Source organism: Mustela lutreola, chromosome 5 (assembly GCF_030435805.1).
Source record: "Mustela lutreola isolate mMusLut2 chromosome 5, mMusLut2.pri, whole genome shotgun sequence".
In the NCBI taxonomy this organism is placed as follows: Eukaryota; Metazoa; Chordata; class Mammalia; order Carnivora; family Mustelidae; genus Mustela; species Mustela lutreola.
In genome coordinates, this window is record NC_081294.1 from 39245882 (window position 1) to 39390060 (window position 144179).

The 144179-nt window shown below is 36.3% G+C and overlaps 1 protein-coding gene across 2 annotated transcripts; it reads left to right on the plus strand.

Annotated features, from left to right (window-relative positions):
- Positions 1-7245: 7245 nt before the first annotated feature.
- Positions 7246-121316, plus strand: NDUFS4 (NADH:ubiquinone oxidoreductase subunit S4). 2 transcript variants are annotated; one of them, XM_059173961.1, is made up of 6 exons: positions 7246-7395; positions 50027-50105; positions 80234-80406; positions 95438-95511; positions 116660-116763; positions 121181-121316. In XM_059173961.1, the coding sequence occupies exons 1-5, from the start codon at positions 7298-7300 to the stop codon at positions 116761-116763; spliced, it is 528 nt and encodes a 175-aa protein (XP_059029944.1). In that variant the 5' UTR covers positions 7246-7297; the 3' UTR covers positions 121181-121316. The 2 variants fall into 2 exon arrangements, with proteins under 2 accessions (XP_059029944.1, XP_059029942.1); XM_059173959.1 differs by lacking the exon at positions 121181-121316 and having other exon boundaries at positions 116660-116879.
- Positions 121317-144179: the final 22863 nt, after the last annotated feature.

The window sequence follows — 144179 nt, forward strand, 5'->3', positions numbered from 1 at the left end:
CAAATAAATAAATAAAATCTTAAAAAAAAAAAAGAATGAGGAAGGTGGGACGGCTACAGGATACTTACAGATTCTGCCACAGAGAGTGACTTGCTAGCTATGATCTGAACAAGGAGGATGTCTAGAGAAGAGGTGAGGAAGAGCATTTCCACAGGCAGCTGTTTACAAAAGGCTCTGAAGAGGGACAGAAAGATAGTCAGTGGTCTAGAGAGGAAGGTGGGGACAAACCCTGTGGAGCCTGTCAGGTCGGGAGAAGAAATTTTATTCTGAGGGCAATGGTAAGCCGTTGGAGGGATTCACACAGGTGACATGATCATGTGTTCATTTCCAGGGGGCAGTGTGAATTGGAGACCAGAATAAATGTGGTAACCTGGTAGGAACCCAGTGCAAATCTCCAGGTAGAAATAAGATTAAAAAAAAAAATTGTACAGTTTATGAATTTTTGTAAGTTAAATAAAAATTACTTCATTTGGTCAATATTGATTGCAGAACTAGAACAATTGTTCCTGGAAGCATTTCTGTGAAAACAAAAGTTTATATCAATAGTTGAAGGGAGATTTGGCCTTATTTACTGGAGGATTTTTTTCTCCTTATAATTTATATTTATTTTTTTTTATTTTTTATTTTTTTAAGATTTTATTTATTTATTTGACAGAGAGAGATCACAGTTAGGCAGAGAGGCAGGCAGAGAGAGAGAGAGAGAGAGAAGCGGGCTCCCTGCTGAGCAGAGAGCCCGATGTGGGACTCGATCTCAGGACCCTGAGATCATGACCTGAGCCGAAGGCAGCGGCTTAACCCACTGAGCCACCCAGGCCCCCTATAATTTATATTTATTGAAGAAAGGTCATAAAGTACTAAAACTTACAAAAGTGCTAAGGATGAAAAATAAAGCAAGGAAATGTGTAGGGGCTAGGGTCAAATTTTTAGGTAAAGTTGTCAGGAAGGACTTGACTGAGAAGGTAACATGTGAGCAAAGACCTAATAGAGGTAAGAGAGACACAGACAGACAGAGGGAGAAACAGAGACAGAGATAGAGGAGTATTCCAGCAACAGGGAAAAGCAAGAACAAACTTTGAGATATGAGTGGGCCTGGTGTGTTCTGGGAATATCAAAGTGTCCAGTGAGTCTAGAATGCAGTGAGTAAAGCCACAGTCGTAGGAAGTGAGATCACAGACTCTTGATCTCGGGATTGTGAATCCAAGCCCTGAGTTGGCATAGAGCTTACATTTGTTTGTTTCTTTGTTTATATCTTATTTACTCATTTGACAGAGACAGACAGACAGAGAGCAAAACAAGCAGGGGGAGCAGCAGAGGGAGAAGCAGGATCCTCGCTGAGCAGGGACTCTGATGCTGAACTCCATTCCAAAACACTGGATTATGACCTGCTTAACCGACTCAGCCACCCAGGCTTCCCTAGACCTTACACTTTTTTTTTTTTTTTTTTAAGGATTTCATTTATTCATTTGAGAGACAGAGAGATCGTTTCTCGGCCTTTTGGCTAAGATCAAGTAAGAGACAGAGAGAGAGAGAGAGAAAGAGAACATGAGCAGGGGAGAGAGACAGAGATAGAGAGAGAAGCAGACTCCCCACTGTGCTGGGAGCCTAATATGGGGCTCCATCCCAGGACCCCAGGATCACAACCTGAGCTGAAGGCAGATGCCTAACTATCTGAGCCACCCAGGTGCCCCTAGAGATTACTTTTTCTTTTAAAAAAATTTTTGTTTATTTATTTATTTATTTATTTATTTATTTATTTTTCAAGCCATAGAAGTTCATGAAGATACAGAAAAAGCTCTCCAGAGTGAGAGTGGTTCAGACAGGGTTGCCAGTCGGGGCCTTCAGGGTTAGTCTTCTGTAGAAAGCTATCCAGGAAACTTCAATCCTTTTAAGGTTTCTATTGATACCACCATTGAGCAAGGACTGGTGAAAACACCTTCAGTATCTTATTTCTTTTTTAGAGTCTGGTTATTCTTCTTCGTTGGTCACAGGTGATGATCATAAAAGACACCGACCCCCATGCCTAGGACAGGGTGGTCCAGATTATTCCCTTATCTCTAGTTTCCCCACACCTCCACATTTTTGGGATTTCTATGAGCCTGATCCCATACCCCTCTATCTCCCCCCACCTGTCCCTTCCTCATTCCTCCTCCTGGAATAGTAAACCCTAACTGATGTTAGGGAATGGGACGATGAGCCCTCTGCCTGCTTCCTGTGAAATGGGGTGGAGGGCTGTGCGGTAGAATCTATCCAGGAGTCGGTCCAGAGGCTTGTGGTATGGCTCCAGGGGGGTCATGATGGGCAGCAAATGGCACATCCATCGGCATATGCGAAAGAATGAACATAAAACAAGTGTTAGGTCCAAAAGTATGATCACATCCCTTAGATAGGATTCCCAATTACCAATTTTGTTAAATGGATCAGTGGATATATAGAGCTTATTTAAAAAATGAATAAACAAACAAACAAACAAATAAATAAGGGGAATCATGACTTAAAAAAAAAAGGGTCTCCTCCAAGGTTACCATATAATTCAGCAATTCCACCTCTGCGTATGTATCTGAAGTAAATGAAATCATTATCTTTGAAAGATATCTGTACTCTCACATTCATTGCAGGATAATTTCCTCATAGCCAAGACAGGAGAACAACCTAAGTGTTCATTGACAGATGAATAGATCAAGAAAATGTGATATATATGTATATACATATACATATACATATATATATGAATATTATTCAGACACTAAAAAGTTGGAAATTGTGCCACTTGTGACAAAACAGATAAAAATGGAGGGCATTTTGCTAAATGAAATGAGTCAGAGAAGGACAAATGCCTTCTTAATTTATATGTGGAATCTAAAAAACTGAATTCATAGAAACAGAATAGATATATGGTTTCCAGGGGCGAGGTGGGGTATTGGAGGTGGGTAGATGTTGGGGGAGGGATGGGTAAAGGTAGTCAAAGGATACAAACTTCCAATTATAGTATAAGTAAGTTCTAGGGAACTAATTGCTAAGCATGGTAACTCCCGTTAACAATACTGCTTCATCCTATACTTGAAAGTTACTGAGAGTACATCTTAAAAATTCTCGCTCATTTCCCAGTCAGGGAATGTAAGAAAAAATGCTCACCGCACACACATACTCAGAAAGGTAACCATGTGAGGTGATAGACGTGTTAACTAACCTTATTGTGATACTCATTTTGCAATATATGCATCTATCAAATCATCATGTTTTACACCTTGAAATTACAAAATGTTATATGTCAGTTATATCTCAAGAGAGCTGGAGAAAAAAGAAAGTACTCCAAGAATATTAAGAATATCCAAGTCTAGAGTATTAGTAGTATGGAAGCAATTTTTAGGAGCACCTGTAATGACTCTCACAAGCAGTGTTCCCCAGAATATCATTTCGGAAATGAAATTATAGATAGTGAATTAAACAAAAAAATACTCAATGAATTAAAATCATGAGGAGTCAGATAAATTTAGATAGTGAATATTAATTAGTAGTAAAACAAGGGCTTAAATTGCCATTTGTTGGGGCAGCTGGGTGACTCAGTTGGTTAAGCATCTGCCTTTCAGCCAGGGATCCTAGGATCAAGCCCCAGGTTGGGCTCCCTACTCAGTGGGGGGTCTGCTTCTCCCTTGCCCTCTGTTCCTCTCCCTGCTTGTGCGAGTGCTCTCTCTTTCTCAAATAAACAGTAAAATATTTCTTTAAAAATGCTGTTTTGTTTAGGGGTGATGAGCTGCTGAGTAAGATTTTGGTCACCATATATGATATGCAAGCAAAAAGTAAAGTCAGTTTTAATACTCCTACTGAAATATTGAACTGGTATTTAGACCTAGACATTTTATTAAATTTAGTGGTGGAGTCTACAGTTAGGTGACATTGTAAAAAATTAAGTAAATAAATGCACATGACAAGTTATTTCTATTCCACTCTTAGGCCTATATCCTCTATCTGAGGTCAGCAAGGACTTCGGCTATGGACAGCTGAGGGAACCCAGCAGAAGGTCAAGAGACCCAGAGATTCTACAGGTGTTTATTATTAGCAATCTGATTTGGGATCAAAGGCTGTGTAGAAAGGCAAACAGACCAGTGAAGTCTTTCCTCTGGATTCCAAATTCACAAAAGGAAGGGACTGGAAAAGGTGGTAGGTAGAGGGGTTGGGTTTTGGTCAATGGGACCAGGAACAAGGCTCCAGTAAGCTGACCTGATGAACACTGGGACAGATCATAAGTTAGTCCTTAAAAAAGAAAACACCAAGGGCCCCAGGGTGGCTCAGTTGGTTAAGCACCTGCTTTTGGCTCAGGTCATAATCTTGGGGTCCTGCATCGGGTTCTCCACTGGTGGGGAGCCTGCCTCTCTCTGTCCATCCTGCTTGTGCTCTCTCTCACTCTCTCTCTCTCTCTCTGAAATAAATAAAATCTTAAAAAAAAAGAAAAGAAAGAAAACACCTTTATTAAAATTTAACCCAACAGAAATACCACCCTAGGGCTTAAATTCTCTCTGAAATAGAGAACCCAGAAATAGTATGGCCGAATTGATTTTTTGATAAAGGTACAAAAGCAATTCTATGGAAGAAAGTCTTTTTAAATAGAGTGCTAGAGCAACTGGACATCCACAGGTAAAAAATTGAATCTTGACCTAAACCTCTCACCTTATTAACCAAATAAGTGACTCAAAAAAGATCCTAGATTTAACTGTGAAAGGGAAAACTAAAAAACCTTTAGAAGAAAACATAGAGGGGGGCCTGGGTGGCTCAGTTGTTGTGTATCTGTATTCAGCTGGGGTCATGATCCTCTGGGTCCTGGGATTGAGCCCCACCCACATTGGGCTCCCTGCTTGGCTGAGAAGCCTACTTCTCCTTCAACCACTCCCCCTGCTTGTATTTCCTCTCTTGTTATGTCTCTCTGTCAAATAAATAAATAAATAAATAAATAAAATCTTTTAAAACAATTTTAAAAAAAGAAGAAAAATTGGTGAAAATTTTTAAGACATAGGATTGGTGAATATATATAATATATTGGTGAAAACATATTGGTGAAAAGTATAATCGATGAGCTTAAAAATGACCAATCTAGAATTCATCAAAATTTAATACATTTTCTAAGCAACAGACCCTATTAAGAGGATAAAACGACAAGCTACAGACAGGAGAAAATATTTGCAAACCGCGTATCTGATAAAGGACTCATATCTGGAATATATAAAGACCCAAAATGTAACACTAAAAACTAATGCAATTTGAAAATAAGCAAAAGACATGAGATATTTACTGCAAAGACTATACAGAGGGCAAATAAACACATGAAAAGATATTTAATATTATTAGCCATTAGGGGAATTAAATTAAGGCCATGATGAGATATTACGACACACCTATTATTAATGTTGATTGAGCTAAAATAAAAAATAGTGAAATAGCCACTGCTGGTGAGGATAAGGAGAAACTGTATCTCATATATTGCTGGTAGGAATGTAAAAAGGCACAGCTACTTTGAAAAATAGTAAGCATTTTCTTTAAAAAAAAACAAACATACATGTATCACATGACCTAGCATTGGATTTTCGAACACAATCCCAGAGAAATGAAATTTTATGTTTACACACACACACACACACACAAACACCAGCATTCATAGCAGTTTTGTTTGTAATAGCCCCAAATGGGAAACCACCAAAATGTTTTGCAATGGGTGAATGGTTAAACAAATAGGTATGTCCGTATGTGTATCTTACTGGCTTTGCTCTTCTGGAGGATCCTAATACACCAGGAATGCTATTCAGCAATAAAAAGGAATGCACTGTTGATACACGCATTAACTCGAGTGGTTCTCAAGGGCATTATACTGAGTTTAAGAAGCCAACCTCAAGAAGTCATACACTGCATGAGTCTTTTATGTAACATTCTTGAAATGTCAAAATTACAAGAATGGAAACAGTACTGTTAAACCTTGAACAAAATGGGTTTGAACTATGTGAGTCCACATGTACTGGCATACTTTATTCATTTTTCAATAAATATAGTACATGTATTTTTTTTTTAAGATTGTATTTATTTAAGTGACAGACAGCCAGAGAGAGAACACAAGCAGGGGGAGTGTGAGAGGGAGAAGCAGGCTTCCCGCTGAGAAGGGAGCCCCAAGTCTGGACGGTAGGAGAGGGGGACTCCATCCTAGGACCCCAAGATCAAGTCCTAAGCCAAGCCAAATGATGGAGCCACTTTTTTTTTCTTTAACAAACCTTTTTTTTTTTTTTAAGGAAATTCTACACCAGAGGTAGGCCTAGAACTCACAAGTTTTTTGTTCTGTTTTGTATTAAAATTTTATTTATTTGAAAGAGAGAGCACACGGGTGTGAGTGCAGTGGGTGGGGCCAGAGGCAGAGGCAGAGGGAGTAGACTCCCCACTGAGCTGGAAGTCCAAAGTGGGGCTTAACCCCGGGACTCTAAGATCCAGACCTGAGTTTAAGGCAGGTGCTTAACAGGCTGAACCACCCAGGCACCTCAACTACCTTTTTATTTTAGATAAATCACAGTTTATCATTGTTTTTAAGGTCAGTAGCCCACAATACAAAGATGTTTCCAACACTGGTCTCAGAAGATAATTTTTGTTTTATATTTATGAAGCAATAATAATATTTTTGGTGTTTAGAACACGATTGCAGGTTCAGGATTTACTGGGAAGATAAGGATATCAAATATTGTGTTCCATTAGTTTTTTCATTGAAATCCACATGTCAAAAAAAATAACCTTTTCCAGGCCATGTGTCCGAACTGGAAAATATGATCCTTACAACTAGAGAACATCAAACTGAATACAGTCCTTCCTGAGGGCTTACATACTGAATCTGCCAACACTTTGGAAAAGTACTACTTTAGGTTCTCAAGAATCCAGAGAGCCCTCTGGCTCTTTCAGTGGGCTCAGCCCTAAAAATGCTCAGTCCTTTGAAAAAATTATGAGTTGCAGGTGTTTAAATTTTCCAGGTTGTTTGGGGCGGGGGAGGGGGGGGACGTGTCTTCATTAAATAACTAGTCCTAACAACAAACAAGGATTACAATTTGTGGAGGTGATGTTTACACTTAATGCACTGCTGCATTGCTGCATTCATTTTCCTTCTTATCTGTCGGTGAAACCTTTCACCTCTTTTCTAAATTCCAGTATTTAACAAAACGACAAACACAAGTGAAATAAACAAAAACCCACTCTATTACATTGTGGTTACAGAACCTTGAGAACGAAGGAAGTTTGTCCCTTCCGGAGATCCGTCCAGGCGTTTGCCTGCAGCAAGATGGCGGCGGTCTCAATGTCAGAGGCGCTGAGGCAAATGTTGTGGGGGAAAAGGGCAGTGGCTGTAGCTGCCATTTCCGTTTCCAGGGTTCCCAGCAGGTAACAGGATTGTCAGGCTTCTTTTTCAAGCTTCTGGGGTCTCTCCACTTTTGCGGGGGGTCTCTGCTGGCTGGGTCCCGGAGAAGGCCTCGGGGAAAGCGTTCTCTGCTGACCCCTTCCTCTGGAAAGGGCAGGCGGATTTGGGACTAGCTGCGATTCAGGGGCGCTGGCCAGGCGAGTGGGGGCGTGAATGCGGGGATGGGGGAGGAGGACGCATGATTTCTTGGAAGGTTTTGGACTGTTGCTGTGAGAGAGGGTCCGTGGGGGTGGGGTTGTCTCGGGGTCTGCGAGCCGAGCTTTAGCCGCCAGAGAAGGGGAGGAGTCTGATTTTCCTCTCCACTTTCCGCACTTATCCATTTTTTCACCTGTTTGCCCAACACGCCTCCCTGTTGGAAGGTTAGATCCCTCTCTCCCTTAACACGGTTTTAAGTGGTGTTAGTGGGTTTCTGTACAGAAAGATTGTTCATCAGACTGCTTGGTTGAAATTCATGGTTACTGAGCATATCACTGTTAGTAATACTGGAAGGTAATTTTTTAAAGGCTGGTGGTAATGTCGGCAAGTTTCCTGTCCAGAATTTTATTAAAGCTTCATAATATTTCAGAGATTTTTTGCTATTATTGTTCTGCTTTGAAGCGTTTTTGTGATAGTGATATTTTTTTTCCGGCTGCATTAATTGTCGATTTCCCTGTTTTTTCGAATTTTCCTGACTGTATGTTGCTAACACAACAACACACACACTAGTATTTTTATTTGCGAAGAATTAGGTTTTATCGCTATTTTCGCTGCTTATTAGAAATCAGGGCATATATTGAATATTTTTATGCATGCTCTGGAGATTACTCTAAGAGCTTAGAATAACATGGAAAGACTATGGACACATGGGGATGGTTAAAAAATTGGCTTAGTCAAATGCTACTTAATTTAGTGTTATATTAAAATATAAAGGGAATGCAGAGAGTTAGATCTAGAGTTAATTGGAAAGGATTTTTAGAGGTAGATTTTATTAAGTTTTAAATAGTGGGTGTTGGGGGCATGGGGAGAAGAAGAGGATGTTGTGGGTAGGTTCAATGGCTTATGAAAAGCTTTGAAGGCGGTAGTGGATATATACATGATATTTGGTCCTTGGAAAATAAGGATGCTAAGATTAGGGAATGGTAAACAAGTTTGTGGTTAACTATTTTATGTATGGGGAACTTGAAGAATGGAAAGTGCTTCTCTAAAATGCCCCACCGATTGACTTCCACTGTAAGAGAGGTGATCTAGTTTAGTTCTTGTTCTCCTAGACATTATGGAGATTAATTTTGCATTCCCAAGTAATGTATTCATAGTAGCCTTAGAACTCAAATTTGAAGGATCCACTGGTGCATGACTAATTAAGACATGACTGTATATTTAAGCTTAAGTCACAGCCATTTTGTCAGCTATTGTTGTAGTTGAAGTAAGATACTGGATTTTGGAAACTGATGATAATTAGTACTACTTATAAAGATTTGAAGAGTTTCTGCTTGCAAATGTGTTAGAAGAGATTTGAAAATAAAATATTACATCATATATGGTAACCTCTGTTTCACACTTTAAAAAACTTTGCTAAGGAAAACAAATTTTTAACACAAGCCAAATGACACATTTGTCTTTTTAAAAAAGATTTTATTTTTTAATTTTTAAAAACATTATTTCAGAGAGGGGAGGGGCAGAATGAGAAGGAGGAAGAGTCTCAGCTTGGAGCCTATTTCAGGGCTCAGTTCCACGACCCTGCGATCATGACTGGGGTCATGACCTGAGCTGAAACCGAGAGTCAGATTTTTAACCAAGTGTGCCACCTGGGCACTCCTAAAGATTTTATTTTTAAGTAACTTCTACGCCCAGTAAGGTGCTTGAACTCAAAATCCTGAGATCAAGAGTCGCATGCCCTACTGACTAAGCCAGCCACGTGTCCTTATTTATTTGCTTTCTGTAACACTTTTTTTTTTTTAAGATTTTATTTATTTATTTGACAGAGATCACAAGTAGGCAGAGAGGCAGGCAGAGAGAGAGGGGGAAGCAGGCTCCCTGCTGAGCAGAGAGCCCGATGTGGGGCTCGATCCCAGGACCCCCGAGATCATGACCGAGCCGAAGGCAGAGAGGCCTTAACCCACTGAGCCACTCAGGCGCCCCTGTAAGACTTTTTTTTTTTTTTTAACCCAGAGAGTTTATGGTCATCTCTCCCTTGAGGCAAATTTATAGCCCTTCACTTTTACATATTATTGGCTTTTCATTGTTAAGTTTTCTCTTTCCAATATGATTCGGAGATAATGAGGATCTGAAAAGTTTGTGGGTGGAAAGACAACTAATAAACTGGATAATTTAAATCTAAAATTCTTTTTATTGTAATGCTTCTAAAACATTTACAAATAATGTAACATTTCAGATCACTTGAATAAAATGAGGGAGAGTAGAATCAGGCAGTTGGTAAGAAGGGGAGTAATGAACAAATACTGAAGAAAGAGGAGTAGAAGGAAAGACGAAGTTACGTTAGCCTGTATTAAATTAACTATAGTACATCCGTAAGAAACAAAAGCAAACCAAAAAACCCAATAACATACATAAGGGTGAAAAATGATTTAAACAGTATAGATGATTCAGTTGATCTAGTTAATGAGCTCATGCTCTAGAATGTCGTAGTTTCCACATGCTTCTCATTTCCCTGGATTGAGTGAGGAGGGGAAACCTGAGTCAATGGCATACATTTATTCTTACTTTCCTGGACTTACCTATGGAATTGTCCAGGGTAAATTTAACTACTTAGGATTTTAATTTAAAAGCCAGGTAAAGGGGTACCTAGATGGCTCAGTGGGTTAAAAGCTAGGTAACATGGTACACTGTTTCAAAATAGCAATACTTTGGACTCTGTGCTTGATACAGTGGTTTTTGTTTTCTTTAACCTGTTCATGTATACTTACCTAGCCTTGTTTCATTATTTCTCATAAAAAAAAAATATTTTATTTATTTATTTGTCAGAGTGGGAGCTGCAGGCAGAGGGGGAGGGAGCAATAGGCTCCTCACTGAGCAGAGAGCCTGCCCTGGGGCTCCACCCCAGGACCCTGGGATCATGACATGAGCCTAAGGCAGAGGCCTTAACCCACCGAGCCACCCAGGCGCCCCTTTGGGAGGCTTCTTTTGTGCTCCTATCTCTGGCTCTTGTGCTGCCCTATTTTCTTTTTCAGCATTGGAGAAGCCAGTATGAAATTATGAGGTTCTCCAGGACCCTCCGTTGAGTAAGATGTGCTAAAGATGACAGTCCCAAGGTTGACAAGAGTTCTGTGTATGTTACACCTTGCTGTGAAATTGTCTTAGCCCATTTTGAGAAACGTCTAGGACATATAAATCAGTTGATGGCTTCATTTCAGATAAGCTGGATAAATTCCTCTCTGAAGTGCAGCTACTTTCGCTTTCTTTAAAACATGCCAAAGCCAAGTTCAGTGAGCTTGAAGTATCTCTAAAGTGTCTTTTTTTTTTTCTTTTCTTTTCTTTTTTTTTTTAAGTAGGCTCCATGCCCAGTGCTGAGTCCAAGGTGGGGCTTGAACTCAGGACCGTGAGATTAAGACCTGAGCTGAGATTGAGTCGGAAGCTTAACTGACTGAGCCACAAAGGCTCCACTAAAATGTCTTCTAATAGATTTCATTGTTTTGCTTATTTTCCTCATTAAGAAATACCTTTAGCGCCTGGGTGGCTCAGTGGGTTAAGCCGCTGCCTTCGGCTCAGGTCATGATCTCAGGGTCCTGGGATCGAGTCCCGCATCGGGCTCTCTGCTCAGCAGGGAGCCTGCTTCCTTCTCTCTCTCTGCCTGCCTCTCCATCTACTTGTGATTTCTCTCTGTCAAATAAATAAATAAAATCTTTAAAAAAAAAAAAAAAAGAAATACCTTTAATTGGTCTATTTTCTTCAGTAGTGGACATCTTTGTTGAATTCTTCTTAGAATTAAATATTTTAATACATTCATCACAGTGTCTGGTACATAGTAAATCTTACCTAAATAAACTCTACTTTTATTTTTGGTTTGAATATCTGACCATGTTTCTTTTCTTTAATCTTGTGATATTGTGGTAATTGCTGTTATTGCTGTTATTGTTTAAAATACTTGCCTCTGTTCCCTGTGCAGGATTATACACCACTGCCTCCTTAGCCAAGTGATTTGTTTGGGCCAATGTAATGTTACTGGCAATAATACACCATGTCAGGCAAAAGCTATAGGACCTGTCCTATGTTTTACCATGTCTCTTTTCCCTCTGCCTATGAGGTAGACATTTTAGGTGGGATATTTTTCTTTTAGCTTAGATTCTGGAATGAAGAGCACATGGAGCAAAGATAGAAGCTGGTTCTTAACAGATTGTGTAAAATATAAAGTCACTAAGAAATAAATCTTTGTTGTATGTTACAAAGATATTTAGATTGGTAGTTGCCTCAGCATAACAACCTATACTGATCCTTTCGTTACACATGTACATGTACACACACTTGTAAATGAGTAATTTTTAGCACATGGACTGATAATCAGTAGTGAGGCCACTGGCTTTTGTAGTGCTGGAAAATTTTTTTGACTGCAAAGTTTTTTGTATTTTTGTATACTTCATGACACCCATGTAATAGCACACACATAATAGGTAAATGTTTATCACATAGATGAGTAAATACATATTTAGAGATGTGTGATTGTGAGGAAAAACAGGAAGCCATGGGTACTATTTCTATTAGTAGCCTTGTCAATGAAAGCCAAGGAAGCTACATAAATGTGAATATAACTACCTAATATATAACTAACCTACATAACCTATAACTAACCTATAACCTACAACTCACCTACATAAATGTGAATATAAAATATCTACAGGACATACTTTTTTTTAATTACTTGAGGTGGTCTTAGTTTAGGATATTAACCTAAAACTGTGTTATGCTTCTGGATTGAAGTTGTCTTACAGATTTTTTTTGAACTCGTAAATTTCCTTGACAAATGTCCTGATTCTTATATTCAAATTTTTAAAAAGAGGTGGAAATGAATTTTCTTGGGAAAGGGTATTCATGGAACATGATAATTTTTTTGGAATAATAGTAACTAAATGTGATTGTTAGATTTGTGTTCTGCAAACCACTTTACATGAAGTTTTTTAAAAGTTAATTAATTTTATGTTTGGCTTAATGGAGAAAGAAGGAGCAATTTGATTCCTTTCTAATTAATACATGTTTTCTTGGTATGGGATGAATAAAGAATAAGGCAATTTCAAATGGAGATGCTTCTAAAGTAAATCCCTTGGTGAAAGTTGAGAATCATTTTTATGGTATTTGTTCTGAGCACAAATTACTAATAGCTGACATTTATTCCTCACTCTGTATTAGCCACTGTGCCACTACTTCACCTGCATTATATTCTGTATTTTTCACAGTAATCCTGTGAACTTAGGTGTTCTTGTTTTTCTCATTTTTCAGACATACAGATGAGAAAACAGATTTTAAAATTTACATTGCTAGGAAATAGTCCGGTTTAGCAGTCTAAAGGAATGTCTTGACTTTAGTAGTGAGAAATACAGGTGTGATAATAGAAAATTAAAACCTTGGTGTCTTCTGTTTTTATTTTAGCAAAATATCTTTGAGAAACTATCTGATGCTCTTTACTTTCACTCTACTGTTCCTTTTGTACAGTGAGAGTCTCCAGTTGAGAAATTAGGTTTTTTTGTTTTATTTTTTTGTAGTAAGGATTTTGTTCTCTTAAGTTTGGTAATGATTTTTGGTGAGAAACTTTTTATATGTGACTTGATTATTATACTTTCTTACCCTCTTATAAAAAACTCTTGAGATACATGTATTAAACAAGGTAAACTGAACCTGTTTCTCTTTTTTTCTTATTACAGTGATCATGAGAAAAAAGATATTGTATTCTTATTCCTTTAAAAACTATCAAGTGTTTGCTATACTTTCTGAATTCTTTTGTCTGCTTTCTAATAGTGTTTTTATGTCCTCCTTTGACTGATTCACTTCTCTTTAGCAGTTTCACTATCCTTTTTCATTTATCATAAGTTTGAATATCAAGCAAGTAAAACTGTTAGGATTTTGTGTAAAACAAAGTAGGCTTAATGAAGCTCTGATGATGGCTGAAATTTATTTTGCTGTGATTAAAACCTTGAGCTTTGGGGCGCCTGGATGGCTCAGTGGTTTAAAGCCTCTGCCTTCCGCTCAGGTCATGATCCCAGGGTCCGACCTGATCCCAGGGTTCTGGGATCGAGCCCCCACATCGGGCTCTCTGCTCAGCGGGGAGCCTGCTTCGTCCTCTCTCCCTCTCTCTGCCTGCCTCTCTGCCTGCTTATGATCTCTATCTGTCAAATAAATAAATAAATAATTTTGAAAAAAATCTTAAAAAAACAAACAAACATTGAAGTTTCTTAAGGTTGACAGATAATTACATATAATACATGCACTCTTATTATAACTTTTTTTTTTAAGTTTACAGTATCCAAAGACCCTCATGGAACCTTACTGTACCTGAATTATGATGGAGTGACTAGATCCTTCACAATAACTTTCATCTAAATATTTGGATACTTAGCAAACTATTTAAGTCTTGTCTTTTAAATAGTGGCAGGAGAGCAATTTAGAATTCCTGTTTTAGATTTCCTTTCTGTTGTCTTATTTTGATAAGGTGAATACAACCTTAGGTTCTTTAGAACTAGCTAGTTGTCAAATGTGACTTTTTTTTTTTTTTTTGCCTTTACTCATTAGACTTAATTTTTTCTTTTATGGGATCTTGCTCTAGTTTAGTGCTTTTTAAACCCTTGCTGTGCCTCAGAATCACCTGTTGTGTGCATAAAAAATTGAGATGCCTTGGCTCCAGTATATAGTAGTTCAATAAATTTAGGTTGAGGTTTAGCTCCGTGGTGATTCTGATGGGAAGCTAGGGCTGAAAATTATTGTTTGTGTTTTAAAATAGTTTCCATGCTATATATCTTGAAAGACTTTCGAAATGCATTTTTCCTTGAGGGAAAGGTTGGAGATTTCCAGAAACAAACAAAAATTCTCCCATTTTTGCATATTCCCTAATCTAAAGTTTTCTGCTTTTTACCCATGCACTTTATGGAGGCTTTTTCTTGGAGAAATATTTCTTTGAGGCAGAGCAGGCATTTTGATAATTTTGGAGAAAGCAGGCCATGTTACTGGCTCTCTAGAGACTCTTGTTCTTCCTTTTGGAAGGTCTCAGGTTTAATACAGCGCAGCTGTTGAACTCTGTGCCCTTCTAAGTTTTAAGAAGAAAGTGTTTTATCCTTTAAAATGGAAATGCCTTTTTTAGGGAGGTGGTCTTTGGCTAGATACAGTTCTCTAAGAAAGTTGCATGCTTTTCTAGAGTTCTTTTGTTTCAGTGTTTTCTTAGAATTGTTTCAGATATTGAGAGCACAGTCTCTGAGAGTAAAGATCTGGCTGCTTTTGTAATATGTTTTGCTATATCCTTAACAAAGCTAGATGAAGAGTTTATTTCTTTGTGTTTTCTAGGACTTGAAAATATGTTCTTTCCTTTATTCAGCCACTCCATACATAAGGAAATGGTCCTTGAATAGGGTTTACTAGACAAAAGATCCTGTTCTAGATGACTGTTCAGCAAGCCATATGCTTCTCCTAAAAATGTCAGTCTGTCTTGATGAGCTTTAAAGTGAATGCAGATGTTTTGGCTCTTTTGAGGACTACCACTTTTTGTGTGGAAAGAACACTTCTTTTTCAGGAGATTTCTTCACTATACTTATAGAAATTTGCATGAAATTGATATTTATAACTTCTGCCTTTTAAGCCTAATGAAATTATATTTAATTAGGCATTAGTAATTTGAGTTTAATTTTAATATCCTTAGAATAAATCAGATTTGGGGAAATAAAATAGGCCTCAATATGGCTTTTGTTAAGATTTTGTATTTATTTAGTCTTTTTCAAAATTTGTAACTCAAAAGTGCTATATAGTGTTTACCTTTATGCAGTGAAAGGTGATATTTTGACAGGATAAGTTGCCTTTTTAGATGTTCAGTGCCTTCTGCTTTAATAGGTTAACTGTAGAAGTTACAGTCCATAGATTCATACAGTGTTTGAGTTGGGAGAAAACTGTAGGATCATCCTGCCTGACCTTTTGTTTAATGCAAGAATTTCTAGAATTTCCTGCTTCTTGATTGTCTAAGAATTGAAGAATAAATGCCGAATTTCGGGAAGCCCTAAAAAATCCTTTGTACTTTTGGATTCGTTGGTAAATGATATTTCCCTCTAATACTACACAGAAAAATTCTAACCCCATGCATATGTCAGCCTTTTGGATAATTGAAAACCTTTGTCATTATTCATTCTTGCCTGTAAGTCTATGCTCCAGGCTCTTTCTGACAAATAAATAAAATCTTTTAAAAAAGAAATAAAATTTTATCTTTAAAATTTTAAAGAAAAGGGGCACCTATGAGGCTCAGTCAGTTGAGTGTCTGCTTTTAGTATGAATTATGGGTTCAGGGTCCTGGAACCAAGCCCCATATTGGGCTCCCTGCTTAGCGGGGAACCTGCTTCTCCTTCTCTTTCTGCTGCTGTCGCTGCTTGTGCTCTCTAGCTCTATCAAATAAATTAATAAAATCTTTTAAAAAAAATAAAATTATAAAGAAAAATTCACTTTTTCCTTTTGAAATTTTTTAGTTTTTAGAATTTAGTACATGTATAGATTTGTGTGAAGTTACCACAATAATCAGGGTACAGAATACCAAAAGACTTCATCACCCCAAAAAACTCCCTCCTGTTATGCCTCTCAGCTCTTATAATCTCTGGCAGTAAGTTATCTCTTCTTTTTTTAAAAGATTATTTATTTATTTATTTACTTATTTGAAAATAGAAAGAGCAGGAGCGGAGCGGAGCGGGGACGGGGGGGAGAAGCAGACTCACAGCTGATCAAGGAGCTTGATGCAGGACTCCATCCCAGGACCTTGGGATCATGACCTGAGCTGAAGGCAGATGCTTAACAGACTGAGCCACCCAGGTGCCCCATAGTTTTGTAATTTTGAGACTGTAATATAAATGGAACCATAATAAAGTCTTGAGAAGATTGGTTTCATTCACTCAGCATAATGAGATGCATGGAAGTTGTTGTGTTTATCAGTAGTCTATTATTTTTATTGCTAAGTAGTACATATTTTATTGTGTGGATGTACCCCACAGTTTATCCATTGACCCCTTGAAGGGCATTTGGATCATTTCTGGGTTTTGACAGTTACAGATAGAGCCACTATAAACATTTGTGTACTGAAGTTTATGTGAACATGATTTCATTTCTCTAGAGTTAGCTACTCAGGAGGGAGATTCCTGGGTCATTGGTAACATGTTTAACTTTATAATGTACTGCTAAAACATTTTTTAGAGTCGTTGTACCATTTTGCTTTTCCACCAGGGATGTATGAAAGTTTCGTTGCTCTGCATCCTCATTGGCATTATATTGTCAGTATTTTAAATTTAGCCATTTTATTTCTTTTTAAGATTTTTACTTACTTATTTGACAAAGAGAAAGATCACAAGTAGGCACAGAGGCAGGCAGAGAGAAAGGGGGAAGTAGGCTCCCCACTGAGCAGAGAGCCTGATGCAGGGATTGATCCTAGGACCCTTACTGAGATCATTACCTGAGTGGAAGCAGAGACTTACCCCACTGAGCCACTCAGGCGCCCCTAATTTAGCCATTTATATATTTAATTTATACATATACATACATTTATATATTTATACATATAATTTATACATTTATACATTAGGTGTATAATGATAACTTCGTTCTGGTTTTTACTTTTTTATTTCATTTTTTAAAAAGATTTTATTTGAGAGAGGAAAACAAAAAAGAGAGAAAGCATAAGCTGGGAGGGGGCAGCAGAGGGACAAGCAGACTTCCCACTGAATGTGGAACCCTCCATGGGCTTGATCCCAGGATCCTTAGATCATGAACTAAGCCAAAGTCAGATGCTTAACTGACTGAGCCACTGAGCTGTCCTTTCATTGTGGTTTTTAAATAATAAGTTTATTGAAAAATAATGTAGGTCATAAAATTCACTCAAAATTTGATGGGTTTAGTATATTTACAGAGTTGTACAACGATTCATTGTCAGTTTAGAACATTTTTATGGCCCCAAAAAGAAAGTCTGTGCCCACGCACTATTAATTCCTGTTTCTCCCTTTCCCCAGCCTTAGGTAGCCATTAATATACTTTCTGTCTCTGTAGATTTGTCAGCTCTGGACATTTCATACAAATGGAATCACATGTGATCTTTTGTGATGGGCTTTGTTTACTTAGCATAATGTTTTCAAGGTTTGTCCAAGTTGTAGCATGTATCAGTACTTTATTCCTTTTTATTGATATAATAATATTCTGTTGTATGGACATACCACATTTTATTTTTTCATTCTTGATGGACATTGGGGTTGCTTTCACTTTAGACTATTACGAATAATGACCTATGAAACATATACAAGTTTTTGTGTAGACATGTTTTTATTCTCTTGGGGATATACAGAAGAATTAAATGTGCTGGATAATGTTATAGCTCTGGTCTTTTGAGTAACTGCCAGACTCTTTCCAAAGTGGTTGTATCATTTTATATTCCTACTAGCAGTGAATGAGGGTTCCAGTGTCTTCACAACCTTGCTAACACTTGTTACTGTTTTATTATAACCATCCTAGTTGAGTGTGAAATGGTATCCAGTGGTTTTGATTTGTATTTCTGTGATAGGTAACTTATTGTGGTTTATATCTATTTCCCTGATGGCTAATGATGTTGAATATTAGGGAATGTTTGTTTATATCTTCTGCTCATTTTTAATTGGGCTGTTTTCCTTTTTATTATTAAAGATTTATTTATTTTAGAGAATTCATGCATGCTACAGAGAGGGATAGAGGGAGGGAAACTCTGTGCTGAGCCCTGCGTGGGGCTAGATCCCAGGACCCCTGGCCCTAGATCATAACCCGAGTGGAAACCAAGAGTCAAATGCCCAATTGACTGCACCACTGATGTGCCCCAGACTGTTTGTTTTCTTATTGTTGAGCTCTGAGAGTTCCTAAAATATTCTGAATATAAGCCTTTTGACAGGTATGTGATTTGTAAATATTTTCCCCCATTCCGTAGCTTTTCTTTTCATTCTTTTTTTTTTTTTTTTAAGATTTTATTTATTTATTTGACAGAGATCACAAGTAGGCAGAGAGGCAGGCAGATAGAGGAAAGCAGGTTCCCTGCTGAGCAGAGAGCCGGATATGGGGCTTGATCCTATGACCTGAGCATAAGGCAGAGGCTTTAATCCACTGAGCCACCCAGCACCCCTCTTTTCATTCTTTTAATGGTATCTTATAGAGTAAAAGTATTAATTTTGATAAAGTATCCTTTACTAGTTTTTTTTTCTTTTATGACCTGTACTTTGGTTATCCTAAGAACTCTGCCTAACCCTGTCCATGAACTCTCTTGCTCAGCTGTAGACTCCCAACAGCTGAATTTCTCACTGCACTTTCTTGAGGCACTGACGGAGAAATTTTGCAAAGACCTAAGCATTTCAACCATCAGACCAAAAAGACTGGATAGCAACAGAATGGCTAAAAAACTACATCCTACCCATTCCGTCTCTAGGCCCTGAGCTGACCCTCCCTCATAATTATCACACACTCTCTGCCTGCTCTCTCACCCATATCCCCCCTAAACTCTTTGTATAAAACTCGGGGTGTTTATCTTGCTGTTGGAGAGATTGGTTGTTAAGGTCCAAGCTTGCCACCTACCCTGTCTGTTGGCACCCAAAGTAAATTTCTCCCTTTCTCTTTACCAAACCCTTGTCTATTGAGTTACTGGCTTTTCTTGAGATGAGTTTATCTGAGTTTATTTGGAAATAATGTTGGCAACCCCCTTGGGATTCCCTTGGAGGAGCAGATGACTGTGGCAGTGTCAGGGTTTACCCTTGCGTTTCCTTAGTTAGCTATATGTTGGGTAACAACCCCTGGTCATGAAGAATTTTTTGTATTCTCAAAGTTTTGAAGTAATGTTTTATGTTCAGATCTATGATCCATTTTGAGTGAATTTTTATATAAAGTGTGAGGTTTAATTTGAGGTTAATTTTTTTGCATATGAATGTGTACTTGTTCAACACCATTTATTGTGAAGACTGCCTTTTTTTTTTTTTTTTAAAAGGTTTTAAATAATCTCTAATCCAACATGGAGCTTGAATTTACAGCCCCAAGATCAAGAGTTGAATGCTTTACTGACTGAGCCAGGCAGGCACCCTTAAAGATCATCCTTTTTACTTTGAATTGCTTTTGCACCTGTATCAATAATCATTTGGTTATATTTGTCTGTGTCTGTTTCTGTATTCTCCATTCTGTTCCATTGATCTAAATCCCTTTGGCAGTACCACAAAGTCTTGATTACTATAGCTTTGTAGTAAATGTGTGTTATAATTGAGTGATTATGATTTTTCCAATTTCATTTTTTTCAAAAATTTTTAGGTTTTCTAGTTTCTTTGCCTTTTCCTTCTAAATTTTAGAATCAACTTATTAATATCTATAGAAATCCAGTTGAGATTTTGATTGGTATTGCTTTATATTTATAGATTAATTTGATGAGAATTGTCCTTCTTACTATGTTGAGTCTCCCAGTCTGTAAACATGGTGTGTTTCATTTATTGATTGTCTTCATCAAAAAAAATTTTTTTAATTTTAGTTTTGAATGTTCAGATCCTACAGCTGTTTTGTTAGATCCATGTCTAAGCATCTCAGTTTTGGGGAGCTATGGTAGATATCATTATATTTATTTATTTATTGCATTGTTTTTACATTTTCAGTTTTTAATGCTACATTGCTGTATGCAGAAATAGGAGATTCTAGGGCACCTGGCTGGCTCAGTGGGTAGAGTATGCAACTATGGATCTTGAGGTTATGATTTCAAGCCCCACATTGAGCATAGAGCTTACTTTAAAAAAAAAAAAAAAAGGACTGATTTTGTGTAATGACTTTGTATCCCATAACCCTGCTAAATTTATTTGTCCTATAAGTATTTCGTAGAGTCTATGGAATTTTTTAAAGTAGGTAATCATGTGGTCTGTGAATAAGAACGATTTATTTCTTCTGTTGCAGTCTCTGTGCTGTTTCTTTTTATCTTCCCAGAAGATGTTAACTAAGAGTAGTAAAAGTAGATGTTCTTGCCATTTATCAATCTTAGGGGAAAACATTCAGTTTTTCACCATTAAGTATAATGTTAGCTTCATTTTTTTAAAATGCCTTTTATCAGATTAAGGAATTCCTAGTTTGCTAATAGTTTTTATCATGAATGGATGTTCTGTTTACCTCATGGCTTTTTTTGCATCAATTGACATATTTCTGTGGTTTTCTTCTTTAGATAGTTAATATTGTGCATTATATTGCTTGATTTTCAAATACTGAACTAGCCTTGCTTTGGTTTCATGCCATAATTTTGATACGTTGTATTTTATTTTATTTAGTTTAAAGTATTTTCTTATTTCCCTTGAGACTTCCTCTGATGCGTGTATTATTTCAAGATTTTTGTTTGATTTCTGAGTATTTGGAGATCTTCGTCTCATTTTTCTGTTAACTAATTTCTAGTTTATTTGCATTAGATTCTGAAAACCCAGTTCCCTGGGTTTCCCTTTTCAGTTTCCATTCAGAAAATGTGGCTCTTGTTACTCTGTTCTGTAGTTAGGGGCTAAAGAGAGACAGAAAAAACCAAACCAAACCAAACTAAACAAACAAAAAAACCAGTGTATGTTGGTCCTGCCTTCTTAGAGAAATGGGGAAGAAGGTTTCCTTCCCTCAGATGTTGGCTCTTGCAGGTTTCCCTGTGGCCATGAGATTGCCTTTGGCTTGTGCATGCAGTGCATGAGAGAATGGGAAAAGGAAGAAAAACATGGGCAGTTTACACACTTGTTCATTTCCATTAGTTGTCTTTCTAGCTCCTTGGGTCAGAATGATTCTTTTGGAGAAGTGTTCACTCCTGGATTTCCACCTGCATTAAATTCATTAATTTCTTGCTGCATTAAGGGATACTGGAGGGAAAATATGATAAACTTATTTTGGTTGATACTTCACATTCTGGTGATATTCCCTGATCTGCCTGCTGTTTGCTTTTTAGTCTTCAGAAAGCTGTTCTATGTATTCTGTCCTGAGTTCTATGTATTCTGCTAGTCAGTGAGAGAGACAGAGTAGAGTGTGCTTACTACACCTTACCAGGACCAGACATTTTAGGATAATTTTTTAAAAAGCTAAATTCTAATATTTCTTGTATTTTAGCACATCTGAATAGATTTAAAAGATGTAAAAATGATTCAAAAAATTTCTTCATATAGATTCTAAACCACCGATTCTCAACTTTTGTAGAAGGAAGGGATGAATTAACATACCAGAATCTTAGAAATGAGACAGAGAAAGGGTTTCAAAGTACAAGTGCCCTTGGTTGAAAACCATGATATTTAATAAAAGATGGAAGTTTGTTGACCATATAAATATACAAAGATATACATTAAGTCACTGACTTAGATCACCAACCAATAAATCTTAACTTGTTTAGAGGATACGGTAGTCAGATTTATTTTGAGTAACTGATGAAAATTTTAGTAACTTTAATATGTACTCATATATAAAATCAGAGTTCTGTTTTTAAGGGATTCATGGATCCCATGTTTTGTAGCCCTTCTGTAGAGAGTGTTAGATCTTACAAGATGTTTTGTTTATACCAGCTCTTGTGTTAGACCTTTCTCAGTTACAGGTGACAGAAACCTAGAAACTCAAATGACCAGCTTATGCAAGATGAGGGAATTGGTTTATATTACCAAGCACTGGAAAGGGCAAGGGTACAACTAACTCGTCTCAGGGACCAGAGCTAGACAGCTACCAGGCTCTTTCTAATTTATCTCTGTCATTCTTTGAGTGACAGCTACTACTTCAGATTGTTTTTTTCCTATGTGGCAGTTATCATAGCTGATGAAGGTTTTTTTGGGCTTATAGCTCATATCTTTATCACCAGGGAGAGACTAAAAAGCCTTTTTTTTGGTACCAAGTTTTAAAAATCTTGGAGAGAGGCACTTGACTGGCTCATTTGGTTAATGGTCTACCTTCAGCTCACGTCAGCTCACGTCATGATCCCAGAACCCTGGGATCAGAGCCCCTGGTTGTGTCTGGCTTCTTGCTCAGTGGAAAATCTGCTTCTCTGTCTCCCTCTGCCCCTCCTGCTCATGCCTTCTCTCTTAAATAAATCGATAAAATTTTTAAAAATAAAAAAATAAAAATCTTGGAGAATTAAATAGACCAAGGGTTTACTATAATAATGATGTTATTGTTTGTAATTCTACTTATATGTATATATAAGAACTATTGTATATACATATATAAGAACTCTGGCAATTAGCTGTAATGAAAGCTAGGTCTCCTGAACAAAAATTAAGAATAGGAGTATTTTTTTTTAAAGATTTTATTTACTTATTTAACAGAGAGAGAGAGATCACAAGTAGGAAGAGCAGCAGGCAGAGAGAGGGGTAAGCAGGCTCTCTGCTGAGCAGAGAGCCCAATTCGGGGTTCAATCCCAGGACTCTGTGATAATGACCTGAGCCAAAGGCAGAGGTTTTAACGCACTGAGTCACCCAGGCATCCCAAGAATGGGAGTATTTTATATTGAGATATCTTTAGGAATCTTTCAGGAACAAATAATTTGTGTATATATTGTGTAGGCTGACTTCTTACCTTTTTTCTTTTTTTAAAAAATGATTTTATTTATGTGAGAGAGAGCGAGTGACCACAGGAGCAGGGGAAGGTGTAGAAGGAGAAGCAGACTCCCTGCTAAATGTAGAGCATGACACAGGGCTCAATCCCTGGATCCTGGGATCTGAGCTGAAGTCAGACACTTAACCGATTGACCTACCTAGGTGCCCCTTTTTACCTTTTTTTTTTTTTTTCTTTAAAGATTTTATTTATTTATTTGACAGAGAGAAATTACAAGTACACTGAGAGGCAGGCAGAGAGAGAGAGAAGGAAGCAGGCTCCCTGCTGAGCAGAGAGCCCGATGCGGGACTCGATCCCAGGACCCTGAGATCATGACCTGATCTGAAGGCAGTGGCTTAACCCACTGAGCCACCCAGGCGCCCCTACCTTTTTTCTTAATGAACCTTGGGATTTTGTCTGCTAAAGTTTATTCACTCATTCAGCAAATATTTCTATATTTTTTCTACTTGCAAAAGACTGCATTTCTATAGGCTTTTACTTAGAACATCTGCCTTGATATTTTCTTGGAACATTTGCTTTGAGGATAAATGTGTAGGATAGAAGTATTCAAGCAAAGGCTAGATGATCATTTCTTGGGTTCTTGTAGATGGGCTTTGTCTTAGATTGGCATTTCTTATAGTAGAGCCTGAGTCGGGGATATGTGTGTAGGTGATTTATTTGAGTTGATAGGAACTAGTGTGAGGAGTTTGGAGTTTGGGAGATAGACAAGGAAGAAAAAAGCGTGATACTGAAATTGTTGCGGTAAGCAAAAGAGGCTCAGTTCCCCCTGGAACCTCCTGAGAAACATACAGAAATGCTTCTCGGTATTGTCCATTTGAAAGATGGAAATCTCGAACATTTATCCACTGGTTTTCATTTACCTGTGATCGGAAGGTATTAACTCTTCCGTACTTTGAGCTATACTTCTGCTCCTGAAGACCTGAAGTTTATGGGTTCACTCGACATGAAATGTTGGTAGATAACCTGAGTCTGAGTTTCTGTAGCTGTGGCAAATGACTGATAGGGCCAAGCATTTGTGACATGAGCACCAAAGGTGTTTGTTATAGGTTTCCTTATAACTCAAGGGTCTCTATAACCGATTTTTGGGCAGAGGGTGCTAATAGTAAGAATTCTAGTACCTATTATTTATTGAGCACTTAAGCACTGAGGTAATTGCTTTATGTGTTATTTCATATTGTGAAAATGAATGATCCCATTTTAGGTGATCTGTTGACAATTGTAGTTTATTCCTAGACTTGTAAATAATTCATATTTATTAGAATTTTCTTTATTCACCAGTACTCTGAAGGACATGACAAAGAATTGGGAAACTGAGGTCTTACAACTCAACTAAATAATAATAGAAGTTCTTTAGGAAAGAGATGGTTTCTTCTGTAAAATACCATGTTTAAGGAATTCATGATGGCAGAATACTGCTGAACTATGTGCTAGGTAGTTGACATCCAAGACAGGCAATCAAAGATCAATTTACAGATTTCCTTTTGAATTTGAGAATATCAACAGATAAGGCTAGTGACTGGTGACTTACATGATCTCATACTCTGGGTTGAGCATATATTTTCACTGATACTGCCTTAATGATTCAAAGATAGTTAAAATTATTTTTTCCTATAGCTGCATTTAAGCTCTTGCTCCTGTCCCATTGTCATCTTTGACTGTTAATATGGTGGTTGCTTTGTCTTCTATCTTACTAATGTGTTTCAGTTACCACTTTAATGCATAGTTGGTTCTGGAATGGATATAACTTGGATCTGAAGTTATTTTACAAATTCAGTTTCCTCTTCCCTTGAGACTTAAAGTATAGTTATTCTGTTGCTGATGAAGTTCATGGTTTAAGTACATCTTAGTTACTGCTTGTAGGTGACCTCTCATTAGGGCTCAAGTTTTTATTTTGGTCTCAAATTTACCTTTCGACTTCCAAGTTCAGACTGTTAATTTGGCCAGTCTGCTTAATAAACTCTTGCTAGTGTCCTTGACCCAAACTACAGGAAAAACTGCTTTCTAAATACAGATGTATTAACTCCTGATATTAGCCATGCTGCCAGGCTATATTCTTAGCCTCATACTTGAACTATTCTACTTTACTTTATTTACCAGTCCAGTCAAACATTTCAGTCCAACATGGCAGTTAGGAGTACATGTTCTGCCTATGCCACTTTCTAGCTCTTTGCCTACCTACCTTGTGCCTGTTTTCCGTTTTATAAAATGGACATCATAATCACTTTTATAAAGTATATGAAATCCTTAGGGCAGTGCCTGGTGTATGCTCAGTGCCTGCTAAATTGTAACAATAACGTTATCATTCTTCTTTTCTTCTGTGGCTTTTTTCTTCCCTTTCTGTTCCTTCCTTCCTCACCATTCTTTTTTTCCTTTCACAAGTCTTGCCTGGATTTTAGTTCTTCTTCCTGGATTACGAGAGCAAACTGGATTTTGTTTATTTACAGTATTTTATTCATGAGTATATAAAAGAATTATCTGCACCTGGCTTTTTCCAGATTGTGACCTCCCATGCACTCTTCAGCTCAATGCAGTCTATTTTTGGCATTCACCATTCCACTGAAATAGCTTTCATCAAGGTCGACAATGACCCTGTTGCTAAATTAATAAGCTCATCTCAGTCCTTATCTTATGTGACTGTTGCAATCCAAAAAGATGACTTTCTGATTATTGAAAGATTCTTCCTTTGTCTTATACTTTGGCTTTCCTCCTTCTCAGTTACCTTTGAATGTCCCATCATCTTTTGCCCATTCCTTGAGCCTTTAGCATTTGTCATTTGATTTAATAGATCTTTATACTTTTAAAAATAATTTATATTATATAATATTTTATCTGCACTTGACTATATCTAACGTATATCCGTTAGGAAATATAATGACACAATGAATTCATGTGGTCCCATCTAATACCTTAATTCTTTGTATACTCTGTGGTAGGCTGAACAGTTGTTCCTTCTTCCCAACTATATCTATCTCCTAACTCTCAGAACCTGTGAAATGTTACATTAGATGGCAAAAGGGACTTTGTAGATAGGATTAAGTTGAGATCTTGAGATGGGAGATAATTCTGGTAAGCCCAATGTAATCACAGTGGTTCTCTTAAAAAGGACTCAGAATGAGTCTGAGGAGGAGGAAATGTGACCATGGAAGCAGAAACTGGAGTGATGTGACTATATGCCAGGGAATGCCAGCAGCCTCTAAAAGTTAAAAAAGACAAGAAACAGCTTCTCTCTTGGAGTCTCTTGAAGGAACCAGTCTTGAATGACACATTATTAAATCTGTGAGACACATTTTGGACTTCTGACCTCCAGAACTGTAAGAGAATAAATTCATGTTTTAATCCAGCAACTTTGTGGTAATTTGTTAGAGTGGCCATAGAAAACTAATATGGTCTTGTATCTCATTATCTACCATGACTTCACTTACCATCTATTTGCACTAAAGTGTAAATGTAGTTCATTTGCATCATATATACTTTTCTTAGAAGTTCCTTTTTTTTTTTTTTTAAAGACTGTTTATTTGACAGAGATCACAAGAGAGGCAGGCAGAGAGAGAGGGGGAAGCAGACTCCCTGATGAGCAGAGACCCCGATGAGGGGCTCAATCCCAGGTCCCTGAAATCATGACCTGAGCCAAAGGCAGAGGCTTAACCCACTGAGCCACCCAGGTGTTCCCCACAACTTAAAAAAAATATATTTAGGGGCCGCCTGGGTGGCTCAGTGGGTTAGAGCCTCTGCCTTTGGCTCAGGTCATGAGATACTGGGATCAAGCCCCGCATTGGGTTCTCTGCTCGGCGGGGAGCCTGCTTCCCTGCCTTCCCTGCCTTCCCTGCTTCTCTGCCTACTTGTGATCTCTGTCAAATAAATAAATAAAATCTTTAAAAAATATATATTTATTTGACAGAGAGAGCGAGCAGAAGGAGGGGGAGCAGCAGAAGGAGGGAGAGAAGCAGACTCCCAGCTGAACAGGGAGTCCAAATGCAGGAGTCTATTCCAGGGCCCTGGGATCATGACCTGAACTGAAGGCAGATGCCTAACCAACTGAGCCACCCAGGTATCCTGAAAATGCAGATGCTTAAGCCACTGAGCTATGAAAATGTTGTAAAAACATTTAAAAATGCAACTTAATTCTCTCATTATTCTACTTAGTTATTATTTAGTACCCAATCAAGAAAGAGCAATTGTTCCAGTGCTAGAGGACTGGCTTACGAAGAGATGATATATCCTTTGTGATGAGCGTTGGGTGTTATATGTAAGTGATGAATCACTCAATTCTGTATCTGAAAACAATTTTATCATATATGTTAATTAACTAGAATTTAAATAAAAACTCGAAATTTTAAAAAGTATATCTTTACTGGTGGGGGCTTCCTAAAGGATTTCCAAAGATAATTTTTATTTTTTGTAGGTTTTTTTTTTTAAGATTTTATTTATTTATTTGACACAGAAAGAGAGAGAGAACGTGAGCAGAGGGAGAGGAAGGCAGAGGGTGAGGAGATGCAGGCTCCCTACTGAGCAGAGAGCCTGCCCTGGAGCTCTGTCCCAGGACTCTGGGATCATGACCTGAGTCAAAGGCAGATGCTTAAGCCACTGAGCTACCCACGCGTCCCTAGGACCCCAAGATCTTGACCTGAGCTGATGTCAGAAGCTTAAGCAATTGAGCCATCCAGGTGCCGCAATGTGTATATTTTTAAAAGATGAAATGAAATTATGAAAAGTCAATGGAGAAAGTACTGGTTTCATGCTTCATTTTCTTACTGATTATATTAGTTTTGTGATTGAAATCAAAATTATATATGCACATGATAATATTTATTTAAACATCATAGACTTAGGTCTGTGGTCTCAGGTTTAGCTAAACAATTTTCTTAAGGAAGTCAGTGGGATTTTTAATTACTTTGTTCAAGATTACCAGTCTAGGGGCACCTGGGTGGCTCAGTGGGTTAAGCCTCTGCCTTCCGTTCAGGTCATGATCCCAGGGTCCTGGGATGGAGCCCCGCATCGGGCTCTCTGCTCAGCAGGGAGCATGCTTCCTCCCTCTCTCTCTGCCTGCTTCTCTGCCTACTTGTGATCTCTGTCTGTCGAATAAATAAAATCTTAAAAAAAAAGATTATCAGTCTACAGTTTGACTGACTAGATTTGTATAAATTTTATAGTGCTTGCTATTTTATTTTTAAAGGCATGAAGGCCTATAAAATGATTAGTTGAATAATAAGCAGCCTATTTTCTTTATTAAACTACTATGCAGTTTTATGTGTGTATGTATGTATGTGTCTTTGTATTATGTAGCCTTTTGTGCTCTTGTGCATATGTATTTTGTTGTGGTTATGAAATGATGAAAGTCCAGATCATATTTTATACTTTTGGTTGTTTTAGATTCTTTTAAAAATTTTTTTATTTTTAAAATTTTTTTATTTAAAAAAATTTTTTAAAAAGATTTTATTTATTGGACAGAGCAGGAGAGAGCATAAGCAGGGGTAGTGGCAGAGGGAGAGGGAGAAGCAGGCTTTCTATGCAGGGCTCCATCCTAGGATCCTGGGATCATGACTTGAGCCTAAGGCAGATGCTTAACAGACTGAGCCACCCAGCTGTCCTTATTTGAATTTAAACAAATTAATAGGTCTGTTAACTTTACACAAACATGCATTACTTAAAAAATAACACTGTATTCAAAGTGGTACTGCCTTGGTTAAACCTGTACAGAATATTTCCAGTTTTTCCTTTATTAATAACTCATCTTTAGTTACAGTAATTTATTACTAAATCTTTACTTGATTTGTGTCTGAGTTCAAAAAATGACTGCTCTAAAACAGGATACAGGTAACAAATATCTATAGCTTTTAATCTGAAAATTTTTTGTAGTTCAACCGTGTCTTAGAGTTGGTGTGAATCTTTTTAGAGTTAATCTAATAAAAACTTAAAACTTTATTTATTTGATAGCAGACGTGCAAGTGAGGGGGAGAGGGAGGAGCAGAGGACAAGGGACAAGCAGATTCTGTACTGAGTGGGTAGCCCAGTGTGAGGCTGGATCTAACTATCCAGAGATCACGACCTGAACCAAAATCAAGAATCAAGACACTCAACTGACTCAGCCACCCAGGTGCCCTCAAAACTTAAAACTTCTAAATGGAATTGTTAATTTAACAAATTTAGTTTCTCAAAAATAATAGATTGTTAATAATGTTACTTGGAATAGATCAGGAACTGTGCTAAGTGCTTATTATCATTTATACCTGATTTTAATATTCTCAGTAGCTCTGGGAGGTGATCTCTTAGCTCACTAAGGGTAGATGGTAACAACTTCTGATGATAAGAATTGTTAAAGGACAGAAAGTCAGTGAAGTAAATTTTAAAGATCTAATTGGCTTTATTAATTGATTCATGAATTAGATAACATGCTATTTAGCAAGTAGAAAGGTTACAGAGTGGGAAAGGTTTTTAAGAGCAGGATAAGGAGGTTATGAACAGAAAAAGGGTTCTTTTGGTAAGGTCACCTTTTGGGCAGGGAAGGGGGTGTCTAATTAGGTTGATTATCTCATCTTTCTTTGGGGGATGGAGAAAGGCCCGTATTACCTCATTGGTGCTGACCAGTAAATTCCAAACTGACTGTTTAAAACCACATTTCTCTGGGAAGTTGAAGCTACAGTTAGTTGGATATTAAGCCCCAGTTTGGTGACTTGGCTCAGCATAAGTGACTATATTTTGGGCCTCTGGGTGTGTGTGTGTGTGTGTGTGCGCTCGCGCGTGCGCGCGCACGCTATAGCAGAATGGTGTGTTGTCAGGTAGCAGGGTCCTGCATGAAGAGGTTTGTCACAGGCCCTATGATGAGAGACTTGGTTTACTAGATACGAACAGTAGCATTAGTCTGATAGCAAGAATGGTTATGTCAGACAACAGTGTATTCTCTTTTTAAAAAGATTTTATTAGAGAGGGAGGGAGAGACAGAGAGGGAGAGGGTGAGCAAGCATGAGCAGGGGGAGGGGCAGAGGGACAAGCAGGGCTGTGGGCTCCATGGCAGGACCCTTAGATCACGACCTGAGCAGAAGTCAGATCCTTAACCAACTGAGCCATGTATGTGTCCAAACAGTATAGTCTTTGAAGTGGGAGATCCTAGGTCCATATGACCTTGAGTGTTTTAAAAGTGTAGGCTGCTGAGCTTGCTAAATTGTTAAGCTTTCTTCAGTGGTGCCCATATGGTTTTCCTTGCAATCATAGATTTCAAATATCATTCATTTTATCAAGGCTATATATATATTTTTTAAGATTTTATTTATTTGTCAAAGAGAGCACAAGTAGAAGGAGCAGCAGGGAGAGGGGGGAGCAGCAGGCAGAGGGAGAAGCCTGATTCGAGACTTGATACCAGAACCCTGGGATCATGACCTGGGCCGAAGGCAAACACTTAACTGACTGAGCCACCCAGGCATCCAAAGAAAAATAATTTCAGTCCTGCTTTACACCATTCAAGAAAATATATATTTTTAACGATTTTATTTATTTATTTGACAGAGACACAGCTAGAGAGAGAACAGAAGTAGGGGGAGTGGGAGAGAGAGAAGCAGGCCCCCTGCAGAGCAGGGAACCCGATGTGGGGCTTAATCCCAGGACCCCCAGGGATCATGAACTGAGATGAAGGCAGATGCCCAACAACTGAGCTACCCAGGCACCCAAGAAAATCTTTTGATATACATTTTGATAGTGATATTTGGAATTCATGTCTATAAGTGATGTGGAAACAAAGCAAAAGAAAATTTCTCTACTACTTACAGCACACTGATGAGTCCTTGAAACAGAGTAACCTTTCTCTAGAAACTCAGCTGTCTTGATGTTAATACTTTGCTAAGGGTAAGAGGCAATCTTACCCTGACTCCCCAGAATCCTTTAAGTCTTCTTTAACATATAAACATTCCTTTGGAACTGTTTTTTATCTCTCTTCTGCAAGTTTTAGTTTGGTAACCATCCTCTAAGCGTATGGCCCACTGAGACTTCTGAAGGGTCTCATGACTGAGTTTTTCTGATCAGTAATAAATGACCCTTTCCTAACAATAGCTAGCCCACTCAAGGTACTAGAAACCTTGCTTCTAAAATTCCTTAGACTTAAGCTATCCCTGACCTCCTCCCAACTTCAAAGTATATAATTGGCCAATCTCTATGATCCCAGTACAGTTCTTTCTGCCCAGAGATCCTGTCCTCATGCTACTGAGAATATTAAAAAACACCTTTTGAGGTGCCTCACTTGGGCTCAGGTCATGATGTCATGTCGGGGTCCTGGAGTCAAGGCCTGCATCTGCTCTGGGCTCAGCAGAAAGTCTTGTCCCTCTGCCCCTCCCCCTACTTGTACTCTCTCTCTTTCTCTCTCTCAAATATATAAAATCTTAAAACACCTTTTTGCACTAGAGATGTCTGAAGAATTCTTTGTGGGCCGTCAGCTCCAAATCCCGCCGCTTCAGACAACATACATAAGTAGCCATTTTTGGAGAGCACAATTAACCATCCATGGATATAGATTAAAGTGAACTTGTAGGTATTAGATGGTGCTATTAATACTGAAGATTTATTTTTCCTTACTTCAGCAGCTGGACTAGCTAACATTTATTGAGTCTTGACCAAGTGCCAAGCACTTACTAAAAGCTTTATATACATTGTCTCATTTAATCTCACAGTAACCACATGCAGTGAGTAAAAATATGGTCTACATTACTTTTTAATGTAATATTTTGAAGAGATAATGCAGTTATAGACTTCTGTATAAAGTAAATTGTAAGAGTCTTTTTCATACCTGTTTCTGATTTCTTTTGCTCCTTTATCACTGCTTTCCCACTCCCCAATAAATCATTGTTACTAGTTTCTTATGCTTGGAGTTTGTGCATATTCAAGCAAATACATTTTTACTCCTTTCCATTTTTCTGTAAATAAAGCATACTAATAATATTTTTCATTCTTTCAGTTTTTCAACTTTTTTTTTTTAAGTAATCTGTACCCAACATGGGACTTGAGCCTACAACTCTGAGATCTAAAGTTGAATGCTCTACTGAGTCAGCCAGGTGCCTCAATTTTTCAACTTTTTATTAAAATCTTGACATGTATAAAAAAAAGGTAGACTACAGTGAATCTATAAGCCCACCACCTATATTTACCATTGTTAAGATTTTGGTGTTTTTTTGCTCATTTTGCTTTTGTGTAACATGTATATGGGTAAGCAAAGTGTGTGTGTATGTAAATATATATATAAACATTTATATATTTTAATGATATAGTATTTATCATTTATTATATTATATTAATGAAAATATATATAATATGACATATAATATATTATATATAAATTATATAAATATATTTAATGAGATATATTATAAAATATATTTAATGATTATATTTAATGAAATGGAATTATTATTAAATGTATTTAATGTATGTATATATATTTATATTCCATCCCTGAATACTTCATATTTTAAGTAAATTACCACTAGTCAATGATGGATTTTAAGCAAAGGAGTGGAATGATTGGGCGTAATTACTTGGTGAAGTGGAAGATGCCTTTAAGAATAATAAGACTAGAGTCAGGGAGTGATTAAGTGATTAAGTGATTGTTGTGTTAGTTGAGGTAGGAGGGAATAAGGATAGAATCAGTGGATTTGGTATTGCTTTGTATTTAATTGGACAGAAAAAGCTGTTTACATTTTTTAGAGAAACTCTGGAAAAGATGTGTTTGTTCATCTTTTGTAGGGTTCCTTTTCCTATCTTGCCCCTAAATGAGCTGGTAGTGTTGTTACTAGAGGGAGAGAAATGAACATTTCTTTGTACAGCAGGCACTCCATGCCAATTACTTAACATGCTATTTAATTCTGCCAGTCATTCTGTGAGGTATTATTATCCTTATTTTTGCAGATGAGGAAATTGAAGTGCAGAGTTGTGAAGTAATTTGTTCAAGATCATATTGCTCTTAAGTGGTAGATCTGGAATTTTAACATGGGTCTGACTGATTCTGAAGTCACTACGTGACCGTTTCTCAAATTGTTTCATGAAGTTTAAAATAAAGTTAGAGTTTTTTTCCTTCTGAATGTATTTGTAATTATTCCTAATCATGTAATCATCAGCCTTTAAGAAATTGTGTGCCCAAGAGTGCCAAGTTTGCTAAGGGACAGATACTTCATCTTTGAATTGAAGAGTAAGCAGTACTTACCAACTAGCTTTCTCTGTGATGGAGTATTGCTAGATGATGAATATGAATCTGTTCAGTTTTCAGGTCTTGTAATTTCAGGTTAGATTTATTGTATATTATCATATAAATATATATTTATGATAAATCATAATTCCAGTGGTTTTATGGCAGTTAGAAGTTTTAAACAAAAAGATTCCTAAACTGAAGGAAATAAGCAACAATTTAGAATACTTCAAAGTGAAGATAAATGAGGATAAAATACATAGCTTCCCCTCTCCCCCCAGTTAGTTAAGCTGTCCCAAGACGAAACAGTAGTATTAAAGCTGGTATGAAGCAAATCATCTCATAGTTCATACCTGTAAGCTTTGGAGCTATAAGAAACTAAATCATGTTGCCCTTAAAGACAAAAAAAAAAGTGACATCTTGATTCACTTGAAAATGGTACACTCTTAATATGTAATACTCCCGATCTCAGTCAATGTGAAACAGACATCATACAATTTAAATTCTCATATGGCATTCCCTAGAGAAGTACATGAGTAGAGAATTGTATCAGTCAAGATTCTAAACCCCAAAATATCTGTGGCTTAAACTAACAAAGATTCATTTCTTGTTCTTGTTTCATGTCCCTAATTGGACAGCCAGAAGCTGTTCCTCCACCATTTGTCCTCACTTGGGAAGTGAGACTAACCCCTGTTGGTTTCTCTGACAGGGGAAAAGAGGCATTGATGCACTGACTTTTTTAAGGCTACTAGATAGTGTCACTTCTTTTTCTTTCATTGGCTGAAATAAGTCATATGCCCACACCAAACTTCAGAGATAGCAGTGAAGTGTAATCTTACCATATGCTTGGAATGAGAGCTAAATTACTGGGCATAACTATAATGATTAACACATAAGCCTTATGAGAATTATAGAGATTTTTTTTTTTTTAAGTTTTTATTTAATTGTCAGAGAGACAGTACTCACGTGTGAGTGCAATAGCTCCGGGAACAGCAGGCAAAGGTCTGAGCAACAAGCCTGATGCAGGGCTTGATCCCAGGACCTTGGGATCATGACCTAAGCTGAAGCCAGACACTTAACCATCTGAGCCACCCAAGCATCCTGAACATAGATTATTTTGTGTGGTTGATCAATAAATTAAGAACCCCCCCCCCCACTTTTTAAAGATAGTACCTATGAAGTAATACTAATGTGATGAATTAAGGATCTTGATGCTAAAAGGTAAACAAGGTAGATAACTGAAAATGTCTAGTAGTTAATTATTTGACCAGTCAGTTGGTTTATCTGGGCTTGCTTTACATTGTGTTCTATTCTTTATAACTTCATAAGTATATTAAGAAGTTTTGCTTTTAACCACTATTAATGACATACAAAGTGTAACTACTGTGTAAAACATGTTGAAAAATGGTGCTAAAGCAACAGTCTGAAAAATCACTAAAGTGGTAATTTGTATTAAGTGTGTTAGTAAAGTTTCACTTATTTTGTGTTACAGACATGGACTAGAGATTTTTTTTTTGAAAAATATGCTACCTGAGGCAGTAGAGAGAGTGATATATTAAAGTTCAGCAGCTTCAATTTGACCTTCTAGAAATTTGTGAAGAGATGAGTTATAGATAGACTTCTGCATACATCCATGAAGAAGCTTTTTCTAGGCAAAGTTGTACATCTTTGGCTTTGACAGACTTGTATGTGTATTCCTCCTTATTAGAGGTTGTAAACAGGATCAACAGTTTCTTTACAAGGCATACTCTTTTTTAAAGATTGTAAAATACACATAATGCAAAATTTACCATTTTTAAACATTTTTAAGTGTACTTCAGGGACATTAAGTACATTCATATTGTTGTGCAACCATCACCACCATACATCTCCAGATTTGTTTTTTTATCTTCTAAAACTGAAACTATCTACTCATTAAACAAAAGCTCTCTATTCTCCTCTCTCCGTAGTCCCTGGCAACCACCGTTGTACTTTTGTTTTTATGAATTTCACTACTCTAGGTACTTCATATGAGTGGAATCATACACTGTCTTTTTGTGACTGACTTATATCATCTATTACTTCTTCAAGGTTCATCTGTGTTCTAGTGTGTGTCAGAATTTTCCTTCCTTTTTAAGACTGAATAATACTTTGTTGTGTATGTATGTATATGTATGTGTATATATATATATGTATATATATAGTATATATATGTATACATATATATATACACACTAAGTTATTTTTAATCCATCCATCTGTGGGTTTCTTCCCCCTTTTGGTTACTGTGAATAAATTATAAAAATTAGTGAACAAATAATCTAGTCAGGTCCCTGCTCTCATTTCTTCAGGATATGTATATGGAAGTAGACTTGCTGGATAATATGGTAATTATTAATTTTTTAATGAATTGCCATACTATTTTCCATAGTATCTGTACCATTTTACATTTACCACCAGCAGTTCCATTTTCTTCACACTGTGCTAGCACTTGTTCCCTTCTCTTTGCTCCCTCCCTTCCTTCCTCATTCTAATGAGTATCTAATGAGTTGTACCTTTTGTTTTTGATTTGCATCACCCTGATAACTAGTGTTGTGTTGAACAACTGTTCATGGGTTTATTGTCCATTCATATATCTCCCTTTGAGAAATGTCTGTTCAAGTACTCTGCTCATTTTTGAATTGGGTTGTTATTTTGTTGTTGAATTTTGGTGGTTCTCTATATATTCTGGATATCCCTTTTCAGACTATGTAGTTTTCAAATACATTCTTTTTTTTTTTTTTTAAAGATTTTATTTATTTATTTGACAGGCAGAGATCACAAGTAGGCAGAGAGGCAGGTAGGGGGATGGGGGAAGCAGGCTCCCTGCTGAGCAGAGCACCCAGTGCTGGGCTCTATTCCAGGACCCCGGGATTATGACCTGAGACAAAGTCAGAGGCTTTAACCCACGGAGCCACCCAGGCACCCCTTTAGATACATTCTTTAGCCAATTTTTTTTTCTCACTGAATTATATTCCATTGCATGGCTCTACCACAGTTTATCAGTTCACCTATAAAAGGACATTTTGGTTGTTTCCAGTTTTTGGCAGTTATGAATAATGCTGTGATAAATATTCTTGTACAGATTTTTGTGTGGATATAAAGCTTTTAATTCAGTTGAGTAAATACCTAGTAGCACAATTGCTGGATCGTATGTTAAGACCTTGTTTAGTTTTAAGAAACTGCCAAACTGTGTTCCAAATTGGCTGTATCATTTGTGCTTCCATGAACATGAGTCAGACTCCTTGTAGCTCCACATGCTTGTCAGTATTTGGTGGTTTTTAAAAAATTTTATTTTATTTTATTTTAGCCATTCTACTAAGTGTGTAGTGGCATCTCATTGTTTGAGTTTTTAATTTCCTGATGAAATATGCTGTGAGACACCTTTTCATATGCTTATTTGCCATCTGCATATCATCTTTGGTGAGGTGTCTGTTCAGATCTTTTGCCCATTTTTTAACTGGGTTGTGTTCTTGTTGAGTAGGAAGAGTTCTTTATATGTTGTAGATACAAGTTCTTCATCAGATAATGCGTTTTGCAAATATCTTCTTCCAGTCTGTGCTTGTCTTTCCACGGTCTTTAAGTACCATCCACAGAGCAGAAGCTTTTAATTTTCATGAAGTCCAACTAATACATTTTTTCCTTTGTGGATTTTGCTTTTGGTGTTGTATCTCAAAACTCAGAAGCAAACCGAGGTACCTGGAGTTTTATGCTCTTTTCTAGAAGCTTGATAGTTTTGCTTCTTACATTTAGGTTTATGATCCATTTTGAGTAAATTTTTGTGAAAGGTGTAAGGGCGGTGTATAAATTCATTTTTTTGCATGTGGATATATTCCAGTTCCACTTAATGAAAAGATTATCTTTTCTCTATTAGACTGCCGTTGCTTCTATCTCAAAGACAGATCGGTTGACTTTATCTGAGTAGTCTATTTCTGGGCTCTTGGATATGTTCTGTTGATCTACTTGTTTATTCTTCTGCCAATGCCACACTATTTGGTTACTGATATATGTAGCGAGACTGAAATCAGTGTTTAATCCTCTGATTTTGTTACGTGTTGGATCTGTAGATCAAGTTCGGAAGTATTGACATCTTTCTAAGATTGAGTCTTCCTACCAATGAACACAGAATGTACCTTGATTTATTTAGAGATTTTGTGCTTTCATCAGTTTTCTAGTCTTGTTTCATATAGATCTTATATGTATTTTGCTACATTTACATCCATGTATTTATTTATTTTTTGATGGTAATGCAAATGGTATCATATTTTTAATATCACATTCCAGTTAGTCATGCTGGTGATATAAGAAAGCAATTGGTTTTTTATGTTAATATATCTCAGAAATTGCTCTTATAATTACTTTATAGTTCTAGGTTGTTTTTTGTTAATTACTTGGGATTTTTCTTTATAGATGTTGTTGTCCTCTGTAAACTAGGACAGTGTTTCTTCTTTTGTAACATACTTCCATATCATTTGGGATATCCTGCCTTTATCCAGTCTTAGGAGTAGTTACTCATCATTAAGTATGTTAGTTGAAGATTTCATGCATACGTTCTTTATCAGTTTTGGAAGTTCCCCTCTTTTCCTAGTTTGCTGAAGAGGTTTTAGTATGAATGGTTTTGGATCTTGTCAAATGCCTTTTATGTGACAATGTGAACATGTTTTTGTTTGTTTGTTTTTTGTTTTTAGCTTGTTGATGTATTGGATTATATTAATTGATTTTTAAATATTGATCCAGCCTTGCATACCTGGAATAGATCCCATTTGGTCATATTGTATAAATCTTTTTATTTTGTTGAGGATTTTTCATCTATGTTTGTAAGAGATAATGGTCTGTAGTTCTTTCGGTTTTTTGTTTGTTTTTGTTTTTTGTGGGTTTTTTTGGTGTTGGTAGTTAAGATAATGCTGGTTTCATCAAATAGGTTAAGACACATTTCCTTCTGGGGGGATGTCTGGGTGGCTCAGTCGGTTAAGTTGCTGCCTTTGGCTGAGGTCATGATCCCAGGGTCCTGGGACTGAGCCCGGCATCGGGCTCCCAGCTCAGCAGAGAGCCTGCTTCTCCTTCTCCCTCTGCTTGCTGCTCTGTCTACTTGTGCTCTCTCTGTATCTCTCTGTCAAATAAATAAATAAAATCTTAAAAAAAGGGGGGGGGCGCCTGGGTGGCTCAGTGGGTTAAGCTGCTGCCTTCGGCTCAGGTCATGATCTCAGGGTCCTGGGATCGAGTCCCGCATTGGGCTCTCTGCTCAGCAGGGAGCCTGCTTCCTCCTCTTTCTCTGCCTGCCTCTTTGCCTATTTGTGATCTCCCTCTGTCAAATAAATAAATAAAATCTTTAAAAAAAAAATACATTTCCCTTCTGGAAGAGATTGTAGAGAATTAGTATCATTTCTTAAATGTTTGGCAGAACCAGACTGTCTGGGCCTGATGCTTGTTTGCTGCTGCTTCTTTTTTTTTTTTTTTTTTTTTGTAAGGTCATGAATTACTTATTCAATATCTTTAATAGCTGTGGGCCTATTCGGATTATTTCTTCTTCTTCTTCTTTTTTTTAAGGTTTTATTTAGTTATTTGACAGACAGAGATCACAAGTAGGCAGAGAGATAGAGAGAGAGAGGGAAGCAGGTTCCCCGCTGAGCAGAGAGCCCGATGTGGGGCATCCCAGGACCCTGGGATCATGACCTGAGCCGAAGGCAGAGGCTTAACCCACTGAGCCACCCAGGCGCCCCAGATTATTTCTTCTTGTATGAGTTTTGGTTGTTTGTGTTTTTCAAACAATTAGTTTAATTCCTCAAAGTTACCACATTTGTGAGCACAGAGGTATTTATAATATTTTTTATTATCCTTTTAATGACTATGGTATGAATAGTGATGACACTCCTTTTGTTTTTTTGTTTTTTTTGTAAAGATTTTATTTATTTATCAGAGAGAGAGAGGGGGAGAGAGCGAGCACAGGCAGACAGAATGGCAGGCAGAGGCAGAGGGAGAAGCAGGCTCCCTGCAGAGCAAGGAGCCCGAGGGGGGACTCGATCCCAGGATGCTGGGATCATGACCCGAGCCGAAGGCAGCTGCTTAACCAACTGAGCCACCCAGGCGTCCCGACACTCCTTTTGTTTTTGAAATTGGTAATTTTTGTCTTGTGTTTTTTTTTCTTGGTTAGTCTGGCCAGAGATTTATCACTTCCTCTGATCTTTTCAAAGAGCAGGTTATAGTTTTGTTGATTTTTCTTTACCAATTTCCTGTTTACAGTTTCATTGATTTCTGCTGTAACTTTTATTATTTTTTTCTTCTGCTTGCCTTAGGTTTATATTGTACTTTTCTATAGTTTCCTTTGGTAGAACCTTGGATTATTGAATTTAGACTTTTTCTTTTCTAATCTATGTATTAATGCTAAGTTTCTAAACTGCAGTTGCTGCATCCAGCAGATTTTGAAAAGCTGTATTTTCATTTTCATTTAGTTCAGAATATTTTAAAATTGCTTTGAGGCTTCATTTGACTCAGTTTCTTTAGAAGTATGTTGTTTAATCTCCAAAGAGTTGGGAATTTTCCAGTTTTCCGTTACTGGTTTCTAGTTTAATTCCACTATTGACTAAAAGCATACATTCTATGATTTCTTCTTTTATTTATTTATTTATTTAACAATTTTTAAAAGGAATTTATTTATTTATTTGAGACAGAGAGATACAGAGAGAGAGAAAGAGCATGAACAGGGGGAGAGGCAGATGGAGAGGGAGAAGCAGACACCCCACTGAGCCAGGAGCCAGATGTGGGATCATGACCTGAGCCCAAGGCAGACGCTTAACTATCTGAGCCACCCAGTTGCCCCTATTTATGTACTTTTTAAAATATTTTTATTTATTTGTCAGAGAGAGAGAGAGAGTGCGCGCACAAGCAGAGGGAGAAACAGGCTCCTTGCTGAGCAAGGAACCTGAAGTGCGGTACTAGATCCCAGAATCCCTGGGATCATGACCTAAGCCAAAGGCAGACACTTAACCATCTGAGCCACCCAGGTGCCCTGATTTCTGTTCTTTTAAATTTGTTAAGGTGTGTTTTATGGCTCAGAATGTGACCTCTTTTTATTTCAACTGTATCTTTACTGATGTTCCTTTGGCTGGCTATGTACAGATTACTTGAAAATAATTCTTTTTTTTTTTTTAAAGAAGAGTGTTAAAGTCTCCCAACTATAATAATGAATTTGCCTTTCTTCTTGTAGCTCTTTTGATTTTTGCCCCACATATTTTGACCTTCTTTTGTTGGGCATTTATACCTTAAGGGTTGTTAATGTCTTCTTCGAGAATTGACCCCTTTCTCAGGATGTAAATACCCCTTTTTATTCCTGGTAATTTTTTTAAAGTGATCCCTACACCCACCGTGGGGTTCAAATTCATGACCCTGACCAAGATCAAGAGTCATTTTCTCTATCGAGTTAACCAGCCAGGTGCCTCTAATCTTAATAATTTTCCTTGTGAAATTTAGTTTTTCTGAGATTAATATTATTATTACAGTAAGATTTGATTACTGTTTTCATGTTTTATCTTTCTCCATCTCTTCACCTTAATTCTATCTGTATCTCTGTATTTAAAATGGGTTTCTTTTAGGCAACATACAGTTCAGTTTTTGCTTTTTAAATCCATTCTGACATACATTCTCTTTCAGTTGGTGTATAGTTGGTATTATTATGTACCGTGTATATATATCCTCTGCTCTCTTTCTCCCTTTTTTAGGTGATTTTTGCCTTGTTTTCTGAGAGTCTTTTATATATTCTAGATATTAGTGTTTTAACCACTATGTGGATTGTACTTATCATATCTGATATTTCCTTTAGTTTGTAGTACCCTTTGTTGTTCAGAAGTTATTTTGCTTTCACAGTTTGTGGGTATTGTGCTTTGTGTCTTGGTTGAGAAAACTTTTCCATACAAATGTTATTTTAAAAAACCCTTTTATTTTAGTAATTTATACACAACACAGCGTGTGTGTGTGTGTGTGTGTGTGTGTATCCATCTGGAGCTCTTTGGTAGATGGTATAACTATTTTATAACCGGATTTAAACATTTTTCTTCCATGAAAGGCTAGCCAGCCGTTTCTGTATTACTTATTAAATAGTCCATCCTTTCACCACTAATGTGAAATTGTACTTTTATTATATAATAGATTTACAAATCTACATTATCTGTTTTGGCACTATGATCTGTACTGTTTCTTATCTGTGTGTCGGTGTCTGTATTAATACATTTTTTAATTATTGTAGCATATTAGTTGGAAAGGTAGATCCTGCTTTCTAGTTCTTTTTCAAAATATTCTTGGTTATTTTTGTGAATTTTTTTCTTCCCAATGATAATTAACTAATTTACATTAGTAATTGACATTTTTACAGTAAATTTGCTTCCAGTTATTTATAAGACATTCTAAAGTACAGCAACTCAGTTCCTGCCCTTAAGGCATTCCAAACCAGTAGTTATTTTTTCTTGGCCAGTATACTCAATGATTTGACCTTTGTAAATGTGAACTTTTCATATAGTCATTGTGTTTTGTAATATAATTGCTATCATCAGTATGACATCTGTTTTCTTATTCCCTTTTTTTTCACCTCAGTTCTGTTTATTTTGATAACCTGTTATTACAAACATGGGTAGATTAGTTTCTCCTTTCCTTTACATTTTCCGTCATGCCCTCCAATTTCTTCATTATCACCCTCCAAAACACTGCCCACATTCTCCTTTTACTCCTCAGTTTCATTCCAAAGTCTGTTATGTAAGCATAATTATCCCTCTTATGCCTCTTGCACAAATCTTTCCTTCATCTGTTGGATGACACTCAAAGGATTAGTTTTAAGTTTTTGGCTTGAGTTGTGTGCAGAGACACAACTGCTATTAGTCCATGCTACAAGTTCCTCCTGGCTCAGAAGAATGGGGAAAAGGATATCTACGAACAGGAGTCCTATAGGTAAAGATTAGAAATTTTGTGATAAATCTGAATTAGAATCAGGGAACTTGTTTGTGAATAGATTATAAGTTATTGTTATTTCTGCTGAACTTAACCAGAGTATTTTGTAACATCCTTTCCTTTCACTCCCTATATTTTCACAGAATATTAAAATGGTTCCTTGGAGGCACTGGGTGGCTCAGTCAGTTAAGCGTCTGCCTTTAGTTTGGGTCTTGATCGCAGTACCCTGGGATTGAGCTCCCACATTGGGCTCCTTGCTCAGCGGGGAGACTGCTTCTCCCTTTCCCTCTGCCTGCTACTTTCCCTGCTTGTGCTCTCTCTCTCTCTCTCTGTGTGTGTCAAATAAATAAATAAAATCTTTAAAAATAAGTAAATAAAATGGTCCCTTGACCCCCTTATCTTTATTTTTTCCATTAACAATTCTTTCTTGCGTCTCTCTAGTGAGTACAGTATTATGACAGTTTAAGTTTTCTCTGTTGATTTAAGATCTTGAAAAGCTTCAAGATCATTAACTTGAAAGTGATTGACCCAAATGCCAGCATATTTTAAGGCTGAGATAATTATTATGATATGGAAAATGTGCATATGTTTTTATTTTAATATTTCAGTTAGAACTCTTAGTAATATTTTCTTGTGGTTTAACACTTCTCTGTGGAACTAAACACTTTCTGATTTAATGGGAATTTGGATTATAATTCAATGTCCAATAAATTGACAACAGATATAATTGGTTTTAATCAAATGGTTGAGGATTAATTGATTCCTTAATAATTTCTATAGGATTAGGAATTTTACTTTGTAAGTTGATCCATTCATTTCTGGTTTTTTGAAGTTAGTGGTTCAATTTGAATGTTTATAAAATCATCTTCAGTTATTTGTAGGGATGTTTTTATTATCTATAGTTGGACACAGGCTACCCCAATATTCAGTTCCTTAAAACCATAGTAGTCATTTGTTTTGCTCACAGATCTGCATTTTGGGCAGTGTTTAGCAGGGAAGTTTGTCTCTGCTCCACGTAATGTCTGCTGGGATGGCTGGACTTGGGCTGGAGGATCATTCACATGCCTGGCAAAGCAATGTTAGTTACTGATTTCTCCTCATTTGGGTCTCTCTGTGGGGCACCTTGAATTTCCTCACAACTTGGTAGTTGGATTCCAAGAGTGAATATCCAAAGAAGCAATGATCTAAGTGACAGGAAATGGAAATTGCTAGTGTTTTAAGGCCTGAGCCTGGAAATACAAATAGCCTCAGTTCTGTATTATATTGACCAGGCAGTCAGAGCGCTCAGATTCTAGGAATAGGGGACCTGCAACTCTTGATAGGAGGGATGAGTGTCAGAAAAATTTGGAGCCGTGTTTCAAACTGCTACAAGTGATATGGGAATTTTATTCTCCTTAGTTGATAAAGTTAGTTTGCTTCAAAGGGAGAATAGTGTTAGTACTTTGAATCAGTACTATTTATTCTTATTCAGACACTGTTTTCCATTGAAAATGGTTTCTTTTTATCTTTTCACCATTAAGACTTTTTGAAGAGTGTATTTTGAAGTAATAAAAACAGTATTTGCAAATGTAAATGAGGAAAATTATAAAATGCCAATCAAAGAAGTCAAAGATCCTAATATATATAGACTGGAAGACTCGGTATTGTTAAGATGCCAGTTCTCCCCAACTTAATTAGTAGATTCAACACAGTCTCAATCAGAACCTCAGCAAGCTCCCTTTGTGGTATCAAGAAACTGATTCTAACCTTATATAGAAAGGCAAAAGACTCCAAATACTCAATGTAATAGTGGAGAAGAATAACAAAGTCAGAGCAATGGTACTGACTTTACTTCGCAGCTAAGGTAATCAAGACAGTGTAGAATTGGTGAAGAACAGATAAATAGATCAACAGAACATAACCAAGAGCCCAGAAATAGACTACTCAGATAAAGTCAACCGATCTGTCTTTGAGATAGAAGCAACGGCAGTCTAATAGAGAAAAGATAATCTTTTCATTAAGTGGAACTGGAATATATCCACATGCAAAAAAATGAATTTATACACCGCCCTTACACCTTTCACAAAAATTTACTCAAAATGGATCATAAACCTAAATGTAAGAAGCAAAACTATCAAGCTTCTAGAAAAGAGCATAAAACTCCAGGTACCTCGGTTTGCTTCTGAGTTTTGAGATACAACACCAAAAGCAAAATCCACAAAGGAAAAAATGTATTAGTTGGACTTCATGAAAATTAAAAGCTTCTGCTCTGTGGATGGTACTTAAAGACCGTGGAAAGACAAGCACAGACTGGAAGAAGATATTTGCAAAACGCATTATCTGATGAAGAACTTGTATCTACAACATATAAAGAACTCTTCCTACTCAACAAGAACACAACCCAGTTAAAAAAAGGGCAAAAGATCTGAACAGACACCTCACCAAAGATGATATACAGATGGCAAATAAGCATATGAAAAGGTGTCTCACAGCATATTTCATCAGGAAATTAAAAACTCAAACAATGAGATGCCACTACACATTTAGTGGAATGGCTAAAATCCAAAAAACCAACAACACCAAATAGAAGCATATGGAGCTGCAAGGAGTATGACTCATGCTTTCATGGGAACACAAATGGTACAGCCAGTTTGGAACACAATTTGGCGGTTTCTTAAATCTAAATATGGTATTAACATACAATCCAGTAATTGTGCTATTAGGTAGTTATCAAAATGAATTGCAAACTTACGTCCCCACAGAAACGTGCACATGAATGTCATTACCAGAAAAAACCTTAATGTTGATAAACAGATGAATGGATAAACAAATGTGGTATATATATTTTTCAAAGTTTTATTGCCTTAGGGTTTTTTTTTTTAAGTTTTTTTTTTTTAATTAATTTATTTGACAGAGAGACATCACAAGTAGGCAGAGAGGCAGGCAGAGAGAGAGAGAGGAGGAAGCAGGCTCCCTGCTGAGCAGAGAGCCCAATGCGGGACTCGATCCCAGGACCCTGAGATCATGACCTGAGCCGAAGGCAGTGGCTTAACCCACTGAGCCACCCAGGCGCCCTGCCTTAGGGTTTTAAAGAAAAAAAGATTATGAGTTACTATTACATAGCATTTCCAAAAGGAATTGTTAAAGTGGAACTATACTTTATTCCAGTTATTAGAATCACAGAGTCTCATCACTAAAAGAAACTTGAGAGCAACAAGTCCTCATTTTGCAAATTTACAAAGAAGGAAATTGAGGTACAGAAAGGTTAAGTGATTTGCTCGTAGAAATAGTAGGTACTAAAACCAGAGTTAGAAATAAGACCTCTTGAGGTGACTGGGTGGCTCAGTTGTTAGGCATCTGCCTTTGGCTTGGGTCATGATCCCAGAGTCCTGGGATCGAGCCCCCATGTCCAGCTACCTGCTCGGCAGGAGGCCTGCTTCTCCCTCTCCCACTCCCCCTGCGAGTGTTCCCTCTTTGGCTGTGTCTCTCTCTGTCAAATAACAAATAAAATCTTTGAAAAAATAAAATAAAAAAAGATCTCTTATTTTCTATTTCCAGGATATCTCATTTTCTTATGGGAAACTTGTACCAAAAAACTAAATATAATAAATAGCTTGCTCAGTAATAATTACAGCCCTCATAGTTTATTCTTTGGGCTCAGAATTTAAGTTGACTCTTAAGAAACCTGGAAATGTGAAAAGGCCAATTAAGACAACAGGTAGGTAGACAGAAAGGCAAGTTCATGAGGCAAATAAAATTTTTAATTTCTCAAAAATAGGTACCAAATAGCAAAGTTAAAATTACAACCTATTTACTAATGATTATATATTGATCATTCCTACACATATACTTTTTAAGTGTTGTGATACATTGCCCAATAACACAAGATTATTTATATTTTGGCAGTTTTTGCCTTTGACTCTTTGGAATTTGTGCTATTAGGACCATGGGTTTACAAATACCTATTTGAGTCCCTGTGCTCTCTGTTGACCCAAGGACCCGATGTGGGGCCCGATCCCAGGACCCTGGGATCATGACCCAGGCGGAAGGCAGCTGCTTATCTGTCTGAACCACCCAGGCACCCTGAGTCCCTGTTTTCAATTCTTTGGGGTATATATTGAGAAGTGAAATTGCTGAATCGTGGTAATTCTGTGTTTAATTTTCTTAGGAACTGCCATACTGCTTTCCATAGCGACGGCATGATTTTCATTCCCATCAGCAATGTACTGTGTTCTGGTTCTTTATATCCCACCAACACTTATTTTTTTTTGAAAACCATCCAAATAGGTATGAAGTGATATCTTATTGTGGTTTTGATTTATATTTCCCTAATGGTTAGTAATATTGAGCATCTCTTGCTACTGGCTAATTATATATAGATCTTTGGACAAATGTCATTCAAGTCCTTTTCCATCCTATTCCCAGGTTTGTTTGTTTGTTTTTTTTCCCAAAGATTTTATTTATTTATTTACAGACAGAGATCACAAGTAGGCAGAGAGGCAGGCAGGGAGAGAGGGGGAAGCAAGCTCCCTGCAGAGCAGAGAGCCCGATGCGGGGCTCCATCCCAGGACCCTGGGATCATGACATGAGCTGGAGGCAGAGGCTTTAACCCACTGAGCCACCCAGGTGCCCTCTAGGTTTTATTTCTTGTTTAATGTTTTTATACTCTTATTAAAAAACACTTTATTTACTGCTGCCAATTTACTGATGTGACATTGTTTAAAGGCTAATCAGCAAATAGATATTTGCTATATAATTTACATTTAATCTAAAATTAACTGTAGCTTATATTTTATAGGTCTAATTAATTAAGTTTCCTATGTTTGTAATTGACTCTAGATCTCTGTTGCTACCTTAACTATTTATAATTGGAGGAAAGTTTTTCCCTACATCTGATTTTTGATTAAAAAAAAAAAAATTGCTGTTTTGGGATGCTTGGGTGGCTTAGTCAGGGCTTGGGTCATGATCCCAGGGTCCTGCGATTGGGTCCTGCCTCTGGCTCCTTGCCTAGCAGCAAGCCCAATGCTGGGCTCTATCCCAGGACCCTGGTATCATGACCTGAGCCAAAGGCAGACGCCCAATGACTGAGCCACCCAGGTGCCCCTTTAAAGTTTTTTCTTACAAAATGTTTTAATTGTGATTTTTAATTCTTTCTGGTAGGATTGTTTTACTTAACATCTTTTGCCACTTTTTTATTATTCTTTTATATACAGTCTGATAAAAATACGAGATTTTTTTGTCTGTGTATTTGTTTATAAAAGTTATGTTTCCAGAAAGTGATGTATAGCATCATTCTTATGGTTAGTTGGAGATAAATCTAAAAATTTTAAAAATACATCCTTATATATGCTTTAAAAAATTTAAGTTATGACTAGTATACAGTAAGGTTTTATTACACAGTTTAAGAGAAATTTGTTTAAATAAAAATCACTGTGTAATCTGAAGTTACACAGTTCATGGATTATAGAGTTTTAATCTGTGTAGAATAATTTGCAGTTTTGATCTAGCACTTCTCTTCATTAGAGGAACTCTGCAGCTTCATTTTCTTGAAATGTAGCTATGTTTTTAAATATTTCCAGTATTTCAAATTTTCCTGAGTTCTCTTATCATTGCCTAATTTTTTTCTTATATGGATTTGGTTAAGAGTATTCAGAATGTTTTTATTGTCATGTTATTGGTCTTAATGATTTCCATAGTAAATAGATTTTTAAAAGAGCTAATGATACTCCTTTAATACAACAACCAACACATGTATTTTAACTATTTGTGTAAATAATTTAAAATAATTTCCATGTAGATGTATTTTGTGTATATGTATTTCTTAGAAGGGTATTCAAAGTAATAAGGATTTAGGGGCGCCTGGGTGGCTCAGTTGTTAAGTGTCTGCCTTTGGCTCAGGTCATGATCCCAGGATCCTGGGATTGAGCCCTGTGTCTGGCCCCTACTCAGGGGGAAGCCTTCTTCTCTCTCTCCCACTCCCCTTGCTTGTGTTCCCTTTCTCTCTTTGTCACTCTCTTTCTCTGTGTCAAATAAATAAAATCTTACAAGTAATAAGGCATTACATTAATTTTGGGAAATAACTTACAGATTTTTTTCAAAATACATATTCATAAAACAAAAAAGTCTTTGTGTTATCGTTATCTTTAAATTACACTATTGGTACGTAGATTTTCTATAAAGCTGTGTACACGATAGCTGTTGAAAGTTGAACTTTTACATGAAATTTTTGCATTAGAACTTGGGGCACCTGGGTGACTCACTTGGTTAAGTGTCTGCCTTTGGCTCAGGTCCTGATCCTAGGGTCCTGGGATTGGTCTCCTTCTGCCCTTTCCCCTAGCTTGTGCTTGCTTTCTCTTTCTCTAATATAAATAAATAAAATCTTTAAAAGAAATAAAGAAGAAAGAACTTAATACTGTATATTCTGTTGGTTTTGAAATTTGAGTTATGATTGTAAGGACTCATGACATGACATAACATGACTCATGATTGAGTCATGATAAGCTAACTTTCAAAAGAGAAATCTACATAAGATGGCTTAATATTTTGGAAAATGTAAAATGTTAAATTTAATGATCAGCGACAGTACAGTATTGGTTAGTATAGACTGCAATGTATATATGAAGTAAAAAAACCCAAAAACCTGTTCTCTTTAAGTGATTTCTTTGGGATGAGGGTCAGATGATGCTAATATAAAGGAGCTAGCTTTGGTGCCCATTTTATTTCTGACTTAATATTTCTGTTTTAACTGTTTAGACTTTCTTCAGTTCTGTGAATGAGATACAGGACTAAACTAATAACATTAGTTAAGATGATCATAGAGGGTACCTGGGTGGCTCAGTCGTTAAGTGTCTGCATTGGGCTCAGGTCATGATCCCAGGGTGCTGGAATCGAATTCTGCCTCAGGCTCCTGCTCCCACTCCTACTCCCCCTGCTTATGTTCCCTCTCTTTCTCTATCAAATAAATAAAAATCTTAAAAAAAAAATGATGATAGAAATAATTTCTATTTAAACTACTTTTGTTTTGAAATTAGAATGAATTTTGAGCATTGTGTGAAATTAAGAGTGTTAAGTGAAATTAGTGTTTCAAAATTAGAAACTTTGTTAACATTATATAATTTTTTTTTTTAAAGATTTTATGTGTTTATTTGACAGAGAGAAATCACAAGTAGATGGAGAGGTAGGCAGAGAGAGAGAGAGAGGGAAGCAGGCTCCCTGCTGAGCAGAAAGCCCGATGTGGGACTCGATCCCAGGACGCTGAGATCATGACCTAAACCGAAGGCAGCGGCTTAACCCACTGAGCCACCCAGGCGCCCCAACATTATATAATTTAGTTCTATGATATTTACTTTCAGCCATGAAGTATATGATTGAGATTTTACTTTTTCTTATGTGGTCATTTAGGAATCAGCATTCTAGAAGGATTGATATAGCTTTGTATTTTTCATCATAATGGTGACAAACCAGCTACTGTACACTGACAGAGTTTGGTACTTGTCACTGACGGCTTTTCTGTGACAGAGAGCCTATAGACTGACATAAAGTGCAGCCTGTTGTGAACTCTTAAGTGAGTCTGCCAAAAACTCAGCAGACAGAACTAATTGGGGAGAAAAAGGATTTCTGTGCCCTCTTCTCTTTCTTTCTATTCTTTTTTGTTTTATAAGACAGATATTGTTAAAGTAGCTCATTTGTGTAAGATTTGTCTGCCTCTCTTTTCTCATTGCACGGATCATTTTTTAACTTACAGTCTTGCACTGCAGGTCATTAAGCACTTCCACATGGAGGCTGGCACAAGACCAAGCTCGAGACAGGCAACTCATAACAGTTGATGAAAAATTGGTAAGAATTTTCTATTATTACTTTGCTATGATTCTGCCTTCAGGGTTCTTTTTGTACAGTATCTTTTCAGAATGGTGTTTTGTGTTCTTCCAAGAGAGTGATTTGAATTTAAATTTCTAGATTGTATATAAATTTTAACAGAAAATAGTCATCACAAAAAGATAATTTGTGCTAAGCATTATACACAAATATTAAGTCATATGCAGATATTAACAGATTAAAATTGCAAAAACCTTCATTTTTGTGGTGTTTATAAATAGCAATCAGAACATTTTAAATTAATGTATATGAATTGAACATGAATATGAATATAAATATAAATGAATATGTGTGTTCTTTATTTTCTCACTATACTGCTGTTAAATTAAGTTGTAAGACACTTACCAGGTAGTACCTAAACTTAAGTATATTTGGTTTTTATGAAACTAATTATTGTTGTTGTTACTGTATGTGTATATGTGTATGTACACACACATTACATTTCTGCATTATGTATGAGAGATTACAACTAGCAACAAATAAATAGTTTTCTGTTAATTAGCAGATAGAATTATGGTACCATAACTTAAAAATTTTTTCTATGTGTGATGTTACTTTAGATGCAACTTATTATTTATGCTTATATTGTAAAATAGCATAAATTTTGTAATATCTAAGACTTGTAAAAATATGTAATAGTGTAAGGGTGCTTCCATTTTTTATCTGGTTTATCATCAAATGTATGGGTGTGTTTCTTAAATACTCTTCATTCATTTATACATTCTTTTATCTCTCAGTTTTGACTGTAAGCATAGTTTAAATAATAGGTCACACTTAAAGATAAAAACACTGTTTATACCACTAAAGATATAAACAGATATATAAATAGATAAGTAAACAGACAATGGATAGGTAGTTTGGAAAACTCTGATCTTATGCTTAAGGCTGGTTAGTTTTATCTTTAAACTGCCTCTTAGTTCTGCTTGCTGACATTGCTGTCATCCTAGTTTAGGCTGCTACCATCATCTTTCACCTGGATTGCTGCAGTAGTTTTTAAATTGATCTTTATAGATACTTTAATCTTCCTTTAATTCATTTTCCAAAGGATAGACAGGATGGTCATTCAAATGCTGGTTTTATCACTTCTTGTGTAAGAACTATAGGTTTTCTTACTGACCTAAAAGTAAACTTTAAAATCCCTGCATGGTTTTCAAGGTCTTACATGATTAAAGTCCTGCCTTCTTTCCTAGGTTTATCTTGTACCGCTGTGTTTTATATACTGTGCTCCAGCCACACCAAACCTGGAACTTGCTGTTGCTTTCCCTGCTTCAGGGCATTCACATTCCAGTTTATTCTGCCGAGATGCTTTTCACCAATCCCCTAGTTCTTATCCAGGGACCTTCTACCTGCTCTTCAAGTATTAATCAAACACCACTTGCTTAGTCAAGTATAAAAGAAGTGAGATGGTATGTGTGTAAAAGGAGGATGATTTACACATGCCATATGTTCATTAATTAATGAGGGTACTATTCTAATTTTTTCAGTGACCATTTTAAAAAAGAGGTTGGCTTCTTGTTTTAATATTGTGGGGTTCACTCTTCATAAGATTTTCAAGTTCTATAGAGTTTATTAGTAATGGTTCTAAGTTCTCTTCTTTCTAGTTTGAAGAATAAGTGAGGTAGCAGTCTGTTGCTCTAAACAAGATGCTGTGAGTCTTACCAGAGAGGTAAACAGACTGCTTTGAGTTTTGTTTTTCTCTTATTAAATCAGTTGCATACTTTCAATGAATTTTGTTGCCCTGTATAGATTTTTCCCAGCTTTGTTACGTCTTACTTTTTTTTTTTTTTTTAAAGATTTTATTTATTTTATTTGACAGAGAGAGAGATCACAAGTAAGCAGAGAGGCAGGCAGAGACAGGGGGAAGCAGGCTCCCTGCTGAGCAGAGGGCCTGATGCGGGGCTCGATCCCAGGACACTGAGATCATGACCTGAGCCGAAGGCAGTGGCTTAATTCACTGAGCCACCCAGGCACCCCTGTTATGTCTTTCTTGAAGTGTATTAGTCAAAATGTCTATTCCAGCTGAAATCAATTCAAGTCTTACTTATAAATTAATCATAGTTACTGAAGTAATATTTAAACAGATAACTGAATTTTCAAACATGAGTTTTAGCCATTCTTTCAGGTTTATATTAAAATGCAAATATTAAATAGTCAAATAGGTAACATAATGTTGATAGGGGTTTCAGGTCTTCTTGTTCCCACACACTACCTACTGAATGAAAGGTTGAGTTGATAGCATAAAGACAAGACAATTGGCTGAAGATATTTGCAGAAATATTAAGTAATTGGAGTTAATTATATTTGCATTTTGAACAAGAATTATTCCAAAAATATGTAGTAGCCCCCCTCATCCTTATCCACAAGGGATGCATTCTAAGACCTCCAGTGGATGTCTGAAGGCACAGATAGTACCAAACTCTGTATATGCTATGTTTTATCTATACGTACATACCTATGATAAAGTTTAATTTATAAATTAGGCACAGTAAGAGATTAACAACAACAATAATAGAATAATTATAACAGTATACTCTAATAAAAGTTATGTGAATGTGGTCTCTCAGAATTTCTTACTGGACTGTACTCACCCTTCTCGTGATGCTGTGAGATAATAGAATGCCTCCATGATAAGATGAAGTCAGGTGGATGATGTAGGCATTGTGACATAGTGTTAGGCTATTATTGACCTTTAGATAGCTATGTTAGAAGGAGAATCATTAGCTTCTAGACCGTGGTTGACCGTGGGTAACTGAAACTGCAGAAAGTGAAACCGTGGATGGGGACGGAGATTTGGAAAGATAATTTAACCTTCTGTCCTTTTTTATTAGACTGAACACCTGGCTCTCAAACTTCTGTTTAAAAATTTCCAGTTAACTCATTCTCATTTCTTTTGAGGCTACTCTTTATATTACTTACCAGCCATAATTATTAGAAAGCTATTTCTTACTAAGAAAAAAAAGTCTTTTCAACAAATGAAGATGGAACAACTGTATATCCAAATGCAAGACAAAACAAAAACCCTTCATCCATACTTTGTACCATATGCAAAAATTAACTCAAAGTTCTAAATGTAAACTCATAGTTGTAAATGTAAAACTAAGAAGTATAAAACTGGTAGAAGAGAATGTACGATAGACTCTTTGTAATTTTGGGTTAGACATTTATTTTACTATTTTTTTCCCAAGATTTTATTTATTTATTTGAGAGAGAGAGAGAGAGTGGAGTGAGTGAGTGAGAGTACAAGCTGGGGGAGGGACAGAGAGAGAGGAAATAGCAGACTCCCCACTAAGCACGGAGCCCAACGTGGGGCTCGATTCCAGAAACCTGGGATCATATCCTGAGATGAAGGCTGCTTAATTAACTGAGCCATCCAGGTGCCCCCTAGACATATATTTTATAGATACAAACCAAAGTACAATCCATTTTTTAAAAAACTATAAAGTTGGGGGGTGCCTGGGTGACTCAGCTGGTTAACCGTCTGACTCTTGATCTCAGCTCAGGTCTTGATATCAGGGTCATGAGTTCAAGACCCACATTGGGCTCCATGCTTGGTGTGGAGCCTACTTTAAAAAAAAAAAAATTATAAAGTTGGTTTTCCTTATAGTCAGAAATTTCTACTCTTTGAGATTGTTAAGAATATGAAAAGACAAGGCACAGATTAGGAGAAAATATTTACAAAACACTTATCTGATAAAGGAGTTGTATCCAGAAAGTCAGCAACATTTAAAACTAAATAATATGATTTTAACTCAAATAAAAATGAGCACTTTACTCAGGAAATATTCAGATGGCAAATGAGCATATGAAAAGATGCTCAACATCATTAGTGATTATGGAAATGAATATTAAAATTACATTGAGATACCACTACACATATATCTGAATAGCTTAAAAAAAAACTGACCCTACCAAGTGCTAGCAAGGATGCAGACCCACTGAAACTCTCATACAGTGCTGGTGGGAATGCAAAATGACAGCCATTTTGGAATGGAGTGTGTAGTTTATTATAGAGTTAAATGTATCCTTGCCATATGACCTAGCAGTCTTCACTTCTCAGTATTTACTCAAGTGAAAGGAAGTGAAATGAAATCTTATGTTCACACAAAATCCTGCATGTGCATGTTTTTAACAGCTTTATTCGTAATTCCAATAAGTGGAAACACCCCAACTATACTTCAGTACCCCATACAATAAACTTTTACTCAGCAATTAATAACAAATCTGGATGAATCTCCAGTGCATATATTAAGTAAAAGAAACCAGACTCACAGGCTGCCTACTGTGTGATTCCATTTATTTGGCATTCTAGAGCTGGCAAAACTCTAGGAACAGAAAATTGATCCCTGTTGTTAAGGTCAGATGTACGAAGCAGAATATTCAAAAAAGGGCATTAGGTAATTTGGTGGGGGTGATGTAACTCTTCTGTACCTTGATTATGTGTTCTTTTTTCAGAGCCTTATTTGGTTTTTGTTTGTTTGTTTGTTTTGTTTTATTTTATTTATTTACTTGAGTGCTCCTGGGTGGCTCAGTCATTAGGTGCCTGCCTTCAACTCAGGTTATGATCCCAGGGTTCTGGGATCTAGCCCCGTGTTGGGCTCTCTGTTCCGCAGGGAGCCTGCTACTCTTCTCTTAATCCCCTTGCTTTTTTTCCCTCTCTCACTGTGTCTCTCTCTGTCAAATAGATAAATAAAATCCTTAAAAAATTCTTTTTCTTTATTTACTTGAGAGAGGAGAGAGAGCACAGGAGGAGGAGAAGCAGTTCCCTGCTGAGCAGGGAGCCCAATATGAGTCTTGTCCCTAGGACCCTGGGAGCATGACCTGAGCCTAACACAGACCCTTAACCAACTGAGCCACCCAGGTGCCCTGCTAATCTGCTTCCTTTATAACTAATACCATTGACTCAAGGTTTGCCCTTTTATGTAGGGCATGCCATTTTTTCCCTACATGACAGCCTTCTGTATATTTGAAAACAGCTCTTTGGTCATTCTAACTCAGGGGTTCTCAAAGATTAGTCTGGGCAGGGGCGCCTGGGTGGCTCAGTGGGTTAAGCTTCTGCTTTCGGCTCAGGTCATGATCTCAGAGTCTGGATCAAGGCCAGCATCGGGCTCTCTGCTCGGCAGGGAGTCTGCTTCCCCTTCTCTCTCTCTGCCTGCTCCTGCCTACTTGTGATCTCTCTCTCTCTGTCGAATAAATAAAATCTTAAAAAAAAAAAAAAGGAATGGTCTGGGCAGGGTGGAGGTGGAGAGTGGCCCAAGACCCTCATAAGAGTCCATAAATCAAACTATTTTAAAATTATATAAAGATGTGTTGCCATTGACATTTAAGGTACAAAAACAATTTTGGCACATCTGTGCTGCTAGTCATTTTACTCTTCACTTTCTTGCATTCGTGATTTTTAAAAACCCAATTTCACTTAATGTCCTTGATGAATCAGCAAAATATACTAATTTAAAAAATTTCAGTGCTGCGTCACCATCTTTTTATGTCCCATGTAACAAAAGTGAAGTCATATACATAAAACACTTTTGCTGCATACTAAAGTACCACAGTTGTCTCAAGGAAAGCACCTGTGTGATTGAATTGCTCTTGGAAACTGAACTTAGTCACATTTTTCATGGAACACCTTTTAAGTGAAAAAACAGTAACAGATGACAGACAAATGATGGTTATTCAATTTTCAGCACATGGCAGACATTTTCTCAAAAACTAACTTCAAGAAGTATTGCTAGTAGTAAACTGCAAGCTTTCAAGTGAAAAAATTTTTGTAGGTCTTTATTCTAGCACTTAATCTGATTGAGCTTGATATCTTTCTTAATACCTAAAGACTGTTTTAATAGGGTTGGTCGTGGTATTAATGACTGTGATTTTTAAAAATATTGTGTAATGAAATATGCTGACAATTGGAAAATGTGCATACCTCTATGAAATAGTCTTTTCCATACGACCAGTGTGTGGGTAAAAGTTTGGGTAAAAGTTTCATTTAAAGTGCAAGAAAGAACAATGAATTTAATGTAACTGGGTATGAAAATATTAAGGCTACTAAAATACTGCTCCCTTGGGGCGCCTGGGTGGCTCAGTGGGTTAAAGACTCTGCGTTCAGCTCAGGTCATGATCCTGGGGTCCTGGGATCAAGCCCCCATCAGGCTCTCTGCTCAGTGGGTAGCCTGCTTCCTCCTCGCTCTGTCTCTATCTGCCTCTCTGCCTACTTGTGATCTGTCAAAAAAAAAAAAAAGAAGCCTCTGCCTTCAACTCAGGTCATGATCCCAGGGTTTTGGGATTGAGCCCCGCATCAGGGACCCTGCTTCCCTTCCTCTCTCTCTGCCTACTTTTGATCTCTATCAAATAAATAAATAAAATCTTTTAAAAAAGTAAAATAAAAATAAAATATTGCTCCCTTTTCTAATTACATATCTGAGGATGGATTTGCTTCATTTATTGAAACCAAGACAACTTAGCCCAACAGTTTGAATTCAGAAACATGTTAGAATTCATCTTTTATTAAGCTAGATATTAGAGATTTTCAAAAATGCAAATCATTGCTACTTAGTTTTTGAAAATATAGTTATTTTTTATTATAATGTTATTTATGTAGATATATAATCAGTTTAAGTATATATTTACATTTTTCTCCATTTTAATTTCTAATGGTAAATATCTGTAGAATATTTCATATAAATAAAACCTCATTGGGGGTCTCAGTAATTTTTTTTAAGCTATATAAAGAAGTCCTGAGGCCAAAGTGTTTGATAATCATTATCCTAAGTCTTCTCTTTTCTGGGTTAAACATCCTCAGGGCTTTGATTCATTACACTTGAGTTCTAATTAATTCATCATCTTGATTATTTTCCAGTTTGACTGAATCCCTTTTAAATGTTGTTGCCAGGATTTCTTATGATACTCCAGACGTATGGTGCAGGGTATGGCAGGGATTATTGCCTCTGTTCCTTTTAATCTCAGCAGTTCTAGTAAAACAGCTTAAAATTTACGTTCTCATACTGCTTTCTTAGTGTGGATTTCAGGGAGAGCTAAAACCTCGGATCCTTTCTTATTTGTACTGTTACCAAGTCCTGTTTCAGTTCTTTCATCTTAAATATATGCTGTTTTTATTTTTAACTGTTATTCTTATATTAGCTCAAACAGCATTGTTAATCAAAAGAAACTTAATTTTTTTCTTTTTTCTTTTATTTTTTTTTCTCTCACATCTGACAGGCCAAATTTAATAAAAACGTTTTATTCTGGGCATCAGTTATATATTGACAACATATTTTCTGGTTTCTTCTTAAGACATAGAATGTAGAAGGGGTAAATCTACCTGGCATTTTCTTTTTTTTTTTTTTTTTAAGATTTTATCTATCTATTTGACAGAGATCACAAATAGGCAGAGAGGCAGGCAGAGAGGGAGGGAGGAAGCAGGCTCCCTGCTGAGCAGAGAGCCCAATGTGGGGCTCGATCACCTGGGATCATGACCCGAACCAAAGGCAGAGGCTTTAACCCACTGAGCCACCCAGGCGCCCCTGCCTTGCATTTTCTAATGTAAAGAGTAAGTTCCCTAATTTTAGAACTGTATTCAGTGTTGACATACTAGAAAACAAATCTTCAGAGATTAAAATTGTATTTCCTGGATTACTGTTAATAATACTTTTTTTTTTGTCAGCGCACCTGGTAAATTTCTAAATGGTCAGTCTTTTTTTTTTTTTTTTTTTAAGATCTTATTTATTTGACAGAAGAAGAGAGATCACAAGTAGGCAAAGAGGCAGGCAGAGGGAGAAGGGGAAGCAGGCTACCTGCTGAGCAGAGAGGTCCATGCAGGGCTTGATCCCAGGACCCTGAGACCATGACTGAAGGCAGACCATGACTTAACCCGCTGAGCCACCCAGGTACCCTTCTAATTGGTCAGTTTTAAGAATGTGTTCTCTTGTGCATAAGCTCTCTTTTTCACTTACTAATAAATGTTCACTTACTAATAAATGAACTAGTAAAATTTTAAATACCAAAAGGAGTAGATGACAGCGTTTTAAAATAATCTTGTCCATTTATGTAGAAGCACAGTTTAAAAAAAAAAAAAAAAAAAGCTTTTTGTGGGTTGCACCATTATTATTTCCAAGTATGAGATACTCCTTAAAAATAATAAGTAAAGCTTACAAATGGTTTTTTGGCCCTTAGTTTTTGTTGTAGGAGTTGTTGTGCCATGGAGGTTGGGTGAAAATTGTTTTTGCATCTGTGCTTTATTAAGAGAGTAACTTTTCTTCTTTTATGCCACCTTCCTTCATCTCCTTTCAGTGTATTTGTTGAAAACCCAAGTTCCATGAAATGTTGTCTTTCTGTATTCACTTGGACTACAAAAATAGGTTAAATTTTCAGTACTCTTTAAAGATTTTTTGTAGATGTTCCCCCATAGAACAACCAAAACATACATTAAATGACCATAGGTACATTTTCGATTTGTTTTGTTTGTTTTTCATCATTTTTATTACCTCTTTAAAATAACACTCCTGTTTGTCACAGTTATATATTAACTATACAAAAAGTAGAAAAATACCCTTATAATATATAAGAATTATTTCAGTTTATTAATAAAAAATGTAAAATGAGCTTTAATAACTTGAACATTAGTATATCCTGTAAAATTATGTTGGCTGCCATATTTTCTTCATTTTTCATTTATTTATTCAGTAAACATTTATTGGGCACTTGTGTGTGCTAGGCATATATGTAAATTTGAACGGCTTGTTTTCGTTTAGGTGCTTAGTTACTTTATTTAAAACCTATTACGTAACACCTGCTTTAAATCTTACAAAAAAGTATTATGGTTATACATGCATCCTCAACACAAATGCATATGAAAAAGGAAACTTTATTGAGCAGTTTATAATACAGCTCAGGTTGATTGAGTGGGAGGTATGAGTATTGTTTCTAAGCTTTTTCTTGAGAAATTGCAGTATACACTGTTAATGTAAGATCCTAATACATATTTTGGACATTTTAAGTAGTCTGTATTTATATCTTTAAAAATAAGGTGTGCATGTAAAATAGAGTCAGTGTTCTGAATGTTACCAATTTGTTATTTTACTACTTGCGGGTTTCTTCCAAAGAGCGTAGTAACACAGCAGTTAAAGCTTTGTTTCTTGCTGATAATTTGCTGTATATAATTGCTGTTTGATTAAATACATGGTATTAGTAGCCTAGTCAGTCCATCCAGTTGGATGATAGTATTGCTGTTTTAGAATGTCTGTTTAGAATGTCTGTTTTAGAATGTCTGTGAGCAGCAAAAGTTATTTAATAGAATTTTTTTGTCACTTTAACAGGTTTTAAAATTTTTTCAATACTTGAACTTGCTCTAAGAATTGTGAAAATGAATAATGTTTGCAAGCCTTCAGAAAATGAAACAATCATGTTTGCTACACAAGTATTTGTTTTATGTTGTTTTTGCTTCCTAACATATTAAAAGTTTATAGGTGAAAACTTTCATAAGTCTGCAAACTTGAAATAAAAAGCAGTCATTAAGAAGTGACCAGCACGAAAAGATAAACCTCAGTTAAAGGCTTAGATTTGCTTTGACTGCTTGCTTTTTTGGTGGGGGTGGGGGTCAGTTTTCTTTTGGTGAGATTACTTCTGGTGCATGGCAGCGCTATCTCTGCTAGATTATTGGAAGGACTAGTGTCTGCAATTGGGGTTATACAGCCTTCCAGCATCTCAAGTGTCTGTTTTGTCTGGACTTTCCTCACGCAGCATTCTTGTGCAAAAATTTCAAGGCTTTAGTCTGGAGCACTGGGTCAAAGGATATGTCTCTTTGAAGGGTAGACAGGAGTTTTTATGTTTTATTCACTAAGTAGTATTTCATTTTACATCAAAGAATTGCAGTCTTTGAGAACCTTCCATGGTGGCAGTTTAGCATTTGGGGTTTTTTTCTTTAAGACTTTCGTTAAATATGGAATAATGTTTCTTCGTGTTTTTCAGTCTACAGATGCTTATTTATAATCTTGTATTTAGATGAGACTATTAAAATAAAGAGAGAAAAAGCATTGACTAAATGTAAATGTTAGTTTGCAAGATAGTTTTATGTTTTAAGAACAACTATAGTTTTTTTTTTTTTTTACAATGTACTTCTCTCTGTGGTTTTATACTACCCATTAGTTACTGAAAAAATTGTTGAATAGCCTTTAAAATTGTAGCAATACTATTGATTAAAATTCTAAAGAAGTAATGACTGATGATTTTGGAAGTGTAAATTTTATAGTGAAATGGCCATTCTTTAATTAGCCTTTTTTTCAGGCACTATTGTATGTGTGTGTGTTTGTCTGTGTGTGTGTGTGTGTGTGTGTGTGTGAGAGAGAGAGAGAGAGAAAGAGAGAGGGAGAGATGGAGAGAGACAGAGGAGGGAGACGGAAGAGATTCAGATTTTGGAAAATATCAAAAACTAGGAAGTAATGAAAAATGTAAAGATTTGGTATGGCTTAGAAGTAAATGTTCTTCCTACATATTTGGGATAGACTAATCAGTAAATGTATTTTTACCAATAATATTAATCACATAAGTGATTGCTTATATGTTTAGGTTATTAAATTAATGTTTATATTGCATGACACATATACCTAAGCATATGGACTAATACTAAAATAGCTTATTTTTATGTTTATAGATGAAACATGCTCTTAATTTTTCTAAATAGAGTAAATTAATCTTTTGAAATAGAAGTATTTCTACTCTCATTAATAGCATATTAAATTTAAAACAACTTCAATTAACTCTTACATTTAATATTGATTAGAACAAGTCAGATAATATTTTGTATAATTATTTTAAATAAAATTATGTTAAGTACATAACTTCATTGTCTGAAACACACTCCCAATTAAGTTACTTTCACATATTTTCAAGTTATATAAAACTTGTATTTATTAAGTACTTACAGATGAAATAGATGTTAATAGTATTTTTTTATATGCGGTCAGGAACCATTTAATTTAAAATAGAGAATGGTCTTTCTATATTAAAATTGTTTAAGGAACAAAAGATCTTTCCTCTACAGTATTCAGCCATCTCTATTATCTGTGATTCTTCAGCAATTAAAGCAGATTTATTTTCCTCTTTGTTCCTACTTGGAATACTTGAACAATGCTGGAGAATTGAACTGACTGGACTGTTTTATCTTTCAAAAGATTTAAAGTTCTATGTACCAATTAGCAAAATACAGTAAAGGTTTAAACTGTTAATAGCCACAACATCTTTAATGCATAGATCTGTAGTATGCTAGGGCTGTATAACAGTTCTCCATTGTATGTCTCTTTTAAGGAGGGTAACTGTGTCAGTTCTTTTCTTGCTTTACTACCTGCTGTGTATGGAAATTGTGTGTAGTACTTGACACTTGCTTTCACAAATTTAAAATTCTTGCATGTATTATGTAGGAGCTTTGGTTCTCAATAAAATAGAATTGATAATATTTTACTTGTTTGGATTTTGATTAAGATTCTTTGGTCATATTTTAGAGATTATACAATTTATATATGAAAATACATTATCTGTTTTTCTTCAATGAATTCAAGGTACATAAGCTATATGTTACCTCCTTGGAAATTGCTTGTCTAATTTTATTCATTTGAATATAATTGAAAGGAATCATCAGTGTTTTATCAGAATATGTAGACGTAGATGATATTTTGTACTGTGTTTGAATATAGGTGGCTTTTTTTATGGTTGCTTTTTATTAGTAGAAAGAGTATTTTGTTTTTAGAGTTGCTGCTTTTTTAATTGTCTGGCTTACCCAGATAATTTAAAAATTCAAAAATTCATCCAAATATCTGCTTCAAACTTGTTAAAGCCTGATGTTCATCATATTATAGTAAGTTCTTAAAGAATGCAGAGGTGAAAGGGAGTGAAGAAAGTGGGAGTAATATATTTTGGTGGTAGTTACTTTTTTCTCTTTATTGCATGTATCTTGGGGAATAGTATTAGAGCAAAGGAAAGAAGAGTGCAGACGTTAGACTTTGAGACTAGCAAATGATTCTGTTTCTGTATTTAGGCTTTTTAATTTTATATGACTTAGTCTGTGCTGATTCTAACTCCTTGAAATACCACTTGCAAGTTTGCAGATATCATTCATGTTATACAAGATGAGAAAGTTTAAAAAAGGGTAGTGATATGGAACCCTTACTGTATGCAGTGTACTGTCTTCACAAAACTCCGCTTCTTCATAAGGCTTACTTTTCAAGAGTGTATGAATAGGCTTTTTGTTCCATTCCTGTTTTATGTTTAATACTTCTTTCAGCTTTGAGTATATTGCATATTAGTAATTGTGTGGGTTTTTAAAATTTTAATGCTTCCACTAAAATAGGTTTAAAAAAATGATCTTGGCTTTCTCTAAGCAACACATAGGACATATGTTCGGTTGAGAACGCTAATCTAATTTCAAGAACTGAGGATCTGATTAGTGTACAGATTTGCATCTATTACAGTGATTGCTAAGCATATATCGTTATAATTAAAATCTGTCAATTAAAAAGATTTTTAGACTTAATTGAGTAGTTTGAGATTTAACATCCAAGAAATTAAAATGAGGTTCCTTGTTTAATAAGCGTCATGATGTATTAAACTTTCAAATATGGCCGATGGGGCCTGTTTTCTTTTTATTTATTTATTTATTTATGGGTTTTTTGTTTTGTTTTGTTTTGTTTTTAAGAGAGGGAAGCAGGGGGAGGGACAAAGGGAGAGGGGAAAAAGAGAATCTTAAGTAGGCTACACCTCAAGCACAGAGCCCCAGGTGGTGCTCAATCTCACAACCCTGAGATCATGACTTGAGCCAAAATCAGGAGTCAAGCACTTAACCAGCTGAGCCACGCAGGCACCTCTAGGGATTGGAATTTTCAACTATGACAATTGGTAGTAGTTTGTCAAGATCCTGCAAGGGATTTTTTTTTTTTACTTGTCTCTTATTTATAGCATAAAATCTTACTGTACTTTTTCATAGGTTTATTCCATTTTTTAAACATATATGTATGTTTGTGTGTATATATTTGTGTGTGTGTGTGTGTGTGGCACCATTATTGAGCACCTATATATATTATTTGAGCATTTGGCTATAAATATGGAATAACATTGTTGCCCTTAAAGCTTATATTCTCATGTGTAAGCATATGCCAACTTTCTAAATAATAAATACTTCCATAGATTAATGAATGTTATAGAAAAAAACAAGGGGAGGCACCTGGGTGGCTCAGTGGGTTAAAGCCTCTTCCTTCGGCCCAGGTCATGATCCCAGGGTGTTGGGATCGAGCCCCACATCGGACTCTCTGCTCAGCAGGGAGCCTGCTTCCTCCTCTCTCTCTGTCCTCCTCTCTGCCTACTTGTGATCTCTGTCTGTCAAATAAATAAATAAAATCTTTATTTAAAAAAAGAAAGAAAAAAACAAGGTGTTGGGATAGAAAGTAACTGGGGGTTGGGTAGAATAGGAATTTTTTATAGGGTAATCAAACAAGCCACTTTGAGAAGGTGTAATATTTGAATCGAGATCTGAGTGATGAGAAAGAGTTAGCTATGTGAGAATCCAATAGAACATACCAGGCAGAGGAAGAAGTCCGTGCTCCAAAGTGTAAACCAGCTGGTCGTAGTCAAGAGAAGGAAAGCTGTGACATAATGAAAAGGGGGAGATTAAACAAAATGAGGTCAAATAGGTAGGCAGGGATTGGATCAAGTACAATTTTTTGGTTGGTGGTAAAAAGTTTGAATTTTTGTCCTAATTATAAAGGGAAGCCATATTAGGGTTTTAAGTAGGAAAGTGATTTGATTTGATTTACTAATCAAAACTGGAGAATTACTTAGCTATTAATGGTTAAAGATCACTTCAAAGAAGCTCAAAGGAATTGGTTCGTTTGTTGCCATTTTTACTCATTGCTATGCCTCTTTTTGACATTCATGAAATAATTTTTATAGTTTTCATAAAGTTTTCTACATAAAGTTTTCTACAAGTGATTGAATTATTAACAGACATTTAAAAAAGGATCCTGGTTTTTGTCTTGGCATTTTAGATTTTTTTACATATGGTATAACAATTCAGTGATTCTTCCTGTTAGAGAATCTTCTGAATTTGAAATGTTTTTTGTTAAAGATCATATTGGGACCTGAAATAATAAGTTTATCTCCTCTAATTCTCTACTTTCTCTGGCCCTCTCACATCTCCCTCCCCATAAATGGGGGAAAAAACTGGAGGTCTGTCATCACTGTGAAGGAAGATAAATGAACTGAGCTGCTGTCCACCAAGTAGGTGCTGACAAGGCCCCAAATACATTTAAGTTTCTGTACCTTGCTTCAGCTGGTGGTGTGGGCCGGTGATGATGGTTGTTTGTCTTCATCTTAACTTTGACTCTACTTCTCTCTGTCTATCTGCCATTCCTTTCTCCGTCTTTCTTTCTGCTTTTTGAGATTTGTCTCTCTTTCCTGTGTTTGTATAGCCATTTCCCTCTGTCTTTGTGACTCTCTGTTCATTTTTGCTGACTCTGAAGCTGGCAGTCATCTCTCTTTCTGACTGCTTGTGTTTCCTCTTCACCCCTGACAATTTCCTCTTTCAGCAACTGGCTATAAAGAAATATGGCTTTGGACATTATCATTCTTCTCCTTTTTCCACTCTCTTCTATTCTTATTTTTCCTCCCTTCCTCTTCTTTCTTCCCATTTGTTACTTTTGTCCTTTTTCTTCTTACTTCTTCTTTCTTCTTTAAATCAGACCTAGAGAGGAGAGACAGAGGTAAACCTACCCTCTACTAGCTTTTTTTTCTCTTGTTACCTTATTTCCCCCTTTGAGAACGTATAGAACTTTTGAAGATATTTACTAACTGGAAAAAGAAACAGCATGATTTGTACATTATATTATTTGGAATTTTAACCCTAGTGAGAGACTTTCCAGTCCGCTGGAAAGACTGTGGACTGATTTACAGATGTAACATTAGATCTTTAAATCCCTTCTTTTAACTGTAAGACATTGAACAGATTATCTAACTTCTTTGTCCTCATCTTATAAAATTAAAACACCTTTTCAGATTTGTTTTGGAAGTTAATTGAGAGTATCTGCATTAAACCAGAGGAGATATAATATCCTATTTATTTAATCATTCAGTAAAAGCTCTTTTCCTCCCTTTTTCCCCACCATGTGGAGTTGTTTTTGTGAAGAGAGAAGCAAACTAGAATTACGATTGTTATCTGTAACTGAATCTGAAGTAATTGAGATACTCTGAGTCACATTTCTACTCAGACATCTAGTGCTAGGGGATCTTGGAGCAAAATATTAACCTTGGTTATAATGGCCTTGGGTTAATATATCAGATGTGTTCATTTGTGTATGTATGTTTGTGTATTTAATAATTTTTGTTACATAACCTGCCTTTTTCTAACAGCCTATGGCATTTTACTAAATCATCTTTGATATTACTGTCTTATTACATAGTTTCTAACAATTAGTTTTGTGGATATGTTATTACATAATTATCATTTCAATGAGAAATTTCTTTAGTCATTTAAAACCTATTTTTTTATTTAATTATCATACTTATATTGAATGTTTCTTACCTGCTTGGGCACACATTCTGGACAGTGATGTATGAAACAAGTACAGTGTGGGTCAGCTTAATTTTATGATGGAAATTCCTGCAGTTGTTTAAATGCCATTGGGGAAACTATTTAATGCTTCAGAAAATATGCACATTATATTAAGTGAAAGAGCAGGTTATCATGTAGTATCTATAGTTGGATCTTGTTTTTATATATTAAAAAAAATAAATATATATAAAGAAAGGCATGCATAGAACAAAGCCTGGAAAGATAGTCACCAAAATGTTGTGAGTGCTGTAAGTTGTTTTTGTTTTTGTTTTTATAATTTTTAATTTTTTTATGAACATATAATGTATTTTAGCACCAGGTTTATAGACTTCACAGCACTCACCATAGCACATACCCTCCCCAATGTCTATAACCCTACCACCCTCTCCCTACCCCCCTCCCCTGCCAGCAACCCTCAGTTTGTTTTGTGAGATTAAGAGTCTCTTACGGTTTGTCTCCCTCCCGATCCCATCTTGTTTCATCATTTATTCTTTTCCTAGCCCCCAAACCTCCCATGTTGCATCTCCACTTCCTCATATCAGGGAGATCATATGATAGTTGTTTTTCTCCGATTGACTTATTTCGCTAAGCATAATACCTTCTAGTTCCATCCACATCGTCGCAAATGGCAAGATTTCATTTCTTTTGATGGCTGCATAGTATTCCACTGTATATATATACACCACATCTTCTTTATCCATTCATCTGTTGATAAACATCTAAGTTCTTTCTATAGTTTGGCTATTGTGGACATTGCTGCTATAAACATTCAGGTGCACGTACCCCTGAGGATCACTATGTTTGTATCTTTAGGGTAAATACCCAGTAGTGCGATTGCTGGGTCATGGGGTAGCTCTGTTTTCAGCTTTTTGAGGAACCTCCATGCTGTTTTCCAGAGTGGTTGCACCAGCTTGCATTCCCACCAACAGTGTAGGAGGGCTCCCCTTTCTCCACATCCTCGCCAGCCTCTGTAATTTCCTGACTTGTTAATTTTAGCCATTCTGACTGTATATAACCTATTTTTGATGGGAATTTTAAACTGTATTACTCCAATGAGGTTTCTGAGGCCTTACTCATTTTATTATACATTATATTCAGTCATTAAGCTGCATGTAACTTAAAAACTTTACTGATTTTAACAGTAAAATATGCATATTGTAGAAATATTAATCTGGAAATATAAAAGTAAAAGGAAATTAAAATCCTCTTTAATTTCAGTCTTGGTGATATTATTCCATTTTTATATGAATATTTAATCATACCGACATCCAACATATTTATATATAACAAAAATAATGCTTTATAGTTTGATATCCTATCTTTTTTTCTTTTTATATGCTTTATATTGTGAATATCTTTAAAATTATTCAAAGGCATAATTGCAAATGGATATATAGCCTCCCGTTTTATGGCTATACCATACTAACAATTATTGCTACACTTCCCATTATTTCAAAATTTTCATAATTATATGCAATGCTAGAATGAACAATTATACCTAAGTCTAATCTTCGATAACATCTTTATTTTAGGATTGATTCTTTGAGTGGGATTACTAAATCGGAGGGATTAGTATTAATATTACAAATATTTTTTGGTACCTGTAATTGATACAGAATACTCCAAAGGTTTTTACTAATTAACTCTATCTAATTTTAGGATTATGCTTCCTCATAGCCTGTTCTATTTTCCTAGCATATGTGGTCCAGTTCTATGGATGCCTTTCAGATTCTGGCACATTGATATAACAGATTCTACCTAATATGTCTAAGAATTAGAAAACAGTAAAAGGATGTAATACTTATCCTGAGGATCAACATTATGAAGTTAGCTATCATTGTATCTCAGTTTCTGGATATGCAGATTGATGAGATTTCTATCATAAATATATATAAAATGGATAGCAGTTAGTGCTACTGCTATTGCTGTTATAATACATTTTAACAGAGTTTGTTATATATGAAACATTCTTCTTGTCTTATATTTAAGTCTGTATTCTTTCTCATTTTTGTTCCAGCACCTTTCCAGAACAATGCAGGGTGATCATCCTTAAAAATGTCTATACTGCTTCTCTTTGTCATTTATTTGGTGAACTACATTATTACTGATTTCTAATTTAACTTTGTTGTAGTCAAAAACACACTCTGAATTCAGTTTTGAAATTTCTCAAGACTTTATTTTTATGCCTCATAATGTGGCCTACCTTGATGAATGTTCCATGTATGCTTGGAAAGAATGAATGTGCATTTTCTAGTTTTGGGGTTTGGTATTTTATAAATTTCAGTTGAGTTAGGTTTCGTTTTTTTTTTTTTTTTTAAGGTTTTATTTATTTATTTGACAGCATAAGCAGGCAGAGTGGCAAGCAGAGGGAGAGGAAGAGTCAGACTCCTGCTGAGCAAGGGAGCCCAATATGGGGCTCAGTCCCAGGCCTGTGGGATCATGACCCAAGCTAAAGGCAGCCACTTAACTGACTGAACCACCCAGGCACCCCTTCATTTGAGTTTAAAATTGGGCTAATAGTGTTCAAATTTTCTTCATCCTTCCTAATTTGTCCAAATCTTCTGTCAGTTACTGAGAATAGTGTTAACATTTCAGTCTATAATTTATGTTTATGTTGGTCACTTTTTTGCTCTCTTATCTTAAAGGTCTACTATTAGATCCGTAAACATGGAAGAGTGTTATGTGTGTTTGATGAATTGATGTTTTTATCCGTTATGTAATGTCCCTCTTTTCTTGGTGCTAATCCTTATTCTAGAGCCTGCTTTGATGATATTAATAACACCACTCCTGTTTTCTTAGTTTTGCATGATATAAAATATGCATCATATTTTACTCCTTTATTTTTAACCTAATATTTGTGAGCTTATATTTAAAGTTTGTCTCTTGCACATGTTGGGATGCCTGGGTGGCTCAGTTGGTTAAGCGTCTGCCTTGGACTTAGGTCGTGATCTTGGGAGTCCTGGACTGAACCCTTCATGGGGCTCCCTGCTCAGCGGGAGTCTGCTTCTTCCTCTACTCCTCCCCACCGTGGGTGCTCTCTCTCAAATAAATAAATAAAATCTTTAAAAGTAAATAAAGTGTGTCACTTGCATATGTATACATTTGGCTCTTGCTTTTATTTTATCTAGCTTGACAATATTTGGCTTTTGATTCTCATGTGATTTCTCTTTTCTTTCTCTTTTTTGGGGCAAGGGACAACTTCATCCATTTTTTTTTCACTCCAGTCCCCATCTCTGACAATCACCAGTGACAAATTTATTTCATTTTTTCCTATTGGGATGTCTTTTTCATCTTTTACTTGCCTAATTGCTCTGGCTAGGACTTCCAGTACTATGTTGAACAGAAGTGAAAAGAGTGGGCATACTTGTCTTGTTTCTGATCTTAAAGGAAAAGCTTTCAGCTTTCCACCATTGAGTATGATGTTAGCTGTGGGCTTGTTACATGGCTTTTATTATGTTGAGATACATTCCTTCCATACGCACTTGTTGAGAGTTTTTTAATGCTTTTTTTGCATCTGTTGAGTTGACCATGTAACTTTATGCTTCATTTTGTTAATGTAGTGTATTTCTGTCAATGTGTAATCTCTGCCTTTTAATTCCTATCTGCTATCCCCTCCCCTTCCTTTTTGCCTTCATATTTTAGATTGAATACATTTTTAGAAACCTATTTTATCTCTTTTATCAGTGTTTTTTTCTGGTGGTTCCTTTAGGGATTACAGTGTGCATTATTAAGTTTTTACATTCTGCATGAACTAGTAGTATATCACTTACATATAACATAACCTTGAAACACTGCTTTGTGTTTAGTCCATTGTATTAATGTTAACATACATCTTATTTCCAAATATGTTACAGGCCTCATTGTAAATTATTAATATTGCTTTACATAATCAATTATCTTTAAAGAAACTAAGCAAAAAGGAGAAAAATCTTCTATATTAGCCCACTAATTTACCATTTTTGGTATTCTTTGTTCCTCCATATTTCTTCTGGTGTCTCTTTCAGTCTGAAGAACTTCATTTTAACACTTCCTATAGTGCAGCTCTGTTGGGACAGAATCTCTCAGCTCTGTATGTAGAAATGACTTATTTTGCCTCTGCTTTTGAAAGACCTTGCTCAAGCTGCCATAACAAAATACCATAGACTCAGTGGTATATTTAACAGAAATTTATTTTCTGATAGTAACAAATTTATTTTCTCACAGGCTAGAGGGAAGCCGGCTCCCTGCTGAGCAGAGAGAGCCTGATGTGGGGCTCCATTAAAGGACCCTGAGATCATGACCTGAGTTGAAGACAGAGGCTTAACCCACTGAGCCACCCAGGCCCTGGATACCTTTTATCTTGCCTGATTGCTCCTCTTCAGAACTCTGCTTCATAAATATTTGTTTCCTCACCAGCCCTAAACTCTGATTACCTTCTCTGCTTAGAGACTACCGTGTTCTGCTTGGGCTTCACAGTGGTCTACAGTGTGCTTCCAGGCATAGAATTGAGACAGTTAAGGACGACATCATGAATTCTTCTTTTAGGGATTACAGTATGATTCTGCCTACTATCCAGTTGTCCAGTATCTGAAAATAGTTGCTTAAAATAACTTTCCCAGTTTTGTATGGGAAGAGCAAGTCTGATAACAATTACTCCATCATGGATGGTGGGGAAAGTCCACATACTTACACATTGTGACAATTCTTTTACAATAATGGCTTTGTTAATGAATCTTTTCCTTTGTTTTAACCTACCTTTAAAAATTTGTTCAGCTACTGATTCTCTCAGTTCTTTCTATAAAACATAATTACTGACACCCCAACACACCAATGGCTTAGTTTAGGTTTCATTTTAGTATACCACAAGACTCTCTCAGTAATTGAGTCATATGCTTACCAAGACCTGAGTTGTGTTTATTTCCATAAGTTTCTATGCCAGTCTTACTTGAAATTGTAATTATATAATTTAATTGAATACTATGATCTGATTGCTATATAGGGAACAAAGAATACTTTGGAAAGAATGGTGAATTTCTAATAAACAATTTCTGTCAAATTAGGTGGAGGTGAAACAATTATAAAAGATTGCCATGTGAAAGAAAATCACAAAATTCTAAACAGATTTTGGACCCAAAGTGTTTCACAAATATCTTTAAATTCTAACTTTACATTTAAGAAACCAAAACTATAAATTGTAGGTGACATTTTCTTGGTGGATTGTGGAAGAAATGACACTTCAAATTTAATCACAAGACCTGTGCTCAAAGAAAAAGTACTGGCCCTATTATCAAAAGAATGTACATGTATGCTTTTTGAGTTGCAATACAATGTTTAAGGGTGAATGTATATGTAGGCACACACATACACATGTGCATGTATGTATTTACTTATGTAGGAGTCTTTTTTTTTTTTTAAGATTTTATTTATTTATTTGATAGAGATCACAAGTAGACAGAGGCAGGCAGAGAGAGAGGAGGAGGAAGCAGGTTCCCTGCTGAGCAGAGAGCCCGATGTGGGGCTCAATCCCAAGACCCTGAGATCATGATCTGAGCCGAAGGCAGAGGCTTAACCCTCTGAGCTACCCAGGCACACCTATGTAGGAGTCTCTTATCGTCACTAATATTGTCAGTTGACTATCATTTCCTAAGTCAAAAAGGAGACTTCTGTTGGGTCCTTTCACTTTTATCTTCCACTAAATTAACAAGGAATTGTCTTATACAGTTTATGTGCCTCCTCACAATCTAGTTTGACTTTCATATTGTTGCCTCTTGAATATTGCTTTATTAAACCAGAAGTATTTAGCTTTGAATCCATTATTTTCTATTACTTCCAGCTTCCTTTCCAGATTTAATTTGTTTCATTTATTGCTTAAACCATCTCTTGATTTTAAGAAGTTCATCTATCTTCCTTTTCCTTGATATTTTGTGCTGTGGCTTTTGTAATAATTCTTAATGTATATTGTGTGTATATCAGCCTTTTAATTTGTTACCAGGGTATGAGAAGTACTATTTGATTAACAAATCAAATCTTTACAAACTGTAATGCATTATGTGAGTTCCAAGTGTATAGTGGCTACACTTTCTTGTCCTTTTATTTCAGTTTCTTAAAAAGTTTCTACATGCCTGATATAGCTGCATTTCTTAATGATTTAAAAATTCAAAATCTTCTGGAGCATTGGATTAAAAAATAAAGTCTTTTTAATAATCAAAAAGATCATTTTATTATAAGTTTCTTCTTGTCAATTAAAAAAAATATTAGCTTACTAACCTTCAGAAAGCTTCAGTGAAGCATATTGGTCTTCACTGAGGCAGTATTGATCATTTATTTGTAAAGCATGATATTTTTAGTAACTTTCAGTTGTTTCAAAGTTAGTAGAGAACAAAGATTGCTTCAGGTGTTTCCTTATAAAAGTGATTGATATGTTCCAATGGATTTTCCTGATTTAAGGGAGAGAAGTTTATTTCCACATCAATTTTTAAAAATTGTAGCATTTTTTAAAAGAGATTTTTATTTATTTTATTTATTTGACAGAGAGACACAGTGAGAGAGGGAACCCAAGCAGGGAAATTAGGAGAGGGAGAAGCAGGCCTCCCGCTGAGCAGGAAGCCCCATTGGGGGCGGAGGGGGGGGCTCTATCCCAGCACCCTGAGATCATGACTTGAGCCGAGGCAGATGCTTAATTACTGAGCCACCCAGGCACCTCTAAAATTGTAGCATTTTGAAAAAAATTTTAGTATTCTGCCATAAAATAGCAGCTTAGTAGACTTGATTTGCCTATGCCATATGTCAAATTTTGTACTACAGAATAGAACTATGTACAATACAAATCTGAAAATATTTGCAATCCTTATACTATCATGTTGAGGAAGAATTTATTCTGCCCTTCAGGGTCCTTCTAGATGAACTAAGAATCAAGTTGATGTAAGACAGATTAACAGGAGAAAACCAAATTTAATAGGGTATACATGGCAATTCACATGACATGGAGTTCCAAAGACAGTTGAGCAATATGATGCTTTTATGAGCTAAGGAGAGGGTAGGAAGTCTGAGGATACAAAGGGGAGAAAGACCATTAGCAGTAAACTAAGAAGAGATGTTTTATAAAAACCCACAAAGTTCCCTCATTTTATAGGTAAGTTTCTTAGGTGAAGAGGAATCTGTTAATAGCTCTCTTTCTGGTATAAGTAGGCAGTTAAGGGGGAGGTAAAGAGCTTTTCCTAAATCTGCTGAGTTTTGATGGCTTTTAATTCAAAATAATGTTCATGCCAAATTGGCCCATCTTGAGGTCGCTTGCTGTTGGTCCCTACAATTAGAAAGAGATTGTATGTTTGTATGAGTTATATTTGGGGCAGTTAATTAGATTTTGGGCAAGTGTTACCTTCTTATTCTGGTTTCTTCTGGTAGCTGCTCTTAGAAAGTAACATAATATCATTTGGGTTAATTTTGAGGAAATTTTGTTAATTTTTTGGTATGTTTTTATGAGTCAGACACCAAACTCATCCTCTCCTTTATAGTTTTCTGTGAAAAGACACTAAATAAATTTAAGCTGATTAATATATACACAGGTTTATATATGATTGTATAATATTTAATATATAAATAATATGTTATATATTTATATGTGTACATATATAATAATATATACACAGAAATACAGTTTCTGTGCCTTAAGAGAAAAGTGGAAGTTGGCCTACCTTGTTGGTGGCAATATAAAATTTGGCCACAGTTTTGGAAAGCAATTTGATAACATTTCAGGGAGCATGAAAATTCTTAGAACCTTCACTTCATCAATTCTATCCTCAGTGACAATTAAAGGAATTAATTTACTGGGGTTTTCATTGCAGTATACTTGAAAGGCAGAAATAATGAAACAATTTGATTTTTCAGTAATAAGGAATTGTTGCAGATTGATTTATCATAGCCACGAACTTAGGAAATAAATGGGCGGGTCCCTGTACACTGCATCGCCAACTGCTCTGTCCCAGGGATTCCTGAGGGGGCTGGACAAATCAGAAGCCTAGCTTCTGGCTGTGTTTGCCAGCACTACTACTGAAAAAAATCATTTGCAAGAGAAGCCCATAACTTAAGAGACAAGGTTTTGGAAAAGAGAAAGGGAGAAATTTAATTCAGGTGCCTGTAGCCTTTGGAAGTGGCAGGCTCAAGCCTTAACAGCCCACCTCTCAGCTGGCAAAATGGATATCTAGAGTTTTATAGGAGGAGTTTGGTGGTGGGGTTCCAGACAAGAAAGCAAGCAGAGAGTGTCTGGTCATGGGTAGCAGTCAGTATGTGTTTAGCCCATGATCCTATATGGGTTGGGGATGGGATGTGTGGGGTGTGCTCTTCTAGGTATTCCCATTGCTAATCTGGGGTTTTCTTGTCCGGTGGTTGGAATGTTCCAGTCATTACAAAATATCTTTGTCAACACCTGAAGAAAATGCAGTAAGAAATAAGCACAGTAAGTTTTAGTTAGAAAATGAGTTAAGTGGTTTTGTCTATTTCTGGTTAACTGTTGATGTCTGTAGTTCAGCAAGAGGGCTGACTGACAAAATTGGCTAAAACATTGTGACGTATCAACTTAATAGATTTTTAATGAGGTCATGAAAACAAATATGAACTCTGGGTAACTACATGTTTAAAAAGGTAGTGATATGATAACCAGCGCAAAATATTATAACTATGTAAAATGGATATGTATATAGATAATTGTTGGTAGGTAAAACAGTTAAGAAAACAGTTGCTAGTAAGTATGTGGATATATTTTAATAACTTTCTCTTTAATATTGTTACATTGTTCACCAGTATCAGTGAAATCATAGGTATCCTGAAGGAGTCATCTTCTGTGTCCCTCTTTGGTCAGGTATTTTCTGATACCTTTTTACCTTTAAAACCTGATTTAATCCTTTCAAACAGTGCTGTGACATAGGCTTTGTGATACAGTTTTTAAAGTAGGAAATTGACATACAGAGAGCTTAAACAGCTTGTTAGTACTGCACAGGTAGCAGACAGTGCCTGAGATTCCTCCAGATTCAGTTAAATCTCGTCCAGATTTATCTGAATTATACTTCCTTGCTCTTAACCGGTATTGTATTTCACAGTATGATTATTTAGTTATTTCTCCCACACATCACCCGCATCATGGGTTCACAAATTATAAACTTAGCAGGAATAAAAATTTTGTCTTTATATGCTCTGCATCCCCTGGCGTAATTAACTTGGCATAGTAGGATCTTTGATTTGGAGTTGAAACAAATAAGCGTAAATTATATCTTATTCTTTCAGTTTCATGAATGTCATAGGCTTCCCCGTGTGTTTTCATACTTAATAAAGCCAATTTAACATATATTTTACTCAGTGTTTTTGATGTATAAAATAAATGGGACATTCAGCTCTATAAAAAGTATATTTTTCTCTCCAGACTTGAAGCAACTTACTGACTCTAATTATAAAACCCTTTGTTGTATTTTGATTAGTAACTCAGTTTTCAAGGAAGATAGGAGATTTTCTGTGTCTTAACACCAGTTTTATATTATTCACCCTGTCCTTTTTACAAAGTTCAATATTAATTTTCATGAAAATAGAGATGATGTTTGTACTGTTTTGAGCATTGTGTCCAGTAAGTAATACATAGTAGGTGCTGAAAAATGGTGTTGAATAAATGAGATACATTCTTTTTATTGTGTAAGATAAACATTTTACATACGTTAGTCATCATTTTACCTCATTTAGTTGATTATATAGATGGTGAATTAAGAAAAAAAATGGTGAATTAAGAAAAGTTCATTAATTTGTCCACAGTTGTGGGTTGGGATTCTCCTAACCTAATTTGACTTACTTAGCCCTTTTCTTTTAACCATTGCTCCTGCTCAGAAGAATCTAGGAGTAATGAAAATAGTTTGAGATTGAGAAACTTCTCTAATTCTTAGTTTTTTACTTGTTTTATGTTTTGCAGTCATTTGCATGTTGCTATTTGTATCTAAACATTTTATTTAAAACTTAACTTTTGGTTTCCTGATAGCCTTGCCTACTATGCAAAGTGTAATGTTACATTCCAACACTGGTTTCATCACCTGGTTGGATTCCCACATCAATGTAGTTTTGCAGTTTTTATTTGTATCTGAATTTTTACGGCCCCTGACTTTTTAGAAGTGCTTAAAGTTCTTCCCTGATAAGTAAATACATTTGGTTATTCTGTCCACTCTATTTTTCAAATTGTAAAATTTATTTTGTAAAATGTCCTTCATTATTTGTGAGACCATTTAATGAGTTTTCTTGTACTAAGTATCTGTAGGGTACTTGAAAAGAAGTTTTTATTACAGATCTAAAATTATTTTCTTTTTAAAATCTTTCGTGGTTGAAGTAGAATATAAATGCAATCTTCAAATTTAGACGCGTTTTAGCCCTGGAATAAATTTAAATACATAATTGGTAACTAAAAGCTTGCAGTAGAAGTTCCTGTAACAGTATTTGTACTTAATATTCCAGTATGTTCTGCCTTAAAACTTTTCAACATTGATCCATACATGCAATTTAGTGAACTTATTACCAAAAAGCCTGGTTAAAATTTTGGCTCTTCTGGATGTACTGGGAGATCTATCAAAAATTCCCCCAAAGTGGTGAAAACCTTTTTCGTTTATTTCTCTTTATGACAAGTGTAAACTATTAAGGTTAAGTGGGTGGGGCAACTGGAAGTAATTACTAAGGCCAGTGGCATTTTTGTGGTTTAATAAAGGCAGAAGCTAATTATTCAGTTTTTATTTAAGTGAAATGGTGCCAAAAAGGAGGTTCCTGCAGAGCAGCTGCACTCCTTCAGTGTTACCCTAATTTACCAAAGACACAACTGTCACAAACAAAACTTTTAAACTTGATATATAGCCACAAAAGTAAGGAGGCTTTTGTTTGGAGTGCATGCAGAAGAACTCCTTTATACAAATCAACCGGCAGATGACGGACAATGATGAAAATTTGATTCTTTGAAGTCATAATAGTCATTGAAATGTGTGAAATTCTGGTATTGAAAAGAGAGCGACCAGCAAGACTCTAAATCCTGGGTGGTTGCAAGAAGCTTGCTGGGAGGTTTTTCTGCATTTTGACACCAACTTCCCATTGCTTGTTCCCTGCTTCCTTTGTTTAAAAAAAAAAAAAAAAAAGTTGAATTCACACAACATAAATGGGGACAGTTGATAACCGAATCATACAGTTTTTATATGGAAAACTAATATTTTATAATGGAAATCGGTATTTGAAAGAATAAAGTTGATTTTCATGTGCTGTCATATACTTTATTAATGATTTTTAAAATTCCTCCTCCATTTAACTAGACTTCTGAACTAGAAAGTCAGATGTAAGCTCTTCCAGAATTTAAAATTGTGGAAGAGATGGGTGCTGAAAGAGTGGAACCTCAGAATTATGATATTCATCCTTTCAGTAGCAAATACCTGAATGCCCTTCAGTCTGCAAATCATTAATTATTGTTTCTTAAAATTGCATGATTGTACCTAAGATTGTGTTTGTGAAACTTAAGATAGTAGTATTCTTTAATATTTGGAGTATAGGTTTTATGTTTGACTCATCTATTTAAAAGTAAAAGTTTTAAAATTCAGAAATTAGTGTGTATTATCTGAAGGGTAACTTGATTTATTAGAATTTATAGGTAATTATTAGCTAGTGAGTCTTGAGTTTCTTCAGGTACAAACTTCAAGACTTGTTACTCATCCAATGTGATTTAGCTTTTTTGTAGTCATAGAAAATTATGAATTGTTATTTATAAATATTTTACCAATAAAATGAGAAATCTATAAAAGGCAGTATTGACATCTTCAGAGCATTTGTATCTTTTATAAGTGGGTTTTTTAAAAAACCACAGGTGATCTGTATTGCAATACCAACATAGAATCTAGAGATAATGTCTTTGGTTCAATATTGTTTAGTTTGCAGATGTTTTATTTATTGATTTTGAGGGAGAACAAAGAATTCAAAACACAAGTAAAGATTTCAACATAGTGCTTCATAGTTCTTTTCAAGTATTACATTGTTTTAATGGAATCTTGGAGTGGGAGCTTTTAGCCCATTGAAATGTGGCTTAAAGGACAGGTTCTTCTGTCACTAGCTGAAGCTGTGTGGATGAAATGATAACAATAGTGTCGTAATGCATTTTAAAAGTGTGAGAAATCAGTTTGTCTAGACTAAGAGTGTGCCTACAGGGACTAGGAATTTTAGAGCTTCTGTGCCCTTTAGGTGTCAAGTATGTGAGAGATGCCAAGCCTTTTCATCCTCAGTCTTTGGCAGCAGCTCAACTCCGCTGCAGTACCTTACATGTCTTCTGCAGGCAAAAACAGGGATTCTGTGTCAGGACAACTTAGGCTTCAAAATTCAGGAACTTATTTGTGCCAGTGCCAACTTTAAATTGGGGAATGATATCAATTAAAAAAAAAATGCCATACTTTGAGAAGCCATGGAAGCCCTGATAGTTCAAAATAAAAAGAGCTTAGCAACATTTTATAGCCACTAAGAGAGGTTTTCTGTCCTTTTTTAAAAAAAAAAAAAAAGAAAAAGAAAGAAAGAAAAAAAATTATCCTTTTCTAGGTTAATAGTACAAATCAAGAAATGCTATTTCCTTTTTAAAAAGTTTTTTTTTTAAATCATTTTGGCATTTATTTATCAAAATATAGGAGGTTATAAAGAAAAAGTAAATGTTTCCTATAATCTCATCTTCCTGAACTAGTGTTGAGTTTTAATACATTTCTTTTCCTGTAAGTCTTAAAGAGGAGCTAATTTATAGCTGTAGTTTTTATGAACTGAGCATGGAGGGTTTGCTGTGGAATTTGGAAAAGATGCCTTACCCTGTAATTTTGTAACACACTTACATTGTTTGTTTATAAGCCACTTCAGCTCTAGCAGAGAAAATATGACTTTAATATAAAGATATATAATATTAAAAAATAAGTTTATATGATGGGTTTTTGAGGACTTCCCAGGAGTCTCTTTCAGCTCTTGAGTAGAGAAATATGCTTCAGAAAGTCATCAAATATCATCATACCTGAAATTTCTTTGAAATTGAACTTGACAATTAAAACTTATCAGTTAAAAGTTATATTCATACATTTAAAAATTATGAACCAGTTGTACTTTTTGCTTTTATTTTATCCTGTACGTAAAGAAACTTTAAAAATGTAGGTGCATACTGGAAATGCATATTTGTATAAATACTTGTATGGATTGTTTTGGTTGTTTCTCCAAACAGACAAGCTGTGACAAAGTAACCACACCTAATTAATTATTGGTACAAGTAGAAAGGTATTGTGTTAAGCAGAAGATTGATTGGAAGCCAGTTAAAATAACTTAAACAATTTTGTAAAATCTGTGAGTAGGAAGACTAGTGCAGTCAGAAATACATTTAGTATTTTCCCAATACGTACCAAAGCACCAAGTGTTAACACTAATTATTTGGTCCATATCGTTTAGAATGGAACTATAAATAAACATTCGTCTTCTTTAGCAGATATATTACAATGAAATTGAAATTCACAAAATTTCCTGGTTTTCGCAAATTTGGTATCATTTTCATGTTAACTCTTATTTTTAATCAGTTATTTAAAATTTACTTTAGTAAATGAATCATGATGTTATAATGATCTTACTTTGATTACCATTGGTATCAAAATGGTAATCAAATAATCAAATAATGGTATTACTACAATTACTGAATGGAGACTTAAACTCTGAATTAACTTCACTCTTTTGTTTCCTAATTTTTACTATATTTGATAAATAGGTCTAATCTGAGGCATCAAAATTATGTGCATTTATCAGTTGAGCATTTGTTACTGGGTAAAAATTATTTTTAAAAAAGTCAAAGTTACCATTGTTTTCATTTCACATTTCTGCAAAAATGTTGTAACTTTTTGGTTTACTTTTTCAAAATAGATTTGAAAAAGAAATTCATTGAAATTGAGTTTGAAAATGAAATTGAAATGAAATTTTCTTTTCCTTAGATTTCACCAAAGGGAGATAAAATGCTAATTAAAGTTGTTAATTGATTTTGTTTACCAAAAGGCTAAGGCCTTCCTTAAAGAAAATGCCTTGTTGTAAGCAGTTTGACACTGAAATCACTGGTAATAGATTTTTTTTCTATTTAAAAATTACTGATTTTTAAAATGTCCTTACTTTTAATATCCATTCACATTTTTTTCTCTCCTTACTAGTTACACCAGCTCATGTAATAAGAGTCTACTGATGACAGGCTCTTCTACCAGCAGACTCTTTAGAAATTGCCAATGCTTTGTTGGACAGAAGGGACCTAAATTTTTTTCATGAACCCTTTCCCCCTGTACCCTAACACTCCTCCCAATATACCTTTTCCATATATCAAAATAGCAAATTATAGGGTAAAACAGTAGAGTAGTGAAGTCAGAAAGCCAAAAACCCTAGTTTATAAATCTGAACAGAATTGCATGGGTATACAAAGCAGTAAAACGTACATCAGAGTGCATATGGGCTGTTGGAAATGTGTTTGCTTGTTTTTCTGTAGGATATTACCACTTTAACTGGTGTTCCAGAAGAACACATCAAAACTAGAAAAGTCAGGATCTTTGTTCCTGCTCGCAATAACATGCAGTCTGGAGTAAATAACACAAAGAAATGGAAGATGGAGTTTGATACCAGGGAGCGATGGGAAAATCCTTTGATGGGTTGGGCATCAACGTGAGTACTTTGATTTAATTTGAATATTGTTTTCTGCTCTTTCTAGATTTTCCTTGTAAATATATTGAAGTGTAAATTTTTTCTTATATAGTATACTTTTTGAGGCCATATGTGTAGGTATCATGTTCAATGATAGACAATGTATTACATTTACATATATATATATACATACATATATATATATATATATATATTTAGTATTCATGTTAAGTGGGGCCCAGCACAATAAATCCTAGAAACAGTCTTTTCAGAGTACTGTTTATTGAATGAAATGGCTGACAGTGTGAGCACTGTTAGCATGGGCCCCAGATGATGTATATTAGTTTTAGATACAATGTGTGAATAGTGTTAATAATTTAATGACACTTTTTTATTTATTTTTTCATCTTTGTTTTTAAGGAGAAGAGTTTAGAAATTAGCTATTTTGAGGGAAACTTGTAAGTTCCTGTGATCTTGTGATTAACAAATTTACAGTGCATTGGAATAAAGTGGTTATAAATTCTGTGGCACCAATGAAATAAGTCAGTGACCTAAATCTCTGTGGTGGAATAAAACTCAAATGTTAAATAGCAGAACTACCTCTAGCTGAATTAAAGTTGTTCTTACTAGAGAAAATAGCCAGATAAGCTAGAAAATGATCAGTCTTGTTGAGACTCCTTGAACACTTTATATCCAGTCTGTAGTTGAAAGTGGTTATCTGTTTAAATTATGTCTAATGGTAGAAAAGCATGATATTTAACATCTTATCTAAGTACCTGGGAGAGTTTTTGTTAAAAATGTCTGCCATGCTGCAATTTAAATAGAACTGTAGGGGCTCCTGGGTGGCTTAGTTGGTTCAGGCCCAGCCTTCCGCTCAGGTCATAGTCCCAGGGTACTGGGATTGAGCCCCGTGTTAGGCTTCCTGCTCAGCAGAGAGTCTGCTTCTCCCTTTCCCTCTCCCCCAACATGTGCTTGCTTGCTTGTGCTCTCTCTCTCAAATAAATGAAAATCTTTTAAAAAATAGATTTTTTTTTTTTTTAGATTTTATTTATTTATTTGACAGAGATAGAGATCACAAGTAGGCAGGAAGGCAGGCAGAGAGAGGAGGAAGCAGGCTCTCCACAGAGCAGAGAGCCCGACGTGAGGCTCGATCCCAGGATCCTGGGACCGTGACCTGAGCTGAAGGCAGAGGCTTTAACCCACTGACCCACCCACGCGCCCCCAAAATAGAATTATTTTAGTAGAACTCTAGTAGAATGATAATTTAGTAGAATTATATTTTATTTGGCAAAATAATATACAGGCAGAATTTTTAGGTGTCCATACTCAGTGTTTGAAGTGTCATGATTACTCTCTGTCTCTCTCTCTTTTTTTTAAGTTTTATTTATTTGAGAGAGTGAGAGAGCACAGCAGAGGGAGAGGGAGAAGCATACTCCCTGCTGAGCAGGGAGCCCAATGCAGGGAAGGGCTCAATTCCAGGATCTAGGATCATGATCTGAACTGAAAGCAAACCCTTAACAGACTGAGCCACCCAGGCACCCCTGAAATGTCATAATTACTTTTTCAGTCACATGAGATTTTAATGTTTTCTTCTATATATGCAAGACTCAACAATTGTACTATTTATTGATGGCATTTGCATAGTTTTGTTAATAAATCAAACAATCAAATTGGCTTTATTTAGTGATTTATGAATCAAGTAGGATCACATCTAGCTAATAGAAAGGAGCTCTAAAGAACTATGCAGGGATGCCTGGGTGGCTCAGTTGGTTAAGCAGCTGCCTTCGGCTCAGGTCATGATCCCGGCGTCCTGGGATCGAGTCCCACATCAGGCTCCTTGCTCCGCAGGGAGCCTGCTTCTCCCTCTGACTCTGCCTTCCACTCCGTCTGCCTGTGCTCGCTCTCGCTCGCTCTCTCTCTGACAAATAAATAAATAAAATCTTAAAAAAAAAAAAAAAAAAGAAGAACTATGCAAAATGAAGATTTGGATTTTTTGTTTGTTTTTAATTTTATTTTTAAGTCGTCTCTACACCCACCATGGCACTTGAACTCACAATCCTGGGATCAAAAGTCAGTCACATTCTCTACTAACAGAGCCAGCCAGGCACCCCCCAAATAGAAGACTTTTATTGGCAGAAGGGATAGAGACAAGGAAGGCACAGATCACCTCATCTTTCTTGGGGACAGAAGGGGTCTGTTAGGTGGATTGCCTCATTGTTGCTGACTAGGAAATTCTAGGATTGACTAGTTTAAGATTACATTTCTGGAAGAGCTTGACGCTACAGTTAGGTTACATATGAAGTCTTGCATTGTTGATGTGAGGCTTAGCACAAGTGACTCCATTTGGGACCTTTTTTTTTTTTTTTTTTTTTTTTTAACAATCCCTCCTCCTCCCCCCCCCCCCCGCCCCACCCCAGTTAGAATTAGACTCCTAGCTTAACTGAGAGATACGATTAAAATTTAAGGCATTAGCATTACTCCCAGCTACCACTTTGAAATACTCACAGCTTTTATTGATCCTTTGTGTGGTGTATATATAGGTCTTGATCCCTTTGACAGACCCCGACTTCAGGTTTGTAATTTTTAAGTTGGTCATTCTTTTTGTTCCTTTTTGATGTTTCAGTCTTAGGGAGAACATTTGCTTCAGTGGGTAGAGGCTACAGCATGCATTTATTTAAAGCCTTGAAGAATATGGCATGCCAGGGAGGCTACTATGATTATAATAAGCTAGATAATTCCCAGCATTTCAATTGGATTTTCAGACCATGGTCTCCAAGACCCAAACCAATCAAAATTGATTAAGTTCAAGACTCCATGGAAGGAATCACCTTTTTACACCAAGTGGCTTTCTCAGTGATCTTATGTAACTAAGTTTCAACTTCCTCAGAAGTGGTAATCCATAACAGGTGGTGTTGACCAGGGAAGTAGAGTCCTGCCAAAGGAAGTGAATCCTGAATGCCTCCCAGTAATTCCCATCTTAATCTGTGGCTCCAGACTGGAAAGGTGACAGCCATGGAAGCCAGTAATATTTTAATTATAGAGCACACAGGCACTTTTATTCTGCTTACCCTTGCCTGTGTCCCTTTCTTTATATAGAGCCTGGATGCAAAGTTCTTCAAGTTTTGAGGTTTTCAACAAAAGACATGGAAATGAACCAAGGGGTCTCTAGTATATAGATCAGAGTTTTTGATGACAAAAAGAGAGGGTTTCACATAAGAGACTCTTAGTCTCACAAAACAAACTGAGGGTTGCCTGGGGGAGGGGGGAGGGAGAAGGTGGTTGGTTTATGGACATTGGGGAGGGTATGTGCTATGGTGAGTGCTGTGAAGTGTGTAAGCCTGATGATTCACAGACCTGTACCCCTGGGGCAAATAATACATTATATGTTAATTAAAAGAAAAAAAGAGAAAGGGTTTTGGCTCAAGTATAACATCTTGATTTGGTGTCTTGGGAGGAAATAGCATACATCAGTGTCACCTTCTTCTCTACTTCAATTTGTTTTGAAGGTTTCCAATGTTTTTAATGGGAGTAGATGTTAAGCAAAGCCATTTTAAGCTGTGAAATACATGGCTGAGGTTCTAGTCCTTGGAGTTTGTCTGCCATTTAGTGGTGAGGAGAAAATGGGAGAACCCCTTCCAAGGAGAGTCAAGGGTTATCTTTGGACTTAGTGATTCCAAGGATGGGAGAAAATTAAAAATATTACTTTGGAAAGTTGTAGCCAGGTATTTGAGGAAACTAGAAAAATTCAGGATCTAGTCCAGTTTACAGGCATATAACAAAACCTCAAAAATAGTTTAGGACAAGATCTAACATTTAAAAGATGCACACATTATCTTACTCTCTACAATGAACTCAACTTTTTTTTTTTAACCAAAGATAATCACAATAAAACTAATATATTAACAGTAAACTTGGCCTGATTGTTTGTATAAGTACAATGAGAATAGTGATTGACCATTTAATTTTTTTTTTTAAAGATTTTATTTATTTATTTGACAGAGGGAGATCACAAGTAGGCAGAGAGGCAGGCAGAGAGAGAGAGGAGGAAGCAGGCTCCCCGCTGAGCAGAGAGCCCGATGCGGGACTCGATCCCAAGACCCTGAGATCATGACCTGAGCCGAACGAAGGCAGCGGCTTAACCCACTGAGCCACCCAGGCGCCCGACCATTTAATTTATTTTGAAGACTGCTTTGCGGGAACTTTTCATAAGGAATCTTTGAACTCTCAAAAGCTTCTAATGGATTTGCCATCAGATTTTATTTCCAGAACCATTTCAGTCAAAGCCTTGGTGACATAGCCAATATTTCCAATTGTGTCTTGTTATAAGGAGAATATATTTTTATTTAAGCTGTGTAATTAATTAACTATATTACTATGAAAATAATACACATGGGGTGCCTGGGTTGGCTCAGTTGGTAAAGCAGCCGTCTCATGATCTCAGCTCAGGTCTTGATGTCAGGGTCGTTTGTTCAAGTCCTGCTTTGGGCTGCACATTGGTCATGGAGCCTACTTAAAAACAAAAATACTCAAGAATTTCATCTTTATTTACAAAGATATACTTTACCAAACTGTGGTAAGTCATAAATAGTTTAAGGTAAAAAGTTTTACAAAATCTGGAAATAAAAAATATTAAAGAACCAGCAATATTTCAAATAAGAAATTATAAAAAATAAGTTGTCCTCATTCATTCCCGTTATTAATTCTTTGGTTTTTTAAGTAAGCCCTTTGCCCAACACGGAGCTTGACTCACTGCTGTGAGAGCCACATATGCCCTACCCACCACGTTATTAAATTTTTTTTTTAAGATTTTATTTATTTATTTGACAGAGAGAGATCACAAGTAGGCAGAGAGACAGGCAGAGAGAATATAAGGAGAAAGCAGAGAGAGAGAGGAGGAAGCAGGCTCCCTGCCGAGCAGAGAGCCCGATGCGGGACTCAATCCCAGGACCCTGAGATCATGACCCGAGCCGAAGGCAGCGGCTTAACCCACTGAGCCACCCAGGCGCCCCATGTTATTAATTTTTGAATATGGTTTTTTTCTAATAGTTCTGGAAATTCCTGCCCAGTTCAGTTTTATGATTTTAGTTATCAGAAACTTATACTTGTCAGGGCATCTGGCTGACTCAGTAGAGCATATAACTCTTGATCTTGGGGTTGTAAGTTTGAGCCCACAATGGGTATAGAGATTACTTTAAAAAAAGAATCTTAAAAAAAGAAACCTATACTTCTCAAAATCCTTTCCATGAATCTCCTTGAAAATGTAGCACTTTTGCAGGAACGTTTAAGCATCAGAGTAAAACAACATCTCTCAATGACAAGATTTAAAAATGTCTGTGGTTAAGGATCTGACAAGAGTCCCTTAAAATGGAATTGACAAGGAAATTTGGTTATTTTTGTGTTACACAATATTTTAAGATAATAAGTAGAATTATGAGTGATAACATTATACCAGGATATCAGATTTCTAAGAATTTCATATAATTTTTAGAACACTTAAAATCCGTACCTGTGTAAATACAACATAAAGAAGGCTTAATATTTTGACTATGCTTCTCCTGTCATTTAACATACCAAATAAGCCTAATCAGTTTAACAGCTCTCTTTTTATAAGGAGAGAATACAGATCTTTTCCAGTTTTCCAGGGACCCCTAGAAAATCCTCAGTTTAGCTCAAGGTAAAAAATACTTCATTTGGAGTTTAATTTGTGGGAAGTTGATTAAAAATATCATAGATTAAAAAACACTCCATCAGGGGCGCCTGGGTTACTCAGTAGGTTAAAGCCTCTGCCTTCAGCTCAGGTCATGATCCCAGGGTCCTGGGATCAAGCCCCACATCAGGCTCTCTGCTCGGCGGGGAGCCTGCTTCCTCCTCTCTCTGCTTGCCTGTCTGCCTACTTGCGATCTCCATATGTCAAATAAATAAAGTCTTTAAAAAAATAAACAAAAAACACTCCATCAAGTAGGATCATAGATTACTGTGTTTGAATCAATAGTTACCCCATTAACCATAAATTAAAGACTTGGGGGGCAAATACAAAAAATTAAATCATTATAAAATAATAACCTTAGTTGTTCTAATAGGGAAAATTCAGTGTTCTTAAGTAATAAAAGACCTGATAAAAACAACATGAAACATATGAAATTATTTTGAGATTATAAAATCTTTGTTTTCTAGGCAGATTACTTTAAAAGGTAAAGGAAGAAGAATTTTTTAGTCTCTTATCAAAAGCAAACCAGTAGTCCAAGAAAACTTTGTCCTTTTCACAGAGAAAAAAACCCACATTCTAATTTAGCACTAGTTTGTTTATTTAATTTATTCAGAGAGTGCATGTGAGTAGGGGAGGGGCAGAGGCAGAGAGAATATCTTTTTTTTTTTAAGATTTTATTTATATATTTGACAGAGAAAAAGAGCGCGTGCGCACAAGCAGGCAGAGTAGCAGGCAGAGGGAGAGGGGGAAGCAGGCTCCCTGCCCAGCAAGGAACCAGATGTGGGACTCAATCCTAGGACCCTGGCTTCGTGACCTGAGCCAAAGGCAGCCACTTAACAGACTGAGCCACCCAGGTATCCTGGAGAGAAAATCTTAAGTAGGCTTCACACTCAGCGTGGAGCCTGATGCAGGGCAACATCTCATGATTCTGAGATCATGACCTGTGCCGAAATCAAGAATCAGATGCTTAAGGGACTGAGGCACCTAGGTGCCCCTATGCTAGCTTACCATAAAACACCTTCACCTATATTCATTCTAATCTTAGCCAGTCTTGACCATGCCTAATGTACCTGTCCAAAGATTCCTTTTCCTCAAACTTTAGTGGCTCTAATTACATATATTAGAATTTTTAACCCTAGAAACCTTAAAATAAAGTAGGCTCTGTGCCCAAAGTGGGGCTTAAACTCATGACCCTGAGATCAAAAGCTGCATGCTCTACCAATTGACAAGTGCCCCTAAAATACTTAATTTTTTTTTTGGAAGATTTTATATATTTATTTGAGAGTAAGAAAGCACAAGAACGGGGATGGTCAGAGGGAGAAGCAGACTTGCAGGGAGCCTGATGTGGAACTCGATCCTTGGATTCTGGGATTGTGACCTGAGCTGAAGGCAGTGTCTTAACCAACTGAGCCACCCAGATGCCCTAAAAATCTTAATTATTAATGAAAATAAAGAAATAAATGGTTATGAAATTTTTTTTCTTTAGCACTCTGTGAATTGGCAGACTCATAAATACTTTTTATTATTTCTGGAAATGCATGTTGTCCTGTAGTAAATTTCTTGGACACAAAACATGTTTGTTAATAGATCCAAATACTTAGAGTTCCTCTGTAAAAGGAAGTCAAAGTAATCGGAATACAGATAAACCTGTATTCAGTAATTAACATTTCAGTTTTTCCTACTTGTAAATGATCTATGTATTTAATGATCCTCCATCACTTAATTTAACACAACTTTAAGGTTTCAGGTTAACAAAAAGATTTGGGGAAACGATTTTAAAAATTCATCAAAGAACTTTTATCCTGCTTTCATCTATTTAATTCACTTGTTCTTGAGACACCTGGTTGGCTCATTTAATTAAGCATCCAACTATTGGTTTTGGCTCCATTCATGATCCTAGGGTCATGAGATTGAGCCCCAAGTAGGGCTTCACAGTCAGTGAGGAGTATGCTTGGTATTTTGTCTCTCCTTTTGCCCCTCCCCACTCTCATGCACGTGCGTGCTCTAAAATAAATGTTTAATTCACTCATTCTCAATAATTACATTTAGATAACTTATGAAAATTCATCATATTGTTACTTTTCTTGCTGACAAGTTCTATAACAGAGATAATGTGAACATATTTGGCTACTAAGTCCAAGTAGAATAAAAGTTTATGTCTGCATTATATTCACTATTGATAACTTTTTAAAGACCTATTTTAATCAAACCAACAAACTTAAATTAGCTTTGATGCTGAATATGCATTAATATGAAAAGCATTGGGTTAATTTCTCTTTATATCTGAGAAATTTAGGGATACCTTAATTCAAAAAATGCTTAATTTTCTTTAAACCAATTTAAGAGAGCTCTTTTACAAATTAATTTTACCAATACCATCTAGATTTTTAAAAAATCTGTAACATATATTTAGACACATGTAGACATACAGACAGATGTAATGGAGAACTTACAACTTCTATGTTAAAATTACTGCCATGAATCAGGTACAGTAAATACACAACTCATTAAGTATAAAAGAAGTTGGATCTAAGTTCTTTTTCTAGTAGCTAGAATAAGTTTACCTGCTCAGTTGGCTAAATATTTTTTACTAATATTTCTGGAGGAAACATCTACTTCACTTGAGCTGATGTTGACAGATTGCTTAGGACCTTTGAGGATACTTTTTTCTGGTGTCCCAGTTGATTACAAATGAAACACCAACCCTTGGGCCATTGTTGATGGTGAGCCCCTAGGAAGGTGTGGTGTGGGGGATCCAGATGCCTGGCCTTGGAGCTATTATAGCTGTAAGGCCAGTAGTTTGGCAGACCTTTGTTTGTGGTGGTGTTCCCCAGTTCTTTGAAAATGCTCATCTGTTAACCACAAGTTCAGTCAGTTGTCTCCCATCATGTTTTCTGCTTATTTATCGATCCACTAATCTCAGGAAATAATCCATTTACAAATAGGGCAGCTAGAGCAAATTGGGTGATCTCGTTTATTATATGGAGCCCCGGAATGCTGTAGGAAGGAACCTTCCAAGTGGGCTTAAAGTCTGCGGCAGATTCATCTTTGAATAATTTACCAACTAATGTGAATGGGTCAGATTCTGGGAATGGCTTTTAAAGATCAGTTGGCTGTTCTGTCCACCTTTTCTAGTCCACAAAGCAATCAGGTTAAAGGTTAAGGATCCTGGATACCGTCCTTGAAGTTAGACAGTCCTGCATTTTGGATCCAGTTGTGGGCTTCACCAAGTCCCACCAGCATATGCACAAACTGATGAGATCTGGCAGCCTGGGGGGCATAGGCCCTCAAAATGACCTTAATAAATTCTTCAGAAAACTTTGGGGATCCTCCTTGGGTTTAGGAAATTCTTTAACTATGGTTTTTAGTTTGGTCTTTGACCAGGGAGTGAGTCACCCGGCAGCCTCATGTGAATTTATCATAAAAGGTAACCTTTTAATAGTCTCATCAGAGTGGAATGGCTGTTCAGATATAGGATGTGGAATACTCAGGTCAAGGAAGATTGGGGGGAGCAATAGAAATCATGTCAGTTTTACTTTTTTTAAGTACCTCTTGTATCTTTAATTTTTCATTAGCAAAAAATGAAGCAATTTGATACGTTTTGCAAGCTTCTGAAAACCATTTAAAACACATATCCCATTCTAAGTTTGTTCACTTCAGGAACCCCTGTTTTCAAGTGGATTTCTTAAATGAATGATCTCATCTAATTGGAATGTTTGCCATAATGGCCATTGTAATTCCAGGTTGTCTCTAATAAAATTTTGACGTTTTTCTAGATATTTAAAGCTTCTGAGACTATAGTTCTTAGACAAAATATGCAGGTGTGCCAAAAGGTGGCATGCCTAACTTTTTAGAATTTAAGGATCTCCCTCTGTTTTTGTTTTTGTTTTTTTTTTTTTTTTGCCTCCTCCCCCGCTCCCCTCCGCGCAAGCTGAGCCTTTGGGTCTCAGAGCCAAACTAATACCTGAAAGGGATGTGCTGCTGCATTGGGGATTTTGTGGTATTTTGCAGTATACCTCATTGCACAGAAATTTTCTTGAGGTTGGCAGTGATACAGTGTCAATCTAATCCATTCTGCAACCAACTTCTACTAACCTGGGAATCTTTGAGTTTGGTGGTGAATATTCTAGAATTTTGAATTCTTAACGTGTTCCCACTGATTCTTGGAGCTTTTTGGCTTCCAGCATCCCTACTAGCATTAACCTTTACACAACACAAGACAAACAGACACATATACCTTAACATATTGGCAGTAACCAAGAGATGTTAACTGTGTCCTGGCCATGAGATAGCCCTTTGTGTACCACCAGTATTTTCCATCATGGAACCTTGGACTGGGGAAAGGATTGAACTAGCAAATACCAACAAACGGGGTCTGGAGGCTCCATATCAGTGGGAAACTGCAGCTGCCACTAACAGTTCCCATATGGCTCTTGGGACAGAATCAAGGACTAGGGGTTTTCACCAGTTAAACCGGAATTCCAGAATTGTGATGTTATCTATCAGCAGCTCCCAGCATGGGACTGACTAGTAAGTCAGTTAGCTTGAGATTGATAGAGAGTGGAGCTGAGAATCAAGAAGAACTTACCATGGCTCTTGGAAATGGTGAAAAAGACCAAGAACTCAAGGGTTTGTGGGTCCCATACACCTGTCACTCATTGTCTCTGAATGCCATCAGAAAGTTGCTTCAGATCCCACTGCTGCCATTAAATTGGTTAAAAACAAAATTCAGCTGAGTAAATTTAAAGAACAAATTGGTTTTATTCAATGATTCATGAATCCGGCAGCATTCCATCTAGCAAATAGAAAAGCTTCTAAATGGTGTGTGAAATGAAAGACTTACAGGAAGAAGGGGGCAAGGACAAGGAAAGAGCTGATTATCTCACCTCTCTGGTATTCCAGATTAATTCTTTTAAGATTACATTCCTGAGAGAAATTGAAATTGCAGTTATGTTAAAGTGAAGTCTTGATTTGCTGATGTGGGGCCAAGTACAAGTGACTCCATTTTGGCTCTGTTGTCTTTTTGTAACAGTTTTCAGTTGGGGTTATGCATATTACTAAAATGAAGATTCTTGTACATATCTTCTGGTGAACATATGGCTTCATATTAATATGCTAATTAATCGTGAGCCAGCTAATTTCTATTAAGAAGTTTAATTCTGAAAAAAAGGAAAAGAAAAAAGTTATTCCGTTACTTTTCTATCCTTATGCCTATCCACTTAATGACACTGGTAATGTGATGAGTTTTGCTCTAGAAGATAGTTAATTTTGAATAGATTACCTTGAGTTTGTGGAGGATTTACTTTATGCTTTGTTAGGTTGGGTCTCTTTCAGTTTTACTCTGGTCTTAGTCCTAAAACATAGTGTTAAAAAAAATAACAAGGCATGGGGGCACTTGGGTGGCTCAGTTGGTTGAGTGTCTCACTCTTGGTATCATCTCAGGTCTTGATCTCAGGGTCATGAGTTCAAGCTCCAGGTTAGGCTCTATGCTGGGCGTGGAGCCTACTTAAAATAAAAATAATAAAAAGGCATGGCCCTTTTAAGGTTTCAGTGGAAAGCACAAGGCCCTTACCAAGTCCTTCTGTCTCCATGGAACTTCAAACTCAGTCTCCCCTATAGCAAGGAAACAGCTGCTGAAATCTCTGCTTAGTTCTTTCAGCCTTCTCAGCTATTGTTTTAGCACCTTAGACATTTGTGTGCAGTTCAGATGTTCCCTCCTCTGCAGATTCCTCCTTTTCACTGTTTCCTCCCCTAACTTTCTAGCTGCTCTGGCAATCCTAAACTCCTGTCTCCAGATTGCTTGTGCTGGTAAGACTTTCTGCTTGAGTTCTTGATGGTCCTAATGTCTGGACCAGAGCATACCTTTAGAGGAAAAACTATCAACTGGATCTAATCCTCTGTGGCTCCCTCCTTTCAAAAGTTGAATCTTCTCCATTTTCATTCCTGCTTTTGGCCACTCTGTTCCCTTCATACAGTTGGGCTTTTTTATTGTCTGTAGTTTATTATGTAATTGTTGGGCAAATAAGTCTGATTTAATGGTAGGTAAATCTGCCGTTACCCAAATTGGAACCCCAGTAATTAGGAATTGAGCAAATGAAGTTTAAAAATATAAGTAAAGATTGAAAAGAGTTTATTTATACTTAGAGGAGGGTAGGATATAAATGATTCATGGAAAAGATTCATAGTAAACCATGAGAGATATTTGGGATGGACTTCTGTATGCTGAGGTAGTGGCCTCTCTGTATTCCTAGTGGAAGGAACAGACTGAGCTGGTGGGAACTTACAGGCTACATTTAGAGAATCACTTAGCTATCTGTTTGACTAGTTGGTTACCTCCAAGGGGAATAATTAAAAAAACTGGAAACTGTGTTCTCATCATATTGTAGAAGTGCTTGAATGCTAAAGTGTAAGAGATTTAGAAATTCTTTTGGTAGACACTGGGAACTATTTTAAGTTTTACTTATTTTTTTAAAGGTTTTATTTATTTGACAGAGAGACAGCAAGAGAGGGAATACAAACAGGGGGAGTAAGAAAAGGAGAAGCAATCTTCCTGCTGAGCAGGGAGCCCGATGGGGGCTTAATCCCAGGACCCTTGGATCAGGACCCAAGCCGAAGAAGGCAGCTGCCTCATGACTGAGCCACCCAGGCACCCCTCTTTTTTTTTTTTTTTAAAGATTTTATTTTATTTATTTGACAAACAGAGATCACAAGTAGGCATAAAGGCAGGCAGAGCGAGAGGGGAAAGCAGGTTCTCCGCTGAGCAGAGTGCCTAATGCGGGGCTCCATCCCGGGACCCTGAGATCATGACCTGAACCAAAGGCAGAGGCTTTAACCAACTGAGCCACCCAGGTGCCGCCTCCTTTTAAGTTTTAAAGTTGGACAATGGGTTTGAGAGTCGAATTTAGGAAAGTTAATCCGACAACATGTTGAAGGGTAGATTGGAGTTGAGGAGGAGGAAAGATTAGTTAGGAATGTATAGCACTTTGGGTAAGGATAAGAAAGGGTGAAAGCTACTTGTGGCAATATACTTAGAAAAGAACTTCAAAATATAGGAGATGGAGAATAGGAATAGAAATGGAATGGCTGGAAAAATGCTGGCTTATTGATGCAGGTTGTTACTGTTCAACCTATGTAATTTTTCCTAAATAAAGTGAGAAAAATAAAAGCTATACCACCTTTGCAGATTATAGAGCTCTTGGCTCCTGAGTTTTTCTTACAGTTTTCTGTTTTGCTTCCTGTTCTCAACTAAGCTAACATAAATGTCAGCACTAATCATATTATAGGATCAGGGGCTCCTAGGTGGCACAGTTAAGCATCTGACTTGGTTTCAGCTCAGTTCCTGATCTCAGGGTTGTGGGATCCAGCCCACCGTCCGGCTCAGTGCTCAGTGGGGAGGGAGTCTGCTGGAAATTCTCCCTCTCCCTCTGACCCTTCTGCTCATTCCCTCTCTCTAAAATAAATATATATATATATATAAAAAAAATTAACTGGGGGTACCTGAGTGGCTCAGTTGGTTAAGTGTCTGCCTTCAGCTCAGGTCATGATCCCAGTATCCTGGGATCCAGCCCTGCTTCAGGCTCCTTGCTCAGCAGGGCGCTTGCTTCTCCTTCTCTCTGCTGTTCTCCCTGCTTGTGCTCTCTGTCAAATAAATAATCTTCTAAAAACGTTAAAAATAGGGGCACCTGGGTGGCTCAGTGGATTAAGCTGCTGCCTTCAGCTCAGGTCATGATCTCAGAGTCCTGAGATCGAGCCCCACATCGGGCTCTCTGCTCAGTGGGGAGCCTGCTTCCCCTTGCCCCCTCTGCCTACTTGTGATCTCTCTCTCTGTAAAATAAATAAATAAAATCTTTTCTAAAAATTAAAAATAAAAATTACTGGATATTTATGTTGACATTTCTGTTCTCAGTATAGTTTATCTAAACTATCAACTGGGAAATCATATATGCTTCAAAAAGGAGGGATCAGTGTAAAATTGTGTTATTGGTACTAATACAGCTAACTGATGAGAAGCTCTTTTTCTTTCAGGGTTGGGGAGGGGGTATGTTAAGAATACATATCATTATAGGGATCTCATAGGAGCCACAGAACAGTAACCATTGTAGAGGACTAGAACTTAAGCAGCAATAATTTGTGGATCTTCATTTCAGTGAGGGTTACTTCTTGTTTATTCTCTCCCTGTGTATCTTGTGTCTTTTCATTATCCATATTACATCCTAAATGTTTACTTTCTTACTTCCACATTTTTTTTTTAAAGATTTTATTTATTTATTTGACAAACAGAGATCACAAGTAGGCAAAGAGGCAGGCAGAGAGAGGGGGAAGCAGGCTCCGCGCTGAGCAGAGAGCCCAATGTGGGGCTCGATCCCAGGACCCCGGGATCATGACCTGAGCAAAAGGCAGAGGCCTTAACCCACTGAGCCACCCAGGCACCCCCTACTTCCACATTTCTAAATGATGTTTCATAGAATGTTGTATTCACCTTTGAGAGATTAATAATAAACATTTGTAGCAGTGTTCTACCTTTTTTCTTTTTTTTTAAAGATTTTTATTTATTTGATAGAGGAAGACACAGCAAGAGAGGGAACACAAGCAGGGGGAGTGGGAGAGGGGGAAGCTGACTTCCAGCTGAGCAGGAAGCCTGAGGTGGGGCTCCATCCCAGGACCCTGGGATCATGACCTGAGCCGAAGGCAGACACTTAACGACTGAGCTACCCAGGAGCCCCAGTGTTGTACCTTTTTATAAATGTACTAATAAAAGTGATATTTCTGAAATTATGTGATATTTTATATATTTTTTTAAGGTTCTGTGTAGACTTGTAAACATTATCACTAATACTAGGTTGAAAAACTCAGATGTTGATTCTTGGCGCTTTATTTTTTCATGGGGCCATATGCTTAATTATTGTCTGTAATGATGGAAGGTTCATTTAGAGGTTATTGCCATCTGTTTTTTGAGATAATGATGATTCCAGTTGCACTCACCAGTAGATTTCTTGATATTGAATTTATAAGGTCAATTTGAGAATTCCTTTGGGATTTTTAAATTCAATTAAATCTTTTTTTTTTGAAGAGTTCAATAAATGATTTTATTAAGGACTAAAAATTGCTGAATGTCTTTATAGTTACAAATTTTTTAATTTGACAGTACAGGTTAGAAAATCTCAGTTTAACACAGGGAAATATATTTTAAAGGTTAACATTTTAAAATAAGGTAATTCATTAGTATTATACTTCTCTGATATTATAGCAAGTATTTATTTTCTAACATTTTACTTTACTTAAATAAGCCTTTTTTCCCTGCTAAAGCTTAATGTTAAATCCTGGAAAAAAAATTATTTCTTACAGGGCTGATCCCTTGTCCAACATGGTTCTAACCTTCAGTACTAAAGAAGACGCAGCTGCCTTTGCAGAAAAAAATGGTATGTTTGGTCTGTTTTTGTTTTGCTTTGACAAGTGCAATCAAGATATGATTTTATGTTCTTGACCTTAATCAGAACCAGGCAGGAATATAGAATTTGAGTTGAAAGACATCTTGTAGTATGTTTAATCTAGTGGTTTTTAGATTTTTTTATACACATCAAAACACCTCTCCCCTCCAAAAACTAAAATGGAATAACCACATAACATGTAAAAGCCAATGCTCTAATTAGGAAGAGAGGCAGGGAGTAAAACTAATTCATCTCCTACCTTGATCATGGCTTGCTCTGCAAAATCACTGATACTTAGTTTTTAAACTCTAGGTGAATGTCTCATAAAGCAGCCTATTCCAGTTTTGAGAACTCTGTTTATTCTTACTTTGATCCAAAATCTCAAATCTATAATTCTATCTCGTAGCTCTTTAATTATTTGGAAAATAGTTATCATTACCTTATTCTTTAATTTTCCTTAAAATTCCTTAAAGTACCTTAAAATTTCATGTAAGCCTAAATGTCTGTGGGTCACTTTTCTATATATGGTGAGTATAACACCAAGCATAATCTCACTTTACAATTAAATTAATGCAGCCTAAGAGGGTATTAGTTTTTGAGATAGCCACCTAAAACTATTATTTATATTGATACTACTATCAACAAAAAAATGCAGATTTTTTTTTCTCCATTATCTATTAAGCCATGCAACATGGTAGTGAAGAGAGGTTTTGGAGTCAGTCCAGTTTGAATTCTGATCCTTATGCCACTTAGACTGTATATAATTTTGGATTAATTTCATGATGAACTTAATGTTTTCTCATTGTTGAAATCATGATACTTTACTCATAGTCTATCTAATCTAGTACCTGATACACAAAAGATACTTTAAACTATTGGTTCTGACCCTTAACTCTCTACATCTGCTATTTCTGCTGTTTCTCTCTCTTGGATTTGCTAGCACTACTGTGTATTTGTACCTAATGCATTCTTTTTTTCTAAATGGTCAGTTGAATTTGAATCTGAGTTATTCTATTTGAATGAGATAATGTGTACTTAAATATATTTTTACTTTAAGACAATAAATGTAAAAGGTTATTACTGTTATCTAACATATTTGACTTATAAATGTGAAAGCACTATAAAGCTTATTATTTAAGATATTTGCTTTTTGTTTTCTTATAGATTACCATTATCTCCATTTTTTTTTCTTAAGATTTTATTTATCAGATAGAGATCACAAGTAGGCAGAGAGGCAGGTGGGTGTGGGGGGAGGGGAGCAGGCTCCCTGCCTAGACCGATGCTGGGCTTGATCCCAGAACGCTGGGATCATGACCTGAGCCCAAGGCAGAGGCTTTAACCCACTGAGCCACCCAGGCATCCCAGGTATTTGCTTTTTAAATATTTTACCCTTAGTATTATATACTTTATGATTAAGAGTGTGAGGCCCAAGTGCTTGGGCTTGGATCCTTGTTGGTCTCTTACTATTTGTATGTCTTCGTATTTCTGTTTTCTCCTGTGTACAGTGGCATTGTTATAAGGATTGAATTAGTTAATAGAAGTGTTTAGAACATAAGAACATAGTTAAGTTTAATTGTATATAAGTTTATCCTATTCTTTTTAGACTTTTTAAAATCTGAAAAAAAATTTATAAGTAAAGCTTATTAAAACATGTTCTTGGCAGTTTCAAAATTTCTTAATTACAGAATTATTTTCAGAGTGGTCATAGTCTTTAAAATATTATTTTGATTTAAATTACTATTTAATCAAACTGTAATATAGCTTATCAAAAACAGTTCTATAAATGTTTTCCATCTTTGCAGCCTACCATATTTTGTGTCTGACACCTTTAAAATTATTCATTTGAGGTTTGCAATGTGAGTTTAATAACAGGAAATCTAATTAAATTGTTAAATCTCTGGTTAATGTCTAAGTGGTCACCAGGACTGCATGACTACAGTTGCCATGTGAATTGCAGGTGTGAACTAGCCACTGCTGCTGTTGAAATCACATGCTTTCACTCCAATTTCTGCCTCCCTGGGAAAGAAAATTGAAGAACATTATCAAAGTCAGTAGTGTAACTTGCAAAAGCTTTGTAGATAGTATCTTATAATACTATAGTGGATCAGGAATTTTAACCTACAAGGTAGTAGGAACCATATCCATCTTAGTCACTGCCTTGTCCCCAGCACCTAGCATAATACCTACATAATGGACATGGGTTATCTGGTAAAATTACTGACTTTCTAAAATACATTCTCTACTTGGAAATTTGAAGCCAGTCTCATCTCCTGGGAGAATTCTCCCTGATTATTCCATCCTTAAATTCACTATAATACTTGTGATCTGCCTCATTTATCTAAACATTCAGCATTGTATATTATATGTAAAAACACTTTATATATAAAGTACAGTTTCTCTAGTATTGAGGCAGCAGGTCTAAGCAAATCATTGAAATGATGCAGAATCATTGGGGTGATTTCCAACTACCCACGTCTCTTGGGTAGGTGGATAGTGGAAGGAATATTCAGGTTTCCCTCTCCCCTCATACCTAATAACATTTTGTGAGCTAATGCTGTTGAAGGTTGGGTGAACCAATGTTCTGATTAGTGAAAGCATTAGAAAGAAATGGTTTAGAACTTGTTACTAACATATAACAACTTGGATTCAGAGACTAGTAACTAGGACTCTCATTCCATAACTGTCTGGTTTACCAGAGATCTTGAGCAAGTCATGTTTCACTAAACAATCTTTGATAAACATGTCCTTCCTCTTTGAAATGAGAAATTGGATTGGATAATACTCAAAAACTATAGACTTAAGGATATTAAGCTCATGGGCCAACTCATACAGTTTTATTTCTTTACTTTCTAGCCCAATAACTTACTCATTATATGCTCTAGAGGGAAAATTTGTTTTTGTGATATTGTTGATTCTGTGTTGATAATAAAAAAATCTGGCAAAAGTTTTCCATTTAGGAATATTAAATATTTGCCTTTCAGTAGTGTCAAGAAACAGGTTAGGGAAAATCTGCCTTAAAAAAAAAAGATAGTTTATATACTCAGGGACTGTTCTGAAAATGAGCAACCTACACCTTTCATCCCCTTTCTTTGGTTTCCTGTTTTCCTTACTTCTAAACAGTTTTGAGAATCAGTACAATGAAGAATAAGATTTTCAGATTCATTTGCTTCCTAGAAATTTTTAATGCCTTCTAATTATATTTTGGTCTCAGGTAATGAGTATCATCATCACAAAGTTCCAACATTCATAAGACTAAGGCTTGAGTTTTCCACTCTGCTAAGTGCTTTTCATTTGTCCCATTTAATCCTCACTGCAACTCTGTGAAACAGGAACAATTATCAACCCATTTTGTAGATCAAAGAAATTGAGGTTTTAGAGACATTAATTAATATTTGTTAACAAGGTCATTATACTTGTAGCTGAATGAACAAGTTTTATTTGAACACAGTTGTATTCTTTCATTTATGTATTGTCTATAACTGTTCTTTAGCTGCAATAGTAAAATTAAATAATTGTAATAGAGACCATAAAAGCCCCCAAAATCTAAAAATATTTTCTATTTGGCCATTTACAGAATTTATTTACTAATTTATGGTCTAAACCATTATGTAGAAATACACATATACACAGTCTTAAAAATCAAGACCCTTCTGTGACATTTTTCTAAATGCAAAATAGTATTTTTTTTTTAAACATCTTGAAGGCCTGTGCTTAAGGATAGATGTCTCAAAATTCAGAGTTCTTCACACGGGCACCTGGCTGGCTCATTTGGTAGAGCATGCAACTCTTGATCTTGGGGTTGTGAATTCAAGCCCCATGTTGAATGTGGAGATTACTTAAAATCTAAAGAGGGGTGCCTGGGTAGCTCAGTTGGTTAAGCCACTGCCTTCAGCTCAGGTCATGATCCTATCCCGGAGTCCTGGGATGGATGAGTCATTAGGCTCCCCGCTCCGACCCTCTACCCTCTCGTGCTGTTTCTCTCTCTCTCTCTCTCTTCCTCAAATAAATAAATAAAATCTTTTTTAAAAAGCTAAACAACAACAAAAAGCATAGTTCTTCACAATATAAACACATCACTAGGTCAGTGAGAAGCACGGACCTAGCTTTATGTGTCCCAACTCTTTGTCCTGCCTTATCCCCAGGCTTGTTGCATATTTTCTTCCATCTACAATTTTACTCATGCTGTTGTTCCTTTTCATCCTTAGTTCTGCCAAGAACTACAACCTACCCCTTACAATAATACAGTTTAAACATTAACTCTTTCCTGCTCCCTTTTCTTATTCCCCTTTCGACCTCCATCTCCCAGCCTTTACTGGATGTGCTTTCTCTTTTAATTTACACAGTAATTTTTTCCTTTCTTATAGCTTTAACAGTACAGTTTTGTACTTTTTGTATTGCATTCTGTCAGACACTATTGTTGCTGGCACTGGGGTCTAGGCTGTGGGGATCAGTAGTTAAATAAGGCATGTCCCTGTAGTCAAACTAATATTTTATTCCTCCTACTAGATTATAAGCACCTACATGGAAAAAAAAAACACCCAGCCCCACTCATCTTTTAATATACTTAATAAATATTTGGTGAGTTTGAACTGTACCTGTAGTGATGTTATAAATTATTTTCCAAATCATGTTTTAAACTTTTTAAAAATCACTTTAAATTAATTTGGCTAATTGTTCTTTCAGAAGAACTGTTACTTCCCTGTAACTCGAAATCTGGAGAAAGAAAATTTATAGAATGATTAGCAATTTCTTCTATTTTAGTGTTAGTAAAATATAACCATATATAATATGGAGCTTATCTTGAGTTTATTAACAGAGAAACTTAAGAAGATTATTCCATAATGTTAGAGCTGTTTCCCAAGATGTAAGTTACTTGTTATAAACTTTTTTTTAAGGATACAGAGGCCTGGAAATTAATAAAACAAGACTAAGCTCAATCACATAGTTGTTAACTGATAAGACCCAAGTTCCTAGATTCTAAATTCAGTATTTTTTATATGATACTATGCTGCTAGTAGATCTTAAAAATCGATCTTTATGATGTAGGAAATGGTTGGGGTTTGGAGCTATAGCTGAGAAAAGAACTCTTGAGATGTCTTTGGTATAAAAAAGTGGTTTTATTAAAGCATGGGGACAGGACTCTTGGGCAGAAAAAGCTGCACTTTGGTTGTGATGGGTGACTGATTATATAGTTTCAAGTTGGGAGGGGGTTAGGGACAGCATAGGCCCCTAAGGAATTTTGGAAACAAGGTTTCCAGGATCCTGAGGGGGCTGCTATTGTTAGGAAAAGGTCATTTATTACTGTTCGGTAATAACTCAGTCCTGAGATACTTCCGATGTATTTCCATGGGCCATATGCTTGAAAGGTGATTGCTGAGTATCTTGGAGGTTAGAGGTAAAGTTTTCAAAGGAGTATTTTTTTTAATGTTAAGACTTACAGGATTGGGGGTTGGGATAAGATTGCCATTTGCCTGTAGGGAAGTGTCAACATTGAGGCAGCTAAGCTCCTTAAGGAAGGTCACTCCTGCCTGTTTCAAGGACTTGTCAGTGGGCTGTAGGCAGTAAGGAAATTCTAAGTTTTTTCTTTTGCCTTTGTTTCCCACATGATTTAGGTCAGCACTATCCAGTATGGTACCCACATATGACTATATAGCACTTGAAATGTGTCTGGTTCAAGTAGAAATGTGCTATAGTGTAAATATACACTATTTCAAAGACTAGGTATAAAAATTATCTAAAGTTTCTGTATTGATTACATATCTAAGTGATAATATTTTGGATATATATTGGGTTAGGAAAATACGATTAAAATATTTCCTAGTCATTTTTTAAAGTGCCTCCTAGGAAATTTAAAATTATATTGGGGCACCTGGCTGGTTCAGTTATAAGTGTGTACAGCTCTTGATCTTGGGATCGTGAGTTTGAGCACCAAGTTGGGTGTAGAGATTACTTATATAAATAAATAAACTTTAAAATAAATTTAAAGTTATTTTGAAGTTGTATGTAATTCACATTATTTTTCTATCTATATAGTTCTGATCTATATAGTTCTTAGCAATGCACAGAATATACATTCTACACATATTCTAAAGATTTCACTAATATTCTATAATGAATGTAAGAAATAGGAAAACTTTATCCAACTTTGAAAACCTCACATTTTATATATATATATATATATATATATATATATATATATATATATATTTTTTTTTTTTTTTTTTTTTAAGATTTTATTTGTTTATTTGACAGAGATCACAAGCAAGCAGAGAGGCATGCAGAGCCAGGGGGTGAGGGGCAGGCTCCCTGCTGAGCAGAGGGTCCATGGGGCTCAATTCCAGAACCCCTGGGACCATGACCCCAGCTGAGCCGAAGGCAGGGGCTTAACCCACTGAGCCACCCAGGCGCCCCTACATTTTATATTTTTAAGAAATATAGTTCTGTTCTTTATTCATACCCCGTATGAATCCAGGATAAGTGGAAACTCTTATGTTACATGTAATATAATAATGAAATAAAATAGCTAAAAGAGACCTAAATTATACCACAAGATCCCATTAATCACCCATTTTTCATTTCTTAACCATAAAAGGTATTGTGCAGGTTCATCTTTTTATATAAGAATTTTATGTAAGAATATATAATTTCTGAGACTAAAAGAAGTTCTCTTCCTCCTGCTATTAATAACTCCTATAACTACCCTCCCTGCTTCTGTTTTGGTTAGGTCTCTCTTCTCACAGGATGTCACTACAGAGGACTGATTCTGTGAAACTAGGGAGTGGGAAAGAAGAAAAGATTGAATGGCCTCCCTGTGGCTTTTCCCCCTGCTCCCTACATTCCACTCCCCCAAATCTTACTTCTCAACCTTCCCCAACATACACACTAAGTAAAGAAGATATAAATACCCTGTGTCTTTTGGCTTTAACCCCAGGGCCTCATCCTGAAGGTCTCTCTTTGAGCTTGGCAAATATTCCAGAGGAACTCTTCAAAGATAACCTTTCTTTGTAAAAGGAGAAAAGAGTATCTGGGGTTTCCTCTGAAATGTAGATGAACCTCACTTTAGTTCTTTGTGTACTGAAAAGACCCACCTTTCTCACCCATTGTGGCTTTTGTCTTTCCTAGTGTTTCATGATAGGGTTGAGGGCGGGGAGGAGAAGCTGGATCAACGGAGAAAGGAGGAGTAAGGTAGTTGTGGAAAAATGTCGATGGTTGAAGGCTAGGATCTACTACCATTTACATGCTAATGAAAACCAGAAATGGCCTTTTCCCCGTTTGATCTGATTTGAAACTTTGTGACTTTCCTTTGGTAGGTCATTTTACCCCCTGTGTTTTTCTCATTGTTGTTAGCTGTAAAAACTCTTTGAAATTCTCAAAATAGAGGAGGGTTTCTTTCAGGAGTAGGGGGATAGAGGATAAACTGTGAAACTGCATTCTATCCATAGTGGGTCTCTTGGGGAGGAAAACCGGCCTCTGAAGTCCTAGAAGGTAGAAGCAGTGGAGGAAGCAGACAGGTCGAGCCCTGGATTCAGGAAAATAAGGAGGTAATTGGAGCTGCAGGATTTAGAATTATTCCAGAAGTAGACCCATCAGCAAAGTCTGGATTTCCACCTACCTTAAACCTTCTAACGAGGGTCTCAACCTCACATTCACTCATCTGTTAGAAGACACCTTTGTTTCAAAAGCTAAGAATCAGGATTCCTACAGATAAAAAATTTGTGTTAAAAGATTTATTTTATTCATGTGATAAAAAGGAACTAGGTAGATGTTATAACCAGTTCAAAGTAAAAGTCAAAACAGCACAAATACACGTGGAAAAAAGGAATGCAAATGGAGCAGATGGAGGTTTTGTGGGGGAGGGGCAGCTAATTAAATCAATACCAGTAGGACACAGGACATAATTTGCATATCTATCAGTCATACAACTTAAAAAGAAATAAAATAGCTGAAAGACAAGGGATTAAGCTGAAATCCAATAACCTGGAATTGAAAAGGCATACTATATAGATAATGCAATTTTCTACTGATTTCTACTCTTCTCCTTTTTGTGATTTAAAAAATCTCAAACATTATTTATGATCACAAAATTGTGGGCTAATATTTGGCCTGAGTATGTATTTAGGTATAGCAAGAATGAATAATTTGCAACTATAGAAGATAAATAATTTTCCCTTTAACTTTATAGGTCTTGGCTGAGACCCCTCTAACTCTTATAACTAAAAGATTAACAAAGAAAAACAAACCGAAGTTTAATAACGTGTATATCTCCTATATACCTGGGGAAACTGGTAACTCCGAAATGGCCCTTGCCACCACATTAAGTACCATCTCTAGCTGAAGACTGAAGATTTGGGGAGTGGGCACTGGGGAGAACCTTGGGAGGTTATAGGGCAAAGTACCATAAACAAGGATATAAATGTTATGCAGATTTTAATTCCAAGGCTTATCCATTGGTGAATTTCCAGAATTTTAGTCATCCTCCACTTCCTAGTACTGGGTGGGAGATACCTTTACAAATGGAGATTTCCCTTATAAATGTAAATGTCCCTCAAAAAAGGGCAATTTCTTCATTTTCGGAGATTTCCCTATGTTTACTGTTGTTTTTTGTTTTTGTTTTTCTTTAACTAACCAGCTCAAAATCCTTATGCCAAAAAGGCATTTTTGGGGGCAGAAGTCCTGCTGTTCTTTACCACATAAGCTCTCTTAAGTTTGCTTTGCTAAAATTTTTCATAAGGACTCTCAGATTTCTTCATGTATGTCTTCATGACCAATTACTTGCCACCAGACTTGTTCTGTGATGCCTATTAGTTTGGGCAAATTTTTCCTCCCTTTTCAAGGTCCCTAAAATATCCTAAGATCCTCTAAAAAGGTTCCTTACCACCTTAGGGAACTTTTGTAATTTGTTATCCTGGAGCCATGTCACTTTCCTGGAAGGATTTTGTCTACCTTTGTTCCATAAAAGTGACTGGTCGTCTCTGATTAAATAAGTACATTGTCAAATATGTCAATCTAGGTATGGCCTTTGATGCATAACCACAGAAGAAGGACATATTGAACATGTACAAATACCTATATTGCCATGGATATAAGAATATTCAACAAGAGTTCCTGAATTCTGTAGTGGTCATGCAGGGAGACTTATACCATTTACAAATGATGCACAGTTTAGTTTACAAAACAGTTGTCTACTAAATTGTAGACAAGGGAAAGGACTTCCTTAAATGCCAAAAAAATTGAATATTGAAACAATATCAGAAGTACTCCGAACAGAAACTACATTCAGCCTTCATCAGCGCATTTAGTCTTATATAATTAATTCTTGTTTCCCTGGATCATAAATTTATTTGCAGCTCAGGTAGAGTTCTGGAAATCCTGACTCAGTTCATTGGTATGTCCTATCATTATTTATGCCATCAAAAGCCTGTACCCAGGAATACCTAACAGTCCTCTCCATGGAGCTCTGGAGGTGTCTTCCTTTGTTGAAGACAAAGTACTGTGGGCTGCAACTGATTTCGGGAGTTTTCAGGGTAGCATCAGAGTAAAACAAAAAAAAAATCTATCCCTAAGTGATTAAAGGTTTAAGTTGGCTGTAATGAACATTACTGGTAAATTTCAGAAATGAAATGTAAACATTCATAAAAAGAATGATGCAACTTAAAGTCATCCCAAAAATGTTATATACAGAATATCTGTAATCAGTATTAAAGCCTGGTTTCAAAGAAGACCATAAATGTCCATCTAACTTATAAAAATGGATGAATATTTACAGAGAAATAATAATAGTCCTGATATGTAATATACCCTGAATGTGACAAAACACATAGTAAGCATATACCAGAAATAGGTCAAGAAGATCAAGTAAAGAGATTCAGTAAGTCTGGGGAAGGTCCTAAACATTTGTATATTAATAAAACTCCATTGATAAGTGATATGGACTCCAATTTACATATACTGGCCTAGAATATACAAGATCCAAACTACAGAAGATGCAACCAAGTTGATGTTTTTAAAGATAACTGAAATTATGTCTGATAACCTGTAATACAGAGCAGTACCAGGGCTCTGATAAATAAAACATGGACAGTGAGGGCAGTGAGAATCTATACTTAGCACATAGCATAAATTTCTGGAATATTTATATTAATAACATTTTACTCATACAGATTTAACCTCAAGAGGGCTAAGTATCTCTTCTGACTTGATAACTCTTAGAGTTATAACTCATTAGAACTGTGTCAAACTAATTATTTTTGATATCTCTCTTTCCACGAGGTTAAAAGAATACATCCTTGTGATAGTCCAGAGGCCTTCTGAGGAACCTTGAAAATAGTTTTAGGTACAAAGGTAATCTGAATTGTTCATTTTACATTTAGGCTATTCTGGGGAGGCATAAATTTTAAAAATGTCAGTAGATTTGCACACTTAGGATAGGAATAGGATTGTGGGTGTGAGACAAACAGTACTTGACTGCTCATTTCAAAGGGATGATAAAACTTACAAACATAAAAGGTAACATGACTGTAAAGATCCTGAGCTCTTATGGAAGTCATTAAAGACTTCATCATCATAAGGTTAGGAAGTCTTCATATAAGGTTATTCTGGTAAGCCACAGAAACTTGGAAATCTAGGCAGATTAGACAAAAAGAATAACCCTTCATGTTGTAGGTAGAGGCAGTAAATAGTGAACTAATGAAATAAGCCCACCCATACTGAGCAAGCTTTGCTAAGATTTTAATACCTTTCATAGCTATTCATACTTTTTAGACATACTGTAAGGGAAATAAAATATATAACTTTCAGTATCCATTCAGGTTTTTGTCCTTCACCATTCTCTTTCTCATTTTGAATATTTACTTTAGGACCTAACTGTGGGGTGACCCAACCCAATAGGGTGGCAGCTGCAGTGTGGGAGGTGTAAGAATTCACCCAAGGCAGAGCAAATGGTGGGCAAGATAGCAAAGACTGGGACAAAGGGGTGGTGAGGGACCACAGCTACTGAACAGGGTGAGGGAGTGTGGAATTTTCCCTTTTTTGGTAATATTTGGAACTGTGCTGGGTTGTAATTGGTCAGTTAGGGCTTATGGCTGTTTCCAGGTGTGGTCGGTTCGTGAGCCTATTTGCATTCAGCTTGGTGGTTCACTGCCGGCCCCTTTGCCTTGATCAAGTTTCCGTTGTTCAAGTTGGTTGCCTGAAAGAGACCTCTATGCTAACTATTCTCTTTTTCCGTTGGTAAACAGAAACACATCTCATTACCTTGCGTACAAAGTTCTACCTCACTACCTCTATTGCTCCTAGGAGAATTTCATATTTATTAAATCTTTTAACCAAAGTTAACTCTGATTTCATAGAGAAAACCGATCATTGCAAACTGTTACACACTAATATTTAAGTAAACTAGCAAAACTTCTACAACCACATGCACTCTTTATAAACTTCTCCAAGTGGCAAAAATGAATACGTCCATTAAACCCAAAGATACAACCTCTCTATACCAAATAAAAAAAAGAAGCAAAAATATATAAACTTAAATTTTGCTTAGTAATCAGTAGTTTAGTATTCTTAGAAATACTCTAAGTATCTAATAAATATCCATTAATATCATCTAAGGTTGTAAATTAACCCAAAGTCTTGGAAATTGATTTTCAGAGTGACATACTACAAACTTAGTTACTATTAAAATTACCAGGATGAAGAATCATTTTGGATAAATACAAATTTATATTTTTTAGGAGTATAAACATTAAACAAAAATAATGCTAGCTTATTTGATCAGTAAACTTACTAAGTTTAGAAAGAAAGATCTGTGCTTGGTATATTTAATAATAAACTAGAGAAAATATAGCTGCTTTTATTAAATCAAAATGATTAAATTTGTCTTGTTTGCCAGAGATCACCTATATTTTAAAAAGATTTACGTATTTTTTTATTTGAGTGAAATAGAGTGTGTGCACATGTGCAATGGCGGAGGAGCAGAGGGGTGGTGCTGAGCACAGATCCTGACGCAGGGCTCAGTCCCACAACCCTGAGATTGCCGCCTGAGGTGAAACCAAGAGTAGGGTGCTCAACCGACTGATCCACCCAAGCACCCCATATGTTACCTGTATCTATATCTATATATATTTTTGAAGTTTTTGTTTATTCATTTACATAACCTATGTACTCCATGCGGGCGGGGCTTGAACTCACAACCTTGAGACTGAAAGTTGCAAGCTCTTCTAAGTCGGCCACGTGCCCAAGATTTACCTGTTTTTTGTTATTTGAATTTGAATTCTTAAATGTTCCTTAGGTCTTTAATTCCTTAATAGTGCTTTTTTTTTTTTTTTTTTTTTTTTGAGTACATGAGTCCCAGCAGGTGAGGGAGTGGGGGTGGGTAGAAGGAGAGCTAGAGAATCTCCAGCAGACTTCCCACTGAGCCTGGAACCCACTGGAGCTCAGTCTTAGGACCCTGAGCTGAGATCATGACCTGAGCTGGAATTAAGAGTTGGATACCTAACTGACTGAGCCACCCAGGCACCCCAAGAATACCTTTTTTAAATCTAGCACATTAAGACTATTTAGAAGTTGAATTTCCTTGTTTTCTAAGAATTTTAGGAGTTCTTATATAAGCACTTATTTTTTCTAGAAGCCAATCAAAACAGAGCCTCTTTAAGAGATTTTACTATCTAATTCATTAATGACATGTAGAGGTAGGAAAACATAACCCATACATATATAATGAGAAGTAAAGACACTTCTGAATTAACAGACATGTAGACAGACCAGCATCACACAGTTTATAACTTCAGTTCTAAAATTTCAGTCATAACACAGAATTATGAAGTTCACTGGTGTATACTAAAGAGCTGTTCTCCTCTCATTGAGTACAAATTTTTCATTTAAGGTCAAATAGACTGCGAAGACCAAAAGACTAGATTTTTCTGTCTTTTCATCCTATTTAGAGAATAGATCTCTAAAACCAATTCCCAAACTTAATAGAGAGCAAAGTTAAAAGTAGAAAAACAGGAAGTCAGCAAAATTCTCTTGTATTTGCCTCTTGGGGCCAAGAAAAGACATACCTGAGCTTAAAATAAGATGCACCACTTTTGGTGAAGAAGTTTGCCAGGCTTTGGTTGGTGAATCTGTTAGATGTGTCAGTGGGACTTCCAAAATTGTGAAAAGAGTATTTTCTGGAAAAGATAAAATCATATATATAGATATAGATATAGATTAATACATTTTTAAGAATTTAGTTTACTAGGGCACCTGGGGTGGCTCAGTGGGTTAAAGCCTCTGCCTTCGACTCAGGTCATGATCCCGGGGTCCTGGGATCAAGCCCCGCATCGGGCCCTCTGCTCAGCCTGCTTCCCCCTCTCTCTCTGCCTGCCTCTTTTCCTACTTGTGATCTCTGTCTGTCAAATAAATAAACAAAATCTTTAAAAAAAAAAAAAAAAAAGAATTTAGTTTACTCATGAAATGAGGAAACCAAGCAGATGTTATAACCAGTTCAAAGGAAAAGTCAGTAAGGTACAAATTTATATAGAGTAAAAGAGGGTTGAGATGAATTACAAATGGAGATAAAACTGGTTTTTCCAGAGGAGGTGGGGAAGAGTCACCAGGCAGGACAGAGTTTATGCATCTGTTACAGTTGGTTTTTATTATTCATAGTATTTATGATCTCTAAGGTCACCAAAAACACTAGAGAGTACTGAAATATTCCTCCTAAGAAATATACAAAGTTAGATTCTTTTGAGACTCTGATCACAAAGTTTTATCAATACATACATAACCTTTTAAAAATGTGATTCTAGGGGCATCTGGGTGGCTCAGTGGGTTAAGCCTCTGCCTTCAGCTCAAGTCATGATCTCAGGGTCCTGGGATCGAGCCCCACATCGGGCTCTCTGCTCAGCAGGGAGCCTGCTTCCCCCCTCTCTCTCTGCCTGCCTCCTTGCCTACTTGTGATCTCTGTCAAATAAATAAATAAAAATTAAAAATGTGATTGTGTTCAAATGTTTAAAAACACCTTATTGGGCGCCTGGGTGGCTCAGTGGGTTAAGCCGCTGCCTTCGGCTCAGGTCATGATCTCAGGGTCCTGGGATCGAGTCCCACTCTGGCTCTCTGCTCAGCAGGGGGCCTGCTTCCCTTCCTCTCTGCCTACTTGTGATATCTGTCTGTCAAATAAATAAATAAAATCTTTAAAAAATAAATAAATAAAAAGTAAATAAAAACACCTTATTTAATATGTATTATTGATTCATGAACATTGAACTCATAGCCAGCAGCACCATAACTTAAGCCTGAATGAAGCTTATCTAACATTTATATATATATATATATTACATACACACACACACACACACACACACACACACACACATCCGAGCTTTCTTGCCCTTAGGAACACTAGTAAGTGCTAGAACACTACATCTGTGGGGCCATTTTAAACGGAAAATTCATCAACAAGAAGCACAAAAATGCCACTGTAAATAGACCACGAAAAGTACTCTTGTTTACAGTATGAGATCTGAAACAAGGCACAGAGCATTACCTTGCTTGACCTCATCTGGGACCACGTATGTACACTGAGTGACTCAAATTTTCATTGCTCTGTGTGTGTCGCTAATGACCATGGAAGCATTGTGAATATTGATTTGAGGGTTACAAGTAAATTTTAGTGAACAAATTCACAAATTACGAGGACTGTTTGAACCTATATTTTACAGGGTTTCGAAATAAAGACCATGATCAGAGAGCTGAGATCTGGTGTGCTGTAGACACTGCATAGTTTTCTGATGAAGCCCCAGCTTTTTTCTTCATCATTCCCTCTTCTTAGTCCCCAGTCCAAGGTACAGTTGTCTTTGTGGCCAGGGAAATGTTTAGTTTGACTCCTGAGCTTCTGAGCTGAGACTCCTGAGAGACAGAGATAGACATGTTGGGTGGGGAGAGGTATTTAGATTCCCAGTTGGAGGTTTGAAATAATTTATCTCATGGAGATCATGTTATACATGGTGGTTTAGTGTATTCCTAGTGTATTGTGGGTTAAGTGGGGTTTAGAAATCCCTATGCACGGACCACACCCAAACCAATTACATCAAAATCTCTGAGAATGATTTTTGGACATTTACCACTGTTGTATAGTCTGTTTCTCTAGAAAAAAAAATGTGTTCTCAATTTCTAATGACTGATTTTCACATGTACTTTTGGAACACAAACCAGTTTATTTTGTGGCAAATTCTGAATAATGTGGTTCCAATTACTGCTTTGGAAATAAAAAAATATTGTATAGCAACTATATTATTTGAAGAGATAAAATTTAAGGGGGCCATTGACTATTACATCAAAGGTTGGATTTTTTTGAGGTGTTGCAGCTGTGGCAGGTGTTGGGTGTTACTAATCTAATAAATATTTCAGGTGCCTCACATTTTCACCTTATTTGCTTGTTTAAATAATTTTATATAATTTTCATGGAAAGAACTGCTTTGCCAATGTATCCCAGCCCATTATTTCTCCATAATATTTTCTAAAAGAAGATCTAAGATACTTTCAAATTAATCTGAACTCCTCCCATGCCAAATATTAGGTACTTGGGAATTTTAAAGTAGAGGGACTTCTAAAATGAAATTCATCAAAGACTGTCATAGCTCCCCAGCCCCCTTTAAATTATACTTCAAAAGTTTACGCTTTGCTTTTACCTAGGCATAATATAGGTACATGGCCTGGTGAAAAACCCTCGAAACCCTCCAAGTATCCACATACCTCGCTTTGGCTTCCCAAAGTCTTTTCTATTCTGATCCTGTGCCTCTATTAGCAGTGACTGCCAGTTATGTCAGTTTGTGCCAAATTTGCAGTACTTCTCGCTTTATATACAGATGGACAGTAGGAAAAACCATTAAACTATTCACTTCTGAACTAATGTCAGGGTTTGAGATTAGATTATTACAGGAGAAAGACATTTTTAAGGACTTGAACCAGGGTTACTAGAGGTAACATTTCACAAGCAATAAAACCACTGATGACCATTTCTCTCTTTTTGCATTACTGAACCATAAATAAAATGGTTCTGTAAATAAAAGTGAATGGAATTAATTTTCTGTCTCATACATAGAATTCACAAGTTAATTGTCATGGTCTGGTTTTGTTCACAAGCCTTTTGTGGATGTTTTTTGGTCTTTGATTTTTGGGTTTTGAGCTTTGGGCTTTTTGGGGCACATTTGAAAGATTACACCAAACATTTGTATCTTAGGAAGTAGACTATCTCAACCACAGTCTGGAGACCAACAAAATAAATGGGCATCTTTCCAAAAAAGAAATTGAGCAAGAGATATTACAGGTCACATTTTAAGTTTACCACAGTATTTGCCAGAGGTACTTCTCTGATACTAGGGCTTAAAGATCAAAATATCTTTGTGAAAGCATTCCAGTGTGTGTAACAGCAAAGGGAGTCAGCTTCTCATCATTTAGGTGCTGGTGGTTGGATTTGTGGTTAATCCGTGCCATATGGCTGCTCTCCTCAGTGGGAAGTGACAGCAGCCCTAGGAGCTTACTCCATCCCTGGGGCAGCTGCTGTGGACTCAGTTGCTTTGATCTTCTTCTGTTACACAGCTGGGAAGAGTGGAGGCTGGTTTTCAGTGTCCTAATAGAACAGTGTATCAGGACCACTGTCATAGACTACACCTTGATTTTGTAAAGCATTCTTCAGAGAATGCAAGTGTTTTCACTCCATGATCTCTTTCAGAAACTTAAGTTTGAGGGTGTTTTAAAAAAAGTTAGTGTTGAGGGTGCCTGGGTGGCTCAGTGGTTAAGCCGCTGCCTTCGGCTCAGGTCATGATCTCAGGGTCCTGGGATCGAGTCCCGCATCGGGCTCTCTGCTCTGCAGGGAGCCTGCTTCCTCCTCTCTCTCTCTCTGCCTGCCTCTCTGCCTACTTGTGATTTCTCTCTGTCAAATAAATAAATAAAATCTTTAAAAAAAAAAAGTTAGTGTTGAAAAGAAAATTTGTACACAAACTTAACATTTCACAAATAAAATTCCATTCTTAAATTTTTACATTCTATTTCTTGCAAGTTACATTAGGTTCTTTCTTTTTAAGAACAACTTTCCCTAAGCACAATTCATGTAACTTATCCATTAAGTATGCATGTTTAATGTCCTTTTAAGTTGTTCTTCTTATGGTTATTTTCTCTTTTTAGCTAACGCTCATTGCTTGCTCCAGTAGCCTTTATATTGCCACAGTACTACAGAAAAATAACTTGGGAAAGATTGTGGTATGAAGAATCGTTAATCCATGCATTGTAAGGTAAACACTTTAGAGAAGGATGCTTAGAAACGTGGTCAGATTCTTAATCGAGTTCCCAGTCAAAAGAGCAAATGTTCATCCTAGCATCAGTCTCACATAGTAGAAAAGTTTTCTCAGCCATGGAGAGAAAATCCAAAAGGAGATTTATGTAGACTCTGAGTTGAGTTTCAGTCTCTTGTGATTTCTCATTAGACTTCCTCATATCCTTTTCCTTTTACTTAGAATTAGCATATTGTTACTTGTGCGGCTTTGGGAGCAAAGTTGTTTCCCACGGAAAAATGTGAGGAAAAGAGATTTTTTCCCCCCTATACATCCTTACAATCATGGGTGGCTGTGGTAGAGCAGTAATATAGAAATGGATACTCTTAGCAAGTGCTGGTTTCTTCCTTGTGTGTTTTTGTTTTCCCAAGGTGCCTTGCCCATCCACATTCCAGTCTTATAATGATACTTCTATTTATTGTTGTTATCACCATCAATAGAACTATATAATCTGGCTCATGATTCCCAAGAGCCAGGTCACTCCTTTGTTACCAGGAGAAAACCCAAACCAGTTGTTCTTTTATGTGTACAAAATCCCAGTCTTCTCACATTGCAGTGACCCTGACAGCATTTTGAGACTCCATCAACAAAACATAATAGAGCTATGTCTACATTCTGACATAAATTTTTTTTCTCCCTGGTGACTGAAAAACTGATTATCGACATAAATGAGACAGTGATTATCAGTATGTGTTCGTGTATAATACCAATTCCTAAATATGTCCAAGTACTTTCTCATTTCTTCTTCAGTTCCTCTGATACTGTCTTTCATTGGACTGGAGAGTGTGTGTTGGGAAGGAAGCAGGAGTAGAGAGGGAACTTAGCTTCTCTGACCGATCACTTGGCAAGAAGAGTTCCTGGAGGCGTGGGGTAACTTGCCAGCAATCATTGTAACTAGACAAAGAACCTACTACACTAGAAACCTTTCCTTTCTCCACAAGTGGGGTGGGGGTGGATGGACATATGGCAGACATAGATTTACTTTCCAGGCTTTCTTGGAACAGTCTTTTCAATACATTTATAAAAACAAAGGTTGAGGGGAGTTACAAAATCACAAAGATTGAAAGAAGTTGGGTGAAATAGATAAAAACTGCAGTTACAAAATGCTTTTAAAGAAATGTAGTTTTATTTATGAGGTGGTTAGGTACATAGCTTTAAAGTCAACCTCGGTTAAAAACCCTGACTTTGCCACTCCACCATGTGGCTTTAGGCTGCTTATTTATCTTCTCTGTGCTTTATTTTTCCTAAATAATTAAATATAAAATTGAGGTATATATAATGCCTACTTCATAAGCCAAGCAACCTATGATCTCAGTTTTAAAATTCTATAAAAATACATGTAAAGCACTTAGCAGAGGACTTAGAACATCCACATAGCTCACTCTGATCTCCTTCAGATCTTCAGGCAAATGTGACCTTCTCAAGAAGCAAGGTCTTCCCTGTGTGCCCTCTCTAAAATGTTTTTCTTTAGTTCTCATTAGCATAAAATATGTATTTAATCATAGGTATTACTGTATTAGCACCTAATATACCATGCATTTACTTACCAGTTTCTCTTCTGCTAACCTGAAGAAATTTGGGATTTATTCTCTGCTATATCTCTGGTTTCTCAACAGTCCTTCACACAGAATATGTAATCAATAATATTTATTAAATGAATAGTAAATGCTTAGTAAATATTGCTATACCTCCTTTATTGAATTATTTTTTATAATTAACAGCATCATTTGCTGGTTAATGTAGGAAGTGCTTGAGAAGTTTATAATGTTAAAAATACCATGTTCAGTTCACGGTATTAATTTGCTTACCAAAATTCCTTTCTGTGGTTAATTCAAAACTACTGTGTTTCAGTGTGATGGCAGTTTTATTTACATTAATGCTTCACTTCATATAGAAGATGTGTTACTAGACAGTTACAAATCAGATTTGAGACAGAAAGAATATCTTACTTATGTTGTAAACCACAAGACACACAGTATTAATTAAGGCAAAGGCTCCAGAATCAGATTCTTTGTTTAAATCCTGAGTCTGGTCCTTTCCTAGGTGAGTGAGCTTGTGCTAGTCACCTAATCACTGTGTGCCTCAGTTTTCTCAGTTACATAAAGGAAATATTAATTCATATACAAATTTTAGAAAAGTACGTTTTTCATGGAACTCAATAAATGATTGTTAAGTGTCAGGTGTTTTCTAAGCAATTCACATAAACAAGTTTGTTTAACCCTCCTGACAACTTATGAAGTAGGTACCATTCTTAGGCCAGTTAGTAACGTTTTTGAAATGCAAATAGCCACTTGTTAATGTACTTACAAGTTCAGATCCTCTTAAAGTAAGACATAGCTTTCTGGGTTTTTTTCTGTTTTAATGGATTAGAAAGTACTCAAAACTTTACTCTGTGAAAGTAAGGTTATGTTTAAGCAAGTAAATTGAATCAATATTTTTGCTCCTGGATTCTGATGTTTTGTTTGTATTTTTAAACGATTTGTTTCATTTGCTTTCCTGCTTCTCAGTTTCCTTATAGCACATGAACTTTCTTTGAAGATGGGAGTTCTAGCAATGGAATTATTAATTATTTCCTCTTTTGGGCACTAAAATAAGCAGTAGTAGCAGTATACTTTGATGACTTGATTTCTACGGGCTTCACTTTTGTGGCAAAATTACATTCTGAGGGGCTACTGAAACATAAGCTTTTGTGGCAGCAAATATTATACCCACCAAGAGGCACTAGAACTCATAACAACTTACAAGATCAAAAAGTTTACTTAATGAGACATAGAATAGTTCAGACATTTTATACATGACTGCATGTTTCAAGATTAATTATTTGAAGAAAGTCCTCAGGATGATAAATTACAGGGATAGAAAATGAATCCTATGAAGAAAAGTGAAAGTTATAGAGGTTGCTTGGACTAGGAACAGAGCAATGACTTAATTAGATCTTCAAGAAGGAGGATGTTCAAGGGTTGTTCTCCATACCTTGAACTGAGGAACTGGACTTAAAGCAGAAGAGATGGCCATAAATAAATCCAATTTTCAAAATTACAAAACACTGAGAAGGGCTTTGGAGATAAGATACAAAGACTCTCAGAAGCAGACAGTTCCCGCCGCCACTAGTTCTCATCCCTCTATGCATAAAAATCTCCTAGATCAGTTAGTTAAAGTACAGATTCCCAAGCTCCTGCCAGAAATTAGCAGTTAAACTTCAGTCAGACCAAAGAATCTGCACTGATATCTACTACTTTCATGGGATTCTAAATAGATAGCCCTTTAAGCAAATGCTGAAAAGGTTTTTTAATTTAATCAGTGGCCTGTCAAAGCCCAGAGAGCTGAACCAAATAATCTTTAGGTCTACTCCCACTCTGTCATTTATACAGGTAACTGTGTACATAGATACGTTCACATGAACATGTATGCTTTTCTGTATTGCTTTGAGTGAGATCCAAATTGATGCGAAGGCATGAGCTTTTAGGAAATAGGTTATACTGCTCAGTGTTCCCACTGCAGTTATTAAAGACAACACATATTAAACCACATAGAGAAATAGAAAAATTTACATGAATATGTAACCATCAGTAATTGAATAAGGAATATTGAGCAAGGAGAAGTCACATCACGGGTTACACTTTGGAGATCAGTAAATCATCTTCAGGCAATATTTTGGGCTGCCTTGTCACAAAGGATTATAAGGGAAAATATTACTAAGTATTTATATTTCAGATGTGCTGACATGTACTCCTCATGATAAATGAACATTAAATTTATGACAGCTTCTGCTTGCTCTGCTCTTGAGGTATCCTCTTTAATTCTGTTTCTGTGGGTTTGTTTTTGTTTTCTAGGGTGGAGCTATGACATTGAAGAGAGGAAGGTTCCAAAACCCAAGTCCAAGTCTTATGGTGCAAATTTTTCTTGGAACAAAAGAACAAGAGTATCCACAAAATAGGTTGGCACTGACTATATCTCTGTGCTTGACTGTGAATAAAGTCAGCTGTGCAGTATTTATAGTCTATGTATAATACATCTCTTAATCTCCTAATAAATTTGACCTTTAACCACAAATCTACACTTTGTGATGCCTGTTTTAAATGTTTTTTGATGTCTCAAAGTGAACATATTTCAATTTCCTGTTTACAGAGATTTGAGGTGATCATACCTCTAGGAAATATCAGTACTTAAAATTTATTAAAAGGAATGCTTGAAATCAGCTGCAACATTGAAGTTTTATACTTGGTTCTTTATAGCCATTCTCAAGTTAATAGTTTTTATGAATTACCAGCCATCATTATTATAATGCTGTCTTAGAATTTCTGTTTTATCTGAGGTTAGAGAAATTCAAGATTACAATGCAATCTAATAAACCCAAATCTCTTTATTATTGAGGTTTTCTTAATTTTACGGGGGTTGCAGAGGAAGAGGGAGAGAGAGAATCTTATGCAAGCTTCACAAGCAGCCCAACTTGGGGCTCGATCTCACAACCCGGAGATCATGACCTGCGCTGAAATCAAGAGTCAGACACTTAACTGATTGAGTCACCCAGCGCCTCTGAGGTTCTCTAATTAGAACCTTATATTCTCTGAGTTTGAGTCTGAATCTGAATGAATTGTGTTCCGTACTAAACTGCCCAGGAATTCACATTTATGATTATGTATGGTTCAGATGAAGAAATTATATTCTTATGAATTGAAAGACTCCAAGAAAATAATCGGTTCTTTATTAGAGATTTTTTTACAGTCACTGTTGTTTTTGTAACATAGACATAGGTACATGTTCTTGTTAGGTCTTAATCACTTAGGTCATCCAGTATGAGTTATCAAGCATATATTCCTGTCAGCCTCTTCAGTAATCATTCTGTATGCTAATCTTCATCATAATTCTGTTAGGTAGGCACTATTATCCCCCCCATTTTGCAGAGGCATAAATCAAGGCTTAATAGGGCTAAATAACCTCAAAATCACACAAATCCCAAGTGTCAAAGCTGGTACTTGAACCCATATCTGTCTTCACATCCCATACTTTTAATTACTTTAGTTATAGAAAGATAGGATTAATGGCAGATGATTTCTCTAAATTGCTAATAAATTCTGTTACAAAAGTTATATACTAATTATGTACTTTCTCAATTATATTTCATAAAAATACTAAAAGCACATTGACGTAGTGCAACAAAGAAAACACATCAGAGTATAAATTTGTATAATACAGTTTTGAAGAGCAAGCTCTTCTCAAAAGTATTAACTATGTATTCCATTTAATTCTAAAAATCCTCATCCTGACAAATAGACCATAGATATACACAGAGTTGAATGTAAAAAGATATTACAGAAGGGTTTCTAATAGCTGATAAGTTGAAACATTTAAATGTTTATTAAAGGAGGAATGGAGTTAAATGTTACATAGCCATTAAAGAGAACAGGAAGTATCTATGAACGGTTTGGAACAGTGTTCAATATATACTGCTAAATAGAAAAATACAGGAATAGTAGATAACATCTGGGGGTGAGGTGTGGCAACAGGTGCTTAATACATATGTGCACCTAGAATATTTTGGGCAAGATACGTAAGAAACTAGTAAGATGATTTTACCACTGATTGTGGGGGGAGGAGAGTCTTGGATCTTTTCATTTTTATTTTTAAAAATTGTATTTATTTATTTGACAGAGAGCCCAAGCAGGGGAGTCACAGGGAGCCTGATGCAGGGCTTGATCCCAGGACTTCCTGGGATGCTCAACCACCTTAGCTACCCAGGCACACCTTTCAACTTTTTTTTTTAAGATTTTATTTATTTGAGAGCGTGAGGGGACCGAGGTGGGGAAGGGGGCTGGAAAGGGGGAGGGGCAGAGGGAGAGGAAGAAGTGGACTCTCCACTGAGCAGGGAGTCTGACCCAGGCCTTGATGGCAGGACCCTAAGATCAGGACCTGAGTGGGAAGCAGGCACTTCAACAACTAAGCCACCCAGGCACCCTGGGTCTTTCAACTTTTAATACAGTGTTTGAATATATTACTATAAGGGTATATTATCTGTGTAATCGAATATATATAACTACAAAATCTATACACAATTTATATCTTACTTGAAAATTACATACTACATTTTAAATTACTACTTTATTAGAATTTTATTTCAAATAAACTGCAAAATGTTAAAATACCTCTATTAAGAAATTCCACAGATACTTCAGTGGTGTAAGTTTAAAAAGAAACCTGTTTGGGGGTGGCTCAGAGGGTTAAGCCTCTGCCTTCAGCTCAGGTCATGATCTCAGAGTCCTGGGATAGAGCTCCGCATTGGGGCTCTCTGCTCAGCAGGGAGCCTGCTTCCCGCCCTCTCTCTGCCTGCCTCTCTGCCTACGTGTGATCTCTCTCTCTGTCAAATAAATAAAATATTAAAAAAAAAAAAAAAAAACAGAAAAAAAAAAGAGACCTATTTGTATCACATACAGTAAGGCAACAGGAGTTGCCTTCCAAAAGAGACTTCCAAAAGTTTTCTTCCAAAAGAGACTTAGTATTTCACCTTCACTTTGGTTTGTAATACAACATAGCACTCTTTGTGTTACTCTGGTAGAACTAGCTTCCTAGGCAACCTCCTGCATTAGTTGAAAAAATCAGTATTGTTCTTTTGTACTATCTGGTCCTAATTTGCATAATAAATCAGTGCACCTCTGTTTCTGGGTTGTTTCCATCTTTCTCATTATAGGTGCTACCAATAGAGTGACTTTTATGTTCATATTTAGTATAATTTCTAATTAATTTTGGTAAGACTAGCATCATTTGTTGGTTTTGAGATTTTTTCCCTTCTGGGGTAAGTATGACAAATCTGAAAAGAAAGAATAACCTAGATGTCTCTTATTTTTATAACCTATGTTTTAATGCTAAGGGATCCTGTATGTAAAAGACAATTAATAAAACACAGTCTACAGGTAGACTAAAGTGTACTGTCAACACAGATTTGCTTTACTTTTTTCCACTATTTAAAAAAATTTTGGGGGCGCCTGGGTGGCTCAGTGGGTTAAAGCCTCTGCTTTCGGCTCGGGTCATGATCCTAGGGTCCTGGGATAGAGCCCCACATCAGGCTCTGCTCAGCAGGGAGCCTGCTTCCTCCTCTCTCTCTGCCTCTCTGCCTACTTGTTATCTCTGTCTGTCAAGTAAATAATAAAAAAAATCTTTAAAAAAAAATTTTGGTACTGTCTTTTTGATTGTGGATATCAAGTTATTGCCTTTATTGACTGAACCTGAACCCAAGTTACTTAGTTTTTGGTTGTAAACTGTAGTGACAAAAAGGTGATCTGTTCATTAATAGAAGGTTTTACTTGAAGACTACTTTGTGCTATATACTATGTTATATACTACATTACACCCTGGGGTTACAGTGGAACAAGACTGGAAAGTCTCTGCTCTCATGTTTCTTGTAGACCTAAAGTGGGAGCTTATATTCTACCAGCAATTGCTAGTCATTTTGTATGAGTAAAGAAGATTGATTTAGGCTACTTGGACTTGAATTCTGGTTCAACCACTTACTAACTTAGTGATCCTTATAAAGTTAATTAAATTTCTCTAAATCTCCATTTCTTCATCTCCAAAATGGAGGTATTTACCTAATGGGATAGGTGCACATCAAATGGTAACTGCTTGCTGAGCACTTACTATGTCATGTAGGGGAAACTGCAACACGTTGTGTGGGAATTCTGTCTCTTGTAGAAAGACATCTTTGAGGACTCCTGTCCTATGAGACTGGTCTCATAGAACTCACCGACAGGACAATTTGGTGCTAAGCATATATCGCTTTGTATTTTAAACTATGTTTTAGAATTCTTTCTTTAAAATATTTGTACTCTGGGGGCGCCTGGATGGCTCAGTTGGTTGAGTGTCCAACTCTTGATTTCAGCTCAGATCATGATCACGGGGTTATGAGATTAAGCCCCAAGTGAGGCTCCCCCCTCTGTATGGAGTCTGCTTGAGATTCTTCTGCCACCCCTGCTCCTCTCCCAGCTCGCTCGCTCGCTCTCAAAATCGAATAAGATATTTGTACTCTGATTACAGAAGTGTTGCAGAAATACTTGATCTACATAGAAGTCTTAAAGATGAATATAATCACAAATTCCTCCTATCTCAAGACAAACATTATTAGACAGTTAGTGTATATGTTCCTAGTATTGTTTTTCTATTCCCTATATATATATATGTTGCTTTTATAAAACAAATTGTAATAATATTGTACATACATTTTTTTAAAAGAAATTGAATTGGTATCACTTTTTAACTGAGTGTATGTTTTCCCATGACATTTTTCTATAACAGGATATTTAATGGTCAATTTTTTTTGAACATTCAGATTTTTCTAATTTTTTGCTTTTATATTTTTACAGGTAGAACTTCTCTCTTCAGCCATACTGTAAATGAGAAGAGTAAGAATTATAGCTTCTTTCTCAGTGTCTTGCGCAAAGGTTCATTCATGGGAAAACTCAATAAACAATGCTTAGTTTGATGATTATACAAACCAAAGCTGATACGTCCCGTTCTCTTTTGGTTTTCAGTTACTATGTCTTTGAAATTGTTAGTGGTTATTTACTGGAACTCAGGTGTAGCTGCTTGAGTCAATGATGTTTACACTCAACTAAAAATTGGACCAGGCACTAAAGAGTTACCACTTTTAAAGATTTTAGGTAATCTCTATACCCAACATGGGGCTCACACCCACAACCCTGAGATCAAGAGTTGCATGCTTCACCAGCTAAGCCAGGCAAATGCCTCTGGAGAGTTATTTTTATTTTATTATGTTTTTAAATTTTGTTTACTTATTTGACAGAGAGATCACAAGCAGGCAGAGAGGCAGGCAGAGAGAGGGGAGGGGGGAAGCAGGCTCCCCACTGAGCAGAGAGCCCAATGTGGAGCTCTATCCCAGGACCCTGAGATCATGACCTGAGCCGAAGGCAGGTCATGAACCTGAACCACCAGGCGCCCCTGGAGAGTTATTTTTAAATGTTATTTTTCTTTAAATTTTAGGAGTCTTTTTTTTTTTTTTAACAGTCTTGTGTTTCATCCTAAATAATCTCCCATAAATTTCAAAAATTGGGAAAAAGTTAATTATACATTACATTGGATTTCTCTGAAAGATAAATAGGAAATCTATATGGATAATGAAAATTAAATCCCAAAATAGAAAAAAAGTTTAGATTCTAAATTGTGATCTAATGATCACCTAGAAATATAGAAATAATAACATCTGTGCTTTGGTCCTGGTTGGGCTAGATTTTAGGCAAAGAAAACAGAATGCTGGAAGTTGACAATTCTGGGAACCTGATGAAAAGCTTCACTGTCTCCAGTTACCAATTTAACAAAAAGAATCCAGATTTCATTATGGTAGGAAGCATATCATGCTGATTTTGAGAATTAAGTTTGCCAGCAAAGATATGTGATACTAATGTATAATAACTTAATAGGTTTTCTCCTTATCTAAAGGTCACTGGTCATATTTTTAAAGTCCTTCTCACTAGAATTTTCCCTAGATTTTTATTATTAAAACAATAAAAGTTGAAAATAAACATTCATATACCCTTCTCTTAAATATACTAGTGAACATTTTGTCACATGTGTTTTCCTTTCCTTCTTGCACATAACTTTCATATAGGAGTAAGGTGCATACATCATGATGTCATCTCTGAATACTTTGGGGTATGTCTCTCTTGAAAAAAGACATCATTCATGGGGTACCTGGGTGGCTCCATCAGTTAAGCATCTGCCTTTGGCTCAGGTCATGACCCCAGGTTCCTGGGGTGGAGCCCCACATCAGGCTCCCTGCTCTGTGGGGGGCCTGCTCTTCCCTCTCCCTCTGCTTGCTGTTCTCCCTGCTTGTGCTCTCTGTGTCAAATAAATAAAATCTAAAAAAAAAAAATAATAAAAAAGGACATCATTCTTCTATTTACCACAATAACATTATCACAATAAAAAAATTGATCACTGGTACAGGTTAATATTCAGGTGTTTGTAAAGTTGCTACGATATTGTTCTTTGCCCTGATTTTCTTAAAATCCAGGGCCCACTCAGTAATCCTGCATTGAATTTAATCTCCTTTAATTTTGAACGGTTCACCTGCTGTTTTGTTTCTTTCATGACATTGGGCAATTTTGAAGAATCCAGGCTAGTCATTTCATAAAGTGTTTCACAATTTGGGTTTCTCTCATTTTTTCCTCATGGTGAGATTCAGGTTAAACATTTTGGTAAGAATCCAAAGAATACTAAAACAACTTGGTGAAACTGTTGGAAAACAGAATTGATGCAATTTCAAATATCAACCCATAAATTACATACTATCCAAAAGAGATAAAAGGAATCTTATGATGGAGAATTCTGATGTGCCACTTGAACCAAGTGATCAGTAACCAAACACTAACCAGTAATTAGTGATTTTATATTCTCAATCACTTCTGGAAGCACATAAGATCACTGTCCAACACATACACACAAACACACACCACCATCGTCATCATGATGATAATTTCCTATTTCATTCTTGTAGCTCAGAGTTCTTCCTCTGCACCCTGCACCCCACTTCATGTTTTATCAGCCTTCTCTCACAATGAGAATCCTTGTACCTAACATCAGTGCATTATTCATTCAGTCCTACAATACACACAAAACTGGCTTAAAATCGCTAATGTATCATTAGCAAACTGCAAGATAGAGTTCAAGTTTTCTTCACAATTCTTGTCTTCGGAAAGAAATTACAGAGAAGATAGAGTATTGTGGTCCATGTTTCTTGAATTCATTCTTTACATTGTCGATTTTCATGTAGATGAGGTTCCTTTGTTGCTTAGTATTCATCTGTGATTTTTTCTTGTTGCTTTTTTTTTTTTAAGACTTTATTTATTTCAGAGAGAGCATGAGCAGGGGGAAGGAAGTAGAGGGAAAAGAGTCTCCCTGCTGAGCAGGAACCCCAATGCTGGGCTCCATCCCAAGATCCTCAGATTATGACCTGAGCTGAAGGCAGATGCATAAGTGACTGAGCCACCCAGGCTCTCCTGTTGATTTGTTTTTTGAATATGTAAAATTTCTGGCTCAGAAGTCAAAATTGTAGGAGCACCTGGGTGGTGCAGTTTGTTAAGCATGTGATTCTTGGTTTCTGCTTAGGTCCTGATCTCAGGGTTGTTAGATTGAGTCCAGCATCAGCTCCATGCTTAGTGCAGAGTCTGCCTGACTGACTCTGTCTCCCTCCCTCTCCACCTGCCTCCCGCCCACCCCCATCCCACGTCAAATAAATAAATCTTAAAAAAGAAAAAAAAAAAAAGGCAAATTGTATTAAGAAGTTGTACTTAGTCTGAGGAGTCCCATTCTTACTACTCCATGCAGTTTAACCAATTTTATTATTTTCTGATTTATCCTTCCCACGTTTCATTTTGCAAAAGTGAACAAATATACTTGTATTCATATTTTACTTTCTTACACAAAAGGAAGCATACTATATGTACTCTTTTGTATTATAGTACATACTATATATACTATACCTTAGAAAGTACTCCATTAAGTTCTATACTTAAAATAAGTACATTTTAATATATGTAAATTTACCTCAATAAAGTTGATTTAGACATGAAAACAAACCTCAGTGTCATGTCAAAGCAGCACTTTGTGAGGTTCATGATCTGTGAGCATTTGATAAAATCAACCATATATTCAAGGTTTTTGATACTTGAGAAAATTGTCTTGTCAGAATCCAAATACAGAATAGCACAAATACAGATTTTCCACTCCTGTAGTCACTTGTACCGTAAGGATGGTCCATGTGGAACAAAGTAAAGTGAAGAAATGCTGAAAAATATTACTCAAAATTGACATCTGCAAAACTTCCAAAATCAGATACTCCTCTAGTTTCCATTATTGTGTAAAACAAAACAAAACAAAATTCTTAACATGCCTTATTTGATGAAGCATCCATTTCCTGGTGTGATTTGGTTTTCTGTTTATAAATCTATCTTGGGAAAATGAATTCATTTCTAGTTATACTGAATGCAAGATGCCGGTGAGTTACCCAGCTGAATATTTAGAGCAGACCATTGGAAACAGAGGTCTGGAAATTAGCAGATGGGCCAAGAGAATTGGCTATATAGTAATCAAGCTTCATCAATGAGTAGACTGACAAGTTTGCCACAAACTTGATGGCTGAAAAGGACACACATTTATTTCATGGTTGTAGAGATCAGAACTCCAATATATATCAGTTTCACTGCACCAAAAATAATGTGTTGGCAAGTGTACTCCTTCCGCAGGATCTAGAGGAGGATCCATTTCCTGCTCCTTTTTAGTTCTAGAGCGGACTTCCTTGACTTGTAGCCGCATCCTCCCATTTTCAAAGCCAGGAACATTTTGCTTTAGTTGTCCCATTACCATCTTTCACTCAGGTCCAGTGACCTTCTCTGCCCTTTGTAAGGATGTTGTGATTACATTTAGGACCCACCCAGAGAACCCAAAACATGGGGAAATAAAGCCGTGAAAAGTGTCCCAGAACTACCTCACTCAAGTTGCCAAATTCTCTGACAAGTCTTTTTGGCCGTACATAGTTATCAGTGGTATGTGAATGATTACATTTTAGAAGGATCTTCAAAGATAGTAATGGATCTACTTGAAACTTGTGGAAATAAGGAGTAACTTACACAATTTTGTAAAACCAGTCTTCCTATCACAATGAGGCTTCACACTGTCTTTCCTTTTGAAAAGCTCCCTAGAATAGTCACATGACCATTTTGATAAGACTATGATAAAGTTTGGCCTGCTTAAAGCCAAGAAAAGTCATCCAAATTTGTAAGGAAGAGGTAAAACTGCTACTGTACCTTTGCAGATGACATGATACTATATATAGAAAAGTCTAAAGACTCCACCAAAAAATATACATATTAAAACTAATTTAATATACAGAAATCCACTGTTTTTTTAAGATTTGATTTGATTTTTTAAATATAAGTTGCTCTTTTTAAGATTTTATTTGTCAGAAAGAGTGTGCACAAGCAGGAGGAGCAGCAGGCAGAGAGAGAAGGAGACACCCCACTGAGCAGGGAGCCCGATATGGTACTCAGTCCCAGGACCCTGAGATCGTGACCTGAGCTGGAGCCAGACTCTTAACCGACTGAGTCACCCAGGCATCCCAAGATTTTATTATTTAAGTAATCTCTATACCAATGTGGGGCTCAAACACAATCCTGACATACACAAGCTTGACCGACTGAGCCAGCCAGGTCAGATAAGATAGATAAAGCAGGATGCCTATAGACAGGAGTAGGACGTAAGTAAAATAATACACAGTTTAACTTTTAAATGTGTTTATAATTAAGAATAAGACTTAACTGATCTGTTGTAAATATATGAATTAATGGTTTTATGGGAAATCAATAAAATAACACTGGTACAGAGCGATACATGTTAGGTTTGTTAATATCTAACTCGAAGTTACTCCTAAATCTCCAGAGAAAAATGCTAACAATAATAGGTTACAATGTAGTTATCTGCTGACATTTTTCATTATCAGTACATAATTATCAGCTTCTAAAACTTTAAGAGTTTGAATATGAAGAATTTATAATCCTTAGAATAATAAAGTATGTATAAATTGAGGAAATTATGTTTTGTCTAAAGCCAAAGAAGATCGTCACAAGATGAAACTTGTCTATCTTTATCATTTTAAACAGTTCTTTGGGGTGAACTTTTTTTTTTTTTGAAACAGTGACAGATTTCATGAAGTTGCATTGTAGACTCTGTATTTGATGTTAGGAGTCTGTATCATACATTGCTGTCTTTGTCAGTTCAGATGGGTGTAATGAATTACCACAAAATAGATGGCTTATAAACAATAAACATTGATTTCTTATAGTTCTGGAGGCTGGAAGTCTGAGATCAAGGTGCCAGCATGGTCAAGTCCTGGTGAGGGCCTACTTCTTAATTCATAGACAGCTGTCTTTTTATTGTGTCCTCATGTCAGAAGGAATGAGACAGTTCTCTGGGCTCTTAATAAGGCTAGAAATCCCATTCACAACTCATGACCTAATTGCCTTCCAAGAACCTGACTTCCTAATACCATCATGTTGGGAGTTAGAGTTTCAACATATAAATTTGGGTGGGAAGGACACAGACATTCATTACATAACATTCCACTACCACACCTCCAAAATTATGGTCTTGTATACAAAATACATTCATTCCATCCCACAGCCCTAAAAGTCTTAAACCATTTTCACCTCTAAAGTCTCATCTACCTCTAAATCAAATAGGGGTGAGAGTCAAGATATAATTCATCCTGAGGCAAATTATTCTCTATCTGTAAACCTATGAAACCAAATAATGGGCTTCCAGAACAGACACAGGCATTTAATTCCAAAAAGGAGAGAGAGAAAAGATAAAAGGCCTTGTGGGTCCCAAAGGAAATAATAAACCATAAGGTTTAAGGATAATTCTCTTTGGCTGGATGTTTTACCCGCCAGACCCACTGAGGTGGAGGTCTTACATTCCAGATCTAGTGGTATGACATTCCCCCTTTCCCCCAAGCCATAGTTCAGAGAATGGCCCACGCGTGGCTCTTTGCAGTGGTGATGCCCATACTACACTTCTCCAAGGTGTGAAGGTTATTCCCCCAGGGCTCTTCCAGGTGCCTGATCCCATAGTTTCACTCATTGGTATGCTGGTACTGCACTTTGAAATCAAGGAGGAGGCAGTCCTGCCTCCTGGGCTCATGCACTCTGGGCCTGTGGTGAGAGTGATGTCCTACAGTATTTTCATGTAGTTATGGGAACAATTGGCAAAAACATGAGCCAGCCAATTTGAAAGTGTTAATACTATTTAAAGTAAAGCCTACAGATATGAAAACCAAACAAAATTAGTCTTGATACCAGTTTACAATCATTAAATGGAGGGAAACATCTTGGAGATGTAAAATAATTAAATGAGTCTTAGGGATTTCCATGTGAATCTAAAATAATATATGCCATAGTTAAAGGATGCTTTCTTACAAATGGCAGTGGAGTACAGTTGGGGATTATAAATCATACAAATGCAAGACAGAGTGATTGAACATTAGAAAAGAAAGAAAATTGCTAGTGGTGAAAAGGAGAATTTCAGAAAGGACCATAGCTAAATATGAATTAGGTAAATATATAACAATAGGGAAGGACCCTGGGGAGTACATAATGCAGCTTCATTGTGTATTAAACAAAGGATAAATTGAAGTGAAGAACTGCTTCAGTTAAAATTCCAAAGAAGAAAGTACACACTGTATTCTGCTTTAGGTTACACAATTCAAAGAAGTATATGGAGAGAATTCCAACGAAGACGACAACAAAAGCCAAATGCCAAAAGGTAGATCATATATAAAAAATAAAAGTCCTGGAACAACCTCATCTGTTTGGAGCCATTAAAAATAAAATAGTCTGGGAATGCCTGGGGTGGTTCAGCCAGTTAAACATCTGCCTTCAGCTCAGGTCATGATTCCAGGATCCTGGGATGAGTTCCACATTGGGCTCCGTGCTCAGCAGGGAGTCTGCTTCTCTGTCTGCTTGGCCTGCCACTCTCCCTCTTTGTGCTCTCTCTGACAAAATCTTTAAATAATTTCATGTGTGTGTGTGTGTTTTTAAGTAGTCTGCTTAGTCCATCACAAAGGTTTGAGAGACAACAAAATGCTGGGGTACAGTTGAATGATGAAGTTCCTTTTCTACATGAGGCCACTCCATTAAGACTGGGAGAGGTGGTTATTTTATCGGATGCACAGAAACCAACACAGAGAAATAAGTTACAAATGAAAGAACAGGATAAAACCTTGGAAAAAGTCCTTAATGAAACAGAGGTAAGGGATTTATCACACAAAGTGTCCAAAATTATGGTCATAATGCTCAATGAACTCAGGAGAAGAATGAACACAGTAAGAATTTCAACAGAGAAAATTCAAGAAACTACCAAGTAGAAGTCCTGAAGATGAAAATATAATGACTAAATTGAAAAATAGTCTACAGGAGCTCAGGAACAAACTAGATGAAGCAGAAGAGAGGATCAATCCCCTCAAAGATAAAGCAGAAGAAAACCAGAGCAGGAAGAAAAAAAATTTTTTTAAATAAAAAAGTGAATGTAGCTTAAGGTTTTGTAGGACAAAACCAAACAGATTCATATTCATATCATAGGGCTCCCAGCAGGAGAGAGAGAGGTAGAAAACTTATTTGAAGAAATAATGATTGAAAATTTATCTGATCTAAAGCAGAAAACGGACATCTAGATCCAGGAAGTCCAGAGAGTCAAACGTAAGATGAACCCAGGGTCCCACACCAAGATACATTATAATTAGAATGTCAAAAGCTAAAAACAAAAGTTGTAAAAATCTCTGTAACTACAATAATTATTTAAGGGATACACAAGATAAAGAGATGTAAAATGTGACACCAAAAAATAAAACATGGGAGGGGAGAGTAAAAACATAGAACTTTAGAATTCATTCAACTTAAGTTGCTATCAGATTAAAATGCACTGTTATAAATTGTTATATGTAAGCATTATAGTAACCACCAAGGAAACAGTTGGCTGTTTCCTTTTGCTGTGCAAAAGCTTTTTATCCTGATGAAGTCTCAATAGTTTATTTTTGTCTTTGTTTCCCTTTACTTTGGAGACATGTCTAGCACAAAGTTGCTGCAGCCAAGGTCAGAGATTACTTCCTGTGTACTCTTCTAGGATTTTGATGGATTCCTGTCTCACACTTACATCTTTCATACATTTTGAGTCTATTTTTGTATATGGGATAAGGAAATGGTCCAGTTTCATTCTTCTGCATGTGGCTGTCCAATTTTTCCAACACTATTTGTTGAAGAGACTGTCTTTTCTCCATTGGATATTCTTTCCTGCTTTGTCAAAGATTAGTTGACCATGATGTTGAGGGTCCATTTCTGGGCTCTACTCTGTTCCACTGATCTATGGGTCTGTTTTTGTGCTAGTACCATACTGTGTTGATGATCACAGCTTTGAGGTCCAGAACTGGGATACCAGCAGTTCTGGCTTTCTTTCTCAACATTCTTCTGGCTATTTGGGGTCTTTTCTGTTTCCATACAAATTTTAGGGTTTTTTATTCCAGCTCTGTGAAAAAAGTTGCTGGTATTTTGATAGAGAGTGCATTGAACATGTAGACTGCTCTAGGTAGCACAGACATTTTAACAATATTTGTTCTTTCAGTCCATGAGCATGGAATGTCTTTCCATTTGTGTCTTCCTCAATTTCTTTCAAGGGTGTTCTATAGTTTTCTGAGTACAGATCATTTGCCTCTTTAATTAGGTTAATTCCTAGGTATCTTGTGGTTTTGGGTATAATTGAGAATGAGATCAACTCCTTAATTTCTCTTTCTTCTCATTGTTAGTTCATAGAAATGCAACTGATTTCTGTGCATTGATTTTATATCCTGTGCCTTTGCTGAATTCCTGTTTGAGTTCAAGCAATTTGGGGGTGGAATCTTTTGGGTTTTCCACATAGAGTAACATGTCATCTGCAAAGTGAGAATTTGATTTCTTCTTTGCCAAACTGGATATGTTTTATTTCTTTTTGTAATCTGACAGCTGAGGCTGGGACTTCTAGTACTATGTTAAACAGCAGTGGTGATAGTGGACATCCCTGCCATGTTTCTAACCTTAGGAGAAAAGCTCTCAGTTTTTCCCCATTGAGAAAGATACTTGCCGTGGGTTTTTTATAGATGGCTTTTATGATATTGAGGTATATACCCTCTATCTCTACACTGTGAAGAGTTTTAACCAAGAAAGGATGCTGTACTTTGTCAAATGCTTTTTCTGCATCTATTGAGAGGATCAGATGGTTCTTGTCCTTTTTTTATTAATTTCTTTAATTAAAATCACACTGACTGATTTTGGACATTGAACCACCCTTCAGCTCAGAATAATAAATCCCATTTGGTCGTGGTAAATAATACTTTTAATATACTGTTGGATCTTACTGGCTAGTATCTTGGTGAGAATTTTGGCAACCATGTTCATCAGGGATATTGGTCTGTAGTTCTTTCTGGTGGGGTCTTTAGTTTTGGGATCAAGGTAATACTGGACTCATAGAAAGAGCTTGGAAGTATTCCTCCCATTTCTTTTGTTTTTTTAAACAGCTTCAGAAAAATAGGTATTAATTCTTCTTTAAACGTTTGGTAGAACTCCCCTGGGAAGCCTTCCAGCCCTGGGCTCTTGTTTGTTGGGAGATTTTTGATTACTGCTTCAATTTCCTTGCTGGTTATGGATCTGTTCAGTTTGTATCTTTCTTCCTGTTTGTTTTGGTAGCTTTAAGTCTCTAGGAATGCATCCATTTCTACCATATTGCCTAATTTGTTGGCATATATGTTCTTATAATTGTATTTCTTTGGTGTTGGTCGTGATCTCTACTCTCTCATTCATGGTTTATTTTATTTAGGTCCTTTCTCTTTTTGATAAGTCTGGCCAAGGGTTTATCAATCTTATTCTTTCAAAGAACCAACTCCTGGTTTGTTGATCTATTCTACTGTTCTTTTGCTTTCTATTTCATTGATTTCTGCTCTAATCTGTATTACTTCTCTTCTCCTGCTGGGTTTAGGTTTCATTTGCTGTTTTTTCTCTAGCTGTTTTAGCTGTAATGTTAGGTTGTGTATTTTACATCTTTCTTTCTTTCAAGAATTTATTTATTTGACAGAGAGAAAGAGCACAAGCAGGAGGAGCAGCATGTAGAGGGTAAAGGGAGAAGCAGACTCCATACTGAGCAGGGAGCCCAACATGGGGCTTGATCCCAGGACCCTGAGATCCTGACCTGAGCCAAAGGCAGACACTTAACTGAATGAGCCACCCAGGCACTCCAAGACCTTTCTTGTTTCTTGAGAAATACTTGTATTGTTATACATTTTCCTCTTTAGGACTGCCTTTGCTGCACCCCAATGGTTTTGGATACTTATGTTTTCATTTTCACTTGTTTCCATGAATTTTAATTCTTTAATTTCCTGGTTGAACCATTCATTCTTTAGTAGGATGCTCTTTAGCTTCCATGTATTTAAGCTCTTTCCAAATTTCCTCTTGTGATTGAGTTCCAGTTTCAAAGCACTGTGGTCTGAGAATATGCAGGGAATAATCCCAAACTTTTGGTACTGATTGAGACATGATTTGTGACCCACTGTGTGATCTATTCTGGAGAATGTTCCATGTACACTCACGAAGAATGTGTATTCTGTTGCTTTAGGATGGAATGTTCCAAATATATCTGTGAATTTCCTCTGGTCCAGTGTGTCATTCAAAGCCTTTGTTTCCTTGTTGATCTTCTTAGATGATTTGTCCATTGTAGTGACGAGGGCTTTTAAGTCCCCTACAATTATTGTTTTATTTTCACTGTGTTTCTTTAATTTTGTTACTAACTGGCTCATTTATTTGCCTGCTCCCATGTTAGGGGCATAAATATTTACACTTGTTAGATCTTCTTGTTGAATAGATCCTTTAAGTATGACATAGTGTCCTTCCTCATCTCTTTTTACAGTCTTTGGTTTCAAATATAATTTGTCTGATATAAATTATATCAGATTGCCACCCCAGCTTTTTTTTGACGTCCATTAGCATGATAAATGGTTTTCCAACCCCTCACTTTTAATTTGGAGGTGTCTTTCATGTCTAAATTTAGTCTTTTGCTGACAGCATATTGATGGTTCTTGCTTTTTTATCCAATCTGATACACTGTGTCTTTTGATTGGGGCATTTACCTCATTACATTCAAAGTAACTACTGAAAGATATGAACTTAGTGCCATGGTATTACCTGAACTGTCACTGTTTCTGTACATGGCCTCTCTTCCTTTCTGAACCCTCTGTTACTTTTGGGCTCACTCTTTGCTTAAAAGATCCCTTTTTATATTTCTCGTAGGACTGGCTTGGAGATCACAAATTCTTATGGTTTCTGCCTTTTCTGGAAGCTTTTAATCTCACTTTCTATTTTGAATGACATCCTAGCTGGATAAAATATTCTTGCCTACATATTTTTCTCATTTAGCACCATGGGTATATCATGCCAGTCCTTTCTGGCCTGCCAGGTCTGTGGATGTCTGCCGCCAATCTAATGTTTCTACCCTTGTAGGTTATAGACTTCTGTCCCAAGCTTCTTTAAAGATTTTTTCATTGCCTCTGAGATTTGCAAGTGCCACTGTTATATGTTGAAGTGTTGATCTATTTTTACTGATTTGGGCGGGGGGGGGGGGGGTCCCTATGTCTGGACTTGGATGTCTGTTTCTTTACCCAGGTTAGGGACATAGTTTGCTCCAGTATACCTTCTGCCCCTCTCTTTCCTCTTCTTCCAGGATCCCAATTATTCTAATATTGTTTCACTTTATGCTATCACTTATCTCTTGAATTCTCCCCTCATGATCTAGTAGCTGTTTCTCTTTTTCTTCATTTTCTTATTATCCATCATTTTGTCTTCTGTATCACATTGTCTCTTCTGCCTCATTTATCCTAGCAGTTAGAGCCTCTGTTTTTTATTGTGTCTCATTAATAGACTTTTTTATTTTGACTTGGTTAGATTTTAGTTCTTTTATTTCTCCAGAAAAGAATTCTGTAGTGTTTTCCATGCTCTTTTCAAGCCCGGCTATTTATAATCATTATTCTGAACTCTACTTCTGACATCTTCCTTATATCAGATTAGGTCCCTGACAGTCAGTACTTCCTCTTGTTCTCTTTAAGCTGAGTTTTTCTATCTTGTCATTCTTGCAGAAAGTGATTGCTTTTCTATTTGTAGAGTTGCAGCTATTCTTTTCTTAGATCTCTGGTTGAGTTCACAGGTGTTCAGAGTGCTTTGATAGCTATCTAGCTGCATTCCTGGGACCAGATGAAACTAAGGTCTCCTACTCCTGCACCATCTTGGCTAGACTAGATACATCTTAAGCAGATACACAAGGAACTTTCCATCCAAAAGCAACCCAAATAAACCCCACCCCCAACTTTATACCTCAAAAAACTTAAAAAAAGAGCAAATTTAAAAGTTAGTAGAATAAAAGAAAGTAACAAAAATCAAAATAAAATGAATTAAATAGAGACTGAAAAAAACAACAGAAAAGATCAGTGAAACTAAAACCTGGTTCTTTGAAAGGATACAAAAGTTGACAAACCTTTAGCTACATTCACCAAGGAACATAAAATCAAAATGAAAGAGGCATTACAGCTGCTTCAGAGAAATACAAAAGATTGTAGGAGACTACTAGAACTACTTTATGCCAATAAATTTAACAACCTAGAAGAAATGAATACATTTTTAGAAACCTACCAAGAGTGATTCATTAAGAAAAGAAAAGAAAAGAAAAATATTGACCACATTGATTACTAGTAAGGAGATTGAGTCAGGAATCAAATACCTCCCAACAAATAAAAGCTCAGGACCAGATGGCTTCACTGGTGAATTCTACCAAACATTCAGAAGAATTAATACTGATCATTCTCCAAATTCTCAAAAAAATAGAAGAGGGAATATTTCCAAAGTCATTTTACAAGGCCAATATTACCCTGATTCCAAAACTAGACAAGACACCAGAAGAAAAGAATATTATAGGCTAGGGTCCTTGGGTGGCTCAGTTGGTTAAGCACCTGACTCTTGATTTTAGCTAGGTTCTTAATCTCAGGATCATGAGTTTGGGTGCCACTGTGGGCTCCATAATGGACGTGGAACTTACTTAAAAAAAGAAAAAAATATTACAGGTCAGTATCTCTGGTGAACATAGATGCAAAAATTCTTAACAAAACATTAGCAAACTGAATTCAATAATGCGTTAATAGGATCATATACCATTATCAAGTTGGATTTTAAGGATGCAGGGATATTTCAACCTTCCCCAATCAATGAAGTATCCACATAAATCAAATCAAGATAAAAACCATGAAGTCATCTCAATAGATGCAGGAAAAGCCCTTGACAAAATTCAACAACAATTTATGATTAAAAACCCACAACTAATATTTTCTTAATGAGCAAAGATGGAGAGCGTTCCCTCTAAGATAGGAACAAGACAAAGATGTCCACTCTTGCTGCTTTTGTTCAATATACTACTGGAAGTCCTAACAACAGCAATCAGAGAAGAAATAGAAGGCATCCAAATCGATAAGGAAAAAGTGAAACTGTCATTATTTGCAGATGCTTTAATACTAGAGAAAATCTTAAAGACTCAACCAAAAACCATGAGAAGTAATGAATAAGTGAATTCATTAGTTTCAGTACAAATACACAGAAATCTGTTGCATCTCTATACACTAATAACAAAATAGCTGAAAGAGAAAATAAGAAAATAATTCCATTTACAGTTTCACTCAAAAAGAATAAAGTACCTAGGAGTAAAATTAGCCACGGAGCTGAAATATCTGTATTCAGAAAATTGTAAGACATTGATGAAAGAAATGGAAGACAACACAAAGAAAATGGAAAAATATACCATGGTCCAGGATCGGAAGAATATTGTTAAAATGACCATACTATCATAAACCATTTATAAATTCAGTGAAATCCCTACCAAAATATCAATGCATTTTTCACATATCTAGAACACATAATCCTAAAATTTGTATGGAACCACCAAAGAATCTGAATAGCCAGAGCAATCTTGAGAAAGAACAGAATTAGATACAGTTCCAGATTTCAAGATGTACTGCAAAGTGGGGCACCTGCATGGCTCCATGGGTTAAAGCCTCTGCCTTCGGCTCAGGTCATGGTCCTGGGGTCCTGGAATATATGATATGTCCCCTCAAACAAGGGCAACAAAACTAAAAATAAACAATTGGAACTATACCAAAATAAAAAGTTGCTCCATAGCAATGGAAACAATCTATGAAACAAAAAATCAACTTACTGTATGGGAGAAGTAATTTGCAAATGATATATTTAATAAGGGTTTAATATCCAAAATATATAAAAACTGATACAACTCAATACCAATAATAACAATAATAATAATCCAATTAAGGGGCACCTGGGTGGCTCAGTCGGTTAAGCATCTGCCTTTGGCTCAGGTCATGATCCCAGGGTCCTGGAATCAAGCCCTGCATTAGGCTCTCTGATCAGCAGGGAGCCTACTTCTCCCTCGCCCGCTCCCCCTGCTTGTTCTCACTATCAAATAAACAAAATCTCTATAATTTATAATAATAATATTCCAGTTAAAAATGGACAGAGGACCTGAATAGACATTTTTTCCAAAGAAGATATACACACAGCTAAGAGACACATAAAAAGGTGCCCAACATCACTGTCAGGAAAATGCAAATCGAAACCACAAGATATCATATACACCTGTCAGAATGGCTGACATAAAAAAGACAAGAAATAAGTGGTTTTTTGGTTTGCTTTGTTTTTTCAATTTTATTTATTTATTTGACAGAGAGAGATACAGAGAGAGAGAACACAAGGAGGGGAGCAGGAGGGGGGAAGCAGGCTTCCTGCCAAGCAGGGAGCCCAGTGTGGGCCTCCATCCCAGGACCCTGGGATCATGAGCTGAGCTGAAAGCAGCCGTTTAATGATTAAGCCACCCCCAGGTGCCCAAGAAATAACAGGTGTTGACATGGATGTGAAGAAACAGAACCCTCGTGTACTAGTGGTAGGAATGTAAATGTAGCCACTATGCAAGTAGTATTGAGGTTATTGAAAAAATTAAAAATAGAAGTACTGTATGATTTAGTAACAACTAATAGATATTTACCCTAAGAAAATGAAAACAATTTGAAATGATATGTGTATCTCCATGTTTACTGCAGCATTATTTATAATAGCCAGGATACAGAAGCAACCTATGTGACCACCGATAGATGAATGGATAAAGGAAATAAAGACATGGTATAAATATAAAAGGGAATATTATTTAGCTGTAAAAAAGAAGAAACCTTGCCATTTGCAATGACAAGCATGGACCTAGAGGCTATTATATTAAGTGAAATAAGTCAGTCAGAGAAAGACAAGTACCATGTTATTTCATTTATATGTGGACTCTTCAAAACAAAAAAACAAAACAAAACAAAAACCCCACCCAAAAAGACAGGAAAAGCAGAAACAGATCTAAGACATGAAGAATAGCATCTTGCCATTTCCAACAATGTGGATGGACCTTGAGGCCGTTATGCTAAGTTAAAGAAGTACTACACGATCTTATTTATATGTAGATTCTGAAAAAAAAAAACAACAACAAGCTCATAGATACAGAAAACAAATTGGTGGTTTCCAATGGCAAGGCGGGGAGAAATGGGTGAAATGGGTGAACAGGTTTAAAAGGTACAAATAATAAAAATAATTTAAAAATAAAATAAAATTAAAAAATAATAAAGGTACAAATAAGTAAGTCATAAAGATGCAATGTATATTGCAGTGACAATAATATTTGAACGTTGCTAAGAGAGATCTTAAAAGTTCTCACCACCAGAAAAAAATTGTAACTATGCATGGTAACAAAAGCTAACTAGACTTATGGAGACCATTTGACCATATGTACAAATATTAGAGAAAAAGAGAAGCAGACAAGTATCCTAGGAGGATTAAAGTACAATAAAATCTTTATTTCTCTTTTCTTTTTTTTTTTTTTTTTTTTTTTAAGATTTTATTTATTTATTTGAAAGACAGAGATCACAAGTAGGCAGAGAGGCAGGCAGAGAGAGAGAGAGAGGGGGGAAAGCAGGCTTCCTGCGGAGCAGGGAGCCCGATGCGGGGCTCGATCCCAGGACCCTGAGATCATGACCCGAGCCGAAGGCAGCAGCCCAAACCACTGAGCCACCCAGGCGCCCCTATTTCTCTTTTCTTAATTGATCTAAAAGATAACTGTTTAAAGTAATAATAAGTAGTAATGATGTACTGGGTAATTGATTATGACACATAGATGAATGAAACGAATGACAGCAGCGTCATAAGGGACAGGAGGGAGAAATTGTAATACTCTGTTACACACTCTCTACTCTTCATGTGAAACTGTATAGTTTTATTTGAAAGTGGACTTAGTGAGCAAAAATGCATATTGAAAACTCTAGGGAAACAACTAGAAAGTTAAAAGAAAAACAACTCAGTGACACAAAATCAAATAACCTGATTAAAACTGAGCAAATGACTTGAATAGACATTTACTTAAAGATGATATATAAAATTCCAAGAAACGTATAAAAATGTGCTCAACATCACTAATTATTAGAAAAATACAAAAGCAAAACCACAGTTAGGCATCACCTTAAACCTATTATGATTTCAGGCTGTTAAAAACATGCAAACAAAAAAATGCAGATAATAACAAATGTTGGTTAGGCTATGGAGAAATTGAGACCCTTGTGCATCACTGGTGGAAATGTAAAATTTTCCTCAAAAATTAAAAAAAATAGAGCTACCATATCATTCAGCAATGTCACTTAAAATTTTTTTTATTTATTTGAGAGATTGAGTGTGTGCACACACACAAGCCGAGGCTGGGGGTGGGAGTGGGCATGGGGAGGGGAGGGCAGAGGTGAGGGAGAAGCAGGCTCCTCCCTGAGTAGGTAGTCTTACATAGGACTCCATCCCAGCGCCTAGGAATCATGACCTGAGCTGAAGGCAGATGCTTAACCGACTGAGCCACCCAGGCACCACTCACTTTTAAAAATATTTTTTTAGGGGCACCTGGGTGGCTCAGTTGGTTCAGTGTCTGACTTCGGCTCAGGTCATCATCTCACAGCCCTGCGATAGAGCCCTGCCTCTGGCTCCCTGATCAGTGGGAGCCAGCTTCTTCCTCTTCCTCTCCCTCTGCCTCTGCCTGCCGCTCCCTCTGCTTGTGCTAACAAATTAATAAAATCTTTTTTAAAAAATTATTTTTTAATTTTTTTTTTTAAGTAATCTCTATACCTCATGTGGGGCTTGAAGTCACAACGCTGAGATCAAGAGTTGCATACTACACCACCTAAGCCAGTCAGGTGCCCCAGCAATCTCACTTCTAGGTATCTATTCAGAAGAACTGAAAATAGGGTATTGAAGACATATTTATATATCCGTGTTTATAGCCACAGTATTCCTAATATCCATGAGGTTGAAGCAACCCAAATGTACATCCACATATGAATTCACAAATCATGGTGTATACATAGAGTGGATTATTCACCTTTAAAAAGGAAAGAAGTTCTAACACATGCTACAGCAAAGATGAACCTTGGGGACTTTATGCTAAGTATTTGCCATAAAAAGACAAATACTATGTGAATGCACTTATATGAATTATCTAGAGTAGGCAAACTCAGAGAAAAACTATAATAGCAGTTGCTATGGGGTGGGGAATTATTTAATGAGTATAGAATTTTAGTTCTGCAAGATGAAAAAGTTCCAGAGATCTGTTTCACAATAAAGTGAATATACGTAACACTACTGAATTGTACACTTAAAAATGGTTAAGATGAAAATTTTCATGTTGTTTTTCTTACCACAATAAAAAAAATCAGTAACATTTATATATACAAATAATAAGTTATTAGTTATAATAGATAACTTCTATTTTTATCATTCATGAATATAAGTTTTATAATTTTCTTTATGAAAATCTTAGACAATTCTTATCAAGTTTACTCCTAAGTATTTTATCTTTTATCTTCTTTATTGCTATTACAGAGTTCTCTTATCTATTAACTAATAACTGGTCATTATTTGTATTTTTAGCTATGATTCAAGGCTTTTAAACTATAACTCAAATCCCAGATGCAACACAAGAAATTGACAAATTTGACTATATAAAAATATAAATCTTTGAAATGATAAGATGCCATAAGCAAAGTTGAAAGGCAAATAAACTGAAAAAATATTTGCAACATCTATCAGTTAAAGGAAGAATCCCTAATATACTAAGGTTTTTTTAAGAACGGGGTGGGGGTGCAGTGGGGGAGACAAAACTCCTGTAGAAAAATGGGCAAATGTCATGAACAGTGAATTCAGACACACAAAAATGGCCCGGAAACACATGTAAAAATGTAACTTTAATCCAAGAAAAGGGAAAATGCTAATTAAAAGTTATATTGTGAGTGGTGCCTGGGTGGCTCAGTCAGATTAGTGTCTGCCTTTGGCTCAGGTTATGATCTCAGGGTCCTGGGATTAAGTCCTGCATGGGGGTCCCTGCCTGGTGGGGAGACTGCTTCTCCCTCTCCCTCTGCCTGCCACTCCCCTTGCTTGTTCCCCCTCTCTCTTTCTCTGTCAATGAAATAAAATCTTTTTTTTAACATAGTGGGCTTTTTTGTTTGTTTTTGTTTTAATTTGACAGACAGAGATCACAAGTAGTCAGAGAGGCAGGCAGAGAGAGAGGAAGGGGAGCAGGCTCTGCCGAGCAGAGAGCCCAATGCGGGGCTCGATCCCAGGTCCCTGGGATCATGACCTGAGCTGAAGGCAGAGGCTTTAACCCACTGAGCCACCCAGGTGCCCCAGTCTTTTTTAAAAAGTATCTTGAGATATGATTTTTCACACACTGAATAGGCAAAAAGTCAAAAGCCAATATACTTTGTTGATAAGGCTTTGTAATAATAGAGAGATTTGCATTGCTGAGAATGATAAATGGTATAACCCCTATGAGGAGGAATTCAGCAACAACGAACAAACTACCCAAGTATATGTGTTCTTTGACTCAGTAATCATACTTACGAGAATTTATGTAGATGATACGCTCCAATAAATACAAAAATACATATGCCCAACTTTCTTAATCACAGCTTTAATTGTAATAAAATACTAGAAATTAAATAAATATCTAGGTATTGGAAATTGAATGAATGATGTATGGGACATTATTCACAGAACTGTGTATTATACAGCTGTTAAAAAGAGTGAGGAAAATTTGTATGAACTGACATGGAGTGGTTTTTAGCAGACATTGTTTACTGAAGCAACAAGTGTAAAGGATAAATATATCCTTTAGTGTAAAAAGAAGAGAAAACCAGAAAACAATGAATCTCTTTATATGGGTAAATGAAAACCATAATCACACTGAAGGGAGAAAAAAAGAACAAATTTAAACAAGTTATGCTGAACATAGTATTTGATCATATACCCACAGTCTTGGATGGGATGGAATGGTTGGGTTGAATTCAAAGCATATCCTTAAACCTTTTTTTTGTTGTTGGATTGTCTTATGTAGTGGTATGGGAAATCGAATTCTGAAAAAATTTGGATATATTATAACATTAAATACATGAATAAATATATTGCTTTCATTGAGGAAGAGGGGACATACAAATATAGAATAAGGAAAGGGAAGAATCAACTTTGTGGGGATGAATTAGAATTAGCGATATTAATGTAAACTCATGATTTCTAAATATATATCTGTGTGTATATATATGTGTATATTTATATGTACAGAAATTTCCTAGTTTTGCCCATTGAAGGGCAAGAATCAATATACTCCAGAATCAGAGAGCATACTTATTATCGAGAATTTGATCTGTAATAACTTTTCTTAATAAAATCTACTAGGGCAAAAAAAATAATAATAATAATAAGCCCAGCACTGGGCCAGAATAAATACAAGATGAGTCTAAAATATCTTGGTATATCAGAAAGTAAGAAAACATTCCAACAAAATGATATACAACAATGACGAATTCAGCTTAAAAGAACCCCACTGGTCAAATCTTGACAAATTGAGCTGAAAAATTATGAAGTACATTTTGATGAAGTATAAAGCATTAGGGAAAAGAATGGCAACTCATGAACCCATAGTGATAATACAGGCAAAGAAGGGAGGAGAACAAAGAAAGGGTTCTTATTTATAGTAGAATGCCAAGTGTAATCTGTCAGTTTGGAGAGAATACTTAAGTTGGAAAATCAGTAGTTTGCAACCATCATAGTCAAGATTTGATTAGGCAGTGGAATTTCTGAAATATTTACATGAGAAGCTTAACAGGTCTCCTCCTCCAAGAAAAAGTGGTGAAACAAGATAAATCCATAAATGAATTAATATTTTTTTAAAAAGTCTCTGGAAACTGATTTAAGGGCATACAATAATTGAGAAGCAATTGCTCAGGAAAATCTATGTATCTCACTAAGAAAAGGAGTCTGTGTCATTGAAGCCAGGGGCTGCTCCCATCATCCCTACCTCTATGTTACAGAAATTTTATGTATGGGTAGGGCAGCTTCTGAGAAATGACAGCTCCCATCCTTCCTCACAGGTTCCACTCCCGGAAAGGCTGGGCAGGTTGGGAGGACCAGTGGTGCCCATCTCCACACCCATGGCTCTAGTCTTGTGTTGTGGAGGTTCTGTTCAAGGTGGGCATGGAGTATTATGAGGACTGGGAGCTGCCTGGCCTTGCCTAATGGGGCTAACTGTATTTGAAGCAGAACATGGGAAAAGTCATGCCCAGGAACACTGCTAAGAACAGTAGAGATCAGCAAAAGATAATCAAGGAAAGCTAACATTTCTGTGCTACTAGTAAAGGCAAACAAAACTGCATTATCAGAAATTTAAGCAGGAAATTTAGGGAAAGAGACAGCCAAAGAAAGCCTTGCTAAGACCATATTCATCCCTGGTCATTTGAAAAGCTGTACACATGAGCAAGACTGCACACAATTAACGGAAGTTACTGGTCCCTGGCTTCTTTACTGTCCCTGGGGCAGGCTTGTAATTTTGACTCCTGAACTTTGATAGCAGTCCACACACTATAAACAGATCCAACAGCAGAGTGGAAGCATTACTGGCTCAGTGGGCTTAAACATAACCTCTGACAAATTATTGACCACTATGTTAAGCTGACCTGGGGTGGTGTCTAGGAAGCTTAAAAAGGAAAAAGGAAAACAAATGAGCAGTGACATACATTAGAGACTACACACTTGCAGAGGAAAGAGACTTCACAAACTTTGTCCAATCAAGTCACTAAGAAAGAAACAAAAAACAGCAACAAAAAACTTGGAGTGGGAACACAGAATAAAAACTGAGAATTGCTATACTGTATTATCTAATTGTCCAGATGTCAGCAAAAAATTATGAGATGAGCAAGGAAAACAGAAAATTGTACCCCATACACGGGGGTGGGAGGGTATAAATCAGTAGAAACTGCCTTTGGGGACACCAAGATGTTAGAGTTAACAGACTTCAAAGCAACTACTATAAATATATTCCACAACAAAAGGAATCCAATTTAATACATTAAACAAAAGTATAATCACTCACCAAATAGAGAATATTAATAAAGAGATGGAATTTAAAAAAAAAAGAAAGAAAGAAAAGAAAAAGAACCAAGCAAAAATACTTGAGTTGAGAAGTATAATGACCAGAATAAAAACCAGAGGGGCTCATATAATGATTTTAGCAGACAGAGAAAAGGTCAGTGAAGCTGAAGATAGATCAATAGAGATCATCCAATCTGAAAAAAAGAAAAAAGAAGGGGGGAAGAATGAACAGAGCCTGAGATATTTGTGAATATTGTTAAGCATAGCAGTGTATGTATAATGGAGTAACAGAAGGAGAGGAAAAAGGAATTGTATCGGTTTAGTATTGGTGTCATAACAAATTACCAAAAACTTAGCTGCTCAAAACATCATTCATTTATTCATTCACTCACTATTTGATAGTACTATAGATTAGAAGTCTAACATATGTCTCACTGGGCAAAATAAAAGCGTTGGCAAGGCTACATTCCTTTCTCAAGGCTCTAGAGAAAAATCATGTCAGTTTTTTTTGTTTCATTTTCCAGATTCTATAGGATTCCCACCTTTCTTCACTCATACCCTCCTTTCCATCTTTAAAATCCGCATCTCTCTGATCATTTTTTTGTAGTCACATCTCATTTCGACATTGACCTCAGTCAGGAAAACTTCTTTTAAGGACTTTGATTGGACCCATCCAGATAATCTAAACTTATCTCCCCAACTCAAGGTCTTTGATCTTGACTTTATCTGCTAAGTGTCCTACTCTTGATTTCTGCTCAGGTCGTGATCTCAGGGTCATGGGAAAGAGTCCCACACTGGGCTCTGCACTTAGTGCAGAGTGTACTTGAGATTCTCTCTCCCTCCCTCCCTCCTCTCTCAATAAGTAAATAAAATCTTTGAAAGAAATATTAGAGGGCATAATAGCAGAAAGATGGGCACATAGGTCATTTCTAACTTAGCTCCCTCTTGTAAGAAAAATTACTAATAACTATTTCTGGACAAGACATTGCTGAGAAATCCGAGAACAAAGAGGTAATACTGAAGAATTCCCTGCACTGGGAAGACCAAAACATACAACATTATAAGGGTATCAGGAATTGTTACATATGCTGACTGCATTGCTCCTGGCACAGAACTATGCTGAGAGGCCCCTCGAACTTATGTTTCCTCCAGTGGGAAAAGAGCTTGACAACTCACATATAGGCTGACTGAATTCCTATGGGCAGCACCCAGGTAGTGGTTCCAACCAATAGTTTTGCTT

What these genes read in the sequence shown, in the direction of transcription:
- NDUFS4 (XM_059173961.1), top strand. Translation starts at nt 7,298, where the DNA reads ATGGCGGCGGTCTCAATGTCAGAGGCGCTGAGGCAAATGTTGTGGGGG. An exon ending in TAACAGTTGATGAAAAATTG is followed by an intron (nt 50,106 to 80,233) that starts GTAAGAATTTTC and finishes GTTTTTCTGTAG; the next exon opens with GATATTACCACTTTAACTGG. An exon ending in TGCCTTTGCAGAAAAAAATG is followed by an intron (nt 95,512 to 116,659) that starts GTATGTTTGGTC and finishes TTTGTTTTCTAG; the next exon opens with GGTGGAGCTATGACATTGAA.